We start from the raw sequence: 138060 nt of genomic DNA on the forward strand, positions 1-138060 counted from the left end.
CAATCACACTTCAGCAATGCAGTAGTAAACGTGACACTGCTGGTAGTGCTCTTCAGTCATATTTGCTAAGACATTAGTATCTGGATGTATCAATTCTAGTAAAATTAATGTGATAGCTATGTTGGTATCACAGTACAGTCACACTGACTATCAGTCACACTGAACGTGACCTCTTGTCATCACACATTTACATGACAGCTATATTGCATGCATCAGCTGTAGTTGAGGTGATTGCTATGTCAACAACACTGTACAGTTATTATATTGTTAGCTTCTGACTACATCAGTAGTAAAAAAAGAAAAAAATGGGACAGCCATAGTACTGCTATACATTATTACCATGCATTGTAGCTACAGCCACACATTGGCTACATTGTTAGCACAAGAACATGTCACAGCGGAGGTGGCAGAAACATCAGCAGTACAGCCACACATCAGCTATATCATCACCTGACTGCATCATGATCAGCTACAGTGGACAGGACAGCTACACCAGTAGCACTGTACAGTCTATACTGTTAGCATCAGACTATATTAATTACAATGGAGGTAGCAGAAACATCACCAGCACAGCCACACATCATCACCTGACTGCATCAACTTCAGTGGACATGACAGCTACACCAGTAGCACTGCGCAGTCACATACCAGGTATATTGTTACATCTGAATGCATCAATTGTAGTAGATGTGACACCTGGCTATGCCATGATCCTACACCCACACATCAGATATATTGCTAACACTTGATGGAATCATGTGCAGCGGAAGTATCAGGAATTTCAACAGCACAGTTACATACTGAAAACACCTGACGCATTAGTTGCAGATGTAACAGCCGTACCAGCATAGGACTATTTGATACTCCTGACCATCTCATGATTGCAGCTACACATCAGTTGTATTATTAGTACCTGCACCATTGACAGATCTTACAGACAGTAACAGCACAGGACAGTCATGAGCTTTAGCACCTGACTGCATCACTATCACTCAGTATCAGTCACAGTGGGTGAGACAACTATGTCAGTAGTGCAGTACAGTTGCACATTACAGGGCCATAGCAATCACATAAGGTTGGCTTTGGTCTCTGCAAACATTTAACATACTTAACATGTCCAGCCATGTGCTCTAAAGACTCCTCTTCACCCACACTAATCATAAAGGCCTAGTGTCTGCATCAGCTATATCAGTAGCACCTGACAGCAACATTTGCAGTAGATTTGACAGCTATACAGTGGTAGCACAGTTCATTACAGATGCGTATCAGCTATACATGATAACATTGATGGCAGTAGACATAACAGCTACTCAATTGATTATACAGTGGAATATCAGTTATTGCACTTAACTGAATGATGGGACAGCTACATTTATAGCATTGTACAGTTACACATCAGCTAATAACTACCACTACTATAAATGGCAGGACTTGCAGCAGCTGCAGCCACAGTTTAAGCACACTTCAGCTACACTGAGAGCATATGACTGCACCTGCTAAGCGACCAGCACAGGGGAGTCAGACATCAACTTATCATTAGCACCTGACTACATTATTCGCTGTAGCTAGATGTGGCAGCAATGTTCAGTAGCACATGTACAGTACACACATATCAGCTAAATCGATAACTGATAATTAAGATGACCAACTACTACTACAGCTCACTTGCTGGGAACACCTTGACTAGAACTGCTAGCAATCAAGAGAAAAAAACATACTGGCATATTCTATATCCAGCTAGCCAGGATATAACAGATAAGCAGCACGCTACAACAGCTATGGTGACTACCGAACAAAGCAATCAAGTGAGTTTAGATCTGGTATCACTACTTCAGGCAACAAGACAAAGTCATACTAAGCTATTTGATCATTAAAGCATGCCAGCTGTATCACGCACTGGTTTACTGAAATCACACCAGGCATGTTTTAACACAGATGCCTACACTATGAATAGAGATGTGAGATTACTCTAAGCAGTATCAGATTAGTGACACATAAACACATCATACTGGGCCGTGCCTCAACTATCTGGATATGGGGAACTCATCAATTATGACTGTGTCAAGAGTGCACAAGTAGATGAGCCAATATTACTCACTATGACTGCACTGTGAGCTGGGGACATAGTGCAGCTGCACATCAGCTAGGTCATCACATGACTACAATGTTATAATCCAACAGGCCACTTGCATACACATGTATATTATAGATTAACAAGTTATATAGTAGCTACGGCTATCGATACTGCCAACTTTACAACATGCTGGTGACACACATCTATAGTAGTCTTAGCATAAGTCATAAGTCAAAGCTATGACCATAAAATTTCAATCAAACAAAGGCTACGGTACTACCGTAGTGTCACACAGCTAAGACCACATGCTGGCTAGTATGCTGGCCAGTATCAACAACCATTAGCTATTGGCAACTCCTAACTGCGTTGCTGGTATGGTTTACATGGAGGTGGCCAGGTAGCCATGAATAGGCAGATCCATGTGCTAATGCTTAACAGTGCCTATCAAAGGCAACAAGACCTCATCTGGGCGACAGGAAAACCAAGTTCAAACAAGATGATCATCTTGGTAAGGTTTTATGTTCCTTTCTATGCCAGCCAGTATCAACAACCATTAGCTATTTGCAACACCTAACTGCGCTGCTGGCATGGTTTACATGGAGGTGGCCAGGTAGCCATGAATAGGTAGATCCATGTGCTAATGCTTAACAGTGCCTATCAAAGGCGACAAGACCTCATCTGAGCAACAGGAAAACCAAGCTCAAACAAGATGATCATCTTGGTAAGGTTTAAATTACTCCAACTAGCCATTTAGAACTCATGCTACCTCATTATGGGCTTTCTTTGGACTATGGACTCTCGCCCAGATAGGCTCAGGTTAGCTGCAGGGGCCAAAAATCCTAGATCGAGCCATACAGATTACAAAAAAGGCTTGAAAATGCAATAGCAGCCATGCGCCTGTCACCGGCCTGTGCTGAGAGGGATCATGTGCACTGGATTTAGCTTACACCAGTATAGTGAGACCACTGTTGGAGTATGGATCAGCAGTATGGGATCCTTACTTGCAGAAGGCGATACAAAGTATAGAAATGGTACAACTACATGCTGCACATTGGGTCAAGTCAGACTACCGATATAATAGCAGTGTTACATCTATGTTAGCAGATCTACAATGGCCATCACTTCAACACCAATGATGTGTGACTAGATTAAACTTTTCTACAACGTTGTTTACTCCTGATCAGTCTTAACAGTCCCAAATTACTTCACTAACACCACATATCCCACCCGCCACCACCACCCCTTCCATTTTGAGATTCTGTTTGCTAGAACAGATCATTATGAATTCAGCTATTACCCCAAATCTATCTGCGACTGGAACAATTTACCCACTGACACTATTGAATCCCAATCTCTACAAGTATTTTTAGATAAATTATAACTGACTCTATCTATGTGATATGTAATGTTTCCTTACCTGAACATATCAGTTTATAACTGTGTTTTCAGTAATCATAATCATAATCATAATCACGAAATGAAACAACCTGACCACTTGCCAAAAAAAATATAATGTTGATACCACCAACATCTACCCAGTAAATGTAATTCGATGAATATTTGATACTACCAACAACCACAATATGTGATTCCGGGGGGTAGCCAATGCCCTCACAAAAACCCAACATGGTGTACGAGAGTCCCAATATTTAAGTATTTCAAAAATATTTCTTTATTTACATATATTTGTAAATACAATATAATTCTATTATCAATTTTACGGTGATGTTTTCACCTCGAGTTTTTGCAAAGGAACACCTGAGAGAGTAGCTGGGAACTTCAGAAGAGACATACGTGTACTTGCGCTGTCAATTTGAAACGTTGTATAGAGTGACGACCGTAATTGAACTCAGGAACGGGCGAAAATGAGAATAACCTACTTTGTTCATGAATCAGGATTTAGGGTTTCTAAATATTTAATAGATTTATAATTGGATTTCTCAGATAGTGTACGAGAGTCCCAAGATGTTGGCTACCCCTCACATGATTCGATAAATATGTGCTAAAAATCATATGCATTATAACATTGTGTCCTTCCCCCCTTCCCCCTGGTGTGACAATTGTGACATCTTAGATATCCAATGAGTAGCTGTAGCTACGGTCGTTTCTGTAAGTTGTCGATGCAAGTCCTTTAATTAAACTAGAAGATTTGGTAGTATATTTCTTTTATAGGTGGCAGTCCAACCTGAATCCAGTCAAGCCTGAAGAACAGCCACTTATTACATTACTGATCTATCGATCCAGAATGACAAAACAGAAAAAGTGGCTCAGCCAATTCACACCAGTCAAGCAGGCCAAAACGGGACTTTCCCAGGGACTTTGTAACACTTTATTAGGTGACGTCTAAAATAATCATGAAACAAGAGAGTGGAAATGATGTACAGTAGTAAATAATTGTAGTGAAGTTTTTTTTTGTATAGCTGCAGGTTTTACCATGGTAAACTTAGGGGTTGGGTATATGTATCATATGCATAATCTCATTTTAATTCTTTCAAGCTCCAGCAATGACTGAGTGGTTGCGTGAAGTAGGGAAGGTTTATATACAACCACAATTACAAGCACACTGTGTTGAAAATTTTTCATGACATAGTGTGATCAACTGCTGACAAACTACAACTCAGCATGGTGGTGAACATACAGAGTACCATTATCATGCTAACAGCTCTTTCAGTTATCCATTAATTTCATGGAGTGTTTTTCTACAGCTTATCTGTTTTTACATTGGGTTACAGATACTTGTAGTTTCTTAGACGCACCTTTTTTTTCAGCAAAGGTGTTTTGGGGGGATATATTCTACAATGGAAAGCACTGGATAACCCAGAATACATAACATCTAGGGGTTCCAAAGCATTAAGCATAATACACATATGTTAAATTTCATATTATAATGAGCAGAATCTCTGATTATCCATTCTAAGTTAATTGTGATAAAAAATTACCTGTTTAAACCATTGAACAGACCAATCATTGTATAAGTTGATAGCAATAATTGTATAGGCTTAGCACAACTATTATTACTAAAGCTATACAAATTCAGTGTTTGAGCTAGCAAATATCATGCCAATTGTGGATAACAATATCTGGTCTAAAGGATGTCCAACTAAAATGGTATCATGGCATATGCCAGAGTGCAAGAGACACAGTTTTGTTCCAATGCACACTGCATGCTAGCTATTTATTACCTTAGGCTATTCAAAGGTGAAGCAAACTTGACTGTTCTATTAGAGTTAACAGTATTTTATACAATTAATCAATGGAATCTATGGCTACTCGCTATTTGAAGAAATGATTACAACTTCCACAAAGCTCTACCCATGTTATACTTTATTATCCAGGAATCTGCTGTCCCAGTGTGTCCTCTATATCCAGGGAAGCCAAACTTAATTTGCTGTCTTGTGTAAGTGCTTCATCAGACCCTCAACTTTATGAACTAGGTGTACACCTGCACCTAGGACAAAGCTTTTTACAAGTCCAGAACAATGATTACTCTATCCTGATGACAGCTAAGAAATGACTTTCTGCATTACCATCTGCTAGATCACTTTATGTGAAAGCTAAGAATCAATTGTTAAATGACAATAAATCATCCTGTCATGACCACCTCCAGACCCTTTCAGTGCAGTCAAAATTTGAAGAATCAGCTAAGCTGGAAACAGCCTGTAGAACTTGGAACCGATTGTTATCTGGTCTCCATCCAGGCCAGTTATCATTTATGTTAAGAGCCTCTTCTGGCACTCTTCCAAATGATGCTACTTTATGTCGCTGGAATATTCAGTGTGGGGAAAAATGTGCGCTATGTGACTCACCACGACCCACAACTGCTCATGTTCTGAGTGGCTGCCCTGTTGCTTTATCAAAACACAGATACACCTATTGACATGATTCAGTACTACATTTTTTGTGACCAGATTTATCGATATTTCGCTGACCTACCATTTGTTAAAGTTTATGCAGATTTGCAAAACTTTCAGTCCTGTGAGTCTCCTCAAGCAACGATTCCAACTGCTCTCATGGTCACTGTTTATTGACCTGACATCATTATCCACAACACTGATACCTCCACTGTGGCACTGCTTGAGTTGACATGCTCTTTGGATTCTGATCACCATCTATAGAGTCAGCTAGCAGAACAAAGTAGAACACCAACAGCTGTTGGCAGAGCTTGACTGTTTAGACTTCCCAAACTTTTACGAAACAATGAAAGTAAGTGTGCCAGGGCATTAGCAGTGTATCTCTGTTAAGAATGTACTGAACATGTTGCATGTTATCCATCCTTGCCAAAGGGCACGGTGCAACAAATACTTGATACTGCAGCAAAGAAATGTATATCAGCTTCACAGAGGATATTTATGGCCTGGAAATTCAGTGAGTGGTTATCTCCAGACCTGAACTGATTTTAAGCTGTATTAATTAGTGCATGCATATATATCTTTTATATTTCACACATTGCCATGCCCACACCGGTGTTTATTTAACACTTCTCTGTAGTTGCATGTGACTGAGGACACATTCATGCTTTTATTGTATGTATATATACATTCTCTCATTGTTTCGATGATGGTATCAATAATATGGTTTAAGGAAACATGCATGCATGAGCATCAAACATGGATATACTACAAAACAGGGATGATTTGGGATTCCCAGTTTGTATTGGTGAAGCTACAACTGAGGCATCTAAGAAAGTACAACATAAGCAAATAACAATTATATTACTGTATAGGGTAGTTACACAATATTGGATATTTTTGTTATATCCCAAGTAATCGTGTTATAACTGTTATATTCTACACCCCAGTAGATGAAACGATTATAGATAGCAACACTGTAAAAAATGGGGTGTTCCATTACACCCCACTGGAGGCATTATGTATACACCCACACCTCAAAAGGTGCTTGTGTACACCCACAGGGTGTTTAGATACTCCCAAGGGTGTTTTGTAAAATTTTGTCTTACAGGAGTTGTTTAATAGGCACTGTTAGGGTGTCAGTAATGCTTCGCCGTGCTGAAGTAGGCCCTCGTACAATTTGGTGTTAATTATTGTGAGATAAGAGTAAACATAATGTGGGAATTATGTTCCTGATGACATTATTTGTGTTACTTCACTCCTTCAGTAAAATTGCCTTCCTATATTTAAACCCACAATCAAAAGTGGTGTTTGTTGGTACGTTATATATACAAAACCAGAATCTTTAAAAGACAAGGAAGTCATCGCTGGAGAGAATTGTAGTATGTAAGTTATCATACAGTACGATAGTAACTGTATAGTAGGGACCACAAAGCAGTAGGCATGGCCCACAAAATAAAATCACCCAAAAACCAGCCTCAATTTTCCCTGACGACGATGAGGCAGTATTGGTGAGGTAAAACTAAGCCCAAACAAGCTTTCAGATCGACCCAAAATGCTTTCAACAAGTTGCTACGGAATTTTAAAAAAAAATTTATTCGACGGAATTTTCTACTGACTGAGTAAGTAAGTAACTGACTGATGTCTTCAGACAAGCGTAACTTGATAACAGCTAAGGCTACGGGCTTGATTTTTTCACTGTTCAACGTCACTTTGGCCCAACAGGTGCCTTTTGGCATACCGCAGTACGTACAATGCATTCTTCATGGACTTTCCAGTATCCTCCTTTGTGTCCCATTCATCTTTGCTGACAGAGAAAGGTGTCGATTTGGTGTGAGCACATGATGGCTTCCCTTCGAAACGGAAATCGTCCATATGTTTCATATTGGCTATTTTGATTGCAAAAGTGCTTTTCAAACAGTTCTTGATTCGTATTGCTGTGTAACGGGTTTAACATAGCTGACAACCAAGCGTAATGGATACTTCACTTTTCAGACGATAATTGATATAGCTGGGACGCGCGACGCCATTTCAGATGCGGTGTGTGTGGGTTCACCAGTCATAATAAAATTATTTACAAAAAAGTTAACAAACAAGTACGCGAAAAAATTTGGAATTTTCAACTAGAGTAGGGACCATAGCACATCAGTAAAAAGTACTGAAACAAGTTGGAGTAGTCCATGATATTAAATCATAGTAAACAATAAGAAGTGTTATATCCCTACTGTGCATTTCCGTTATGGTATCTTGAGCACAGTAGGGATATAACACTTCTTATTGTTTTACTATGATTTAACATCATGGGCTACTCCAACTTGTTTCAGTACTTTTTACCAATGTGCTATGGTCCCTACTCTAGTTGAAAATTCCAAATTTTTTCTTGTACTTGTTGGTATTACACACTTACTGAGTCAGCTGCAGAACAATGTTGCTAGTATTGTACAGTTCTCACACAAGAACTGTGTGGCACAGAGCATTCAGTGAAGTTCTTTTTTGAAAAAAAGAGGTGTTCTTAAACACCTTATGGGTGTACAAAAAGACCCCATGCGTGTAATGGAACACCCCATAAGGGTGTAACTGAACACCTGTGGGGAGCCCAGTTGTAATGGCAGATATAACACCCCAAAAGGTGCTTATTATGTAAGAACCCATTTTTTACAGTGAAGGTATAATAAAAACAGCACCTATTGAGTAGACATCCTTGATGGATCAGACGTTTTAGATTCTTCAGCGGTGCCACGCCTATCTACTCGCAATTAGTGAAGGAGACAAGAGTTCATCGAAAATCCTCTTTGCTCAGGTGAATGATTCCAGGCTCTTGTCAGTGTTAGAGGCTTGAAATCCTTGATGGATCAGGCGTTTTAGACTCTATAGCAGTGCCATGCCCACCTACACGCGATTATTGAAGTTAGTGAAGGAGACAAGAGTTCATCAAAAATTGCTCAGGTGAATAACTGTTGGTTGATTTAGGCACTTGTTATTAGAGACTTGTTTACCATTTAGATAAGGATTTCGCGGAATGTGTGAAATTACACCATAGTTTGGCATGGTAGACACACTGGTAGTGTTCCTCTCACAATTCAGCTTTCTCACAATGAAGTTGAATTGATTGTGGGACTTTGTAAACATATCTCCGTATATCCCCAGGACTTGTCCGTTCATATCAACAAACGTAGGAGCAACATTACTTGCTGCCACCCATCATCAAAGTGACCAGGTATGGTCATAAAATGAATCCAGTAGTTGGACTCTTACTGGCTGGGGTGATTGATCACCTAGCGCGACAAAGGCTATTAGCCTGAGTCATCTGGGTGATTAGTCATGCTAGCGTGGAGTCGTTTGCCCGCCCATGTTGGTCCATCAGCCCGTAATCATGACACAGTAATGTGTCACGTGACTTCCCAGGTGGGTATGTATATGTGAACGCATCAAGTAAAAATCAGGAATTATTCACACTCAATATTTTTCCTCTTTATTTAATACTTTCCAAATGGCTCAGATCACGCAGTGATTGCATGCTATTTGGGATTATATGAAGAAGGTGAAGTCCATTGATATGCGAGACTGAGCCTTTTGAAATATAATATCACTACACAAGGTAATGTAGTAATCGATGGCATCGTGTAAAATTTTGATTGCGTACATATTTTTATTGAAATCCTTTATCAAAATACAAATGGCAACAACTTTCATATGCTATAGTGCACAGACTTGAAATAAAGTTCAACAGATTTGCTGTACATCATTTAGAGCAAGATGCCATTTAGTTTTTGTTAATCATTCCAAAGATATGAATATGTGAAAGCAATGTATGAAAGTTGAGGTAGTGAAGGACAAATTAACTTCAAGAACTAGTTCTTGGGATTTCTAAAACGTGTTTTATTCCTTAAATTTACTTGATGCGTTCACATATACTTACCTAGGTGAGTATATATATACTCACCTCAGGTAGGTATATATATACTCACCTGTGGGTTTGGGTGTATATGCCCTATATGCAACCAGCGGCGCCTTTGAAGTTTTATGTGATCATGGTATATATAGCTATATACCACACGTGTGGTATATATATAGCTATGTACCACTTTCACACCTCAGATCAAAGGAAAGCCAGTGCATATAGTTATACAATGGGCACGAGTGCTCTGCCTGATATAAACACACAAGCCTGAGGGCCATTAGGCCCGAAGGCGAGTGCGTTTATACAGGCAAAGCACAAGTGCACGTTGTATAACTGTTATGTACCACTCACCTAATAGGTGGAAAAATCCAGTGCTGCAGCTACATTTCTTTTATAAGGTAGAATGCCAATATTGATTGTGGCACTCTAAAACTAACGACATTATGTATCAAGCATGGCCTTGACCATACAATCACATGGCAACACCACAATCGATTGTTATGGTGAGTATCAATTATAACAATATTATTTTAAAAAGCGATTTGTTAAGGTGGAAGCTTTGATCAAACTAGCAAGGTATGTAACTACGTTTTTACATATGTAAATAGAGTTTTACCTGCCATTATTGTTTGTGATCACTATTGGCTGCTTTTAGATCGCATGTATAACGTAATAGTGACGTCCAGTGTATGGCCCCACAATCGAATTTCACATGTTAGATTATATAAGAACTCAAGTAAAAAGTGTAGTGTCTTGCCACCTATTAGGTGAGGTGTCGAAGCGGCCTTAGCCACCGGCACTTGTGCAATGTAGGACAAAACCGCAGCCAGTGCAATGTAAATATATTGCACTGCGGTCAGTGCATTATAAGTTGTAATGCACTCGCTGTGGTTAGTGCAGCAGTGCTGTATACGAATTATAGCACTCACAGCACCTTTGAACTGCCCACGCAGAGTGGTACATATACCACATATTGCACTGATTCAAAATGTTAATGAGATATACGCACTGCTACCAGTGTGTGTATCTCGTTAAGGTAGTGCATATATCTCGTTACACACTGCCTTAACGAGATATACACACTGCCACCAATGCGTATATCTTGTTAACTTGATACATTGCACACCTAATAGGAGTGCACACTATATCCAGAAACCATCAGATTTCTTTGATGTTATACTGTTATCCTCTTCTCTTATATAGGGAATCAAGCAAGCTGTGATTGTGGGATTGAATTCTGCCAAACAACCTGCTGGGTTCAATTTTAATAAATCAATAGTAATTTTTTTTACTTTTGTAATGTAGCAATTAAAGTAACATAATTAACACTAGTCTCTTAAAATTGCTATATTAGCGCTAATAAAATCAAACTACTGTTTGATGTATTGAAATTGAATCCCACAATCACAGTTTGTTTGGCAAAATTCAATCCCACAATCACAGCTTACTTGGTTCCTTATATAAGAGAAGGGTATAACAACTAAAGATTTTGCCAATTAGGTGAATCTACATGCTAAAGTAGAACATCATACAGTATGATAGTACTGTATATTAGGGACATCGAAGGTGTGGGGGCGATCTGTGGTATAATATAACCCAAAAACCTGCCACAATTTTTCCTCACAATGACATGACAATATTGGTTGGGTAAAACCAAGCCCAAAAGTGTCTTCAGATTGGCCCGAAACATTTGCGTCAAGTTGCTACAGAATTTAGAAAAGAAAATATTCAACAGAATTTTCTACTACCTGCCTGCCTGTCTGCCTAACGCCTTCAGTCAAGCATAGTGGAATAGTGGCTACAGCTACAGCCCTAATTTTTTGCAGAAACGTTTCTAGTTCGCTTAAGAAAAAACCTTTGGTATATTGATAAGCATACAATGCTTGCGCTATTGTCTTACCTTTTATGCTTCTTTACCATGGCCATCAGTCAAGGTTCTACCGCTGAGTGTTAATAGACTACAGTACGGCTTCCATACCAGTATCAAACTTCGAATACACATGGTTGCCAGTTGCACCAAAAACACATGCGTACGTGACTCGCTGTTGATATTGATCAGAGAGAGCAACTCATGGCGAACTATATAGCAATGTGTAAGTCAATGAATATAGTTTATTTAGTAACAATGTTAACCGAGTCGGGTCATCCAGGTCCTGCTTTACAGATTATTCGGGTCTGACCCCACGTGCTAAATTAAATGTGGACGTCATAGCGTAGCTCTGCTTCTTTTGTGAGCCACGCCCACTTACATAAATTGCAGTCTGTAGACATATGGTAGCCACGTCCATTCATCAGTGTGTAGGTATGCACGAATCCATGCCCACTTACATAAATTACTGTCTGTAGACATATGGTAGCCACGCCCATTCATCAGTCTGTAGGTATGCACAAGTCCACGTCCATTATTGTCTGCAGGCTTATGTAGAGCCACGCCCACTCATCAGTTGTTATTGTACGAGTCATAATCTAGTATAATAGTGCTGTGAGTGACTCAGCAGATATTTAGTGGTCATGAGCTTGCAAAAAACTTCACAAGGTGCCATTTGTGCCAAAATAGTACAAAAACACCTTATTTATAAACTATAACCATACTTTATAAATCAATACACTACTTTATAAAGTATAGACATATACTTTACAAATCACGCATATACTTTATAAACCATACACGTAATTTGTAAATTATTAATACACTTTATAAACATGATTTATTGGGCATTTAGTATTTCGTACTTTGTCAATAGACAATCACAAACACATGATATTATCGTTTGGTAGCTAATGATTGTCAATAATCGATAAAGTAATTTTGTGCGTGTGTAGAATAAATCTTCGCACGTGCAATCAAAAGCAGGATGGCAGATGTCGTACCGGGGCTTTGGAACAAGCATTTTTAACATTTGATGGGGGAATGACACACTGAGAACTAAGTACAAAGCATATGGATCTAGCGTACAACAGTGTGGCTTCCTCCGCAAGTATCCATGTGATGCCACCAGTTATCTTGGCTCCGGATCCAACTCCTCAAAGCGAGACTCGGACATCTCAACAAGGTATCCAACTACATTATTGCCTGTAGTGTAGTATTGATGTTGACTAGTTTTAATTTCAACAAAGCATTGGCTGATTTTTAAGGTGGCTGGAATTCTGACACTCTGTGGTCAACTGAGGGCGACATGATTCCCATTGTACCTACTGTGTAGATGGTTTACAGGCCACTGAGTGCAGTATCATGCCTCAAGAATAACAAGCAGACTACAAGATTTAATGCCAGAGGAGACAGACCTTGTAGAGATTCCAACATATAAATTCATACTTGTTGGCATGGTTTTTTGTATGTTCTTTTAGCCACAGATACAACTGCACTGTCAAAAAAAAGAAAAATGCAAACAGGTTGTTAATGAGCTTATTACCCTGGAACAGGTTGTACAGATTTTGGAAAATTTTTATGAGCAATGTATATACTAGGACAACATGTACAAATCACAGTAACACATGTCACCTATAATTGATATTGTATGTATATGTCATAACAATGTATACAATTTTATATATTTAACGCCTAATTTTTATTAAGAAATGTAACTTGTCTTTCTGTTAAACTTCTCCATATCCCTGTGAGTTGAAAATGTTGAAATCATTTTTCCAACAGTATAGTAAGTGTCATTAGCAACAGCCATGACATCATGAAATAAGATTCTCAGATCAATGCTTGTTGTCTTATGAAGCACGCTTTCAATAATTTCTCTACATCAAACGCCTTTGAAAAATGTCGCAGGGCATCAGAATACACTTGTGGTATCCTTTGAACATCCTCATCATCATTTGAAGATTTTATTGCACGTAACTGATTTTGCTGATCACATGCTTTATAACAGCACTATCAATAGGCTCTTCTCTGGTTCCCTGTTAAGTATATCATTGTATTGGTAGAGGTGGCAGCAGTGGTACTGGTGAAAAAGGTGCAAATGGTGACATAGAGGTTGGTGTTGGAGATTGTGGTATTTGTGATGGGGATTGTGGCGTTGACGCAGAGTAAGTTTCCACAGGACTGTTCATTTCAATATCCCCTTGATCACCCTACATGAAGATAACAAAAAAATTAATTATGTAATCAGTCTGCAAATTAAATTATATGTGTACACCTCTACCCCTCTTCAGTGGTGTATATAGTGAAGGTCAGCTTGTGCCCAACTGGCTAGAGAGGCAAGCCACCTGCTGTGGAGTCCTTTAAAAGATGAGCTTTGTGATGGTATAGTTAATGAGTTTGCACCAGCACCTATCACTTGCAGATACAGAAATGAAAATTTGGGATCATTTTGTATTGTTCCTTGAAAATTGACTAAATTTCACATTCAACATCATTGTCCGTCATCTCTGAAGTGAGGTGTAGCTTATATGACCAATCAGACCATTGTTTGCCAAAATAAAAGCATAAAGAGGTAAAAGCATATTATGTATTCAAGTTTGGCTCTGACTAGTTGTAGAAAAACATGCATACTCCAAACCACTAATAATGTATGTTACTACTTAGGGCCATTGCAGAAAGACTTGAAAAATAGTCAAATGTTTGTGTACAAGAACTCCATAATCAGGCCATGCCAAAATGGTTCATATCTTCTATTGCGAACTACGATGACCCTTGCCCAAAGCTCATCGAAAATTATCTATTTGGACTCTCTACTACATCTTTCATAAGAGAACAGCCATTGATTTCTCCAAGGTCACATTCTTTGATTTCGAACCTAGTGCTATTAACTATCAACGCACTTAGGCCACGCACTCCTTTTTTGTGGTTGCACCAATATTATGGAACTCTATACCATTGGCAGTTTTGTCTCAGCTGACTGCAGGAAGTTTTACATATAGGCTTAAGCATTTATTTTGTAATTATGTGGTCTTCTGTGTGATTGTTAAATATAGCTAGTTAGCGTATGTAGTTTATTTTTGTTTTGTATTTGTCTAATAATAATTATATAATTGTACCTAATGCTGTAATTTCCTTTTTTCTTGGGCACACCAGCTGTGCTGATTGCCCAGTAACAGGGAGGGACATACCAAGGGGTTTCAGGAAACCCCTTTGGATTCTACACAGTACTTGAAACATAATGAAATTGAAACTTCAGGTTTCCAGAACATGGAATCTATCATGGAACAGGACTTTTACATAGTTAAATAATAGTTTCTAACATGATAGCAACACCTGCGGCATTGTTCTGAATTATGATTTTGGTGAAAAGATCGAGATACTCTAATAAAGCAGTAAGGTAATATAAACTACTCTAATGTAACAGTCACTTAGCTGTAGTGGAAACCCTTTTCAAAATTACTGTCTACACTCCTGCAGTAACCATAAACAGATAAACTGTATGTGTGTATGTATATTCTGTGTTGGGGACCACCTTGTACAGGCTATCTAGCCTTTTGTGTTAGCTACCGTTCTTCAGAGAAATAGAGCAAGCTTCTTTTACCCCCACTACTGGGGAATGGGAAAGGAAGCCACAGTTTTCTATAGATATTTGGCTGACCTACTGTCTCATCGAGATTCAATTACATACAGCCATACTCTGGCCTGCACACTGTCCTTTTCTCTGTTGTGCTTGACAACAGTGTGTATCCGTTGTAGCAGGTTCATCTTGCTACAATCTGCTGACATCTCTCCAGAGATGGGCCACTGTGATGAAAACAGGGACTACTGAGTCCAACCTTCTGTCTCTTAGTTGTCCAGCACATGCCAACTAGTGCTGGGGGTGGTGGCAAGGGCAGTCCATTTAGCCCGTAAAAAAACAATGATACTATAAGTAACACTTTATGTTCCATTCAGCCCAATTCAGGTTAGTTAATTAACTTGCCTCAAGCAGGCAACTCCGAAAGTAACACATCTAACAACTTGGTTAAATACCTTGTCGACGAAGTAAGAGCCGGAGAGAAAGTGATTGTGGAAGCATCGGAAGCAACTCAGTATGACCGAGTGAGGTGGACCTCAGAGTCGAGGTCAACTGTTGGACCATGGATCCAGTGTGTGGTACACATTGCTGTGACGTAGTTGGTTCTGCGCTATAGCCCCAGTGAATGTTAAAAACGCTTGTTCCAAAGCTTGTGTGACCCAGTAAGACCTGCTTTAAAAGCTACACATGGGGAGATTTACTCTACACGTGTGCAAAATTACTTATTGATTATTGACAATCGTTACCAAACGATAATATCATGTGTTTGTGATTGCTTATTGAAATACTAAATGCCTAATAAATTTATAAAGTATGTTAATAATTTACAAATTACGTGTATGGTTTACAAAGTATATGTATGATTTATAAGGTATGTGCATGATTTGTAAAGTATAAGTACGATTTATAAAGTATATGTCTATGATTTATAAAGTATGTGTATGATTTATAAGTATATGTCTATACTTTATAAAGTAGTGTATTGATTAATAAAGTATGGTTATAGTTTATAAATAAGGTGTTTTTGTACTATTTTGGCATAAATGGCACCCCATACAAACAAGTATAAGAAAAATTGGAGTTTTAAATGACAGTGTATAATGCTGCAATAAAAAGTACTGAAACAAGCTGGATTGGAGTAGTACGTAATGTCCAAATACTGTAAAACAATAAGAAGTGAATATCCCTACTGTGCAAATTTTTCTTATACTTGTATTAGTTATACCACGGGCACTCGTGCTTTGCCTGTATATACACACTCACACTCAGGCCTGCAGCCCTTGTGCTTGTGCATATATATCAGGCAAAGCACTCGTGCCTGTGGTATAACTATTACATGTAACGCTTTCACATCTCAGATCAAAGGAGCCGCCTGGGCTACATTTCGTATGTAAACCAAGCTAAAATAGGACAGTGATTATATAGACATTGATGCTGAAATCGATTGTGGGGATCGATTAACACTCGCGTGATTAGGATACACGACTTGGATTTCACTATGAAAACCACTCAGATGGTGAGCATTTTGCTATCCTCGCCATCCTACGAGTTGAAAAACATTGGGCTAAGCTGAAAACTAGTGCTATAACTTATTCATCAATCATTTCCACACATTTTCAAATACGGACACTCCCCCATCACGAAGCTACCACTCTGCACGGAATAACTACTCTACAAGCAAGCTTACCTGTCTAGGCCTTTAGTGAACTGAGTAGTTTTCCAAAAACGATTCAATAGCACTGATTAAAACATTAAACTCACATAACGGAAACTCTCCATTATATCTCTAGGATATGTCCATTTATCATAACTGAACATAACCAGAACGTACTAGCTGTGACCCATAATCGAAAATTTTAGGTATGCATTTATAATACAGTGGCGGATCTAGAAATTTTCAGAGGGGGTTTCAGATTCCACTTAACTTCAGCCTAGCTGTAAGACGAAGACTAAAAAAAAAAAAAGTCACAACCAGCTGTAGAAAGCCGTAATTGTGATCTCAAAGGCTAAAGTATGAAGTTTTTCGCAAGTAGAGAGTCCTTCTATAACACACTATAAATAACTCGTGGCAATTTTATCACCCACACGACAACTCGTCAATAAATTTGGGGCGCGCACTATTTTCAGAGGGGGTTTCAGCTGAAACCATTGCAACCCCCCTGTATCCACCACTGTAATACATTCAGTGGTTGCACTCGTATTGGCTTGGGTGATTGATCGCCCTGTACAGGCTATCAGCCTAATAAGTGTTACATATTAGCTGTAATACGGGCATTTGGGCTTAGCCTGATATGTATGTCCTCGGGCCTGTGGCCCTCAGGCAGTCGAGCATACATATCAGGCAAAGCCCTCATGTTACAGCTATTACATATACCACACCAGTGGTCGAGATCAAAAGCGCCGCACTGTGGTATATAGCTGATATACCACAGCAAACTGTGGTATATAACTGATATACCATGCTTTGTGGCTACACTTACCATAAATGGTGTAACTTCACACATTCCGCGAAATCCTTATCTAAACGGTTAACAAGTCTCTAATAACAAGCGCCTAAATCAATCAACAATTATTCACCTCAGGAACTAGAACAAGTTTCGATGAACTCTTGTCTCCTTCGTGACCAACTCACTAATTGCGACTATGTGGGCGTGGCACTGCTAAACGTGTGAAATGTCTGATCCATCAAGAATTTCTATTGATTTCCATCTCCAGGAGGTGCTGTTTCACTATAACTTACTATCTATAATCATTTTCATCTACTCGAGTGTGGAATATAACAGTTATAACACGATTTACTCTGGATATGACTAAATATGTGCACTCTCACTTGATCGCTATGCACTCTCATAAATCGTGTGTATATTTTAGTCATATCCCTCATAAGCGTGTTATAACTATACAATATATGTACCTCTTTTAGCTTAACAAAAAGCTACATTTCAACTGGGCTATTATATTGTGTATCTTTTTATCACTCATCTCTAGCAATCGGCCTGTACATCATTTTACAAACATTATAAGCTATACACTAGCTATCATCATAGTCTGACCTATGGGCAATGATGTCATGTCACCCAAACTTCTGCAGTGTAGTCAAGTGCTCTTTCTTGAAATTTACTCCTTTTTACTGTTTGTTACAGATGTAAGACTTCACATACACAGAGAAACATTTTGGCTCTTGAAATATTTCTAAATCGTTGGGTTCATTGGATTTGCGGGAGCAGAATAAACCGTAACACTTATAAATGGTCAAAGTCATCACCATGTATGACATCCTCAACCATCACCTTGCCTTGCACTATATACTTTTCAAATTCAAAAACTAGATCTCACTCACTTTCCCTATTGTATTCAATAAGTTTTTCCTTTTTGTTAATAGTATTTTCTTTTGGAACTCGATTCCATTTAATATATTGTGTGTACCTCACCATGTCACTTTTAGGCATATTTTGTATACTTTTCTTTGTAAGTCTTAATAACTTACTTTTGTGTAACTATAGTTTTGTATTACCTGTACAGGGGCAGAGAACAGTACTCAAAAGTGGGGGGGGATTCATGTGAGATGGCTGTAAGTTACAAAGTGTTTTAAAATCATTAGCTGTACCTTAGTGTGCAAAGCACACTAACATACAAAGCATGCCAATACTAGGGGGTCTGGGGGCATGCCCCCACAGGAAAATTTTGAGATTTGAATGCTTGGGTATATATTGAAATTGAGAGTATTTTCAGTGGTACATGTGTATTCAAATAGGATACTCCTGTAATATTATAACAATTCAACAATGTCTATCATTAAGATACTGTACAAACAGCAGTAAATGAAGGTATCTCAGACAGACGCATGCTCTTCATTATGTATAGATGTGTTAATGGAGACAGATTGAATTGTAACAACTCAAAATTATGATTCCACCGAATGTAGTTAGGTGACTGCTCTATTTAATAGAGTATCTCTACATCGCACTCCCAGCACTGATTCGTGCTGTAATCCATTCTTGCATAACCTTTAACACAACTCTAGTAAATCAAGGCAAACTAAGTTGGCTAATGACTACAACAGTTACTTTACTTTAGTAACTGGTCATTGGAAAAAGTGTGGGGGCACTGCCCCTCCACTTGTAAAATGGGGGGGCAGTTGCCCCCTCTGCCCCCCTAATTCTCCTCCCCTGTTTTGTTTGTCTGTTTTTGCTGTGTACCTTATTGGTCTCATGTTGTTTGTTTTACTTTTTGTACGTGGTACCCCTATAGGATTGTTCCCTTTTTGTATTCACCTTCCCTTTGTGATTAAAATTAAACTTAAATTTTAAAGATAATAGTGGCGACATAGTCCAGAATAAATGACACCTATAACCATATGAATATAATTTGAACTTAAATGGATTCCATTAGTTAGATAAAAGCTGTCTGCACACATCAATTAGCTCTCAGTACAACTATTTGTGATTTTGTAAAACTCTCTAATAGAGCAGTCTTTCGTTTTCAAGTATTAAATAGTTGGTAATGAGTTCTCCACACCCACACACACACACACACACACACACACACACGATCTATATAAAGCATGTTCATATGAAATGGTATATAATAGGTTATCATCCATGTATGTTACTTAGCTAGCTACATGATGGTCTTTGTACTGGTCACAACTTTTTTTCACACAAATGCAGAAGTACAGATATGTGGCTGATATCATGCACATGTTACTTCTTTATCACATATAGCTACAAATTTAGTCATGAATGTACAAAATTTAATATTTTGACCAACTACCCGGATTGTACGCCTTAATAATTTGAGCGCTTATTCAATAATTCATGGTCCGATAATCCGGCTATTTATTTTAGTGTGAAATCCTTGAAATTGTAGCAAATGAGAGTTTAGATTGACTCTACAATGATTTGACACGTACCTACCTATAACTGGAAGGAACAACTTGTTTGAATTTTGGTCAGACATAAGCTAAAACAGAACATTTCATGTTTGCATATAGCTATAAAGTTATCACCTTTAAACTTGCAGTGATAAAGATACAAAACAAATAACAGGGGATTAATTTCCTATAGCCAGCACCCTGCATGCAAAGAAACCTATGGAAACAGAATTAAAAGTTTCTAGAATCAAAAGTTTTGGAAAAACCCATAAACCCATAAACCCATAAACAAACAATGACTAGCCTCATTCCAAGACAGAGAGGTGATATAGATCTGCATCAAAGAAATTATAGGCAGATAAAATACTGTTCTTGCAATAATATAAACCAGAAGCATATCTGCTGCATGAGTTCTATACACTGTTAGTATGTGAAAAAAGATAATTTACAAACTCAACTCCTATAAACTACACTATACTCTTAGCTATACATATGTATGCTCTGCGAATAAATATATTCATAAGAACAATTTGCGTACACCAAATACAGTCTAATGGGAAAAAAACTACTGCAGTTTAATGTCACACTTGAAGAATGCCACATCATCAACAGCAAACTCAGGATTATCCAGTATTGATAGTGGAGCAAATTTAGGACAACCAGATGCCACATTCATGTTTGATTTTGGTCGATGAAAACTAGTGCTGGTTGGGTTGGGTCTGAATGACTGTACAATATTGTTGTTGCCTTTCTGGTTGACAAATGTCATTGTCACCATATGCTGAAATGGCCATTCTAGTAAAGCATCATATTCTCCCTTCATGATGGTAAGGAAGTAAGATATGTAACGTCCCTTGCCACTACCATCACCATCTAAATACACATGTAGACACAGTCTGTACCCAAACCTGCTGGTGTAAAATGGTGCTGAATATAAACTGACAGTCTTTCCTAGTAGAGCATCCCTCCTACGTCTGGTGATATCTGGTATCTTCCATATGTAGTGACCATCATATGAAGTAGCTTGAAGTGTTTGTAAGGTGAGAGACACTTCCTCATAAGTATGGTTGATCTCATTGATGCTTGCTTGCAGGGAAGCTAAAAGATCTTCAATTCCAGTTAGCCTGAAAACAGTATCATTTTGTTTTCCTTCAATTTCAGTAATCTTTGCTTTGTCGTTATCACCGACTGTCTCTAGTACTTTATTAACTTTATCCAATTCAGTGTGAAGCAGTTGTGTCAGCACTTCATATTCTTTAGAAGTGGAATCACATCTTCTTTGTTTGAATCCATCAAGCAAAAACTTGCATACCAAAGACAGATGATACTTGATGCATTTTTCCAAATGAGCCTCCAACTCCAAACCACCAGCTACAAACTGGCATCCCAAAAAAGCAAACAGACACTGCAACTGTATTAGTTGTGTAGATGTTTTCTGTTTAACTAAAGAACAGCCAACTTGATGGATGGGTAGGTCCATCTGTAAAAAGAACACACAATTATGTTAAACTATGTATAGACGTAGACTGACTGTAGTATTTAATACACTAATCACAATAAGTATGCTAACTTGTTTTGAGCTACATAATGTATTGTGTGTATTGTGCTATGTTTGACAGTTCATGGCACAGACCCAGCTTCTATGCAAAACAGTACACATGCATACTGTACATAATACTACAATTTTGCCTTCCTATTGCCTACCTGATAATAGCTAAAACTCATACCGACCGCAGACTACATGATTGTACTAGCGGAACATAAACACAGGTGGTAAATATGTAAATGTCATATTTGCAACACTATGAGATGAAGCAAAGAGCAAATGCCACTAACTGATCATGAGATATATTCTACAACTACTGTATACGTATATCTACATACATAATCTCTAGCAATTGTATCTAATACTGAATATATCATTTCCTGTATACAGTTACTCAACTGTATGTTGATATCAGAGGTCAATTTGACATACATACTTACATTTGGTGCTACTGTAAGAGTCAATAAGTCAATATTAATGCATTCTGCCACACTTAAAATGGTGTTACATACAACATCTGTTAAATGCTGCTAGAACAAAGAATACAGTAAGCTTAAAATGTTGCCACCTATACGACAATAGGGCATACTTGATGGGTTTTTTTTATTGAAGCATAGAAGCTAGGTTTCTGCATCTCACTATTATTACAAGTTAGTAAGTGCAATAAACCATATATAATTGTGAGCATTATTAACTTACTTCTCTCCTGGCAACAATATCATTGCATCCATTGATATATTTATCTGATGCAGCAGCACATTTTCTCTCATGCTCCTACAGAAGTGTATTAATAGTGTCATCATGTGATGTTAAAGTAGTTTTACCTTCTGTTGATCATAAGGAACTTCTTCCTTACACCACTGACATGATTGTCTTCTACACTGACACTGTTGTAAGTGATCACCAAGTTGTGATCTTGTGATCTCCTCATGACAACCTTCATTGGGACATGATACCTTGACTAGTTGACACTCCTCCTTTATGTGATTCTGTGTAAATAAAACATTGGCCGTAACTATGCCACGCGTAATGAAACAACATTTACAAGCATATAGTTAGTAGTAGTATACACAGAACTTAATTCACCTATATACATACCTGAAAATGACAATATTCACCAGTCCAATTAGTGCAACGAGGACAAGTAATTGTGAGACCATCAATCTCTTTAGAAACTGCCTTATCATAGAAGTACTATGCAACAAACATAAAAAAATACATATGGCTTGAGGAATGCATCATTATTGAATTTAAAAAATTGTTAATTTAGAAATGGAAGTAGGGATCAAGCGATATAAAAACTACTGAAACAAGTGATTTGAATGATGGCAACTATTACAACATAGCTTTGTGGGGAAATCCTTACATTGGCATCTCACCACCTCACCATATATGTTCAATGCCAAAGTAGGAATTTCCCCACAAAGCTATGTTGTAATAGTTGCCATCATTCAAATCACTTGTTTCAGTAGTTTTTATCGCTTGATCCCTACTTCCATTTCTAAATTAACAATTTTTTAAATTCACTAGTTAACTTTTTTTGGTATACGTAGGTACCGTATATGACTGTATAGAAGCCCGGACATTTATTTCCTATAAATCATTTTTGACCCGGCGTTTAAACGAGACCGGCATTAATTTGGACCCGGGCATTTATTTCTTACTAGCGAATGACAGGTGTCAGTACAAGTACCTACGAAATACGAAATCCATAGCCCATCACGTACATAAACCCATTTGGACTCCTCTGCTGGGTGAAACATTGGAAGTCGGGTGGAAAGATGACAATGACCACGATAAATACGCTATGGCCATCACCAGAAGAGAAGGCATAGTCGAACAAGAGAAGACATCATAAGAGTGGTGACGAGACATCACTGTATAGTTAGCAGCTGACACAAGTTTAGAACTCCTTTCAGTGCATATCATTAGCACCCCGGCGTTTAAATGAGCCCCGGCGTTTATTATGACAGTCTCCTAGCTGTACCCGGCGTATATTTGAGCCCCTGCGTGTATTTGAGCCCGGCTTTAATACGGTCATATACGGTATATAGCTATTATTGATCTTTGGCACTGACTGCTCTATTAGAGTATCTCGATCTTGCTGCTTGCTTTATGCAAGCTGCTCAATTACTAAATTGAAAGGCATGCAGGGTTTCTATCTCCTGTTTTCTACAATTAGTTACAGCTGGACCATTAATAATGGGCGTGGTCCACTGATCGTTAAGTACGAGCGCGCGCTCTGATTGATAAGGGCGTGGCAGTGTGTTATTATTGCGCTTACTTTGCTAGGCTGTTTGATCGCTTTGCAAGTGTTGCTATACAGGCATCTACTTGCCCTTACAGTACGAAATCCGTTATTAGTTTTGTGGCGTCCGAATACGGCTGCTCTAAGGAAAGTGTCGATACGAATTATTAACGCCTCCGTGACTGGAAAAGAAGAAGACGATCCGTAATTGAAGATAAAAGGAAAGGCAAAGCGCAGAAGGCAGACACTCGTTGGAACCCGAAAAGGCACATCCCAGCAGCGAGTTAAATATTGTGGCAAAGAATGGTGATCCTTCGCTGCTTCGTTTGGCCTGTAGCCTTGCGAATGTGGTCAGGCTGGCTGGCTGGCAGGCAGACAAAAATTTCTGTTTTAGCGATTATTTAGAAATAAAATTCCAGCACTTTTCTAGTCGTTTCCTGATATATAACGCTAGAAATAAAGTTAGAAACTTGAAGACTCTTTAGTAAAAGGTTTATTTGCTGCGTGAGATATTTCTAGGATGATTTTTGAGGGATTGAAATTTGAGGCGCGTGCCAAATCCACCCGGATCCCTACTTAAACAGTACTATCGTACTGTTTGATGATCTGAGCACAACTATAGTCTCCATGTATGAAAAACTAATGTTATGTTAAAAAACATAAGCAGAATGGTATACAGGGGTGGATCCAAATTTATGGAAACGGGGGTCAAAATGAACTGAGATACTACATTGTCTGGTTTGGTAAAGTGAGACCAAGAAAAAAGGTCACAGCCAGCTGAAAATAGCTGCCCACCTCACCAACTACGCATTTATCACTGGTAAAGTACATAAAAAATTCTTACATTGCCTGTTACACACTGCTCTAATACTGTGACTCCCTTATTAGAGTGACTGCTCTATTAGAGTAACTCGATCTTGGTATATATACTAAAAATTTTGGAGGGGGCCAAGAGCCCCCTTTGACCCCCTGTATCCGCCCCTGGAATGGTAGACTGCAGTATTAAGCTATAACTATAGACACACATTATATTTTCTAACAAGAGTTCAATGTATATTATGATACTATCAGAATAGATACAATAATCATATTAACTTACATTTGCAAAAGTCACCATATCCTTGCACTGTTCACAGAAGAAGGTCGGAGTAGCACTACAATAACACAATGAATCAGCAAGTCAACAATCATATCCCTTAGTCAAATAGTAGCCTATATATATCTATATCAAAATCCCAAATATTACACATCCTTCTAGCAAGTTACATATTGTACATTACATAAAGTTACAAAATACATCATGTACAAACATCAGAAGTTAATGATAAGTAAAATTTGTAAGGTAGCTATCTATGTACATTCTTTGTGTTTTAGTTACATGTTTATGACTCCCTGTATTCAAAGGCTTTAAGCTTCTCACAGGTCCCTAGTGGGATAGCATCAGGGCCGCCCAGAGAAATTAAGGGGCCCAGGGCAAAGAGTTAAAGTGGGGCCCTTGACCCAAGTTGTAAAGTGAAGACCAAAAAAAAAAAAAAGGTCACAACCTGCTGGCAATGACAATAACTACCCATCACCAACCATATCTCCTTATCTATAAGCTTGCTGCACTGCTCCTCTGAAGAATACTGTGACTGCTCTATTAGAGTATTTAGATCTGACTGCTCTATTAGAGTATATCGATCTTTTAAACAGGTATTCAGGGGGCCCTTCATGGGGCCTCCTGGGGCCCCTTTCAGGCTGGGGCCTGGGGCAAAATGCCCCAGTTGCCCCCCTCCTGTGGGCGGCCCTGGATAGCATTCACAGACAGACTAAAGATTTACATGACATTTGTTTATATTCCCCTATTTCACCTAATTACAATTTGACTGTATGTGTGTTGTCATCATTCGTCATAATTATGTTACATGCAGCAGTTTAAATGACACTTAGAGGACATGAAATTTAGCAATGAGGTGTGGGAGTAACTTAATTAATTACTGAAGTTGTCAATGTGTACTTTACAGTGCATACATATATTCCACTAGTTTGAGTGATAAAAAGAACTTCAGAAGTTTGCATGCTTACAGTTATGGCAGTTTAGAAGTTGGCTTTGTTATTATATTCTTGATACTTAATACTGATGCAGCTACAGATCTGAAATATTTATTGAAAGCTTTATGTCAAAATTGTACAGACATACTGCTATGTATATGGCCACTTGATTAAACCTATAAGACCCGTATAGTATGGCTACACAGTCAGTGGCATGGTTATTTAAACCATGCAAGTTATCAATTAAAACATTAGTGCATTTGGCAAACAACCTTCATGCTGGATCACATAACAAGAAGTAGTCAAGGCAACAAGTGTCTTAACTTACTATAGCTATAAGTAGCTACATAAAAGAACCATGCATACACTTCTCTATTATAAATGCATACAAAATAGTTGAATGTGGAATTCACTTCCACCTGACCTAATCTAACAACAATCATTACAAATTTTAACCACCAACTGAAACTATTGTTACTTTCCCCTATCATTCAGTAATGATCAATCCTGTAATCAAGCATATTGTAAAACATATTGTATGCATGTTTCATATGTGCATTGATCAAACTGAGGCTACACATTTTTGAAAAATAAATTAATGAAATTTTAGAGCATCCACAATACAATAATCAATGTAGAGTGCTAAGTTCTTTTACAAAGTGAACTAACCAGAAAAGCAAACTCACCGTGTAATTATGACAAAAAGCTCCACTATTTGTATATAAAACATGTAAATAATGGAGCCTTTCAAATTCAATCACCCCATGCTCTGGCCACAACTAAAAGAATAAAAAAAATAGAAAAGGTTTTGATATAAAATGCAGCCACAATCACAACTTATAAAAGCATAATATAAGTAGTAATAGAATAATAATTATGTATAACTTTATCATTTTTGCTGCCGAGGAGAACTGTACACATTCATACATTCACAAATTTCTATATTGCATTATAGACAGTAAGTTACAGTACAAATATACCTTTTATTACTGATATCAACTGCAATTAGAGGTGACTAGCTGGTATCAATTACAACCAACTAGCTAAGCATATATCTATCTAATCCAAAACAGCCAAGCTGTAAAAAAAGTGTGCGGCCCTCAAAAAGGCTATGGTGAAAAAAGATGTGAAATCCAAGGTGGCGGCCAAGAAATGGCTGTGATGGTAGGTTAATGGTAAAAATTTTAATAACAACAATTCAGGTGAATTTTGGTGCCGCTTGGTCAATTGGCACAAAATTCACCTGAATTGTTGTTATTAAAATTTTTACCATTAACCTACCATCACAGCCATTTCTTGGCCACCACCTTGGATTTCACATCTTTTTTCACCATAGCCTTTTTGAGGGCCACACACTTTTTTTACAGCTTGGCTGTTTTGGATTAGATTTCACTTCTTTTTGTATTTGTATACCCCAAAGCCGGCCTATGGCCTGCTTTGGGACTTTTTTAACCTATCTTTTTTCTTTACCACAGGAAGAAGAAAAGATGAAGCAGATGTACCTTAAATATTTCTGATTTTATCAGTAAATGTACAAATTATATATATAATCCAACAACTGAATGTGTTACTGTATAATACTCTCAATAGCAGCTTGACGTATTATATTGAAATACGTCAAGCGATTAGCCAATAGAATTAGTATTACACTTGTTTGTCAAGGTCCCATGACAAAAATCTATAATACTAATTTGATTGGCTAAAATAGTGTGGTGTGTTTATATTAGAAGTAAATGTCCGATTTGACAACTATTGTTACCATAGTGATAGATGCCCCCAAGGCATGACACAACATGGTTGCTTAGCAACGGTTGCTAGGTAACAGTTTCTAAGGTAAAAGTCATTTTGAGACCATAGCAACGGTTGCTAAGTGTTATTGGTCTTTTGCAGTGGTTATTTTTTGAATTTCTGTTGCCTAGTAACAGTTGCTATGGTTGTCGGATTAATTTGCAATAGGACGGATGGCTGTGGTATTCGGGATTAATAGTTCTCGCACTGTAAACAGGAAGGAAATAGTGCTCGGCTTCGCCTCGCACTATTTTACTCCTTCCTGTTTACAATGCTCGCACTATTAATCCCGAATACCACAGCCATCTGTCCTATTACATATACTAATACATATATTTATTACAGAACTGTCCATGGTGGTTTCTGTGTAACTGAACACTCTTCAAGGCAACTTCTTCTAGCTGATCTCTCTACAGGGTGATTTGTTTGTAGCTAAACTATCAACAAGGTAACTTCTTCTAGCTGTTCTCTCTACAGGGTGATTTATTTGTAGCTGGATTCTGTACAAGTGATTTTTTTGCTACTGAGCTCTTTACAGAATGGTTTCTTTGTAGCTGAACTCTCTACTAGGTAACTTCTTCTAACTGATCTCTCTACAGGGAGATTTGTTTGTAGCTGAACTCTCTACAGGTGATTTGTTTGCAGCTGAACTATCTAGATGGTGGTTTCTTTGTAGCTGAACTCTCTACAAGGTAATTTCTTCTAGCTGAACTCTCTACATGGTGGTTTCTTTGTAGCTGAGCTCTCTACAAGATAACTTCTTCTAACTGATCTTTCTACAGGGCAATTTGTTTGTGGCAGAATTTTCTACAGGGTGATTTCTTTGCAGCTGAACTCTCTACATGGTGGTTTCTTTTTACTGTAGCTCAACTCTCTACAAGGTAACTTCTTCTATCTGAACTCTCTACAGGGAGATTTGTTTGCAGCTGAGCTCTCTTCATGATGGTTTCTTTGTAGCTGAACTCTCTACAAGGTAACTTCTTCTAGCTGAACTCCCTACATGGTGGTTTCTTTGTAGCTGAACTCTCTACAAGGTGACTTCTTCTAGCTGATCTTTCTACAGGGTGATTTGTTTGTAGCTGATTTTTCTACAGGGTGATTTGTTTGCATCTGTACTCTCTATATGGTGGTTTCTTTGTAGCTGAACTCTCTACAAGGTGACTTCTTCTAGCTGATCTCTCTATAGGGTGATTTGTTTGTAGCTGAACACTCTTCATGATGGTTTCTTTGTAGCTGAACTCTCTACAAGGTAACTTCTTCTAACTGAACTCTCTACAGGGAGATTTGTTTGCAGCTGAACTCTCTACAGGTGATTTGTTTGCAGCTGAACTATCTAGATGATGGTTTCTTTGTAGCTGAACTCTCTACAAGGTAATTTCTTCTAGCTGAACTCTCTACATGGTGGTTTCTTTGTAGCTGAGCTCTCTACAAGATAACTTCTTCTAACTGATCTTTCTACAGGGCAATTTGTTTGTGGCAGAATTTTCTACAGGGTGATTTCTTTGCAGCTGAACTCTCTACATGGTGGTTTCTTTTTACTGTAGCTGAACTCTCTACAAGGTAATTTCTTCTAGCTGATCTCTCTACAGGGTGATTTGTTTGTAGCTGAATTCTATACAGGTGATTTGTTTGCAGCTGAGCTCTTTACAGAATGGTTTCTTTGTAGCTGAACTCTCTACAAGGTAAATTCTTCTAGCTGATCTCTCTACAGGGTGATTTGTTTGTAGCTGAACTTTCTACATGGTAGTTTCTTTATAACTGAACTCTCTACTAGGTAACTTCTTCTAGCTGATCTCTCTACAGGGAGATTGGTTTGTAGCTGAACTCTCTACAGGTGATTTGTTTGCAGCTGAGCTCTTTACAGAATGGTTTCTTTGTAGTTGAACTCTCTACAAGGTAGTTTCTTCTAGCTGATGTCTCCACAAGGTCACTAGTTTGTAGCTGAACTTTCTACATGGTAGTTTCTTTGTAACTGAACTCTCTACTAGGTAACTTCTTCTAGCTGATCTCTCTACAGGGAGATTGGTTTGTAGCTGAACTCTCTACAGGTGATTTGTTTGCAGCTGAACTCTCCACATGATGGTTTCTTTGTAGCTGAACTCTCTACAAGGTAACTTCTTCTAGCTGATCACTCTACAGGGTGATTTGTTCGTAGCTGAACTATCAACAAGGTAACTTCTTCTAGCTGATTTCTCTACAGGGTGATTTGTTTGTAGCTGAACTCTCTACAGGTGATTTGTTTGCAGCTGAGCTCTTTACAGAATGGTTTCTATGTAGCTGAACTCTTTACAAGGTAAGTTCTTCTAGCTGATGTCTCTACAAGGTCACTAGTTTGTAAATGAATTCTCTACACGGTGGTTTCTTTGTAACTGAACTCTCTACAAGGAAACTTCTCCTAGCTGATCTCTCTACACGGAGATTTGTTTGTAGCTGAACTCTCTACAGGTGATTTGTTTGCAGCTGAACTCTCCACATGATGGTTTCTTTGTAGCTGAACTCTCTACAAGGTAACTTCTTCTAGCTGATCTCTCTACAGGGTGATTTGTTTGTAGCTGAACTATCAACAAGGTCACTTCTTCTAGCTGATCTCTCTACATGGTGATTTGTTTGTAGCTGAATTCTGTACAGGTGATTTGTTTGCAGCTGAGCTCTTTACAGAATGGTTTCTATGTAGCTGAACTCTTTACAAGGTAACTTCTTCTAGCTGATGTCTCTACAGGGTCACTAGTTTGTAAATGAATTCTCTACATGGTGGTTTCTTTGTAACTGAACTCTCTACAAGGAAACTTCTCCTAGCTGATTTCTCTGCACGGAGATTTGTTTGTAGCTGAACTCTCTACAGGTGTTTTGTTTGCAGCTGAACTCTCTACATGATAGTTTCTTTGTAGCTGAACTCTCTACAAGGTAACTTCTTCTAGCTGATCTCTCTACAGGGCGATTTGTTTGTAGCTGAACTCTCTACATTGTGGTCCTTTGTAGCTGAACTCTACAAGGTGATTTCTTCTAGCTGAATTATCTCTTTCTATAGTTGCATGAAATCCCTACAAGGTAACTTCTTCTAGCTGATCTCTCTACAGGGTGAATTGTTTGTGGCTGATCTCTCTACAGGGTGACTTGTTTGTAGCTGATCTCTATACAGGTTACTTGTTTCTAATTGATCTCTTGAATTCTCTTCGGGTGACTGCTCTATTAGGATGACTGCTCTATTAGAGTATCTTGATCTCGCACTTGCTACACCAAGTTGGATTTCGTGTTATAACTCCGTGGCTTTAAGTCTGATTCTTCTACACCATTGAAGAGCCTTTCTAAGATGATAACTCCATCTGTACAGCGATTTTCAAAGCATTACCCCAAGCGGTTTGTCTGGTAGGCGTGGCAAGCAGTCGTTTTTTATTAACTAATCTCGATTGTGTAATTGTTACACACTGTTGGTTTTTTCGTTGTATCTTCCTGGTTTTTAGCTCGATTTCTTTCAAACCACAAAAGGTTTTAGGTTCAATAGTTAACCTATTCACCCACCGATTTTCAGCTTCTTCCCATACGCGGTTTACCCTGTAGGCGTGACAACATATTGGTGTTATTTTTCGTGAATAAGCGCTCATAACTCTTTGCCTGTTTATCGTAATCCAGCCAAAGTTGGTACAGAGATGCGCCTTTATACCCCCCTTCTGTGTGCCAAATTTTAAGGCGATCGGATATGGCGTTTGCGTTGTATAGCAGTTTTTGTAAGCGTGCGAAAAGAGGAAGAAAAATAAGAAGAAAAAAAAAACGAAGAAACTAAGCCAATTTTTGAAGTCGCATATCTCGGGAACGCTTGAAGCAATTTCGCTCAAATTTGGAATGTGGAGTACTGAAGGTGGAGGGAGTATCCACAGCAAACATCGTCTTGTTTCATCAAGGCAGCACAGAGCTACGGAGGTGCGAAAATTGCGTTTTCTTTCTTCCTGTCAATATACTCACGGGTGTTACGCGCCGGCTTCTTGGGCCGCACGACACACTACCGTGTGTCTTGATACTAAATGTGTACAGCCATCATGACCATAATAATACTCCCACCAACGTTTTCTTTAATGCATGACTGACTTCTTTTATGAAGTTTGTTTTAACACTTTCCTTCAAGAATTTATAATATTTGAATTCTTGTTTAATGTATCTATAGCTATGTCTATAGCCTGCTGATTGGACTGCATGGTAGTGATTAGCTATATTGTTTGGGTAGACTTCATCAAATCCTTGAAAAATCCAACTGCCAATTTCAACATTAACAATTAGTCAATTACATTATCTTTTTCTCTGGAACTACTCAACTTGCTAAAGCTCAGAAATCGAAACACACGCTATCTTCGAACAATGTCACAAGGCATTCTTATTTCAATAGAATTCCTCACCTTTGGAATGCCCTACCAATTATTTATCTAATGCATGGATACCATCAAAAGACAACTGAATTTTTTATGCTTAATCATTGATCCTAATAATTCATGCAGTCTTCGTTTTCTATCAAGGGTATACCGTGATTTGCTTTTTTTGTTGTTGTAGAATAAGTTTCGTATGCAAAACTTGTATGAAAATTTCTTACATGAAAACTTTTACATAAGATTGAACTACTCTAATAGAGCAGTCATTCACATAAATCATCCAAAAATATTTTTACACAGAAATTTATAATGAAATTTTTTTGCACAGAAATAAAGAGAATTATGGTAAATAGAAATTTTAACTAGATTAGGTAAACCTTTGCAATGATGCATGCACTCTAGTAGCATATATGCTATATGCTCTAGCTAGAGGGGTCTGGGACATGCTCCCAGGAAATTTGAAAATTAAGAGTTATAAGATTGAATCTGGAGGTAATTTTAGTCCTACTACTATGGTAATTGCAAAGAATACACATATAGTATTTTATGCATGTAGCTCAGACCTTGATCATGACTTTAGCTGAGAAGTATAAGCACTAGTACTTGTAGCAGACCATTATCTTAAACTCGCCCATTGATGTAGAATAGTCTATTGGCATGTTTTTGGTATTAACAATGTGGTCCTTGCTGTGGTTAGCTAACACACACACACACAACCCACAAGAAATCAACTAAATAACCATTCAAATTTTTACTGGGAGAGCTATAGCATATTATGTACAAAAAGAAATCACATAATCACACTATTACAGTAAGTAGAGTATCTATGGTATCCCATCCAAAAACAGCTTATAGCTGTAAAAAAAGTGCGCGTCCAAGTAAAGCAGAGTTAACTGCGACAAAAAGTAATGATATCATAATGCGGCCATGTGCGAGGTGTGCAAGTTGTAAAATTAATATTAGCTAATCAGATAATACAATGTTATTGTTAAAGTGTTAATGAGAACTATGTGATGCTGCTATTTTTAAGTGTGTGAGCATCTTCATAAATGCCACACAAATTTAATTCTCAATAAAGCAATGTGTATAGATTCTCTGATAGCAATAAATAGTTTGAGTTTGGCCACCTTTCCTTTGTTCGTAGCATTGCCGTTAGTCTCGCGTGCCAGACGGTTTGTGTGGGGGTGGCAAATAAACCGTCTGGTAACTGTTGCACACATTCTGGGACCACTGCCGGAATGTTGGCAGAGCCAATCAGATCGCTTCGCGGACTCTGTGACGAAACAAACACTAATAATTCAAATTCCTTAGTGTAATAAAGAACTGAATCTCGGCTACAGATTACTTTTTCGAAAGTTAAACAACGCCATGGGCTTAGGATCTTTGTTTCCCTAGTACAGGGCTCTTAAAAGCGTAGGTATAAGAACGATTATGGTTTACTACGGATTTGTGAAACAACGAAAATGTCGAGGAAGACATTCAGCAATGTTTCGAATATGTCATCAGGACATTACCAGTACAATTATCGTCTTAGTCTGCTCACAGAGGTGATTGGAACAATTATTACATCATCCTTGGCGCAAAACAATACCGTGATGTAATCTAATTGCATTCCAGTGAGTTCACGGAAAGTGTGCAACAGTGACCAGACGGTTTATTTACTGCCCCCACACAAACCGTCTGGCACGCGAGACTACATTGCCATATACAGGAAAGATGGCCAAACTCACCACCGGCCCTCCACCGACTATGGCCCACATGGAAATCCAAAATTTTGTGGATCAGAAACAGTTATAAGAAGAAATTATAGTTGTAATTAATTTGAATATTGTAGTTGTAATTACTATGTGCATACCCTGGCTGCAGGCAGTTTCCCCACAGACCGTTAATGCAGACTTGCTGCATTAAAAGGCCTTAAAAATAGACCACAAATTCTTTATTAAATGTATAGCTATACATGCACTGTAAGGCCCCTATTTGGTGATTATTAGTTTCTCATCCACCGCCTGCATCCTTCTTAAGCTACCGCATGGTAAGCCATTATTTACTCTGTGCATGCTCAGAAGAACACGTGATACCAAACAGTTATAATTGTTTGTTGATGAACACTACAATGCACTAAATATCGCCAGGAGAACTGTTGTTTCCTTAGCAAATTGCTGTAGTGCCAGTTGCAATCATGTTTTATCGACTTCATCAAAGCAGGCTTTCAGTTGACTGTCGAAAACAGTTGGCGATCACGAAAAGTAGTGAAGGAAATGTTTGTAGTAAGAAAGAAAGACAATTTGGACAAGGTCTGTACATCAGTGTGTTAATATTATAAAATAATGGCATAATGGTAATACCCTCCCGCCCACATCATAATAATTAGAAAGGCTGGATGAGAAACTAATAATCACCAAATAGGGGCCTAAATTCAAAAGTATGAATTAGTTTATTCCAAAGGGATGACTCCATTGGCAACTGCGTATGACCCTCATAGCTACTCAAGTTGCCACGGGAGTCATCCCGTTGGTATGACCATCAGACTTTCGAATTTAGCTACAGTGTATGACTTCACTTTATTTTGACCGGCACAGTTTATAGCTACCTACCTGGTTTGGATTTCCTGCTTGAGTTCTCTAGCACATGGAGTACAAATCCTATGCCCACAAGGAAACTGTAAAGGTCCGTTGAGAAGGTAACAGCATACTGCACACTGTAGCCTCTCTTTCTCTGTAGGTAGCTGAACGTGTGAAATAGAGAGAGTGATCTTCGACATCCACTCGACCCAGGCGTAAATCTTGTGGCGATACAGAAACTGGTTTTGGAGACTTGGACAATTTCCTTTCGTTTTATATAGAGTGGACAATGTGCAAAGTCAACACACCAGCGTTGAAACCGGGTCGGGTCATCCGGGTCATCCGGGTCATCCGGGTCATCCGGGTCACATTTTCTCCGGGTCATCTCTGACCCGGATTGGATCACGTGAGAAACGAAATTGTTCGTTTGACGACGTGGAAACTTATACTGAACGCTATCGCGTAGCTCTTATTGTATGGTACTATCTATTTACTGACTTTACACAACAGGCACTAATTTACCCTTCCCTATTTAAAACATTAACGAGTATAAATAATGCGAACATTTTATTGGAAGGAATTATCACAGTAGAAGAATGTGAAGTCTTCATTCAGTTGATTTCCATCCATGCAAGTGGTAAGAGATATTCTGTGCCTTAGGAATTGACTCTCATTCTATACATTTCAGGGTCAAGTCTGAGGTAAGTAAAGAAGCAGTCATTTCAGATATTGCATGCATGGAGTTATTCACAAAACCAGTGTTGTAAAAAGAATTTTTACTATAGCATACAACTTCACCGCACATTTCACATTCCTCCATAAAGGAAAAACAAAATTCAAATATATAGCTAGTAAGTACCTCAATGCACCAGATGACTTGCTCATAAATTTTCAAAAATGTAACCAGAAACAAATCACATTAGTCGCCAAAAAGTGTGGGGTCTTTCCATTATTCTGTTAGTCATTAAAAAGTGCTTCTGGAATGACTGGATTGAAACTGCTAGCTGACCTGGATGACCCGCTAACCTTGGCATAAACATGTTTTAAATCAAAAATGAAAATCAAGAGATACAATTTGGATGCAGCAGCTAGTTCTGCAATTTGTCTGCAAGAGCAATAGGTAAATGGAGTAGTTTCAAGTATGCATATGCTTATACACATCATATAGATTAATATGTGGGTGAGTCTCCATGAAGCCTGCAGGAAGCAACATGCAGTTCTTACCGTTGGAGCAATTGCTCACAATTCAAAACTTCTCCCATACTTCAGTATTGTTCTCCATTTCCTGTTTGTTGTGCTGGCACATCTCTTTGTGAGTAGGCACTTATTATATTTGTAAGTGCCGCCCTAGTGAAACGAGACAAAACTAAAGCTCATTAAATTCTCCTTAGAACAATTCACCAGCGGTGACCCAGTTGAAAACTTCATGAGTAAATACACTCACACATTATTGCCATCCACATCATCATCAAGAAGCATGATCACAGTTGATCAAGTCATCATCACATCTGATCCAATCCTGGTTGGATGTAGCTATAGATATTGATTTATTTAACCTGTGACATGGATAACCTGATGGTTTCCAGCCTGCAACCCTGCAAACAAAATTTTTCCAATTGTTTCCAAGCAGACATTTGTGTATAATCTGTAAAAGAAATCCATGTATAAGCACGTAGCTTTAAATCACTTTTGGACTTGACTGTCCAACCATGCAATCCCACCATATTTTCATGAGATACCATAAATGATGAAAGTTTGGTGTTGGTGAATCAGCATGTGAAGCAGATGGGTGGACAAAAGTTTGGCAAATTTATCAGGCAGATAATATAGAACAATATACTGAATAGCTAATTGGCAAATAAAGTTTGGCTCGATTCGCCGAATTCGCCAAACTTTAGTCACTCCGAACTTTTATTGTTTACAGTAACTGTGGAGGAATTACAAACTATACTCAGCAGACTATTGCTAAACTATGATATGCTTTATAAAGATTTCTATGGACACATGTAGCTACCCAAAAATATAGCTACATACAGTACTTTGAAACTCAACTCACCCATCTCACTCAGAGAGTGTTCACACCACACAAAGCTTCAGTGATTAGGAGGTCATCTCCACGGTGAACTTGAAAGCACTATTCAACCTAGATAATAATTCTTAGCTACATATAAGTTGACTGACTGGAGTAAGCTATGAATAAGGTTTCTAGTATGTACATGTTTAGACGAGTTCTGAGAAGACATGCTAAAAATGGGAAGTGAATTCTTTTTTTCTCAAGGAAATAGCAGTACACCCAACCAGATGAATAGTGCATGATGGCAGTAACGGTGCAAGAGCATACATGTGTGGTTTGGCTTCATTGGAGAAAACGCTGATTTGCCATAAAATGAACAAAATTTTGAAAATATTTTTAGCAAGTCTTGCAGTACTACAAGTGAGCCAAATTTCAAGAACTTGAATGTTTAATTGCATCCATAAATTATTAAATGCTTTTAAGAACTCAGCTCAATTTGTACATATCCTCACTTATTAGTCAACAGAAAATAGTCAATGCATCCAAAACAATCCTTGGAATATCCCTTCTGGGCTGTATGGATAAATTACAATATAGTGCAACATCAGTGAAGTTAAGCACAGTTGATATATACACACAGTAATTCATGATCAACAGCTATAAGTACACTGTACCTTCACCTCCTGGCTAACATTATCATTCTGCACAGCACTGTACACAAGTCAGTAGCTCACTGAATCTATTGTTCAGTCTAACATCACTATAATGGTAACAGATCCTGATTAACAATTATAAAATGGCTGGAGCAATATAGGGTTGGTGACAGCTGGAATGATTACTAGTATATACATTTAAAGTGCACATATATCAAATTTATTGTGCAGTTACACATCCTTATCCATTAAAATAGTTTATTATAGCTAGTACTTTGACGCATTTCATATATCAGTGTGTAACTAGCTATACATCAAGTCTTTTTGGCTTATAGTTATTCATATTTTTCAGTCAGTGTCCTAATAACAAAAAGGTAGTATTTTTCTTGTGTGCATGTGTGTGTGTGTGTGTGTGTGTGTGTGTGTGTGTGTGTGTGTGTGTGTGTGTGTGTGTGTGTGTGTGCGTGCGTGCGTGCGTGTGTGCACAAGTGCATGTGCCAGTATGTGTATCAAGTTGATTCTCAACACAGTAAAAAACAAGTTGATGTTGTGCTACTTCTAAAAACCAGGCGCCAAGCAGCTAGCTAACTCATCTGGAATAACTATAGACAGTATATACTACTATGAATTAACCAACTATGTATTACTACTTTACAATAGGGTAGTTTGATAATATAATTAGCTATTTATCGTATTTCGTAATTCATGAAATATTCGTAATTCGTTCAATTACGTTGCTATGCACTGCTAAGGAAGCGTTTGTTAAATAAACCGCTTTAACCAACATATTACGCACAAAACTATCTTCTAAACTGTTTTATAGTGTGACTAACGTGTTTTTCCCCACAAATTCTCTCGACAAAGCCTCAAAGCTGCTCTTCATTTTCGTTCGCGTACGTAAGGGATACGCCCCCTTTCAACTCGATACGATAGGCTATTCCTGGCAGTGTACGAGGCCTGCACCGTTGTTTTTCAGTCGCTAAATGCCTGAAAACCTCAAGGGGAAGGTAGTCTGAGGAAAGTCACCACACCCGTATTTCAGTCCGCCGAAAAGAAACCACCTCAGAGCAAAGTTCACCTGTGCAGAAGTTTAATACAGACTTCATTTCACTTTTACTTCTTACGTAAAAGCTGCTTTTACCGTTATTAAACGATTTTGCTCACGTGGGTGCGTACGGACAAACATAGGTAGATAGGTACATAGGTAGATAGGTAGATAGATAGGTACACACACACACTTTTACGGAAACAATTACAGTAAACCAGGCGCACGCCCACAGCCGGCCTTCGGCCGGCTGTGGGCGTGCGCCTGGTTTAATAACGCAGATACCCATGTAACTTGGATGGTCATTGTGCATAATAACCAATTCCATCAATTTTCTGACATGTAGCCACTGTATACAGTAGCCAACAAGCTAATGCCTAATTATTTAAAATAACTTGTCCGCATGCTCAATAAATAATATTTTGAGTGTTTTAAAATGTTTGTTAAGCCATTTTATTTATGCATGGAAAAGGCATACAATTGTTACATTTTACATCATAATAAGTCTTTGAATGTCTTTCAAAATTTCTCCTTCCTGTATTTTCTTCTTACAAGGAATTTAGTCCCATTAGTTCCATGCACACTAGTTTATCACTGCTGTTTGCCAACTACAATGGAAGCAATCTAATGTACAAAAATCACAAGGGTTTTAACACTCTGGTTCTAAATGCAAAGATGGCTAGCAACTACAGTATGCAATCTATGATATGAGATAATGTGAGTGAAGAGGACTTAGAATTAGAGCAGAAAAAATGTAGATTGCTTTGCCTCTCTCCAGCTAGGAGATAAGTAGCATTGCATTGCAACAGATGGAAATGTAAATCCACACATGCTCTCAACGTGAACTTGAAAACAATTCAACTAAGACAAAGCTACATATGTAAGCTACTATAGAAATAATACATAAATACATGGAAGCCATTGGTATCCTCATGCACAAATGCACATACCGGTATGTATGAAAGATCTTTTGTTTAAAATAATGATGTCGATTGCGATTCAGCATATATATACCTTAGATACCTACAGTACAAAACTACTGCATAACTACATGGCTATAGTCTCTGTAATGAAGCTATGCCGAAAACTATCTTGCCTATATACATATAAGTTTATTGTAGTCTAATGTCACACTTGAAGAATGCCACGTCATCAACAGCAAATTCAGGATTATCCAGTATTGATAGTGGAGCAAATTTAGGACAACCAGATGCCACATTCATGTCTGATTTTGGACGATGAAAACTAGTACTGGTTGGGTTGGGTCTAAATGATTGTACAATATTGTTGTTGCCTTTCTGGTTTACTAATGTCATTGTCACTGTATGCTGAAATGGCCATTCTAGTAAAGCATCATATTCTCCCTTCATGATGGTAAGGAAGTAAGATATGTAACGTCCCTTTCCACTACCATCACCATCTAAATACACACGTAGACACAGTCTGTACCCAAACCTGCTGGTGTAAAATGGTGCTGAATATAGACTGACAGTCTTTCCTAGTAGAGCATCCCTCCTACGTCTGGTGATATCTGGTATCTTCCATATGTAGTGACCATCATATGAAGTAGCTTGAAGTGTTTGTAAGGTGAGAGACACTTCCTCATAAGTATGGTTGATCTCGTTAATACTAGCTTGTAGTGACACCAAAAGATCTTCAACTCCAGTTAATCGAAAAATAACATCATCTTGCTTGCGCTGTATGCCAGTAATTTGCAGTGTCTCCTCTTTGTTCTTGTCATTCATTGCTTCCAACTTTTTACTGGTTTTATCCAATTCAACATGGAGCAGTTGATTCATTGCTTCATACTCTTTGCTAGTGAATCTGGTTTGTTTCTGATGAAATCCATCAGACAAAAACTTACCAACCAAAGACAGGTGATGTTTTACATATCTTTCCAAATGTGTTTCTAATTCTGAACTGCCCATGTTGGCTATGAACTGGCACCCTAAGAAGGAAAACAGACATTGTAGTTGTGTTTGTTGTCTGTTTATTTTCTTTTTAGCCATAGAGTAGCCAAGTTGATTGTTAGGGTCCAAATGAAGATCGATCTGTACATAAAATAATGAATACAGTATATACAAAAATGTTGACCGATCCTTAGTTTGCAATAAACACACAATTGTACAGTGTATGTGTGTGTGTGTGCTCTGAAATGATGCAGAGTGGTTGTCATCTATAGCTATAAACTAAGTAACAATACAATGTACAGTGTGGATCAACACCTTCCATTGATACAAAATGAGGGCAAGATATAAATGCACTGGGGAAAATCAAAGCCAGTGCAGTATATTAAAGCTATCTTCCTAAGGGATGGGTACATAGTTAATGTGAACCAATTATAGTAATCCAGTAGTGGATAGCAGTACCATTTTTCTGTGTGCCAACAAACCTTTTAACTGTCTGGCAACCTAGAAGAGTTTGGCTGAAAGATCTTGGCCTGTCAAGTAGCAACAAGAAGCTATATAATGTGACCAGATTTTACAAAACTAGGCTTCCACACATATCCAATTCTTTACCTTTATTTGATCACACAGTATGCTATTGATCTACAATTTTCACACAATTCTTTTATTGCATGCATTATGGAACAGCAGGTTAAACTGTGAGAGTGATAGCAAACTCTTACAATGAGTTACGGTCCTTTAAAGTCACAAATCCAGATGTGTGTGGAAACCTGGCATTGTCAAATCCAATAACATATATACATATGTAAAGTTCAGTATATGCAGTAATACTCTTAACCCAATTGCTGTGTTGAATGCAGAGTGGAGAGATCAGAACACCACATCAGCATCAACAAAAAAGCTTACTGATGTGATCCATCAGCTTTTTTATTGAGAGTAACATATACAGGTGTAGTAACCTGACAGACTGGAGCCCCCTAATAATTTTCTTATTTTAGTTTGCAAAAAGATCAAAATACTACAACAATCAGTGATTCCAATAGAACAGTCAGTGCATAAAATTGCCTTTAGAATTGATCTCAAAGGGTTAAAATTTCATACTTTTCCTGTGGTGACATACCCCCAGACCCTCCTAGAGCAATTTTGCTTTGTATGCTAAGTGTACTTTGCACACCGTGCTGTACCCAGCTTGGAACAGAACCCCCTATCTAAAAATATCTTGCTTTGTACATGAGTATATAATATATTTAATATTTGATGGTAGCTAGCCATGAAATCTGCTTATTACAATAAATTTATTTATAGTTATAGTGGAATTGCATGGCTCATAATGCAATACATGAGGCATACTCATATAGTTATGCATGCATATTCCTCATGCATAATTGAATTTAGTACCAGGCACTTTATAATAAATAGTCAGTTAGTTAAAGCAGAACCACCTCTCTCAAGACTGAAGGTGGTATTTATTTGGAAAACTGACAGTGTGCAATCTAAATCCTAGCATTGGATATTTAGTTTCATAAAGTAGTTATTTCATTTATTTTGTTAGTTTATCTAAATCGTGTGTCATAGCTAAATGATTTATTCACAAGACAATATAGTCTTCACTTTACAATTCATTTGAGCATTCTTCCATGAATAACTTACATACTTCTTTCCTAAGAACAGTGTCCTCAGGGCATGAGATTGGAACATGAAGACATTCTACTTCATGGTCCTATAATAATTATGATTATTCATTATCATGTGAACATACCTTCTGTTGATCATAAGGAACCTCTTCCTTATACCACTGATATGATTGTCTTCTATACTGACACTGTTGTAAGTGATCATCAAGTTGTGATCTTGTGGTCTCCTCATGACAACCTTCATTGGGACATGATACCTTGACTAGTTGACACTCTTCCTTCAAATGTGTCTGTACATGTGTTAAAGAGTGATACTACTAGCTAGGTATATAATGTATTTACTTACAAATATTTTTGTACGAGTTGTAAAGACACACAATCATGTTGTATGTGAGGTAAGTAGGAATGTGGCAACTCTGCTGGTACAATTTTAGAAATATAAGTATGTGTAGGAATCAAAGGCAATTATAAAACTTTAACAACAATACGTAAAGCACAAATTTGCTAAAAAGATAACAGTCAAATATTTAAATAAAAAAACATTCACACTTTTATCCAATAAAACATTTAAGTGAACTGATGAAATCACAATTAAGAAAATGAAATGCTAATTGTTTAAAGTACTATAGTGACTACCATTAGCCAGAAAGTTTGGCAGGAGGAAATTTTAGCAAATTTGCCACAGTAGGATTTTGGCAAGAAAAAGTTTGGCGAATTTGTTAGTAGCAGTTACAGATTTGTATTGAACAAACGATTTAGCAGATTTTAGTTTGGCGAAACACTACTCACTAGCCAAATTTGACAAACTTTTCTCCCACCAAACTTTCCAGCTAACTTTGATGTAAATTATCTAAAACAGAAATCAAATAATGTGTTGACAAAAGATGATAAAATAATTGGCGATATTTTTAGCGCTGTGCTAAAGCACAATGCTTAATTTTATGGACATAATGACCTCATTTGCAGTTGTGGGTACATGACAAACAAGTGGAACCAAATAATGTGATTTTCAATTTCATCCATGTGTAGCTAAAAAGCTACACAGAGGCATATCATTGCTGTAGTATAGACATTGTACGTGGATATGTGAAACATTTCATGCAAAATTTGAATTAATGAATAGTAATCTCCAAAAAGCATGCCTTCTCATATTTTTATTTCATGTATGTAAATTACATTTTGCTTTTTTGCAGGTCCAGCAAATATTGTCATACCCAATTCACACAATGTCATACTTTATAAAATGTAATTCAAACCTGGAAAGTAGATAGAGTATATACTACAGTGTATTTACCATAGTCCCATTACTCCAGTCTACAGCCAATTGTGAAGAACAACCATGGCTGATTGTATAATCACAAAAAATTGTGTATAGAAATATTCATAGAATTGTGCATCTGCATGAGTGTATCTAATAAAAGATGTCCACATCAGAACAGCCAAGCTGTAGAAAAAGGTGCTACCTTAACAAAATCTAAGCTTCAAAATCCAAGAAGTGACCAAGAAATGGCTGTAGTGATGTTAATTCTAGGCATGTTACTATACTACTATTGATTGGATGTTTAACATAGTTACAATGGTATCTGTATTCACCTTACAGTAAAATGTACTAACCTGAAACTTTTTGTATTCACCATTCCATGCAGAACAGTAAGGACAAGAAACCACCAGGTAGTCAATCTCCTTTGACATTTCTTTGTCATAGAAATACTACACCAACAATAAAACAGTACAGCAACATGAGTTCTAACAAGATCATGCCATTTGCACAACACATTAGTATCGATAACCTCATATATCTCTATACCTATAAGGAATCTGTCCACACCTAATAGCTTACATTCATAAATGCCACAGATGTTTTGCATTTTCCACAAAAGAAGGCTTGAGCCCTATATGCACAGAAGTAAACATATATTGGTTATTAAGTGATTCAGTAATAAAAGGTATATATGATATATTTACCCATGCGCAATGCTAAGCATTCTTATAACGGTATGCTTCAGACAAGACATGCACATGGTTATAATTATATACTATTTGATGCATACTATTATTATTGTTTACTGTGCAAAACTTCATACAAAGAGTATATACAAGCACGCCACATTAATAGTATAGTCTAATCATGCAGTGATCCAGTTATTTTAAGTCACAAGCTTTTTAGGATTTTAACACGGTACAAATTACATTCAAGCACATGTAATGGGTTTATTTACTTGCATGCACACTGTCATACTGCAAGCCAGTGCATGAATTCATGCACATGCATCTGTGTCAAAACTATCTGCTCACGTAACATGCAAATAGTTGTAAAATGTGAATCTTCTGCTTTAACTTTCTTACTTAGATATTATGTATAGAAATTTCAAGCAAGCATGCCATGTAGATTATCAACACAATGAGATCTCCATGCAAATTGTCTTGCATGTACTTTTTAAATAATTTTAACTCCAATAATACTTGTACGTTCCATTTTTGCTGTCCCTGTTCTTTCTGTACCAACAACACACGCACCACCCCTTTTTAGTATAATCACTAATCATCATTGTCAGTCTTGTAATCAACTATATTTGTACATGTATGGTGTGGTTGTAAAACTAATAAATAAATCAATAATAAATAAATTGTTACCCAGTACTTTCATACGTACTAAGCTAAGTGCCTCTATAACATCAATTATCATGTTGCTGGTTTTTATGTTATTTATAGCCTTTTAAACAGCTTTATAAGACTTGAACCATCTGCAAAGGCCAAAATGGTAAATTTCAACAGTGAGACACTATACTAAGATACTAAGAGGTGATTATTTGCTGTTTCAAAAATAACAAGAGAATGTGCTCCCGCAAACTTAGTCTGTTTGTGTCCATCCCCTTGCCAGGCCCATGATAACTACATTATTATATGCTACGTATATATTCCTAGATCCACCCCTGACACTGTTCAGGGTAAACAGTACAAATTCAACTATTGCTGAACTTCAAAGAGGCCTGACCAGTCATATGTAATAATTTCATTTTAGCGAATTGCAGCAGTCCTACACATCTGTATGGATACCAGATTAAAATCCAAATTCCTATTTGAGTCAATGGGTAACTTAAGCCAACAACCATGACTTAGTTTCAACCTCACTTAGTCAACTATTTCAACAGATAGCCACTTGTTATAAAATGTTAGCTAGCTATAGGCTGCACTGATTCTTGCTGAGGAGTGATAAAATGGAGCCCATCATGTATAGGCAAGAGTTCATAATATTATATGGACATATGTATACATATGTTATGAGAGGTCATTATTTTATCCTAAAACAAGTGGAAAGGCCACTGATATAGATCACATGTATAGTTATATGAAATATAATTATGTTGTGCATACTTCCATTTTGCATATTAGATATACCATGGTACAACTAATATGCAAATGTGAGTAAACTACATATAATGTCTGTGTAAATTAGCCATGTAGTACATGTACAAGATTGCATTCTTGTACATGTTACAGCTAATTACACATCACAGACATTACTGTACATGCAGGGTTTCCACTCAAAATAGGAGGATGCTTTTCTTTGTTGCTTCTAGACAAGCTGACTATTCAGATAAAGCAAACAGGCAATAATTTGGATTGTTTGTAGCATTTGATATCAGCATAATTTCAACACACATAATGTTAACGCACAAATATCCAAAAAGCGGTCACATGACCAAAAATGTCATAATGGCTACAATGGTCCTGTGGAACAGGAAGATGTCTTCCTTCTCTGTCTCTGGCAAAAATGACTATCAGATAAAACAAACAAGTGCTGATTTACCTATTGCTTTCAGTATCAACATGCATTGAATACCCTGCAAAAAGTGGCCTAACAGCTACTGTATGGCCGAGTGAGAAAATTTTCACTGATTTTGAGGTTTTTGGGGGTCAACAGCAAAAATTTATCCTTGAAATATTTAGACATCCATATAATAGTACATTTTGGGACTGTTGCAAATCCGCGAAAATTTTAAATTAGGTAACATTTGCTTAACCTTGAAAATTTTGTCGGCCTCAAAATATTATGGCTATATGATTATATTGGATGTGCTCGTGCATGCATACTATAGCACTATTCAAAATGCAGAAAGTCTTAATAATTCACAATGATTTTTGAATAGACTGTCCAATGTAGCTATAATGGGATTTTTGGTCACGTGACCACTTTTTGGTGTTAGAATCAATTGTGCTGATACAGTAGATTACAAGACGGTTGTCAGTTACAATTCCTTTCGTTAGTGATATCACGTGAAAAACAGCCAATCAGATGCTTTGTACGAATTTGAAAAAGTCTGAACTATAGCTGTTTGCTTAATCTGAGTTGTAGCTACGTATACCTAGCTAGACTACTCTATCCCTCTTCCCAGCACTACTGTAACAGCTGCAGCTGCATAGCTAGTAGTAGTAGCTAGCTTAGTAACGTTTTTGGAGTTTCTCAGGAGATTTTCACAACCTTAATTCATCGCAAGACATACGTAAATACATATATGGTAGCCTAATCAAAACACACCATAGTGTGTCGTGCGGCCCAAGAAGCCGGCGCGCCACACCGTGAGTATATTAACAGGAAGAAAGAAAACGCAATTTTCACACCTATGTAGCTCTGTGATCTCTTATCCGATTGGAACCAAATTTGCTACAGACGTGCCGGCCCGTTATGGGAGTCTTTATACCAAATTTGAAGAAAATCGGTCCAGCCATTTCCGAGATACGAGCGAACAAACTTTCGTTTTAATTTCTTCGTTTTTTTCTTCTACTTCTTCATTTCGCACACTTCGCAAAATCCGCCATAAAACACGAATGCGTGCTCCAATCGGGCTGAAATTTGGCACACTTGACGGGCTCATTAAGGCGGATCTCAGTACCAACTTTGGTAGGAATCCAACGGACATGCACGGAGTTATGATCGACTATTCGCGTAAAATAAGGTCGAAGGTCTGTCACGCCCACAGGGTAAACTCCTTGAAGGAATCAGTTGAAAATTGCTATGTAGATGGAGTAACCATCGTAGTAGTGCCTTTTTGTGGTTTGAAAAGAATCGAGATAAAGACCATGGAGATATGACACAAAACCCAACCTATGTCACAATTATGCAATCGATTTTTATGAATAAAAAACTAATAGTTTTCACGCCTACCAGGCAAACCGCTTAGAGCAATGAGCTGAAAATCGGTGTGTAGCTAGAATAATCATCATAGAAAGTCCTTGCAGTAGTACAGAAGAATCGGATTACAAACCACTGAGTCATGATTCGAAAGCCAACTACGTGTTGCAAATGCGAGATCGAGATACTCTAATAGAACAGTCACCCTAATAGAGCATTCGGCTACGTTTATAACTTACTCCATTAAAGAATTATATTACATTGCAAGTTATTCTGTAGGGAATTCAGCTACAACCAGTTAATCTGATAGACAATTCAGCTACAGGTAAGTCACCCTGTAGAGAGTTCACCTAGAAACAAATCACCCTGTAGAGAGATCAGCTATAGAAGAAGTCACCTTGTAGAGAGTTCAGTTACAAAGAAACTATACACCATGTAGAGAGTTCAGTTACAAAGAAACTATGCACTATGTAGAGAGTTCAGCTGCAAACAAATCACCCTGTAGAGAGTTCAGCTAGAAGAAGTCACCTTGTAGAGAGTTCAGCTACAAAGAAACCACCATGTAGAGAGATCAGCTACAAACAATTCACCCTGTAGAGAGTTCAGCAAGAAGAAGTCACCTTGTAGAGAGTACAGCTACAAAGAATCCATCATGTAGAGAGTTCAGCTGCAAACAAATCACCCTGTGGAGAGTTCAGCAAGAAGAAGTCACCTTGTAGAGAGTACAGCTACAAAGAATCCATCATGTAGAGAGGTCAGCTGCAAACAAATCACTCTGTAGAGAGATCATCTACAAAAAGATCACCCTGTAGAGAGTTCAGCTAGAAGAAGTCACCTTGTAGAGAGCTCAGCTACAAGAAATCACCATGTAGAGAGTTCAGCTGCAACCAAATTAACTTGTGGAGAATTCAGCTATAAACAAATCGCCCTGTAGAAAGATCAGCTAGAAGAAGTTACCTTTTAGAGAATTCAGCTACAAAGAAACCATCATGTAGAGAGTTCAGCTACAAACAAGTCACTCTGTATAGAGATCAGCTAGAAGAAGTTACCTTGTAGAGAGTTCAGCTACAAACAATTCACCCTGTACAGAGATCAGTTTGAAGAAGTTCTTTGTAGGGAGTTCAGCTACAAACAAATCACCCTGTAGAAAGATCAGCTAGAAGAAGTCACCTTGTAGAGGGTTCATTACAAAGAAACCACCATGTGGAGAGTTCAGCTACAAACAAATCACCTGTAGAGAATTCAGCTACAAACAATTCACCCTGTACAGAGATCAGATAGAAGAAATTACCTTGTGGAGAGTTCAGCTACAAAGAAACCATCATGTAGAGAGTTCAGCTGCAAACAAATCACCTGTAGAGAGTTCAGCTACAAACAATCACCCTGTACAGAGATCAGCTAAAGAAGTTACCTTGTAGAGAGTTCAGCTACAAAGAAACCATCATGTAGAGAGTTCAACTATAAACAAATCACCTTGTAGAAAGATCAGCTAGAAGAAGTCACCTTGTAGAGAGTTCAGTTACAAAGAAACCACCATGTAGAGAGTTCAGCTACAAACTAGTGACCCTGTAGAGACATCAGCTAGAAGAAGTTACTTTGTAGAGAGTTCAGCTACAAAGAATCCATCATGTAGAGAGTTCAACTACAAACAAGTGACCCTGTAGAAACATCAGCTAGAAGAAGTCACCTTGTAGAGAGTTCAGCTGCAAAGAAACCACCATGTAGAGAGTTCAGCTACAAACTAGTGACCCCGTAGAGACATCAGCTAGAAGAAGTTACTTTGTAGAGAGTTCAGCTACAAAGAAACCATCATGTAGAGAGTTCAGCTACAGTACAAACAAATCCTGTAGAAATATCAGCTAGAAGAAGCCACCTTGTAGAGAGTTCAGTTGCAAAGAAACCACCATGTAGAGAGTTCAGCTACAAACTAGTGACCCCGTAGAGACATCAGCTAGAAGAAGTTACTTTGTAGAGAGTTCAGCTACAAAGAAACCATCATCTAGAGAGTTCAACTACAAACAAGTGACCCTGTAGAGACATCAGCTAGAAGAAGTTACCTTGTAGAGAGTTCAGCTGCGAAGAATCCATCATGTAGAGAGTTCAGCTACAAACAAATCACCCTGTAGAAATATCACCTAGAAGAAGTCACTTTGTAGAGTGTTCAGTTATAAAGAAACCACTGTGTAGAGTGTTCTGTAATAAATATATGTATTATATATATATATATATATATATAATTTGAGAAATATTTAAAGTATTTAACATCTGCTTCATCTTTTCTTCTTCCTGTGGTAAAGAAAAGAAAATCCCCAAAGCCGTCCATGGCCGGCTTTTGGGTATACAAACACAAAAAGAAGTGAAATCTAATCAAAAACAGCTAAGCTGTAAAAAAAAAAAAGATGCGGCCCCAAAAAGGCCATGGTGAAAAAAAGATGTGAAATCCAAGGTGGCGGCCAAGAAATGGCTGTGATGGTAGGTTAATGGTAAAAATTTTAATGACAACAATTGAGGTGAATTTTGTGTTAAGACCAAGCGGCACCAAATTCACCTGAATTGTCGTTATTAAAATTTTTCCCATTAACCTACCATCACAGCCATTTCTTGGCCGCCACCTTGGATTTCACATCTTTTTTCACCATGGCCTTTTTGGGGCCGCACCTTTTTTTACAGCTTAGCTGTTTTTGATTAGATTATACTAATAGCCTTACTTTTGCTGCTTAAGTTTTCGACCACATGGCGTACATATCCTATGACAGCAAGGAACCTGTAGGGGGCCATTGAGAAGGGTGTGACAAACCGCACACTGGAATCTGTCCTCCGAGGTTGGCAACTGTGGAACAGGCAGAGACATCTTAATTTCTGATATTACAACGACAGATAACTATATACTATAGCTAGAGTCTACCTTTAAAACTCAAAATTCCGGATGCAGGAACAATTTATTAGCTAGTCACATGATTGCAGCTACTTCGACATAACACCGGCATTACGTAGCTACATTTGCACGTCACTACTATTTTAAGCTCTGAACTGGTTGCTTTAGATTCTTCTAGACTATATTCCACCTCTACCGGTCATGGGTGTTGTGGCTGCTTGGGAGGGAAGTGGGAACAAGAACGTGCTGTAAGCAAACTTGCTATGCATGATTTCATTATTGCCATGCACGATTTCATTATTGCTATGCATGATGTCATTACTTACAAAAGAAGTACATGCACTCAGTGCCATAAAGTTAACGAGAGTATACAACAAATCTGGAAAATGTTATAACGTCCTCTGGCACAATGTCCCAAGGTCACAAATCCTTGCCCCCCTTATGTGAACGATGAGTAGCTACCATGCAACAATGCGACAATGCGACACACAAGTAGCTAAGTGTATGATTCAGGGCAAATATACACTTGTATATTATACACAGTTATCTATGTGTGCCCAAGTATGAAATCTGAAAACAACGAAATCATTATTATTTTTAAGATGTGCTATATAGCTTATATTATTAATTAGCTGCAATCACTGAGCTTGTCAGCCACTGAGACTGTACAACTTGCACTGCTACTATTAAAAGTATTTATTTATGTTTAATTGTGTAGCACTATACTGCAACATTGAGGCATACACACACAGTCACTTTCAGACAGGTGATATACAAATCACAATCCAACTATACACTTTGACAGGCATGCCACATATGCAGTCACATATGTAATACATATACTTTGAATTATTACTTTCATTTTACAAGCAAAGTGGGAATGCCTGGTCATTGTTATACAAGTTGCATCACTTGTATTTGAAAGGGAAAGAAAACTTAGTGGAATGAATATCTTGAACACATATTCATGTAGTGAATACCATGCATACATACATATACAAATTGTCTAGATTGCACATATTATTGATCAAGTCACTAGCTACTTATAGTCTGGGATTTTTTGCTGCACTCATCAGACTATAAAAATACTGAAGATTCTGACTGTTTCCTGTTAGGCTTTCAATGGCCAGTCCCTAGTGAAATTAATTTATAAATAAACACATAATTTGAATACACCTGCTGAGGGCAACATTTGTAGCTGCTCATTCCATGGAAATCCATATAGTCTTATCCCCACAAGAGTCTATCACAATGCCAGGCATGACATCAGTACACATGGTACTGCTAACCTACAACTACATAGCTATATCAACAAGAACACATGCAGGGATGCATGTCAGCAAATACAAACTGATGGACAGAAACTAAAAATAGAATGATGTAGCTAAGTATTAGCTACATTCAATAATGTCATATAACCACTACTGCTATAAATGATAGGTCTAATTGTCTGTAGAGTCAGCCACATCCACTAGCATTCTTGTGGCTCTAAACTACCATAAATACACAGTCAGTTGATATACCATACCACTTTATAACAGATCATATTACAATTACGAACATGTGATACATCCGATAATATCAGTTTACGGTATTCGGTTTTGTAACTATACACACCTATTGCAGATTACTCAGTGTAAACAAACACACATATACAATGTACTGTACATAAGCTCAATATAGTAGCTACAAGTTGTACAGCTACCAGTACTAGTTGCATGTAGAAGCATTATAAATTTTTTTCTGTGCTGAGTTAAGTATGTTGCTGTTGGTGCTATTTCCTGTTGTAATATTATTTCAAGAGTTTGTGATGACAAGCTGTTATTAATCAAGTGGTAGATAATAGTCTTGAATATTGACAGCTCAGCGTCTTATACTAACTTTATTATAGCTTGATGTGTGTATCGACAGCCATTATAAAATTTGAGTAACAAGAAACTATGAAAGTTTTTTTGAATGTCTTTATGTTTAGTACTTTACAAAATTTACCTCTAAGTGATGCAACATTATGCATCCTTGTTTTATGTATCTATCAGCTACTCAGATGTGCATGAGATAAGTTGTATGTAGCTAACTGGTCTGGACACTGATTTAGTATGTTAATCACTTCCTGTATGAAAGCCATGTGATACAGGATGTAATCATTTAGATCAACCACAAAAACTTCCTGGAGTTTTTATAAGCTGCTAAGTCATGCATTACATATGCATAATCATAGTAATGTATTGCAAATGCATATGGTTGCTTTCAAAGCTTCCTTTCTGTGTTTATACAGGCAGTGTAGCTGTACTATAGACTCTTGTACTAAGTATGGAGGCCTGAGGATGTAAAGCTAATCCATGCACCCAATACATGACATATAGTTATAGTTTTGGGAATATAGATGGTACAAGATGGTTTGGTGGGAATTTTAGGTTGCAATTTAGAATTCTCAAAGAATATTTGGGGAAAATGTGGCTATGTGGAATAAAATAATGGGAAGGCATAAATTTGAAAATGTGTCTTAAATAAGCATGAAACATTCAAATTTGGCTCTCACAAAATTTCATGTTTACATAATTATGATAGTAGCACCGTAAAGGTTTTCATTTTAGTGGCAGTACTATAACTTGATACATATAGATGGCAATATACAGACATATCATAGATACATGGGATACTTGTATACATTATGAAATGTGGACAGGTAGTATACTGTACACAGAACAATTATGGTTTTGATACTTGTGCATGGCAAGGCCATCTGAAACATAACTATTGCCACCCAATGAACCAGCCTATACAAACCACTCAGCCAACTCAGGTACTCAAGTCTGTGCAGGAAAATTCTCCTGGGGCAAGACTAGTAACCTGCAGGAGTGCCACGGAACCTGAAATTCTGCAGCACTGCTAAGTGAGACTAGGCATTTACAGCTGCATGGGTAGTGAAATCTTGCTCAAGATAAATCACATAAGAATGTGTCTGTGTAGAAGCCAACTAAATTCAGTTTCTATATATGTACTAGTTAACCTGGTCCACCAGTGTTATTTGATTGTGTTGTGAGATGCTATCTTTGGGCCTCTAGAAAATAGATATTGATCACATTACATAGCTCTGATTAGAACTACATAGGTAGAAATGGCAATTTAACATATACACAGCAGACCATACAGACAAAGTAATACTGGTAATAGTGACTGTTTAATTAGAGTGTTTTGTCACCAATGAATGCAAAAGGACACCTTCACCAAAGAGAACTTGACACTTGCCCTTAGTCCAATTTGCATTGCATTAGAGTCCACACGCTTAGACTTCTAAATCATTACACCTTGATAATCAGTTTACTTGCCCACAGACACACAATTACATTTGCATCATACATTGAGACCAAGGCACTTGTCTAATAAGGAGACCCCACCATAGTCCAAAGCCTCTACAGATGATGTCTTTCATGTTAGTAAATTGAGAGCATCAGAAAATTTTTCAGCTTTATTTTTTTGATAAACAAATGAAAACTGCTAATAAAATTTCCTTCACTTAAGTTAGCTGCAATAAAAATAATACACTGAAATACAACATGTTTAAAAAATTGAAAAATCCTAGCACATTGTAATTGTTTATCCTATATGTATGACACACTTAAAGAATGCCACATCATCAACAACAAATTCAGGATTATCCAGTATTGATAGTGGAGCAAATTTAGGACAGCCAGTTTCCACATTCATGTCTGATTTTGGACGATGAAAACTAGTGTTGGGTCTGAATGACTGTACAATATTGTTGTTGCCTTTCTGGTTCACTAATGTCATTGTCACCATAATTATGCTGAAATGGCCATTCTAGTAAAGCATCATATTCTCCCTTCATGATGGTAAGGAAGTAAGATATGTAATGTCCCTTTCTACTACCATCACCATCTAAATACACACGTAGACACAGTCTGTACCCAAACCTGCTGGTGTAAAATGGTGCTGAATATAAACTGACAGTCTTTTCTAGTAGAGCATCCCTCCTACGTCTGGTGATATCTGGTATCTTCCATATGTAATGACCATCATATGAAGTAGCTTGAAGTGTTTGTAAGGTGAGAGACACTTCCTCATAAGTATGGTTGATCTTGTTGACACTAGCTTGCAAGGATTTTAACAGATCCTCAACTCTAGTTAACCGGAAAAATATATCATCTTGTTTGCTTTGCAGTCCAGTGATCTGCAATGGTTTCTCTTTGCATTGTTGTGTCCTTTTAGCCAAAGAGCAACCATGTGGGTTATTAGGATCCAAATGAGAGTTCATCTGTAAAACAATAAAATTTTAATTAGCTATGTACAGTACATCCTCACTATGCACATATTACTAGAATGCTATACTGATGATTTGTATACGTATACATGGATTAATTTCATCTGTTTTTGCTTCCCTTCTTCTATTGTCTAATCCCACCCAAAACAGCTTATAGCTGTAAAATAAGTGCGTATCCAAGTAAAGCAGAGTTAACTGCAACAAAAAGTAATGACATCATAGTGCGGTCATGTGCGAGATATGCAAGTTGTAAAATTAATATTACTCAGATAATACAATATTATTTAATGGGAACTATGTGATGCTGCTAGTTTTTAAGTGTGTGAGCATCTTCATAAATGCCACACAAATTTGATTCTTAACAAAGCAACATGTATAGATTCTCTGATAGCAATAAATAGTTTGAGTTTGCCTGCCTTTCCTTTGTTCATACATAGCATTGCCGTATACAGGAAAGGCGGCCAAACTCAAACTATTTGTTGCTATCAGAGAATTTATACATGTTGTTTATTGAGAATCAAATTTGTGTGGCATTTATGAAGATGCTCACACACTTTAAAAACTAGCAGCATCACATAGTTCTCATTAACACTTTAACAATAATATTGTATTATCTGAGTAATATTAAATTTACAACTTGCATATCTCACACATGGCCGCACTATGATATCATTACTTTTTGTTGCAGTTAACTCTGCTTTACTTGGGAGCGCACCTTTTTTACAGCTATAAGCTGTTTTGGGTGGGTAATAAATTATGTCACGCATACCATTTGCCATTTTAAGCTTTGAACTGGTTGTTCTAGATTCTTCTAGGCTTAAGATTTCTGACAAGTATGCCACCTCAGTCTACCGGTCATGGGTGTTGTGGGAGGGAAGTGGGAAACAAGAATGTGCAATGTCACTGTACTGTTATGATTTCATTGTCTAGAAAGATACACTGCCAAGAAGTTAACGAGAGTATGCAAATCAGTGGAAATGCCATAACACCCTCTGGCAAAATGTCCCAAGGTCACAAATTCTGTGTCTCCCCCATATTACTGTGAACGATGAATAGCTACCATCCAACTGTGTGAAAATTTCAGTGATTGCAGCTAATCAATAATGTAAGCTATATAGCATACCTTGCAATAATGATAGTTTTAATTATTTTTAGATTTCATACTTAGGCACACATAACTGTGTATATATGCAAGTGTATAATTGCCCATGAATCGTATGGCTATACAAATTACTTGTACCCACCTTCACACTGAGACCGTACAACTTGTACTGCTACTATTCAAAGTATTTATTTATGTTTAATAGCGTATATTGTACATTGAGGCGTATAATGTACACATGTGTACATTCTTAGCATTAGTACATAGTTATACACAGTCACTTTCAGACAGATAAAATTACACAGATAAAATTAAGTGATGTACTAATCACAATCCAACTATACATGTTGACAAGCATGTCACATGTGAAAAGTCACATATATATACTTTGAATTATTGCTTTTATTTTATCATTCTGTACAAGCAAAGTGGAAATACCCTTGTCATTGTCACGCAAGTTGCATCACTTGTAGCTACTTGAAAGGAAAAGAAAACTTAGTGGAATATTTTGAACACATATTCATATAGTGAAGAGCATGCATATACATACATACACAAATTGCCTAGATTGCTTGGGTATCAAGTCACTAACTGGGAGTTTTTTCTGCACTCTACTATGCTTTCAATGGCCAGTCCCTATAGTGAGACAATAATTTATAAAATTATAATAAATGCATAATTTGACTACACCTGTTGAGATGACATTTGCAGTTGCTCACTTACACATATTCCATAGAAATTCGTATGCATCTGGCAGTCTTATCCCTACAAGAGTGTCCATGTTTCATCTAACCCTATACACTCACACACACACTCACACACATGCACACACACAAATACACACACACGTACATGTACACGCACACACGCACACGTATACACACACACACACACACAGACACACACAGACACACACAGACACACAGACACACAGACACACACAGACAGACAGACACACACACACACACACACACACACACAAACAGACACACACACAGAGACACACACAGACACACACACACAGACACACACAGACACACAGACACACACACACACACACACACACACACACACACACATGGTACTGCTAACCTACAACTACATAACTATATTAACAAGCACACAGGGATGCATATCAGCAAAAACAATCTGATGGACAGAAACTAAAAATAGAATGATGTAATGCTACATGTATTAGTTGCATTCAACAATGTCATATGACCACTACTGCTATAAATCAATGGTAATAGGTCTACTTGTGGTATACATTCTTGTCACATCTACTAATCAAATTATCATAAATATACATGCAGTCAGTTGCTATACCATACCACATGATAACAGATCATATTACTATTACAAACATGTGATTCATCCGATAATGTAGATAGTGTCAGTTTACAGTATTCAGTTTTGTAACTGTACACACCTATTGTGGGCAGTGTAAACAAACACACATATACAATGTACTGTATACATAAGCTCAATACAGTAGCTATACGTGTGAGTTGTATAACAGCACTATAGTTGTATTTGGAAGCATGTGCATTTTCTGTGCTGAGTTATGTTGCTGTTGATACTATATACAAATTTATTTCCTGTTTGTAAAAGATATATATAGACAGGATGTTATCAATCATGATAGTGACAGCTCAGCATCTGAACACTGTAACTTGATGGGTGTACAGGCTTCTAAGCCTCAACCCAAATCACATCATAATCATAATCATAATCATAATCATCATAACATCATAATCATAATCACACTCAGATTACAGTCATTTAATAAAATTTGAGTAACAAGAAATTATGAAACTTTCATTGGTTTGCATAGGACCTGCAGCTAGCTATTGAATGAAATTATATGTTTTAATGAACAGTCAAACTGCCTCAGGGTATATATAGTCACAGTATACAGACCTAAATACATATCAAAATGAGATACTTCTGTGGTGTGCAAAATGTAGTGATGAGTATATACTAGTATGTTATTATTGGCTACATATATATGAGGCAAATACTTGAAAAATGCCTACATTGCATGCATATAAATGGCTTTATTTAGCCTAGTAGTACTTCACAAAATTCAACAAAACCATGCATCTTAATGATGCAATAGCAGCAATTGCATCATTGTTGTGTATTAGCTACTCAGATCATAGTGTGATATTTATTGAGACTGATCATATTTAGTAAGTAAACTGTTGTATATATAGCAAATGTTGATAGGAACATAACATATAGGTATGTGCATGAGGATCTGTCGTTACGAAATTTGATGTGAATTTTAAGACTGAACTGAACTTAGTCTTGTGGTAAATGTAGATATATAGTAACTTTTGAACTGAAACTAAAGTACTATATGAGACACTTAGCTCAAAACAACAAATTGGGGATAGTGGTGATGACCTGTTAGAGCTGTCCTACAAAAAAGTTGAGAACAATATTGCTGTTCTGGGAGAAAATAATTGTGTATGGCATATTAAACAGTGGGTGTGCATTAGTGTATACTGTGTAAAATATATAGGTCAGCAGTAATTATATAACTCACAAAAAATTGTAAGTACACATTCATCATGTATAAACAATTGGAACAATCTCCCCATCAAATTCCCTTGAATCATTTGTAGCAAACTTAAACCAATACATGTAACTTAAGTCTCTTCAAATGTGTATGTATGCATGCACCTATTGTGTGTGTGTAATTCTTCTTTGGACTGGTCCCTTGGACAAATCGGCAAATGCTGCCTGTCCAGTATTAAATTCAAATTCAAAAGGCCATAGCTAGGATTAGCATAACTGTCATCTTATTACTCACATGCTTGTAGTCAGTATTATGTAGTGGCATCATTAAACAGATGCATCATGTATATGCACTCTGTCGGACTGTTCAATTGTACATTTGCTTTGTGTTGTACTAGACCTTAATTGGTATGATCAAGAGTTCATAATATTAAAGAGAGAGACTACTGCACTGAGTCAAGTAAAATCAATGTCTCTACTGGTGATAAGAGTTGTTGATTGGTGGTGAGCAGGACAAGCCTTTATACTTGACTCAGTTCTTTCCATGGAAGTGTTCCAGTTAGACATTCTTTCACTACCTAATGTTATGAATCTTTGGTATGATACACTGTAATCTAACTGGTCTGGGTGATGGTTATTACACTAGTATTGGTATGTCAATCACTTCCTGAAAATAGTGTAATACAAGATACAATCATTTGATCAACTACAAAAACTTCCTTAGTTGTTTTAATATTTTATAAGCCATGAAGTCACACTATACGGAAGCATTACATATTTATGCAGTAGTCATGCATAGTGATGTATTGCAAATGCATATGGTTGCTTTTGAAGCTTCATTTCTGTGTTCAGGCAGTATAGCTGTGCTCTTATACTAAATACAGAGGCCTGAGGATATAAAGCTAATCTATGCACCCAATGCATGACACAGTTTTGGGAATGTGTAAATGGTACAAGATGGAGTTTAGGTTGCAATTTAGAATGCTCAAGGAATATTCGGTACTTGTTTGGAATAAAATAATGGGAAAGCATAACTGAAATATAAGTATCAGCATGAAACATTAGAATTTGGCTCTCACAAAATTTCATGTTTACATACAGTGTATGATAGTTAACACAGTGATGAAACTTTTCACTTAGTGGCAATAACTATAACTTGATACATATAGATGGCAATAATGTATAATGGATACATTTATTATTGATTTATTTATTATTTTTACTGGGCAGGCAGTGTTTACTAATTATGCCCAGGGGAAAAAATTACAAGTAGAGGGGGGGGGGGGGATTTACAAGGGGGAACATATGTACAAGTAGCTATTTACAAATGATTAGTTAGCTACAAATGTTATCTAGAAATAACTTCTTATCAGTCATTTCAATGAATATGGTATATACATGGGATTATGAAATGTAAGCAGGTATTATGTAATGCACAGAAACCATTCAGTATGGTTTTTGTACTATATGTAATTGTGCCATATGACACTAACATGCTAATTATATACAAATGTAAAGTTTGCAGCAGCCATCTTAAACATAACTATTGCCACCCAATAAACCAGCATGCAGCACTGGGGTGCCTATATATGCACTACTCAGGTACTCAAGTCTGTGCAAGCCAGTCCTCCTGGGGAAAGACTAGTAACCCGCAGGAGTACCATTCAAGTTATAAGGATAGATGCCACAGAACCTAAAATTCTGCAGCACTGCTAAGTAAGACAAGTACAGTTGAGCATTTACTTCCCGAGATGAGACCAGGTCATCAAGCCCCCATTAAACAGCTCCATGGGTAGTGTAATCTTGCTCAAGGATAAAACACATAAGACCGTATCTGTGGAGAATCCAACAAATTTTATTTATATGTGTACTGGTTAAACTGGTTCACCAGTGTTATTTGATCGTGTTATGAGATGCTATCTTTTGAGCTTATTGAAAGATTAGGATAGGTAGCAGACCATACAGACAAAGTAATACTGGTAGTGGTGACTGTTTAATTAGAGTGTTCTGTTACCAAGAAATGTGATGATGTGTGTGGAGTGCAAAAAGACATCTTCACCAAACAGGAATTGATACTTGCCTGTGGTCCCACTTTGTATATTAGAGTCCACATACACACTTAGACTTCTAAATCATGATATCTTCATAATCATAGATCCCTTCACTTGTACACAGACACGTTTGCATTTGTAGACCAAGGAAGTTATCTAATAAGGATACCCCACCATAGTCCAAAGCCCCTACAGATAATGTCTTTCATGCTAGTAACAGTGTTGGGGCAATTACTTTTTAAAAATACCTCGTTACATATTACATAATTACTTGCAACTGAACTATTTAGTTATAGTAACATATTACCCATAAAATAAAGTAACTATAATAATAATATTACATATTATATTACCTATTATATTACCTTGTGTCCACAGCCTTAAGCTGTCACATGTGAAACTACCACCTTATCACGTGACATGATTGCGCTGTTGGTCAACGTGAAAATCTTGGTTATAAGTAGAAGCTGGTGAAGAAACTTCATTCAGTAGGCTTCGTTACTTCATTGTGGCTATGAGTTACTCAGTGGATTACTAACGAGATTAGTAACTTGTAGTAATAATATTATATGTAATATTAGACTCGTTACAGTAACTTCATTACTTAGGTAACATGTTACATTTACAAGTAAAGTAACTTGAGTTACATTACCTGTTTTGTGTATGTCGTTACGTTACTTTGATACTACAAAAGTAATAATTATTACATAACGTGTTACCTAAGTAACTCGTTACCCCAGAAAAGTGGGAGCATAAGAACTTTTTTCAGCTTTAAATTTTTTGATAAACAAATAAAAATTGCTGTTAGCTAATTTACAATAAAAATATATTTTTGAAATAATTGAAAGATCCTAGCACATTGTAACTGTTTATCCTATTTTTATGACGCACTTGAAGAATGACACATCATCAACAACAAATTCAGGGTTATCCAGTATTGATAGTGGAGCAAATTTAGGACAACCAGTTGCCACATTCATGTCTGATTTTGGACGATGAAAACTAGTGCTGATTGGGTTGGGTCTGAATGACTGTACAATATTGTTGTTCCCTTTCTGGTTCACTAATGTCATTGTCACCATATGCTGGAATGGCCATTCCAGTAAAGCATCATATTCTCCCTTCATGATGGTAAGGAAGTAAGATATGTAACATCCCTTGCCACTACCATCACCATCTAAATACACACGTAGGCACAGTTTGTACCCAAACCTGCTGGTATAAAATGGTGCTGAATACAAACTGACGGTCTTTCCTAGTAGAGCATCCCTCCTACGTCTGGTGATATCTGGTATCTTCCATATGTAGTGACCATCATATGAAGTAGCTTGAAGTGTTTGTAAGGTAAGAGACACTTCCTCATAAGTATGGTTGATCTCGTTGACACTAGCTTGCAGGGATTTTAACAGATCCTCAACTCCAGTTAACCGGAAAGATATATCATCTTGCTTGCTCTGCAGTCCAGTGATCTGCAATGGTTTCTCTTTGTCTTGATCACCAATTATCTCAAGTTTTTTCTTAGTCTTATCCAACTCAGTGTGGAGTATTTGCTTCATTACTTCATAATTCTTATTAGTAATACCATTCTGTCTGTGCATTCCACTAGACAGAAACTTTCCAACTAACAAGAGATGTTGTTTTATGCACTTCTCCATGTGTGTTTCTAATTCCAAGCTGGTGCCAGAAAATGAGCAACCCAAGAAGTCAAAAAGACATTGTTGTGTCCTTTTAGCCAAAGAGAAACCATGTGGGTTATTAGGATCCAAATGAGAGTTCATCTGTAAAACAATAACATTTTTATTAGCTATGTACAGTGCATGCACATATTACTAGAATGCTATATATATATGTATATTGTCAGAGCTAGGAATAGAAATTATGCTTGTAGAATAATAGTGTTGAAAAACTTTGAGGTGGTTAAAACTTACATGTATTATAAGATATTATGATCACTAAACCATGGATTCTAGTGTTGAGCACAGATTTCGCATGATTATATGAATCAGTTCATTCTCTCAATACTGTCAGCAAGTAATATAGCTAACAGGTGAGCTCTTCATCAAGTTGGTATTTATGCATGTTATGATATGTGGGAGAAATGGGTGGACAAAATGAAAGAGTAAGCCATAGGATATTATCAGGCCCAACAATGGACTACAAAGAGCATACAGTAGTGGACATGTCAGTTATTTGGTGAGTTCTACACAGAAAGAGATTTAGCACACCATCATCAAAATGACACAAAAGCCATTCCTCCAATTGCAAAAGTTTTAATGGCTCCAAACTGAAGAAAATGTTTACTGTTGAAAGATTTTATGTAAGTGAGAGATCCATATACAGTGGAACCTGGACCCCACTTATCCAGATTTTTGGTTATCTGAACTATAGAAATGACTGCTCTATTAGAGTAGTGACTGTTATTAGGGTAGTCGAAAATACAAAAATATCTATCAAGAATGCTTTTATGCTTAATCATACACACTTTCAGAGTTATGGACTTTTCAGACTTATGGACCACACCTGGTCCCAAGGGGTCCAGATAACTGAGGTCCACTGTGCTGTACTTGCAAACTCTGCATTTTCAAAATTCTAAATTGACTCCTTACTCATGAACTATGCCATTTGTATTTATCCTTAATAATTTTAAAAAATCACATATTCTTACTATTGAGCTATAATTCAAGTCAATTTGTAGCTATGAGGGCTTACATTCCCTTAATTACTTTCTCCTTAGCCATCACTCATTAAATAGGATAATGATGGCAGAGGTAATGACATTTCAACTATGTTATAGGCTAGTAAGGCTACTGAAGTGAACTTAATGCCATCAGGAACTATGCAAAGTTTGTGATCATTTTAAATCTATAAGAAGTCAGCTTGGCTTTCATGTTGACAGACAAATGAAATATATATATATATATTATAGTCAATATTTTTCTTTGGTTGAGATGTAGCTACATTTTGTTGAGATGAGGCTGGCCATCATGTGCTTTAGGGGGACATTGGTCTTCTGTATATCATCATATAGCATTGATCTGACTTATACCACATAGCAAGTTATTAGAAAATTTTGCAGATGGGACAAAATCTGATTTTCAAAGGTTTTAAATTTTAAAGAATACGTAACTCTGGTGTATTTCAAAAAACATGGAAACTGGTGTCATAAACTATGAAAGATACACATATAATATGTTTGCCAACAACTGACTTACTGCTACCCAATCACTATACACCAGAGAGATTACTGGTTAAAACACGAGTGATGAGGTGTCTATGCCAAAAATCTGTGATCACATGAAGGCAAGTTACTTTTAATTGTGGGAGAACAACAGGTTTTGGGAGTTTATTTCCAAAGAAAGAAGCCTCTTTGAAAATATATCCAGAAATAAAAACCCATGCAAAAAATTGTCCACTATACAGTATATGTGACTGGGTCTGAGAAAACCAGTATCGCCCACTTGTACTGTAAATGTCCTTTCATTTTAGCCAGTATTGAGATCTGAATGACCTGGCCTAATTCATCTCTACACCTTTCTCTTTAAGATTTTTAAACAGCCTCCTCTGGACCTCCATCTCCCACCCCTTTTGAAGCTCACCTGATACAGTCAACCTCAATTTAAAAACTATCTAAAATGGCAGGAAACTTAGCTGTTGGGTACTTGTACAGTGGATGCTCTGGAAGGTAAGGAATTGGTGTAAAATGTGTGAAAGTTTGGTACATGTAGCTTCAACCATTGGCAAGCTACAACACATCAAATACTTAAAGCTGGAATTTTTAAATAGACAATAAGGAATTTCTTAGACTGAGTAACATATTCTGAGGGTAGGTTCAATGCTGCCACCCTCATCATCTAGCACTTTATTAGTGGTTACCCCCAGCTGTCCAGCACTTAATATATAGCCAGCACTGGGGGTGGTGACAAAGGCATTCTATCTAGCCTGAGAAAAAATGGATAAGTACGATTGCTTAGATTAATGTAAACATATATTTATGTCTTACTTAGCTAGTATATAATACATAGAAATATTAAAGAAGCTTATAATCTATGTGAATAACTCACTTCTCTCTTGGGAATGGTGATATTGCATCCATTAGGACACTTGATTGGAATGTAAGAACATTCTTTCTCATGTTCCTATAACAAACAATCAATCATGATGTACACGGTATTAAAATGTCAATACCTTCTGTTGATCATAAGGAACCTCTTCCTTACACCACTGACATGATTGTCTTCTGTACTGACACTGTTTTAAGTGATCATCAAGTTGTGATCTTGTGATCTCCTCACTACAACCTTCATTGGGACATGATACCTTACACTCCTCCTTTATGTGATTCTGCAACACAAATTACCATAATGTACAATAAATTATAGTACACTGCTAATAATGCAATTATATACACATAACTAGTATAATATTATAATGCTTAGCCTATAGAGGTAATTACCTATTCATATATCCCACGAAATGCTTTCTAAAAGCAACCAAAAACAGCCCATTATTTTTAAGAGCCAAACCAAGCCACTTATTATGTAAAACTCTACTTGAAAAGTAGGCTGCAATATTAGCACATTTGTGTATCAGAGTAGTGACTGCTCTATTAGAGTATTTCAATATTGTTACTGTGAGATGTAATTATAATCAGACAAGAAACAGTCAATATAATAAAATTACACCCTATTTTTATGAGAAGGATAATGTTTGGTGAATCTATGATTTCCTTTCTTTGGGCATGCACACTGTGAAATCAATCTACATCATTGACATCAAAGGCATCAGCAAAAGGCAGCATCATCAAAGGCATCAGCTAAATTTTATGTCATGTTGGCAGAATGCTCACTGCTTCTGCTAGCCCATTATGCTCAAAATTATTTGGTGAAACCCAACAGCCATTTAGTATACAAACTTCAGACTAGTAGCTAAGTGCAAACATTTTAGTTTGTGATTAATTAAAAGTTGGGATATTCCAAACAAATTATGTTTTGCATAATGGTATATATTTTCATCTATAGCTAATTTCCCAAGCTATTAGCTATCACCCATGAATGTGCAAACAATTTAAACACCAGCAAAACAGGTACAACCTACTTGCATCACACTAACTCACAAACCTGAAAATGACGATATTGACCAATCCAGTTCCCACAGTTAGAACAACGTACAGTTGAATTGTCAATCTCTTTAGATATTGCTTTATCATGGTAATACTGTAACAATATGAGATACATACTGTAACTGTAGAAAAGTAATATATAGCTATTGGTACTTCAAGCAACTCTACAGTATCAATTGTATCATTACACATTTGAAATAATTTATATATACAAGTAGAAGGAAAAATAAAAATAAAAGTATTGAAACAAGGGAGTAGCTAAAAAGTAGTGAAACAAGAAAGCAGCCTATATAGTTATCTGCAGATTACTAGTGAACATTAATCCCTTATTTTAGTCTACATATAACGTACTGAATTAGTGATTAAATGTCCACTAGTATATCTGCAGGTAGCTATAGGCAGCTTTCTTGTTTCACTACTTTTTAGCTTCACTGCTTTTTTTCCTACTTTTCCTTCTACTTGTTTGTTTACTTTTACAACATAATTATAATGAACCCATACATACCACATCAAAAGATAGTGTGGCACCAGGCATGACATAAAACTTAATCTTGGAACTGAATGTGCACCCCAACAATCAACTACCAAAAGGTGAAGAGATGAAGTGGTCATTACGCTTCAGCTATGTTTTGCCTGCAATTACACATAAAGAAGAGTACAAAAGTGTCTCTGCAATCAATCCAGTTGATACAGAAAATACAGGTGGTAAGCATGATAGCCAGCCACAGGGAAGTTGTATCACACTACCTCAAATCAATACGTCAGCAAACAAACCTGGAACACAAAGGTAAGTCCATGATGCATGTATTGTAAGAACTGCGGCATGCCAAAAGACACTTGTCAGGCTTACATTTGTCTGAAGGCAGGCAAGCAGGCGGGCAGGCAGGCAGGAAGGTAGGCAGGCGGGTGGTCGGGCAGGTAGGCAGGTGGGCAGGCAGGCAGGCAGGTAGGAAGGGAGGCAGGAAGCAACTAGAAAGGCAGACAGAAACTATTTGACATTTACACAGATTCCTGCTACATTACTGAATAGAAAATTCAGCTAAATTGCTGACTGCTATATTGACTGCTGCATCACATGTTTTGGTTTTATATTTCCTTATCCAATACTCCCAGTACTTTAAAATCAAAAAGGTCCACACTATGATGGATAGCCTATCAGCATGCATACTGATTTTAAGTTTTTTCAGTGACCAATTTACCCTGCAGCATGACAAAAAATGCACTTGCAATTTTTGAAAAAGTACATTTTTTGACAATCTCTTTAATTGCACTCCTTCTACCAATTTGTAAACAAGAAAGTAGATGTGCTGCAATAATAATATGCCCTTTATAGCCTCATAAGGCTTACACAAGTTATGAATTTATTAAGTGTTGTAATTAAAAGTAAATTAATGGAAGATGAAGAAAAATTTAAAAAATACAAAGAAATATAATGCTGAACTGACTTAGCTCAAATATAGTATGAGTAATGTCCCACCCGAGGGATCAGTGTTTCAAAATGCACACTTGTCTGTCATGCCTGGATGCATTGGCTTCCTTGGCCACACAACTCAGTATTGTGTGTCCTGATGTTTAAGTGGTGTTATATACCAGCCCCTAAATTAGTAACATTCTGATGGCTTAAAATTATAATTTATTATAGTCTTCATCACAATACCTCAAAAAAGCTCTAAGAGTTGGTATAATGGTGGAACTTCACTTGGTAACTTGTAGATCACTGCAAGTTTGTTAAGCAAGGTAATATACATCTTACAGTATATACACTATTATGCACGTATGCAATTTTGCAAGTGACCAGCAGGTTTCATTATTTTCACTATTTTCTTTGCAAAATCTGGTAGCCCTAATGGCCAAAGTGCTGTATACTACAACAAATGGTACACATGCAGTTATACACTGTTTAACTTACATCAGTGAATTCTGTTTTCACTTGGCATTCATTGCAGAAGAAGTTCTTGGACCTAAAGAGTGAAAGAATGTATGACTGATCATGAATTATAATTATATGTAACAGATTGAAACATACTACAGTAGAGGACACTTTGGGATCAACCAAAAGTGTCCTGATTATCGAGGTATCCTGTTGACATTATGCAGGTGTCCTCATTTTCAAGTGTACTGATTACTGGATACAATAATCTATTGTCAAGCTCGTAATCATTCAAGCACTTGGAAAGGCCCATACATACAATAGCACAATTATAAATGTTCTAATGGTAATGTTATATTGGTGCTAACAGATGGTATTATGAGTCATGGTATGCATATCATTACAAGTCAACATATATAGGATAACTCTGACCATAAACCACGTTCAGTATTCTTCCATTGTGCTTGTACACTTTTGTCAAGCTAGCTAGCTACATACACGTAGCTATATGATACACTATCACAACAGATAAGTTCCTCCGAGCCATTGCCATAACTAATGCCATACTTTGGACACATGTGTACAGTGTTGTCTCCTGAATCTTCTTGAAAGAATCATCATTATCTTCTCCAGTATCACTTTGTCAGGAACTGATCACCACTTTCAGATGCAAAACTGCAATGACATTATCAATCCCTTTCTCAGTCTTTTTTCCTGTCGCTGCTAATGGTGACTCATAATACCATCTGACCAAAATACCAGCACTTTATTCTATATACGTGCAACTATACTACGTAGTATGCATACTCTATATTACGAGCCATGCAAGACTTAGATAGTTACCACTCACAGGGACCAATAGACCTGCAAAAAGTCTATTTAGCTACTTGGTCGTTACCTTTGTTGTTTGAGTCCTAGAGCACAAGATGTACAAATTCGGTGACCACAAGGAACCTGGAGAGGGCCAATAAGAAGGGAATGGCATGCAGCACACCGTAATCTGTCTTCTAAAGGTGAAGGAAGCCGTACATGACTCCCTAAATGTGATGCACTAGGAGGGAGTAACTTCAATCCACCACCTTGCAACATCTCAGCATTGACTAAGCTGGTAGATGACAGATGTAGCTAGCTAGTTCTATATTCTATCTTGAAGCGACCTTTCGTCTTTATATGGCACGAGTATTACGTCATATGCCATTTTCGTATTGCGGTGAGGAGGGTTGACACACCCAAAAAATTCCCCAGATCAACAAATACGCCTAGGCCCAGGGGACGATATCGATCATCGGATGATTACATGACTACATTCTCCATTGCCCCGCTCCATTGCAAAGAGATAATGAGATATACTAAATTGCAGGGCATATGCAGCTGATATGTCTGACACTCAGACCAGGTTATTTATTTATTATTGCTTTATATAACACCAGGTACAAGATTACAGAATTAAAATGGCTATGTACAAAAATAGTATGGTGGTGTTGAGGGTCAAATTGCAACATTTGCCAACTGCCTAACTAATTACTTATATAATACTAGTTAACTACTGTACATGTAGACAACATACAAAAACACACACTTAGCTACATAAATGACAGGGCAGGAGACTTTAGAGCACTTACAACAGGGACACAAGTAATGGAGCATACAGTTAAAATTGTTGACAAAATGATTCCAAAAAGGATAGGGCCGAGAGAGGTATTAATCACTGGGAGAGAATTCCATAATCTGGGTAAACTGTAAAGGTAGGAGCTACTGATTAAGTTGGTAGAAGAAAACTTGTGATGAAGTTTAGAGCCACCGTAAGGCATAATCTGGTAGGATTGTTACTAAAAGATATAAAATATTAGTGAACTTAAGTGATTTAATAAAAACAAGATGTCAACAAGTTCAGTATACATACATTAAAGGCAGCATTCCAAGCTTGATCAAATGAGATTTGTAGTCCGAAGTGTAGTCATTAAGAATAAACTTAGTGGCTCTCCGCAGTACGTGCTCAAGTAAAAATGTCTTATAAGGTGAGGCTTCCAAAGAGGTGAACAGTATAGTAAGCAAGATCATTCTATGGATATATAGTAGTATCCTTTTAGTTGTAATGCAGTTACTACTTACTAGTGCTTATGTAATTGTCTGCGGAGTACATCAACCAAAGTTTTGAGGGCTTTGGCAATAGTGATGTACTCATAATGACAACTCCAAATCAGATGAAAAGAAGACTCCGAGATCTTTGTGGAAAGTAGAAGGTGGTATTGTGGAGTTAATGATGTGATAAGATATACATTGACTGGGACTTGTCCTGACCAAGTACTGTAGCTATATACGTATATAAATTTTAATATTTCCACTTTATCTGATACAACAAGTATATAAAGCTCCCCTGCATGCTTGGGAGATGTAAACATAATTGTTTCACTTACAAGATTAAATGGTGTAGCTCCATCACACTTGGACTGCTCACATTTAATCTCTATGTAAATGAATGTAGCTAGAGTTATTTAACCCATTTGCTGCACACACAAAGTTTCTATGTATAGCAAAGTGAAAACTAACAATGTTTATAATAGGTGAATAGGGTGTATAATAATGCATGTTTTCAATGTGACACTGCATACATTGTTGCCACACCTTTCAACATTTATGCAAAACATATAATTATAGGTTACCAAATTAGTAACAGCTCATATATAACGGAGTCCACAGCATAAAATTAGTTATATTGATGCCTCCTAAGACTTATTACAAGTTATAGCTATGGTGCATGACATTGATAACTACTATAGAGCTGAAGATGCAATGTATAGGAAAATAGGGAACTACAAAAGTTAGTATGTATCTATAAAGTAGCCATATATAACTAAATATATGAAGCAAATTTGTACCAACTATAACATGAAAATAACAATGCAATTTTAATGATTTGTTTTATGTAGTAAATGAAGTCTCAAAAAAGTTACCCATGCAATGCTATAACTAAATTTTGTTCCTTAAAATTTTCTACTTTTATAAAGTGCATATACATATTATTATTATAAATTTCACACTCATGTACAAACTATTTAAAAAATCAATGTATACATACACGCTTTTAATGTGATTAAGCAACACCTGCATGTGTATACATGCACCAGAAAGGCTGTTTTAGTACAGCTGTTGCTGGCACAAGGAATAATACACACATCATGCACACATATATACGTGCAAAATCAGCCTGTACAAAACAACCTCACGTTTAACCAATTAATGTGTTAATATGACATAATAATATATTTTTGGAATATATTTACAGTACTTTAGATCACAGTGAAAAGGGTACTGGATTATATTAAAAATTAAAGGCTATATACATCCACAGACCACACAGTAAGTAACCTCACTATGGTGTCAACCACAACAAAAACTATTTTAAAAACTGTGGTAGAATGGTAACTACCGAAGAAGTCATGCACATATATGTATATGCATGTCCTAAATATAGAAATTACCTCAGTATATATGTGCACGTGGTCACTTTGCTTATCTTGGTCTTATTACCACATGATGCATGCCTATTGTACCAAAAATAATTATAATATATGGAATGTGCTTGCTTGCATATTTTTGCTTGTAAACACTTGCATTGAAGAGTTAACAAACTTTACATTCACATCAATCAGCTAAAGAATACCTGATAAAACTGTTAGCTGGTATAGAAATTATGCAAATGTAAGATATTATTGCTTTTCATTGTATGCATGCTTTTATACAAATATATAGTCTAAATATATATAGCTGATATATCTATGTATAACTATATAGTTGTGCATGTCATACGATGCCATGATAGCTAAGCAGTTTGTAAACTCCTACATGGCATGCAGATAGTTATGTGGGCATACTGTACTAATTTAGGGTCCGCAACGCGAAAAATCGATATCCTCCAATCAACTACCTAACTATTGTCATGTGTTAGGCTAAGTGTAACTTGAATAAATAACACTAGCGTGGCAGCCAAGTTTGTCACTTTCTTCTGGTAGAAAACGATACAAATGTCTTAAAATCACGTGATTTTTCGTTGCAGCAGTTCGTGGGGCTCTTCATATGCCACGATATTCACTCTTAACATTGTTCAAATAGTCTACCATCAACTCAAAGTATTGGTGGTTTGATTTTATTGGTCAGTTTCTGGTGGCAGCACGATATGTGCAGCTTTTTGGCGACAGACAAAATGTTTCTTGATCTGGAGCACAGGACAAGCAGAGCAGCAACTGCGCCGTGGGTCAACAATGACCAGTACTAGGTAAAGTACCTGCATGCGGAGTATGGTTATAATTGAAGCTTGTTAGCCATCTGGCTGAGCCATTTATATGCTGAAATTCGGTCGGTCAAAATGACGCGATTTTTGCAAACAAATACCAGAATGGTTGATACATCAGTGAGACAGTCTCCAACAGCAAGGATACGAAGCTTATAAACACCTAACAATACGGCTATCTCGCCCAGTAAACGCATAGAGCATGAAATAGGCACTCACGTGATCGAAATTCAAATCGAGGATATACCCATGAAATCGCTTTCATTTGTGAATAGGCACCATGCAGTGTGCTCCTTTTGTAAATATTTGCGTTAATTGTTCACTCAGGCGTGGTCTGGGCCAGTGCAGGTGTGTTTTATGCTGTGATGGCATCATAGAGAGAGTCTCAGACTGCTGGGCTAATCAAGATGCTGAACCTAATGCACACAAACTGATTGCCACTTGATTCCAAGTGATTTTAAGGTAATCGGAATAGATTATGGTTGTATTTTCCGAGATTTGAATATCGATCACGTGAGTGTCTATTTCATGCATTGGATTGCTCTATGCGTTTACTGGGCGAGATAGCCGTATTGTTAGATGTTTATAAGCTTCGTATCCTTGCTGTTGGAGACTGTCTCACTGATGTATCAACCATTCTGGTATTTGTTTGCAAAAATCGCGTCATTTTGACCGAATTTCAGCCGGCATATAGATGGCTCAGCCAGATGGCTAACAAGCTTCAATTATAACCATACTCCTCATGCAGGTACTTTACCTATATAGTACTGGTCATTGTTGACCCACGGCGCAGTTGCTGCTCTGCTTGTCCTGTGCTCCAGATAAAGAAACATTTTGTCTGTCGCCAAAAAGCTGCACATATCGTGCTGCCACCAGAAACTGACCAATAAAATCAAACCACCAATACTTTGAGTTGATGGTAGACTACTTGAGCAATGTTAAGAGTGAATATCGTGGCATACGAAGAGCCCTACGAACTGCTGCAACGAAAAATCACGTGATTTTAAGACATTTGTATCGTTTTCTACCAGAAGAAAGTGACAAACTTGGCTGCCACGCTAGTGTTATTCAAGTTACACTTAGCCTAACACATGACAATACTGAGTTAGGTAGTTGATTGGAGGATATCGATTTTTCGCGTTGCGGACCCTAACTAATTTAACTATCACACACTGTAGAATGCACTGAACGCAACCAATCTATAGTTTTGTGCAATAAAAGTTCTTGCATGAGTGACTATACATAGAAGAATTCAGAGAAGTTACCCTCCAGTGCCTAACTGGTAAAGTAGGATAATAACAACAATAACAAGTTGTACCGTACGCAAGGAAATTTTGACGTCAAAAAAATTTGACGAATTTGACGAATCGGTTTAATTCGTCAAATTTAAATTCGTCAAATGTTTATAAGCGCCCTTAAAAGTACAGGTTTTGCCTACAATTTCTTCATTTTCGTCAACATTTTATTCGTCAAATCTGCTGAAGTCTGAATTCATCAAATTTTTTTGACGTCAAAATTTCCTTGCGTACGGTATACAGTAGCTAGTTTCATTTATGAATCTTTTTAACAACATAACTCCTTTTGACTATAGCACACATGTATGAACCATTTCATTGCAATAGTATTTGCTAAATATAAGCTAACATTGACCTTTCCTTTTTCATTATAGTTGATTAGCAAATTACTGTATAGCAGTTTCAAGTGGCAATATAGCTGAATTAAATGTCCCAATTGAAGATGAATTTGACTGGAATTTATCCATATTTTCAGGTAAATGTATGTAATGTTTACATTGTGGTTAACTACTATAAGAAACACTGTACAATGTAGGAGGAATGTGGATCAATGAGTCCAACAGTAAATATCTGTGACAGATTTTATTGTGACCTCACAGCAGGTGGAGATCTTAAATATTATGATGGTCATTGTGGAAAGGAAATCCATTGTCAGTTGCAGTGTGAGAGAGATGCTCATTGTAAACATAAGGACAAGGTAAATACATGCACACATGTAAATAGAGAAAGCTGCATTATATTTGGATCATTGGCAAACTCCAGTTATATAACTATTTATATAGCCAAATATCTAGGTGCACATCTTTGAAAGTATATTATACACATATAACATACATTTATGTGTTATATCTGCTGGTTTGATGTGCATGCATGTTTTTGTAATATCTTCCTAACAGTCTCAATCCCCTAATTTCCTTCATAAACCAAATGGTGTCAGCATCAGTAATTGCAGCAATGTGCTTAAAACCATGGAAGAATTATTGCATTTTGAATTAGACAAAATAAATGAAATCGACAGTAGTAAACATAAAGTGAATGCTATGGAAATTGAAACCAAGCAAAGAGATACTTTCAGATTAAGTGGAGTTGAGGATCTGTTAAGATCTTTGCAAGGTAGCATTAATGAGATCAACCATACCTATGAAGAAGTGTCTCTCACCTTACAAACACTTCAAGCTACTTCATATGATGGTCACTACATATGGAAGATACCAGATATCACCAGACGTAGGAGGGATGCTCTACTAGGAAAGACTGTCAGTTTATATTCCGCACCATTTTACACCAGCAGATTTGGGTACAGACTGTGTCTACGTGTGTATTTAGATGGTGATGGTAGTGGCAAGGGACATTATATATCTTACTTCCTTACCATCATGAAGGGAGAATATGATGCTTTACTAGAATGGCCATTTCAGCATATGGTGACAATGACATTAGTGAACCAGAAAGGTAACAACAATATTGTACAGTCATTCAGACCCAACCCAACCAGTACTAGTTTTCATCAACCAAAATCAGACATGAATGTGGCATCTGGTTGTCCTAAATTTGCTCCACTATCAATACTGGATAATCCTGAATTTGTTGTTGATGATGTGGCATTTTTTAAATGTGATATCAAATAAGTTAATCTTATATTTTAATATCTGATTGTTAGTATCACAGTCAGTGTGTTTGTACATAATCATATACTCAATTTTATTAATTTCTTTTATACAACATAATTATGCGAGTTCAATCTATAAGTGCATGGTGTTTTCTAATTATACAGAATTCATGTATCTTGATGGGAACTGTAAATGTTATGTATCAATTGAGACTTGGTAGCTATATACTAAAAGTTTTGGTACAAGATTTAATCAATATTTATTTCATCACCCTGAGGCTAAAATACAATCACAGATTGCCACCATCCATCTTTGGCAATGTACATGTAAATACCAACACACTGTCACTGTGTCACATTCACATTTAGCGAAGTATTACACTATTATAAATTTATTATACTTATTATGAAATTAATATCATGACCTGTGTACAATGCATCGTCACCTACATGTTACTAATAATAAATGCATTCTAAATAGAGCTTTGTTCTGATCATATTATATAGTCGGCTGAGCAAACCCTTCTTTTTGAAAGGTGTGCTTTGCATGCATAAGTATTTTGTGACATGGTGTCTTTCATTGCACACACAGCATAAATCATTTCATTGTTAGCTATATCAGTACTATCTAAGCTCCATTAATGAATAATTCTGAGTTATCATACCAAGACTGAAAGAATAAAAATAGAAATGATTCAAGTAAGACAACCATGTGACATCATTACACACTGTATACATTGTTGTCACACCTTTCAACATTTATGTAAACTACGCATAATTGCCATGTACACAGTGGCAGTTGAAATATAGTACCACACAACCACACAATTAGTTGTACTAATGCCTCATACATAATTATAAGTAACCCAGTGATATTAGCAATACTGAAGTTGAAGATGTCATGCATGTAGTGCTAGTTTAGATCACTGTTGTTAAGCAAACTAAACTTTGCATAGTAATGTCATCAGAACCACAAAGCCTAACTTCTATCTATGCACATTATAAGTGTTATATTATCTTGAAAATATCATATAGACATTGCAAGTAGTATAACCAGTTAATGCATGTAAGTAAATAAACTAAGTATAATTGAGAAAGTAAAAATAAGTTATTGGCTAACTAACCAATTAAGTGAAATGGTCATTGGTGCAGAACTGTTAAAAATTGCTCTAGAGTTGGTGTGTTGAAAGCTTTACTAGGCAAGGCTTTCCAGTGAGAAATTATCACTGAGAAAAAATCTGAACTTATAGCTATCAACTGTTGAGGATATTTTAATGAATCTTTTTATTGTGTCTTCTGGTGATGAGAGATCATAACTTTGGAATGAAATCACCTATTGATTTTTTTTCAGCAAGTTATTAAATTTGCAACCATCCTTTAACACTGTAAAATAATACCTTAGGTAGATAGAGACAATGATGATGAATTTTCAATGCATAAAGGTAGCGATAGTTAAATCTGCAATAGCACTATATCAAAAATAAGATAAATGTCATAAGGAGTACAATTTATGTGAAAGTTGCATGATTGTATATATCACAAATGACACATTGTTTGTACTATGTTGTTCTACTAGGAGCAAAATGTCTATTAGATCATTTTCATATAAAGAACACTTAATTTTTCCCACTGTAGAGTTGATGATGTTAATCTCTTAACATGCAAACTATATACAGGTGTCTATGTTCTTAAATGTAATGTAAATTGCATAATTAATGCAATACTACATTACATAGTGTAGCTATAGTTACATTGCCAAAAACACATGTTCAGTTTTTACAATTCTATATGTGAACATATACTTACATAATATTTAAAATGGTACACAATGCTATAAAATTGTCACTGAAAGAATGCTATTATATACTGCATGTACATGTATATTCATTTTATCATGTGCTAAAAAACTGTATACAAATAAATAAATAAATAAATAAATAAATAAATTTTTTTGACTATGTTTGCTGAATGTCACTATTTCCTAGCAGCATGGGGGCAGGCATGGAGAGGAATACAAAATAGTTATATTTCCTTAGATTTACTGATGGAAATACTGTTTATAACCAGCTACAGTTTATGTGGCATAGTATATAGATGGCAATGGCTACTTTACATTAATGTTGCATTTAAAAAATGCCACATCATCAACAACAAATTCAGGATTATCCAGTATTGATAGTGGAGCAAATTTAGGACAACCAGATGCCACATTCATGTCTGATTTTGGTCGATGAAAACTAGTACTGGTTGGGTTGGGTCTGAATGACTGTACAATATTATTGTTGCCTTTCCGGTTCACTAATGTCATTGTCACCATATGCTGAAATGGCCATTCTAGTAAAGCATCATATTCTCCCTTCATGATGGTAAGGAAGTAAGATATGTAACGTCCCTTGCCACTACCATCACCATCTAAATACACACGTAGACACAGTCTGTACCCAAACCTGCTGGTGTAAAATGGCGCTGAATATAAACTGACAGTCTTTCCTAGTAAAGCATCCCTCCTACGTCTGGTGATATCTGGTATCTTCCATATGTAGTGACCATCATATGAAGTAGCTTGAAGTGTTTGTAAGGTGAGAGATACTTCTTCATAGGTATGATTGATCTCATTAACACTAGCTTGCAAGGATGTTAGTAGATCTTCAACTCCAGTTAATCGGAAACTATTGTTATTTTGGTTGCTTTCCAATTCAGTAATTTGTGATGTTTCTTCTATGTGTTTATCATTAATTGTCTCTAATTGCTTATTAGCTTTATCAACTTCACTATGCAGTAGATTCTTCATGGCCTCGTAGTCTTTGGATGTGACACTCTTTGGTTTCTGATAAGATTCATCTAATAAAAAGTGACTAACCAATGATAAGTGGTGCTGTACACTCCTCTCCAAATGTGCTTCTAATTCCAAACTACCAGCTAAAAACTGACAGCCTAAGGATGCAAACAGACATTCTTGTATGTTGATCTTTCCTTTAGCCAAAGTGCACCCAATCTGGTTGTTTGGATCAAAATGCAGGTCCATCTGTAATTAAGTTAATAGTCAATTAATAACTCTGACCATAGGGTTGTAGCACTATAACATCTATAGGCATATTATGGCACATACAGCTGTAAGAGAAGTAGCTAATTGGTTTATGCTTATAGTATGTGTGGACCATATAAAGAAGTTTGCGGATATTTGCTATACTTTTGTTCATGGCAATAATGCCAGCTGGAACAGGCATGTCCAATATACATTTCGATTGAAAAACTATTAAAAATTATCATGTAGCACCTACCTCAAGTCTGTTTAGTAACTTTCCAAATTTGATACGTGTAAAGCAGCTCTCTGTGAGTACAATGATGCTAAAAGAAGTCCAATTCACAGAAATTTTGGTTCATCAAAATGGCCTGAACCAACCGGATGTAGCAAATTTCCCCATAAATTTTGTATTGGGCATTTCAGGGGCATGCAATAAAAGGCACAATAACTCGTGACACATGATAGATACCTCAGATTCTGAACCAGATTTGGTGATTAGCAATTACAATGAGCTATAGCAGAAGGAAATCAGAGGAAATTTAAGCTCGTCATTTTAAAAATCACTTATTTTTTCTATGCTGAATTGAATGGCAGATATTGGAAAGGAACACTCTGAGCTATTTTGATGTCTTGACAGCCATTAACCTTCACTACATTAGTGTTACAATGAAACCAAAGCACTGTGAATTAGTTCTGCATTAGTTTGTGAAAATTACAGTGTTCTGTGATTAAGCAAAATAATGACCGTGCCATGTAGCAAACTTCTTCATACGCTGATTAAAGATTCATAATACTTCCTTTAAACTAGATAAATTGTATATATACAAGCAGCTAATGAAGTTGCCATACCATTAATGCCATGAGCTTATGATGTGCATAGAAGCCAATCTTCATTCTTTATTTTTCATAAGCCGCACATTTGAATTGTGGATATGTAGTTACTGACTCAACAATTTCTAGTTTTTATGAGTATGTAACTTACTTCTCTCTTAGAAACAGCATTGTTGTATCCTTCGAGGCATTTCACTGGAGCACCATTACATCTTGCTTCATGCTCCTGTTACAAACAATTTGTTACTATCTATATATCACAATAAGGTAATCATGTATCAGTACCTTCTGTTGATCATAATAAGCCTCTTCTTTACGTGATTGTCTTCTATACTGACACTGTTGTAAGTGATCATCAAGTTGTGATCTTGTGATCTCCTCATGACAACCTTCATTGGGACATGATACCTTGACTAGTTGACACTCCTCCTTTATGTGATTCTGTGTAAAGTCACACCATAACACAACTATTTGCATCAGCATGAAACCATGATGTATATGTTATGTGCAAGACATATTATGTATGTGTAGATAAAGGTACTATCTATATTTCCATGTACATGTAATGCTTTTTCACATGAAATTTTGGTGCATACATGACTGCTCTATTAGAGTATTTCAATCTTTTGCAGCATTGGTATAGCTCGAGTGGTAACAAAGATTGTCCGCCAATTAATAGCCAAAATTTCCAATCATTGACTTTGTGACTTAGCTATGTAAACACTAACAAGTCAATTAACAATAGTTAACACAATCAACAGTACCAATAATTACAAAACCAATGATCATAAGAGTTACAAATTAATGCTACATACAAATAATAACTGTCTGTTCTACAGCTACTTGTTCTGTTGGCTTTCAACTAAGACACATCAAGCATAAAAGGATATGTGGTAGGTATGTAAAATTTCAAGTTTTTTGCACATGTTTATTTTACAACAAAAAAAGAAGAAAAAATGATATCTGATAAAGATTTAAACTAATCAGTTAGATAATGGAATTTAAGTTTAAGTGTGTAACTTTATAAACCTATACATACACTGTATTACCAACAATATTATAATTATGGTTTTGTAGACATCATTTTCAAAAAAAAATGAGACTTGAATATAACATAACATTGTAGTGGTTATATTAAAGCAAATGCCTATTATAACCATCTAACTGTAATATTTATAACATATTATTGTGACAATGTACCATACACTAACCTGATAATGATGGTATTCACCAGTCCAGTTACTGCAGTGAGGACAAGAAACCATCAGATGATCAATCTCTTTAGATATTGCCTTGTCATAAAAGTACTATAGAAAACAAAATACCCTACAGCTAAATACATAGTGCATAGTTGCACATTACATGCAATCCATTTTCATGCAATAGCTCATACAAAACTATACATACATACCTCTGTGCAAAAAAATACATATGCTGCTTTACATATTAACTTACATCTATGAATGCAACTGTCTCATGGCACTTTTCACAGAAGAAGGTTTGAGTACTGTGTAAAATGAAAGTGAATAATATGAAGTCACATTCTTTTTTTGTGGCTAAATGCTATAACCCGATAAGAATGCCCACATTAGTATCTGATTTTAATCAAAATTTTCTCAGCCAACATGCCGGGTAGTGATGGACATAAAATTAATGTAAAAAGTACGTGAAATAGTAACAGCTCAGAACCATAATGGCAATTGTGCTATATATACCTCACAAGATTATACATTGGACTTTTAGGACAATGATCAATGATTATAAAATTTCATAGATTTCAAACCTAATAGCTAGATCACATGATGATGCTTTTAGTCAGAAATGTATGGAAATTTGTTGTGAGGATATCAAGTTTCAAATCTCTAGTATAAGATTCAAAAGTGTTGCAGACCCCTTGCATGCCCTGCAGGTCATAACTTAGCATGCAGGGACCTTAATGCAGCCGAGAATGTGGCCATTACTGAATTGACCTCAAATTGTCTCGCTTCAAATATACATCAAACTAAGTTATTTGTCCTCCTTGAACCTGTCAAACAGTTATAGTTTTAGCATGCAGATTGCTAAAACAACATCGTAACAAGTACTGGAGGTGCTGGCATTAACCCTATATAGAATGTATAATTATGCACAACTTGAATTCTGCATAATTATACATATAGCTACGTATATTGTAAATGTATGCCAGCAAGTATACATTTTAAAAATAGCTCAGTATACCTTTGTTGTTTGAGCCTCACAGCACATGATGTACAAATATGATGGCCACAGGGAAGTTGGAGCGGCCCAGTGAGAAGGTAACGGCATATCGCGCATTGCAACCTTTCGTCCAACGTTGGGAGCTGAGCAAGTGAGTTTGACGTCATACTCTGCTTCGACATCGTATCTCGTGGAGACCAATTTCGGAATCGCTGTTGGATACAGATGAGATCATCAGGCATTTTATAGGAATGGAATCATCTATTTTTTGCTAATGACATCATGATTATATATATGGTCTAGTCACATGACTAATATACCACTACTATCTATGGTATATTATCGTATATTAAAGCCATATATATACCATCATGCTATTTTTAGTATCCTGTACAAGCTATAAATACCAGCATTACGCCATCAGCTATGTGACGAACACATGCAGAGGTGTGTACATGCATGTGAAACGCGAGTGCGAATGGTATTCCGCTTAGTTACACATTTCTGTCTGCACTGAACAAGGGTTTATAGCTAGCTATATGCCGGACTCACTGTGCTGCTACTCCTGCTAGGGTGGCTGCCCTACATTGGTACATCATGAGTCCACACTGCCAGCCGACAACTTGACATCCATGCATGCACGCGCTAACAACGGCAAATGGGGAGTCAGTCTTGATAGCTCATGCAGTATATTGATTTATTGACTGTCTGCCATCATTCAAGGTCATCTCTCAAAACTGCCGCTATACTCAGTTTGCGTGGCACCCGGCCCATTCGTCATGATGGCTTCTATAATATCCGAGTCAGCTCAGTAACTGTAATGAACTGCGTAACCAAATCATCTTATTTATAGCTATATCCATGCATGGCCGCTACAGTGAGTCAGCAGAAAGTGCATGCATGATAGTTTCATCAACACATCAGATCACGTGTTACCAGTGATGCATGCAAGCAGTGCCAGAACAGCATCTATAGGTTGTTGGCTATACATAGATGTATAGCAAATGTAATTCATGCTAATCTGCAAACTATTTAGCTTCATTGCCCTGTAAACTGATTTTATGCATGCGCCTTATCAGTTGTCAGAAGGGGTCTTAGTCGAAACCGATGCAATCCCTCAGTATATATCTGCCACTAAGTGAGTTTTATATTTTATTTTTTCCCAGGGTTGCCAGCACTCCTTGCCACAACCCCTAGCACTAAAAATGCAAAATGCTTTGGCAACTAGAATTAATAGCTCAGTGGAGCCATCTGACCCTCATGATCAGCTAGTGGAAGGTCAAGTGCTCCTAGTGAAAGTGTTTGAAAGAGACTGCTTGGGAAACCCTACGGATGGTGCTGCTGGCATCAGGGGTTTGATCCCCGAACCAGCTACAGTTTCCTCCCTTACAGTGATGTCATGGCTGCACTGCAAGATTAGTTATTCATAATCTCTTCCAGGGTGGAGCAGGCCAAAAAGTGAGGGGGCCAGGCCAGCTGTAAGTTGAAGACCAAAAAAAAAAAAAAGGTCACAGCCTGCTGACAATAGCTGCTCTCCACCAATTACATCTCCTTATTTATAACTACACATACGTAGCTGCACTGCTTCTCTGAATACTGTGACTACTCTATTAGAATATCCTGATCCTGACTGTTCTATTAGAGTATCTCGATCTTTTCTTGCAAACCACCGCCTATGATCTCTGCTATTATGTGCTTGAAAGGAGCTAGATCACATCAGGGCTGTCCACCGAACTATATATGACAACTCCTTCTGAAGAGAGACAAGGAAAGCAATTAGTCAGCAGCATACCACCAAAAATTAGTGTTAAAATACAAGTGGGGTAAAAGAGCCCATCTCAATCATACTCCATTGTTTCTCACATTCAAAACATCAATAAAGTGAGAATACTATAGGTGTGTTAGTATTAAATACTTTGACATCAACTTTTTGATGTTTACATCCTGCATGAAGCAGAAACATCTACATGAGAGGCGAGGGGTCGCCAATGTCTTGGGACTCTTGTACACTATCTGAGAAATCCAATTATAAATACATATAAATACATGAAATATTTATTGAAATAATAGAGAAATACGTTTAAAATACTTAAATATTGGGACTCTCGTACACAATTTAGTAGTATGCGTGGGCGTTGGCGACCCTCAATGAGAGGCCTCATCTAGGCTGTAAGTGCATATTGTACACCAACAATTAAGGACAGGTTGTACAAAGCAATGGTTAAGCCAATTATAGAGTATGCAGCTGTTGTCTGGGCACCTCATACTAAGAGGGATATTGATATGATTGAGAGAACACAACGACAAGCAGCTAGATTTGTGACCAGCAACTACTCCCGTTATGCTAGTGTCACGCAAATGCTTACAGACCTTAATTGGCCTACACTTGCACCAGCGTTGAAACCGGGTCGGGTCATCCGGGTCACATTTTCTCCGGGTCATCCGGGTCTGACCCGGTTTACAATTTATCCGGGTCTGACCCGGATTGGATCACGTGAGAAACGAAATTGTTCGTTTGACGACGTGGAAACTTATAAACGCTATCGCGTAGCTCTTTCGTGAGCCACGCCCACTTATCGCATTACCAACATACGCTCAGCCACGCTCATTTGTTAGTAAGTGTAGTATGTAGCACGAAATTGAGGGTATCTATGGTGAGGGGTAGCTATTGTCAGTAGGTGAAGACCTTTTTTTTTTTTTTTTTTTTTGGTCTTCAACCTACAGCTAGGCTGAAGTTGCAATATTTACTCAACACGAATCGAACGCTGAAAATTTAGACTCGTTCGCTCGCTCGAGACTGGCCGAAACACGTCTCGGCTTTAATTAATCCGGGTCACATCCGGGTCAGTGGGTCATCCGGGTCAGCAGTAGTGACCCGGTTTCAACGTTGACTTGCACGATGCAGAGATGAACTGAAAGCCATAATGATGTTTAAAATAATTAACCACCTTGTTGACATCCCAGTAAATCCGTTTCTGACACCCATATCCACTGTACATAGTACCAGAGGTCATAATATGAGATTTATGCAACCAATGACACGGATTGATTCTTATATGTACTCCTTTTTCCCTTCGGCAATCAAAATCTGGAATGATCTACCCCAAAATGTGATTGACTCCAATGATATTGATCAGTTCAAACAAAAACTAGCAATTATTTAATTTGTATACTTGTATGTATGTTGTGACCTGTGCACTATACTCTAATAGAGGTCTGCACAGTATTACCAATAATAATAATATATAGGTGCATTAAACGCCTTAACATCAATATAAGTCTTCTGATGTTTACATCCTGAAGCAGAAACATCTACATGAGGGGCCTCATCTGTACATCACTATACACTTCAGTTAGGACGGCAGCTGTGAAGTCTCTCAACTCATTATGCCAGAGAGTGGGGATTCCCCCTGTGGGGCAATTCATGGCATGGTGACAGTAAAACCCTGACCACAAACACAATTAGTATTATATTTTATTACTGTGTGCAAGACCTCCAATCCAGTGGAATGCCAACCATAACATAAACTTTAAGGCATCCGGCCTTGTGTAAAGCAAAACCTTCTCCACAGGCAGGGAACATGATGTAGCCAAGATGATGCACCCTTTTCACCAAGTAGGAGAGTACGTTGCAAATTAAAAGACAGCTAGCAGTCAAAGCACTTTGTTTCTGTTGTTTGATAGTAATGATCTCCAATTTATTATGGAGCTGAATATCACAAATTGATAAATTGAAGCTTAAGGATCGATTCCACTAAAGGAAGAGTCACCCGGCCTTCAGGGAGGCAGCAAGCACTATAAAAACAAGTAGCTAGTGAATACTAGCAAATACGTAGTGAACGTCACTGCAAATTCTTAGTGACGGTCACTAAAATGTACAATGACATTCACTGTATTTGCCACATACTATAGCTAGCTAACACCTAAAAAGTGCAGTCAAAAAATAGCACCTCTAGCTAAGCTAGTGGTATAGCTAGCTAGAACCATAATTAAGCACTTCAGCTTTCTACAGTGATGAACCAAGCGATCAAACCTAACTTTGTATTAGGATTTACTACGCATTTACGATTGCCGATCAAAATATCAAGGCTCCTTTGACTCGAGGTGAAATCACTGAAAGATCATCAATCTCAGATCCCAGTCTACGCGCTACACCCGGCAGTGTGGTGCCCCTTGTGTACATGACGCCGAGTCCAGCTGAGTTCTATGGGCGATCAACAATGTGAATGTGACAGCCAGTGTTGGGAGTAACGCGCTACTTATGTAACGCGTTACGTAATATTATTACTTTTGTGGTAACAAAGTAATATAACGAAATACGCTATAAAAACGGGTAATATAACGCAAGCTACTTTACTTACAAATGTAACGCGTTACCTAAGTAATATAGTTACTGTGACGAGTCTAATATTACGTAATATTATTACTACAAGTAACGAAGTTACTAATCTCGTTAGTTATCCTCTGAGAGATGCATGCCTAGCCACAGCGAAGTAACGAGGCCTACTGAATGAAGCGTATTCACCAACTTCTTACTTATAACCAAAATTTGCATATTGTCCAACAACACTATCATGTCACGTGATAAGGTGGTAGTTTCACACGTGACAGCTTAAGGCTGTGGACACAAAGTAATATAATATGTAATATTATTACAGTTACTTTATTTTATGGGTAATATGTAACTGTATTAAACTAAATAGTTCAGTGCAAGTAATATGTAATATGTAACTAGTTACTTTTACAAAGTAACTTGCCCAACACTGGTGACAGCATAGATGGTGACAGTATATCAGTTTACTTACCTCGGCATGCGTGCGGTCACTATATAGACAACCCTAGAACACGCCCGCGCCCACATGATTAGTTTCAGTCATGATAGGAATTCAGTTTAGTTCCAGTTTGTCTAATTTTAGAAGTGTGTGTCATTCACGCGAGGTATTTATACAGAAATCCGGCAGCAGCGCTGACTAAACGAGCCTCAGCTAGTGTGCTACATATCTACTCTTGAACTATAGCTATATACCGAAGAAGCTTACAGATTTCAAGTTAGCAAACGGTAAACTATGATATCGACAATCAGCTCACTCCCAACATCAGAGGAGAAATTTCAATGTGCAGTGTGTCACTACCTTCTCGATGGACCCTTGCAGTTTCCCTGCGGCCATAGAATTTGCACTCCATGTGTTGGGAGGCTTAAACAACAAGGGTATGTTGACTACAGTGTCTATTATCAATTCACATGCACGCCCGCGTGCCTGACTGTGTGCGGATGTGTGAGCTAACTACGGTAGGTACTATAGTCAGCTGATTAATTATATCCGTGTATAGGCTGCATACTTCATTGTTGCTTCCGCATTTATATATGTGGCTAGTTCAACTCTATAGTTTACTGCTGGCTTTTATAGTACGTATAGCTAGATCAATCTTGTTTAATATGGCTAAAATGTAGTATAGCTATATACACATCCTCTGATACAGGAATTTTCATGCAATAATGTTTTCATGCAAGGTATATTGTACACTGCAGCTTTGAATTAGACCACTCCAAATAAATTCTCTGTTTCCCATCCACCCCCCGCATTTTCAGTTCTCATTATTCCATATTCTTCCATTATTTTCCGATTGTTCTTGCATACTTTACAGGCTCAGTAAAAGCCATCTTGTAACAGTGTCAGCTCACATGTCAGCATCCAGTGCTATCAAGTCAGCATAAATTCACGTGTGTTATTTTTGCAACTTAAAAGGGAAGGTACAAACTTTATCATGTTTTTATGCAACTTTTTATGGTTATGCCAGGCAGATAATGAAATGAACCGCCCACCCACATGCAAATATGCCTGAGTTCAGGATGGGAAACAGAGAATTTATTTGGAGTGGCCTTAAACTATAGCTTCCTTCAAAACAAATGTAGTTTATTATTATTATTATTATTATTAACACTTTACAGTGACCAGCACTGAAGGTCTACAACAACATGTGCTGCAGCCTTAGGATTACCTAACCTAGTTTCAAGGACTTAGACTTAATGACTTATACAGTAGCTGGAAAGGTGTAACAGAAAAGGGGCCAAAGTAAGGAAAAAAATCCCTCCAACCCCAGGAATCGAACTGCAGGTCACCCAATGTCTAGTCGGGGCCACACTTTTGCATATTAAACAGTGAGCAATTAGTGGCAGTTTTATATTTTGTTAGTGCATGTTATGTACATCAAGAGGAACCTCCCCAGCTAGGAGTTGTTGTTTTTTTTAGCCAAATGATTAAATTAGTCATGCAGTTTTTAAAATTAAAGTTCACCATTCTACTGATTTCTACCAATTTCAGAGCATGCTGCACCTTAAGAGAAAGTAATTTATGTAAAGTTTCTCGTCTTCCAGTTGATTGTCATGGGTTTGTCGGTTCAGAGTCTGCACCGGTATGAGATGTGTTTCATCAGTGGATCTGTGCTATGACTGAAAACACATGCACTGGCAGTATTTTGCAAAATGCTTTATGAGTGTTCTTGATACATGTAGATGTACTGTATGACAACTATACATGTAGTTGTTGATATTTAAATTCTTTTTTACAATGTACATTTGTGCAAACAATTATTATACTATTTCTGTATACACAGTGTTCAGATGTTCTTCTGTGAAATATGCAAGGAAATGATGGCGTTTATAGATGTAAGTCAATTTTGACTTTTTGTGTTTATTATCATACCAGACTTTGTCTATTTAACACAGTATAAGTGTGTCCGCACCTCTGTTGTTATTTTGTGTGCTTGCAATAGCATAATGATATGATTACAAAACATTCATAATGTGATCTATACTCAGTGGCGTAGCCAGGAAAAATTTTTCCCGAGGCAAAGTTTATACGTTGACCAAATTGGGGGTCTGCTTCTGACTCAACTGATTCACAAATACTTTTCAAGTATGGGTGGTACAGCATTTGCAGGTTGGATGGAGGAAACTGTTTCAGAAGACTCTGAACGTTTTTCTACATGTCATAAGTAATGCTCCAGCATAGTTAATGCTGCAGTATACCATGCTTCAATTATAAGACTAGTTTAATTACATGCAACACAACTTACTCCGGAGATATTTTGAGCAGTCAGGCCATCCATGGACTGCAACGAAGGTCATAGTCATGCGTACTACTTTTATTGATCTGATGTGATGTTTAAGTCAGAGATAATTATCTCTTTCAAGTGATGTTCAACTGCATGTGCTAAGCATGTCAAGCTAGGGAGTCTGGGGGAATGTTCTCCCTCAAGGAAAATTTTACTTTGAAATGGAATGTGGAGCGAGCTATTTTTTTGATTGTAATGGCTAATTCATGATCAATTAGCTCAATGTAATGCCATGTAGTTGACTCATTGGAGCTTTTGAAAAGTAATGTAAAGACAATTGACATAAATGTGAGAACAGTGGCTATAATCTGTATTGAATGCTCTATTAGAGTATATTACGATGACTGCTCTATTAGAGTATCTCGATCTTTTACAAATTCAAGCCACACGAAATAGAATCTATGGCTGTAGTACTAAGCAGGGCTGGAGCCTATGGTACCTTGATGGTGCTGGACCACTTTTCAGCTACTGGGGTACAGCAATGCTGTCTGTAACGTTTGAGTAGAAAATCCGGAGTGCCAAAACTCAGGCCTGCTCAGCCTGCTGTTGAGCATTTTTACCGAGGCAGTTGCCTTGGTTGCCTCAATGGTAGCTATGCCACTGATACTGATTTATGCTTATCCTTTATAGTGTTTTCATGACAAGGCGATATCTAAAGAAATTAATTGTCTGATGATTTCTTGTCCTCATTGTAACAACTGGACTGGTGAATATCATCATTATCAGGTTAGTGTATGGTTGGTACTGTCCAATAGACCTCGTATGCTGAGTCAAAGCACACTGTGCACATTGTATCAACCAGCTAATAAGCCCACTCATGCATGCACTTAAAATTTTGTTACTATGCCCCTTGAGTAAACTATATAATTACTTTAACACTAATTTTACCTGTACACATTCTCCTGGCCCCTAGTTTTTTCTTTATAACTCAGGTTGCAGAAGCCTGAAGTATTAATTGTATATGCATTGTAATGGAAATAGCATCTCATGTTAAACATGATAATGATCATCATCAATGGGCACTATCCCACAGCAAGGACCCACATGCAAGTACTTGACATCAAACTATTTGAATGCAAAGCCTCATAATTCTGTCACTGATAGTACTTTCTCATTCAGATATCTTACATGCATGTTATTATAAAAGAAAACAGCACAGAGCTACTCATTTTCATTGATTTGCTAGTGCAATGATGTATGTATATAGTTATATAGTTATGGTATACCACACCTCAAAAGCTTATTTACTGTGCTTTACAGAATCACATAAAGGAGGAGTGTCAACTAGTCAAGTTTTCATGTCCCAATGAAGGTTGTCATGAGGAGATCACAAGATCACAACTTGATGATCACTTACAACAGTGTCAGTATAGAAGACAATCATGTTATTGGTGTAAGGAAGAGGTCCGTTATGATCAACAGAAGGTATTTATATTATATTTACCACATTATGATGGATATTATGAACTTGTTTGTTACAGGAACATGAAGGGAAATGTACTGGTATTCCAATCAAATGTCCCAGTGGATGCAATGGTTCTATTCCTAGGAGAGAAGTGAGTTGTATACACAGTAGATAAGCTGTACTGTGTAAAAAGTGAACTAGCTTCTATGCATGCTACAGTTTAAAATGAATGGCTTTTTATTACAATTTGAGTACTACATCTAATCATGTCAGTAAATAGAGCCTGATGAAGCTTAAGGTACAAATTAGAATTTCTGCAAAATTTATTCAGTATTGTGCATGTGAGGTATATAATTAGCATCAGAGTGTGCCTATTCATTTTTAAAATAATTGTATTGTGTGTAAGCATCATCTATTGTTATAACATATTAGAGGAATTCTGAATTGCTGGGCATAAGCATGCACTGGAATTGACTACCGAACAAAATTAAACTTTAAAGTTTCAACACTTTATGGTTGAACTTGTTGAGTGTCATTGTAGTCCTCGGGGTATAGACCTGTTACAAGTATAGTAGTCTCTCCTCCATTATCCAAACTAGGTGTGTTCGGATAATGGAAAAGTTTGAGCCCATACTTATTATACAGAGCTCAGTTAAAATACTCTAATAGAACATACACTTTAGGCAAATACTCTAATAGAACAACAGTTTGGATAACAGAATGGATAATGGAGAGACCACTGTATATGTATTGTACATATGTTCCTTACTGTATATTTCAACAATGATCTGTTTACTTCCTAATTACAAGTGGCACTCAGCACATTAAATCATAAAGTGTTAGAATTCAAAATGTCGAGTTCAGTATACTAGTAGTCGTGTCTATCATTCAACAGTTACAGCAATAGTAAATCTTTGTCCCATTTTCCTAAATAAAGATCAGTCATAAGTATTTAATGAAGAAGTTCATATACTTCAAGGTATGTACTTGAGATGAATGGCTGGTGTGCATTATAAAAGTTCGATAAAAGGTAATCAAAGTTTAATATACATAGCAGAAGCTGGGTTGTAGTCAGTGAATATAAGGTGTACTCTATCAGATGTTATTATGGTACATATAGCTATGCTATATTTTAATGTGTTGCTTCTTGTAATTTCAGATGGATCTCCATTTAGATCCTAACAATGAACGTGGTTGTCCACTGGTCAGCAAACAAAGATGTCTTTTCGCCTTTGTGGGCTGTCAGTTTGAAGCAAGTGGCATGCAATTGGAAACGCACTTGAAGAAATATGTGAAATATCATCTGTTGATGGTGGGCCAGTATTTGTATGATTTCCATCAAAAGAAACAAACTAGTGGCAGGATCACTGGCAAAGATTATGAAGAAATGAAGCAACTTTTGTACAATGAGATGGATAAAGCTAATAAGAAGTTAGACACATTTACTGACAATGACAGAGAATTGGCTTCACAAATCGCCGAATTTCAGGGCAAGCAGAATAACATTGGTTTCCAATTAACTGGAGTGGAGGATCTTTTAACATCACTACAAGCTAGTATTATTGAGATCAACCATACTTATGAGGAAGTGTCTCTCACCTTACAAACACTTCAAGCTACTTCATATGATGGTCACTACATATGGAAGATACCAGATATCACCAGACGTAGGAGGGATGCTCTACTAGGAAAGACTGTCAGTTTATATTCAGCACCATTTTACACCAGCAGGTTTGGCTACAGACTGTGTCTACGTGTGTATTTAGATGGTGATGGTAGTGGCAAGGGACGTTACATGTCTTACTTCCTCACCATCATGAAGGGAGAATATGATGCTTTACTAGAATGGCCATTTCAGCATTTGGTAACAATGACATTAGTGAACCAGAAAGGCAACAACAATATTATACAGTCATTCAGACCCAACCCAACCAGTACTAGTTTTCATCGACCAAAATCAGACATGAATGTGGCATCTGGTTGTCCTAAATTTGCTCCAATATCAATACTGGATAATCCTGAATTTGTTGTTGATGATGTGGCATTCTTCAAGTGCGACATAAAAATAGAATGAGTAATATCTTTACTTTTGTACATACTGTATGTTAACTTTATAACCTTGGTGTTTTCTTTATCTAAAAATTAATATTAGTCACTCTACTTATCTGTAAACTTAACCCACGCATGTGTAATGATCAGATCATTAGTTTACAAGTGTAATATAATGAGAAGCCAATGGCCTATTAACTTAGTTAATTAATATTGTAATTTTTCTTGTCCAATAAATAAATGACCGGATTTGCGAAAAAGGGGTCTTCCACACACATCCACTTCTATGAACTTGAAAGACCATAACGTAATGTTCAAGAAAGATACAAACCTGAAATTTTCGCCATCCATTAACCTATGTTGGTGCTCACGTCTGACCAAATTTCAAGTCAATAACATTTTCCAATCTCCAGTTATTAATTGTCAAAGTTCGTAAATTGGATGTGTGTGGAAGACCCCTTTTCGCAAATCCAGTCACAAAGTAATATTGAATAGTCAGGCGTATTTATGATATTTAATAATGATTGCATGCACATCCTCAAGTAATGGTACACTATTATACCTTATATTCTCAAGAAGATTACACAGAATTGAGGGTGTGGGTGTGTATATTTGGCGAATCAGCACACAAAGCATGTTGGCAGATAAAGGTTTGGTGAATATGCCATGCAGCCAATATCGAATGTAGCTATTTAACAAATTTGCTTTGATTAGCCAAACTTAAGTCATGCCATGCAAGCATTTGTCATTTACAATAGTGCAAAAGTTTAATGTGAGAAAAGTTTGATGAAGTTGATGATTCGCATTGAAATCTTCCCTCACAAAAAAATCACATTAAGTGTAAATATTCTTATTTGTAGGATTTCATCAAAAATTTTATGTTATATAGCTAATTATGGGTATACTGATGATAGCATTTGATAACACACTGAATCGCTCTCAAGTTCAGCTTCAAAGGTATATAACTTCTCAAGAATACTCCTGTTCCCAGACCCTCTTAGATTGGCATGCAGTATATTTCTTACATTAAGGTATACATTTCTTCTTTTCTACATAATGCTATGCAACTGGGCCTGGGAGTATGGCATCAGGATTGGAAATATCACAATTTCTGGAGTTGTCTATTAAATTACACAAGAGAAAGTGCAAAGCTTGTAAGCTATATGCCCTCCCTTCTCTCCTGATATTTCACACGGACAAAATGATGCCAAGGAGGGGACACGTTAATTTGTATCATTTTAATAGCTACAATTGACTGGTGAACTTGTGCAAATTTGATGGGAGTGGAGGCCCAACAGAATATGTATTTGTTGCAGACCTGACAGATTAAAACGATTTCTAAAATGTTACTGTGTATGTATATAGTCAAAAGCAAATTCCACCACACTGATCTTTCACTTTATTGCTAGTGGCATATATTACCAAATTTAGCTAGATCTTTAGTGATGGGTGGGAACACTTATCCAGTGCATGGTTTCCAACATCCAATGCAATTAACTATAGCACAAAAGTGGACACTGCATACAGAATGTTTGTTTAAAAACCTGTTTGGAAGTGAATGTATATGGCTAGTTAATTCATTGGAGGTGGAATCAAGGGGGCCTGGTCATGTTACAAAAATTTAGATGCTCTAATTTAACAGCCAACTACTCTAATAGAACAGTCACATTTTACGTCTCAAAACTGTAAGTAACATGGCTACTTACACTGTAATTTAGTCACTATAATTTACACAGTGAAAATAGTCAAAATACAATATCAGGATAAATTTGACTGCTCTATTAGAGTATCTTGATACATTGTGACAAAATTTGTTGGTTTCAACCCACTTTACATTATGATATAGCAATTGCCAATTGCATGCAAACTTGTCTGCAATGTGCTCTAATGTGCATGATATAAACTGAATAAACTGGGAACAAAAACTGCTGGTGGTTTTACATAATAGAAATTGCATATGTGCTATAATTACCAGCTGTGGTATCATAGATATGTCACAATATAGTTGTGACAATAATTCCATAACCTATATAGTTTAGTTTGTGATTGCAAGCTGGCTTGAAACTGAACATCGAGAAATATGATATATATATGTGTGTGCTATTTACTATCAAAATGGTGACTTCGGTTGATATATAGCCAGTTTTTTTTACAGCTATGTATATACTTGTAGCACAAGTTATGTTCTGAAATCTAATATATGTATGTATACATGGTATAAATTGCCCATGACGTAATAACAATTTCCAAGACTTCAACCAGATCTTTTATCCACCATACACTACAGCAAACTCATACCAGACAGTTCAATGACAATTGCACTATTTTGTAGACTACATCATTTGCAGTATACAAATACCAGTGCTTTTAGCAGTCATCACCACGGCTACCCTCAGGTTGTGATTAAATAGAATGTCAATGTTAGTCAATATTTAAATAAAAGTTTCACAGCCTCACTGTAAATTAAAATTTTACTCCATGCAGGTGTAGGTATAGGAGGTAGCATGGAGCTATATTATTTGTATTTTTTGTGTGAGAAAAACCAGCATAGGTGTGCTCAGATAGCTGAAAGAGTAATTGAGACATATGTGATCTCCAGGAGGTAACTGATATATTTAAGCATCTTCTTTAATGATGAAAAAGCATCTGTAGGATAACATGCATTGGCATTTTAGACAAAACTATAAGAGGCTTTTTTGGGAGGAGGGTGGCTTTAGCACCACTCTCTCAATTTTTACTATAATAATGGTAGGAAGCTACAGCTGAGCATAACTGCATAAGAGCAAGAGGAAAGGCTAAGCTCTTGTAATAATCAATGAGAGAGCCAGTAAACTATTTTGGAGTAAGGATTAAAAATATGAAAATCAAAAATGTCTAATATAACAGTAACTGCTCTAATAGAATATCCAAAAGATTTTCTTTAAAGCTCAAAGGAAAATAAGTTTAAATATAACCTCTTCTTCTTGACCTCTAATCTACAATATTACCTCACTATTGTGCCAAATATCCTGCCACCCCAAAGTTGAAAATTATGCAACATATTAGCTAACCCAATTCCCTTATTAGTACTCAAAAAACTACTTGCTTTGACAAGTATTAGCTGCTATTATTTAGCTGTTATATATGGAAGATACAATTATTATTGCAATAGCTATTATTATTACTGTTATTAGCATTGGCAGTTTTAGCTACAGTGTCATTGTAGCTCATTAAACAGCTAAACTTTTATAAAAGTTAGCTTTTACAGTATCCTACAAAAACATTCTATGATTAAAAGCATTTATGGCATACAAGCTTGCACAACTATAAGCTGTCAATCAAAGTGTAAAGTGATTGCTTTATTAGATTATTTTATAAATAGAACTTTACATACACACACACACACACACACACACACACACACACAATTTTGCTTTATACAACAGCCGAGGCAGACAACCAATGACATCACAGCCATCTAGTTAGTCAAAAATGGGCTTCACATGTACGAAATCAGTACAGCAGCACACTATGTATACCGTTATACAGTGAAACCTGAGTTGTGTATTTAATATGCAGTTGTGTTCATTTTTTAAGTGTCCACATAAACTGGTTCCACATACCACATATATGTATATGAAAGCATGCAAATTGTTACAGTGTGGATGCATACACTGCAGCTGGCAATATGGCACTGTAGTTGTCTTCATTTAGTAGTTCCAACAAATAGCTAATAGTCTAGCTGCAAGACTTGCATAAATAGTGAAATGATAGTCAGTAAATAAATTCGCATACAATCCTCCTAGAATCACCCCTAGTCCAGCGCTCATGTGGATGTTGACTACATTTAACACGTGGTAGTGGTAGTACTATGTGGTGGTCATAACTAGTGGAGGACACTGGTAGACCCTCAGAATTGTAGCTCTATAATTGTATTATGTAATTTTCAATTAGTATGCAAGCTTTCCACACATTTTGTGCATAGCTACAATTATAGCATGACATGACAACGTAAACTGCATGCATGTGACCGTGTTACTTGTGGTCTCATAGTCTCGTCTGCCAACCTGTATTTTTTTTCTTTTATTATTGTGGGGCACTAAAGGTTATCTCGTGATGATCGGATGTTATACATGATTTATTCTTTTACAATTCTATAAACAAGAATGACACAAGTCTTAGATCATTGTTCTTGTAGATTGTCCCATCTGAGTTGATACAACTGTGGTGACACTGGGGTTATATGTACTAGTGACAAATCATGCAGCACTGTGCTGAACCATTTCAACCAATTGGATATCTTTCTGGCTCCATATACTGACTGTAGGAGCAAATTCTAGTTTAGGGACATACATATCACAGTTTGGGAGGCTCACGCTGCTTATAGACATTGGTAATACATAGAGTATGGTTCGTCCAGGAGTTAACTATGTTATTTCACCAACTGACTTTAGAATACAGTTTTCAAGTTTGTATGATAGACACTTGATTGATGGCTTCTGCCATCCGACATGGACGATATAACACTTAGCTATAACTTTTCTCAATTGCTAAGGAATGTGAGATTACACTGCCTGTAAAACTATGATGGTAGTGTTAAGTATAACCAAGACTGTGCTTTGTGGGACACCATAGATACCTTGAAATAATTTCTAGGTTGGCTTGGCAGCAATCAGTTACCTTATCAAAATACAATTCAAAATAATCCTCTGCTACTATTCCCAGACAACATCAATGATGACAGTTGGAATGCAGTGAAGAACTAGTTAGAGCTGCAGTTTTTCTGTTAGTAGTTGTAGTTATAGTAACCAGCTAACTATTGCATGGTTTTCAGTGTTATATATGCTTCATCTTTCTATTTTTAGTTTACTTTTGCTCAAGACACTTTTTGACCTACGTAACACATGTAAAACTGTGCTTATAGTGTGATCACAGATTATAATTAGCTACACTGGTAGCTGTGCATGTCTATATTATTATTATTGGGGTGGGCTTTAGCGAACCCCATCATATGTGAGGATAGCTGTGATGAATCATATTATACTTACTTATTCTTTGTGCTTGCTTGATTGCCTTGAATGTACTGTGCTCCTTATAAGGGATAAAACTATATTATCATCGTAGACCAAATATTACAACCCTACAATAACCCACCTAAGTGTGATCTTTAATATATATATATACATCTCAACCACTATGCCATCTATTTAATACAACCACATGAATCCACTAGTGATATCTAGCAATTATACATATTATCAAGAGTTTATAATGGTGTAGGGCCATTATAAACTCTTGATATTATATACGCTGGTACATGTAACTCTGGCCTGTCAACCTGAGATGCTGACTGATTTATCATGCATACATGCCATCCTGTGTGTTGATATAATTTGATATGCTCAAAATATATTGTCACTCAGTAATTTTTGCGCCAAACTCTCAAATTAAATGAGCTATTGCATGGCTTCATGTTATGGTTGCAAACTATTTGCAGTTGAGAATACTACATTGTAGAATGTCTATAAACTGTCAGTACTGAATAAGACATCACATATACCTAGCTGTATCCTTGCAAGCAAACAATACCATAAGGCTAGAAGAGATTGCTATAATAAAGTAGGCTTGTCCTTACAATGCCATGCATTCACCCATAGTCAAACTAAAAGTTTGGGATTCATCAGTAGGAGAGTCATGCAGATGTCTGTGGTGGCTTTCCAATGATAATCATAATAATAATTTCTTAAGTGTACATACAAAAATAAAAATGTAGTATAAATACATAGCTATAAGTAATTAAATCTCTCTTCATTCATTTAGTACAGTTTACATATATACATGATATCAAGACACACGGTAGTGTGTCGTGCGGCCCAAGAAGCCGGCGCGCAACCCCGTGAGTATATTGACAGGAAGAAAGAAAACGCAATTTTCGCACCTCCGTAGCTCTGTGCTGCCTTGATGAAACAAGACAAATTTTGCTGTGTAGATTCCCTCCACCTTCACCACTCCACATTCCAAATTTGAGCGAAATCGCTTCAGGCATTCCTGAGATATGCGACTTCAAAAATTGGCTTAGTTTCTTCGTTTTTTTTCTTCTTATTTTTCTTCCTCTTTTCGCACACTTACAAAAACTGCTATAAAACGCGAACGCGTTATCCGATTGCCTTGAAATTTGGCACACAGAAGGGGGGTATAAAGGCGCATCTCGGTACCAACTTTGGCTGGAATACCATAAACAGGCAAAGAGTTATGAGCGATTATGCACGAAAAATAACACCAATATGTTGTCACGCCTACAGGGTAAACCGCGTATGGGAAGAAGCTGAAAATCGGTGGGTGAATAGGTTAACTATTGAACCTCAAACCTTTTGTGGTTTGAAAGAAATCGAGCTAAAAACCAGGAAGATACAGCGAAAAAATCAACAGTGTGTAACAATTACGCAATTGAGATTAGCTAATTTTTAATTTTTTAATTTTATTATTATTATTATTATTATTATGCTTGCCACGCCTACCAGATAAACCACTTGGGGTAATGCTTTGAAAATCGCTGTACAGATGGAGTTATCATCTTAGAAAGGCTCTTCAATGGTGTAGAAAAATCAGACTTAAAGCCACGGAGTTATAACACGAAATCCAACTTCGTGTAGCAAGTGCGAGATCGAGATACTCTAATAGAGCAGTCATCCTAATAGAGCAGTCACCCTGAACAGAATTCAAGAGATCAGTTAGAAATAAGTAACCTGTATAGAGATCAGCTACAAACAAATCACCCTGTAGAGAGTTCAGCTACAAACAATTCACCCTGTTCAGACATCAGTTAGAAGAAGTTTTCTTGTAGAGAGTTCAGTTACAAACAAATCACCCTGTTGAAAGATCAGCTAGAAGATGTCACCTTGTAGATAGTTCAGTTACAAAGAAACCACCATGTAGAGAATTCAGCTACAAACTAGTGACCCTGTAGATACATCAGCTAGAAGAAGTTACCTTGTAGAGAGTTCAGCTACAAAGAAACCATTCTGTAAAGAGCTCAGCTGCAAACAAATCACCTATACAGAATTCAGCTACAAACAAATCACCCTGTAGAGAGATCAGCTAGAAGAAGTTACCTTGTAGATAGTTCAGCTACAAACAAATCATCCTGTAGAGAGATCAGCTAGAAGAAGTTACCTTGTAGATAGTTCAGCTACAAACAATTCACCCTGTACAGAGCTCAGTTAAAAGAGGTTTCCTTGTAGAAAGTTCAGCTACAAACAAATCACCCTGTAGAGAGATAAGTAAGAAGAAGTTACCTTGTAGATCGTTCAGCTACAAACAATTCACTCTGTAAAGAGATCAGCTAGAAGAAGTTACCTTGTAAAGAGTTCAGCTACAAAGAAACCATCATGTAGAGAATTCAGCTGCAAACAAATCATGTATAGAGAGTTCAGCTACAAATAAATCTCCCTGTAGAGAGATCAGCTAGAAGAAGTTTCCTTGTAGAGAGTTCTGCTACAAACAAATCACCCTGTAGAAAGATCAGCTAGAAGAAATCACCTTGTAGAGAGTTCAGCTTCAAAGAAACAATCATGTGAGAGTTCAGGTACAAACAAATTGTCCTGTAGAGAGATCAGCTAGAAGAAGTTACCTTGTAGAGAGTTCAGCTACAAAGAAATCATCATGTAGATAGTTCAGGTACAAACAAATCACCCTGTAGAAAGATCAGCTATAGAAGAAATCACCTTGTAGAGAGTTCAGCTACAAAGAATCTATCATGTAGAGAGTTCAACTACAAACAAATCACCCTGTAGAAAGATCAGCTATAGAAGAAATCACCTTGTAGAGAGTTCAGCTACAAAGAAACCATCATGTAGAGAGTTCAGCTACAAACAAATCGGCCTGTAGAGAGATCAGCTAGAAGAAATTACCTTGTAGAGAGTTCAGCTACAAAGAAACCATCATGTAGAGAGTTCAGCTGCAAACAAATCACCTGTAGAGCGTTAAGCTACAAACAAATCTCCCTGTAGAGAGATCAGCTAGAAGAAGTCACCTTGCAGGGAGTTCAGTTACAAAGAAATAAACCATGTAGAGAGTTCAGCTGCAAACAAATCACCTGTAGAGAGTTCAGCTACAAACAAGTCACCCTGTAGAGAGATCAGCTAGAAACAAGTCACCTTATAGAGAGTTCAGCTAGAAGAAGTCACATTGTAGAGCTACAAAGAAACTACCATGTGGAGTTCAGCTGCAAACAAATCACCCTGTAGAGAGATCAGCTAGAAGAAGTTACCTTATAGGGAGTTCAGCTTTGAACAGATCACCCTGTAGAGAGTTCAGCTACAAACAAATCACCCTGTAGAGAGTTCAGTTACAAAGAAACCACCATGTAGAGAGTTCAGCTGCAAAAAAAATCAATCACTCTGTAGAGAGTTCAGCTAGAAGAAGTCACCTTGTAGAGAGTTAAGCTGTAAATAAATCACCCTGTAGAGAATTCAGCTACAAACAAATCACCCTGTAGAAAGATCAGCTAGAAGAAGTTACCTTGTAGAGAGTTCAGCTACAAAGAAACCACCATGTAGAGAGTTCAGCTGCAAACAAATCACCTGTAGAGAATTCAGCTACAAACAAGTCACCCTGTAGAGAGATCAGCTAAAAACAAGTCACCCTGTAGAGAGTTCAGCTAGAAGAAGTCACATTGTAGAGAGTTCAGCTACAAAGAAACTACCACGTAGAGAGTTCAGCTGCAAACAAATCATCCTGTAGAGAGTTCAGCTAGAAGAAGTCACCTTTTAGAGAGTTCAGCTACAAAGCAACCACCATGTAAAGAGTTCAGCTGCAAAAAACTCAATCACCTTGTAGAAAGATCGGCTAGAAGAAGTTACCTTGTAGAGAGTTCAGCTGCAAACAAATCACCTGTAGAGAGTTCAGCTGCAAACAAATCACCTGTAGAGAGTTCAGCTAGAAACAAGTCACCCTGTAGAGAGTTCAGCTAGAAGAAGTCACATTGTAGAGAGTTCAGCTACAATGAAACTTCCATGTAGAGAGTTCAGCTGCAAACAAATCACCCTGTAGAGAACTCAGCTACAAACAAATATGCAGTGTAAAAAGATCAGCTAGAATAAGTTACCTTGTAGAGAGTTCAGCTACAACGAAACCACCATGTAGAGAGTTCAGCTACAAACAAATCACCTGTAGAGAGTTCAGCTACAAACAAGTCACCCTGTAGAGAGATCAGCTAGAAACAAGTCACCTTGTAGAGAGTTCAGCTAGAAGAAGTCACATTGTAGAGAGTTCAGCTACAAAGAAACCACCTGTAGAGAGTTCAGCTACAAACAAATCACCCTGTAGAGAGATCAGCTAGAAGAAGTTACCTTGTAGGGATTTCAGCTACAAACAAATCACCCTGTAGAGAGTTCAGCTACAAAGAAACCATTCTGTAAAGAGCTCAGCTGCAAACAAATCACTTGTACAGAATTCAGCTACAAACAAATCACCCTGTAGAGAGATCAGCAAGAAGAAATTACCTTGTAGATAGTTCAGTTACAAACAAATCACCCTGTAGAAAGATCAGTTAGAAGAAGTTACCTTGGAGAAAGTTCAGCTACAAAGAAACCATTTTGTAAAGAGCTGAGCTGCAAACAAATCACCTGTACAGAATTCAACTACGAACAAATCTCCCTGTAGAGAGATCAGCTAGAAGAAATTACCTTGTAGAGAGTTCAGCTACAAAGAAACCACCATGTAGAGAGTTCAGCTGCAAAGAAATCACCCTGTAGAAAATTCTGCCAGAAACAAATTGCCCTGTAGAAAGATCAGTTAGAAGAAGTTACCTTTTAGAGAGTTCAGCTACAAAGAAACCATTCTGTAAAGAGCTCAGCTGCAAACAAATCACCTATATATACAAAATTCAGCTACAAACACGTCACCCTGTAGAGAGATCAGCTAGAAGAAGTTACCTTGTAGATCGTTCAGCTACAAACAATTCACCCTGTAGAGAGAGTAATTAGAAGAAGTCACCTTGTAGAGTGTCCAGTTACAAAGAAACCACCATGGAGATTTCTGTAATCAATATATGTGACCGGATTTGCGAAAAGGGGTCTTCCACACACATCCAATTCTGTAAACGTTGGAGACCATAACTCAGTGTTCAAGTAACATATTAACCTGAAAATTTCACCATGTATTCAGCTATAGTGGTGCTCACCACTGCCCAAATATCAAGGCAATAGCTCTTTCCAATCCGAAGTTATCAATTGTCAAAGTTGGCAAATTGGATGTGTGTGGAAGACCCCTTTTCGCAAATGCGGTCAAATATGTATTATACAGTATATATAATTTGTACATTTTCTGATAAAATATTTAAAGTACATCTACTTCATCTTTTCTTCTTCCTGTAGTAAAGAAAAAAACCTAGGTTAAAAAAGTCCCAAAGCTGGTATACAAATACAAAAAGAAATGAAATCTAATCCAAAACAGCCAAGCTGTAAAAAAAAGTGTGCGGCCCTCAGAAAGGCTATGGTGAAAAAAGATGTGAAATCCAAGGTGGCGGCCAAGAAATGGCTGTGATGGTAGGTTAATGGTAAAAATTTTAATAATGACAATTCAGGTAAATTTTGTGAAGCGGCACAAAAATTCACCTGAATTGTCGTTATTAAAATTTTTACCATTAACCTACCATCACAGCCATTTCTTGGCCGCCACCTTGGATTTCACATCTTTTTTCACCATAGCCTTTCTGAGGGCCGCACACTTTTTTTTACAGCTTGGCTGTTTTGGATTAGATAATATAATACTGCAATGATTCTTCATTGATGAATTTTATTTAGCTATATAATATACGTATATGCATTTCAAAATAATAAATATAAGAGTGCAGCTGTCATAGTTTAATGTCACACTTGAAGAATGCCACATCATCAACAACAAATTCAGGATTATCCAGTATTGATAGTGGAGCAAATTTAGGACAACCAGATGCCACATTCATGTCTGATTTTGGTCGATGAAAACTAGTACTGGTTGGGTTGGGCTGGAATGACTGTACAATATTGTTGTTGCCTTTCTGGTTCACTAATGTCATTGTCACCATGTGCTTAAAAGGCCATTCTAGTAAAGCATCATATTCTCCCTTCATGATGGTAAGGAAGTAAGATATGTAACGTCCCTTGCCACTACCATCACCATCTAAATACACACGTAGACACAGTCTGTACCCAAACCTGCTGGTGTAAAATGGTGCTGAATATAAACTGACAGTCTTTCCTAGTAGAGCATCCCTCCTACGTCTGGTGATATCTGGTATCTTCCATATGTAGTGACCATCATATGAAGTAGCTTGAAGTGTTTGTAAGGTGAGAGACACTTCTTCATAAGTATGATTGATGCAGCAACAATGGCAAATCTTTGTTGCACACAGATTATGCAGTTAATAATTGTGGTCATTTTCAAGTGACTGCATAAACCAGTTCCACATAGCTACTCCGCTATACGACTATTAAACTATAGCACTCACAAAAAGGCTGAAAGTCTGTACAGCAGGGAGTTGAAATCATGATCTTGACATTGAAACTGGGCAAGTACCTAATTATAAGGAACCATGCACATGTGACCAGCTATAGCTGAGTAAAAGTTTGCCATATGAAATCCTATTTTGCTACTGTACACTGTACGTACTTAAAGTATATGCATGACTAATAAGGACACCTTGGGACTAGAGTTGACTTAATATTGTACTAAAAAGTATCTACATCGAGAAAAGATGTGGATTGTGTTGTATACTTATAGGTGTCCAAGTTTTCATGCACATTATACTATTATTAACTCTTGATAATACAGTGTGTATGTGCACACTATTTTACAAATCAACGCAATTACAAATGAAGTTTGTACTGTAGCAAGTAGCTACTCTAAATTTTGTGTATAGTTTCTATTGTTCACTTATGGTATAAATATAAAACATTAATGTGCTGTGTGGTTGTTTATGTCTGTCTGCTATGTCATTGTAAGTCCTTACTGAAAAGTCATGACTTTGCAAATCAACGATACATAGTGAAAAGTGTCTAAAAATATACACTTGTTGTATGATGTAAAATGCAATACACTCAGGCTATTTTTAGCAAAAGCCATATGCAGAATTTGTGTGGCCACCTGCACTAACCACATCAAGGTAGTACTAAAATGACAGCAACCATATCAGTGCTACTGTACAATATACCAAAATCTATATAGTGATATGTATGGTATCAATGATGCTGGAATGCAAATAAAGCCATGTTATGTGTACACCACTATTGGCCTATCATTTGAATGAAGTCATCTATAACCACTTCCTGAGTCCATGCACTTCCTGATAGTAACAGTAGTTGAGAGGTAGTTATGGCAGTTGTACTGACAGGTGTTATGATAGATGTTGATAAACCATTATAGGGAACCATCCATCATGCATGATATAGATGCGTAGGTTTGTTCGTACACATAGCAATTTTTAAAAAGCATTTTAAAATCACCAACTTAGTATTATCCATCCAGTTCAATTTCATACTACAACAAAAGGTCTATAGGTGAATTTAACGAACATCATGCAGTGTGCTAATTAACATTCCCAGCTATGTATATCAAAAACCATGCATGCCATCTGCTATTGTTTGCTACAGTTGTACTGTAAGTTGAGTAGTATGTTCATGAACTCTTTGTGTACATCCTACAATATAAAGAATTATGAAACTGTGTATAAAGTACATAGCCTTGCATGTTCAGTTCGTGGAATTGCGGGATAATAGAATTGAGCATAATTAGCTACTAGCTATGACCTTCTTGAAAAAAAATGGTGGCTGACTATATATGCATGCACCATAGCGGCGGAAAGGGGGGGGCTAGGGGGCTAAAGCCCCCCCTCAAAATGATATCACACCGAAACTATCTTTCTTGGAGTGGAGCTGAAAACAGTGATAAAGATCGAGATACTCTAAGTCTAATAGAGCAGTCACTCTAATAAAGTAGTCAGTGTGTAGCGAGCTATGTAAGGATTTTTATGTAGTTTATCAGTTAGAAATGGTAGCTGGTGAGGTGGAAAGCTCTTGTGAGTTGGTTGTGACCTTTTTTTTTTTTTTTTTTTTGGTCTCACCTTACCAAACTATAGAAATAAGTCTGGGTCAGCCCAGCCCCCCCTCATATCAACTACTTCCTCCGCCGCTGGCATGCACTATTACCTATCACATTTACCAATAGCCATAATAACCTTGAATGCATTTTGAATGTGTCACTGCACATATAAATAAAGTGGAAAATTATCCCTCTATCCCAAAACAAATTATGTTAAGTACATTCATAATACATGATGATGTTGACTGACTATAGAATACAAAAATTTGTAATCGTTGATGCAAGTGATTTGTTGATAGTCCTGTAATTTGCCTATTGCATTCATATAAACATGTATAAAGAATAAAATTCTGGAAAAAATGATAGATAATACTGCATGAGCTAAAGCAGTGCCAATTTCCTTACATCGATATCACATTTGAAGAACGCCACATCAACAACAACAAATTCAGGATTATCCAGTATTGATAGTGGGGCAAATTTAGGACATGCAACCAGATGCCACATTCATGTCTGATTTTGGTCGATGAAAACTAGTACTGGTTGGGTTGGGTCTGAATGACTGTACAATATTGTTGTTGCCTTTCTGGTTCACTAATGTCATTGTCACCATATGCTGAAATGGCCATTCTAGTAAAGCATCATATTCTCCCTTCATGATGGTAAGGAAGTAAGATATGTAATGCCCCTTGCCACTACCATCACCATCTAAATAAACACGTAGACACAGTCTGTACCCAAACCTGCTGGTGTAAAATGGTGCTGAATATAAACTGACAGTCTTTCCTAGTAGAGCATCCCTCCTACGTCTGGTGATATCTGGTATCTTCCATATGTAGTGACCATCATATGAAGTAGCTTGAAGTGTTTGTAAGGTGAGAGACACTTCCTCATAAGTATGGTTGATCTCATTAATACTAGCTTGCATGCAGGGTGGCTAGAAGGTCCTCAACTCCCGTCAGTCTGAAAGCAATATCTTTCTGCTTGCTTTGAACTTCACTGATTTGCAAGGCATTTTCTTTGTGCTTAGTACTGTCTATTTTTTCATGTATTTTGTCTAATTCAGAATGCATCGATTAATTCTTCTAAAGTATTCAAACTACAAATACTGGTGATGCCATTTGGCCTCTGAGGTGAATGAGAGGATTGATACTGTTTGGAGGATAAATATTTACAAATTAGGAGAATATGATCCTTCTGGGATTCGTCCATGTGCTTTGCTAATTCTTTATCATTTCTAGCAGCCTTAAATTGACAGCCCAGAAAGTTGAAATTACACTCATCATCAATTTGCGATTTTGGAACCTCCTTATTACATCCTTCATAGGGACTTGATACCTTGACTAGTTGACATCCCTCCTTCAAGTGTTTCTGCAAATATAGTCAAACATGTACCCTGTATGCACGATTCAACTTATGATATAATTTACTTGGTAATATCAAGAGTAAATACTCTTGGTAATATCGATACTCTCCAGTCCAACTACACTGTGGACAGCTGACTACGCTGAAATCAATTTCCTTGGCTATTGCCTTGCCATGAAAGTACTATAGCTAGATGGGAATTTATTTGGAGTAGCCTATTAAATTCCCCATACATGAATTAAATCTGTCTAAACAGCTATATAGCTACCTGTGGCCTATCTACCAACAGAATATATTCCAGACATCACAATAATAATCAACTACAAACCAGATCAAGCCACATTCCCATCGCCGTGTGTACGCCGGTGATCTGTCACAGTGTACTGCCATTCAGTCCAGTTGCAAGTTACTTCGAGTGACCGGCACAGATAGTAAGTCAGCATTCATGAAATGCTGCATTGGTGTACTTCTTAGACAATGACCACCTCGGGGAAAGTTAACGTGTCCATTCCTCAGCCCGTACCTGTGGTAGTCGGGAAGAAGAAACCATCATGATTGATGAAAATAATTATGTACAACAAACATAAGTGTGAGCATGTAAATCCTCGGGCAACATGCGACCACAAATGGAACCAATGTGGACATGGCTAGGAAGAACAAAATACAGAAATAAATTATAAGCTACAATATATACATAAGTACTTAACCTAATTAGTGTGCCACTCTTTACATTCCCTTGCTAGAAAATTCTTCTAGAAGCCATTATACTGGCAGAGGCAGCATCATCTAAACATTTCTTGATGGTAGACTTTGATGTACTCACTTCAGGGTGAACAAAATTTAATAAATTAAGCAGATTCTTGATTGTAGATAGCTGGTAGTGGCCCAGTACTGATATCTCAAATGTTTTATAGTAATTAGGACAGTTACGGCAGTCAAATTCAGCTAGCAACTGAAGATGTTCAACTTTATTTTGTTTCCTATTTTGAGCAGCCTGAATATGTTGAGCAGAGTCCAGAGGGCAAGTTAATTCCAGTAAGGTGATAGTTGGGCTCTGGGAATTGTATATCACAATGTCTGGAGGGTAAGAAGTGATTAGAAGATCAATTGGGATTGTTGTTTTGGGGGACATCATCTGCATAAAAATTTGGTAAATCAGCATACACTTTGACGAATGGAGTATCTGCAGACCCCAGTAAGTGTTGATGCCAGAATGGAAAGAACTTGATTATGCCTGTATGTAAGTTTAAAGCACTAGGACAGCAGCTTAAAATATGAGCTCATGCAGTGTTGTGGGATGATTTGAGTCACAAAGTGAGCACTTTGCTTCACATTAAATTGACCACCGCTGTAAATTAACAGCAGTAGGCAGAGTATCAGATGCTACACGTAGGAGGAAGGATAGTTGACCAGGGAACCAATGAAATGAAATGGACCAGGGTGGAAGGATAGTTGACCAGGGTGGAAACCTTCCAATAGCCGATTCCAAGTTTTACAGGAATCTTTCTAAATCAGCTCAACCTTCAAACTTGGACCGAACAGTCAGTGTCTGTAAATGACCATTACACTGAGTTGTAGTATAATCCCTCAACAGATGTTTAGCTTTGACATATAGGGATCGAGCTGATGGAAGTGCTGATAACCGTTTTTTAGCACTCGACAAGATGGAATAGTCATAATCTTCTATTTGCATTGTAACATTGCCAAGCCGCAATTGGAGGCCAAGTTCCTGAAGTCGTAGGTCAGCGGAAGCACTGACACAAGCTAATAAACTTCTCTTGAGACATGGCTAATGCTTGGGCAACAAACCCCTGGATAGTATAATACAACACGAGTAGCACTTCTTCAGAAAACGACATTACATTGATAGCTAGGCGTGTAAGTTAAGCATGATAATAGATTCATGATCGCCATATCCTGCTACAAAGTACAAGTCATGACCTCACTCAAGAATATGATTTAGAAGCTGCTGCAAAAGAATCAGTGGTAAAAAAGCCAGTCATTGCAGAGAAACCTTATCAATTCTGCAATCTCAAGAATCTGATGAGGCGTGCCATTTTTGTGACGTCATTGTTTACGCATCCTAAAGTTCGCGAATTGGGTAGCTATAAATAGATGTGTCCGGTCAGATTGCTTTCATCAAAATATTATTGCGAAACTTCTGAATCTCTCTAATGACCACGGCTACAAGACATGCGGTAACACAAGCTCCGCTCGTCCAGTTGAATACAGTGGATGAGCGGCTACAATGTGTCCGTTGCGGCTTTTTACTAAATGGACCCCTACAACTTCAATGCAGTCATCGAATATGTACTCCCTGTGCTATGAAACTGAAGCAGCAAAGGTATAGTTTATATAGGTAACAAATAGTTAGCCAATTGACATGATCCTGTGTATGTCGTTGTAGTTCACCAACTTTCTACTGTGAAAAGTGTCAAGCAAACGTCGAATTTACTGGGGTAAGAGCACTCGTCGACGCTGCCGTATATCGCTATGTATCAAAATTTCTTTCGTATACAGTACTTCCATGACAAGGCAATAGCCAAGGAAATTGATTTCTGCGTAGTTAGCTGTCCTCACTGTAGTTGGACTGGAGAGTATCGATATTACCAGGTGAGTCATCCGGGTGTTTCCATGCCATGGGTACATATTATATGTTTGACTATACTGCATGATATTTTAGAAACACTTGAAGGAGGGATGTCAACTAATCAAGGTACAGTCAAGTCCTTATGGCGGAGGATGTAGCAAGGAGATTGCAAAATTGCAGCTTGATGATCAATGTACTTTCAACTTTCTGGGCTGTCAGTTTAAGGCCAGAAATGATAAAGAATTAGCAAAGCACATGGACGAATCCCAGAAGGATCATATTCTCCTAATTTGTAAACATTTATCGTCCCAAAAGTCTCAATCCCCTCATTCACCTCAGAGGCTAAATGGCATCACCAGTATTAGTAGTCTTAATAATTTGAAAACTTTAGAAGAATTAATGTATTCTGAATTTGACAAAATAAATGACAAAATGGACGGTACTCAGCACAAAGAAAATGCCTTGCAAATCAATGAAGTTCAAAGCAAGCAAAAAGATATTGCTTTCAGATTGACAGGAGTTGAGGATCTTCTAGCCACCCTACAAGCAAGCATCAATGAGATCAACCATACATGCGGTCATCGAATATGTACTCCATGTGCTATGAAACTAAAGCAACAAAGGTAATAACCAGCTTATTGAAACAAGTGATATAGTTGATCTTGTAGTTGTATATATAGCTACTATTTCAATAAAATTAATACTGAGCTAATTAGCTAACTGCTGCTGATCTTGTTTTACAGCTCTCAAACTCTGTTCTGCGACAAATGTCAGAGAAACATCGAATTCACAGTGGTGAGGAATTAAGCTAGTTTGATGTATAGTGCAACACATATAGCTCTGCATATACAGTACTTTCCTGACAAAGCAATAGCCAAAGAAATCGAATGCAGCGTAGTCAATTGTCCTCATTGCTACTGGACTGGAGAATTTCGATGCTATCAGGTAGCTATTTAGCTATAGACTAATAATTATATAGTCTATATGTATCATAATAATACTATTATGTCATATCAAAGTGTACGTAGCTACTGAGTCTATGTATATATATGTAGCTACCAAGAGTAAATAATAAAGAAGAAAGTATCTATCCCAGTAGAAACCATCTTGCAAGATCCTGCAGGATCTGTGCATGTAAGTCTTGCAAGATTCTTGCAAAAGTCTTGCAAGATTTCTGTAAATCCTGCAGGATTCTGATTCTTGCAATAAAAAAGGACTTTTTCTTGCAAGAATCCTGCATGATCTTGTGAAATTTTCTGGCATAAATTTTCTGGCATACCTTTTCTTGCAAGATTTTACAAAACTATTCTTGCAAGAAAGTTTAATGCACTTCGGTTTCTTGCATGTCTTGCAAGACCATCATTAGCTTTACACATGCATGCATCGATCCTATAGCTGGCCACTTATAATTCGATAATCAATGAATATGAAAATATTTATTAGTAGCTGAACATAATCTTGTAAATGGACATGATCGACTCTTGCTCCAAGCTGTTGTATTTAACTCTTGATTGTTGTACAGAACTTGATTCCCAGCTATCGTAGAAAACAATATATTTAAGGAATGTTCCACCACTATATAGTTTGTTACCTATCTTTATCCATTGAAAATATGTCACATACAGTTATCGTCAATGCTATTTCGGTTTTGAATTTCCCACTGCATGCTGTATTAGATAACCTGTAATACGCAGTTGCAATCATATATAAAACAGTATCAGTCACTACTTGGAGTTCATCATTTCATTGTTGAGGTCAACTGATTGGATGATTGCTTGCATTATCTTGTTTACAAACTTATGTACAGTGTTAATGTTCTCAACTTTATGGATATTCTCAGTGACGTTGAGGCATCCATACTAATAAACATTTAAATGCTCACTTATGTCAACTAAACATTATCTCCTAACAGGATAAAGCAGAGCAAGAGCCAACTTGGAAGTGGCAAGATGTAACCGCCTACTATGATGTGTATTGTATTGTAGCTATCCTTCTGTACGAAAAAATATTATTGTTCTATAGTGACTTGGTAACCTACAGTATAATATAGATACTAGTCACACCGGAATATGCCAATGATACAATTAAATTAGCTTACCAGATAATTTATAGCAAGACATCATTTTACTGCCTAGACGGCTCTGCATAGTGACGGAACTTCGGAGACGCATGTTCTCACACGTCGATAAATTCCCAGTTTCTTCGCCTTCACGCTAGAAAACTACGGCTGTAGTGTTGTAGGGTACCATCATGTAGCTTGCACCATAGCGGGCTGAAAGCGGACCGGCCACTACTCGCCGTAGCCGTCACAACTAGCTCGCACTAATACTGCACTTTTCCTCTCAGTCTTTAAACTTCCTTTGCCATGTCAAAATAAGGTGCCATACTACAAGTAACGGTGACTTCCGCTAGAGCCGCTTTATGATGTAAGTCACGATGTCACAGTTCGGAAATAACTCCCACCTGAAGAAACCGGCCAGCAATCATTCAAAATACGAGTAAAAACTTAAATGTCACTTTTTAGATCAAGAATTTCATTAATAAAATAATGCTTTCTTCACTACTCCACTCGACACTGTTGCTAAAGAAGCCGTTTCTATGGTAATATTCTTTACTCTAAATAACGCGCTTATTATAGAATATTGTATTTAATAATTTAAAATGTATTTCGGGATTTTTCTGCGACAGCTTATCCTTCTGGTGACTCTGTGACTTCTGTCAGGCTCTTAATTGGCATGGTGTTATCAGTCTTGTATAGCTATAAACACTGAAAGAAAGAAAAAAAACATGAATGATGACAACTACCTGTACTGAAGCTACCTGTAAAATGTATTGCTGTAACATGCTGTTACTTGGATATCTTTGTACTCTCCATGAACTACTAGTGACTCAGTTGGCTCCAGGGGTAGCTACTAATCCAGAACTTTCCTCAATGCGGCAGATAGTGATCATACTATAGTACGTAAATCATTTTCCCCAAAGTATATAATTCTTTCAAGTGTATATAATTACAGTCAAGTAAGAAGTTTTGCAAGAATCTGTATAATCCTTGCAAGATTTTTATGTTCTTGCAAGAATAGAGTGATTCTTGCACTAGATAGCTATTCCTGCAGTCATATTTTCTTGCAAGATTTTAACTACTCTTGCAAGAATTTGACAAGAAATTCTTGCAATCATAATTTCTTGCAAGAACTTGCAGGATCTTGCAGGTTCTTGCAACTGAGATGGTTTCTACTGGGTATAGCTAACCTGTATTAGTCCATCAAAATGTAGTCTCGTCCCCAGCCTCCCACCCGCTTGATCACGCGAAGGGTCATCTGGTGACATTAGTCCAACTTCTTGGCTCAGGAAGTGCGTATTAATTTTTTATTCTTATATTATTGTATACTGTGCAGGAATCATGTATGATTATAATGCACAGGTGTAATTATAAAAGTGTCATAATCGTTACAAAACTCAGTGTATGTGGGAGCGTTAACAATGTCTGGGGTATCCTGGATTATTCCATAGTTTAATCACTGAAGGTAGCGATTTCCAACCAACCAATTTTTCACACATATTTTTGCTACTTAAATTACACACCTTCAATAAATGTTTCACAAGCTGCCATTTCAGTTAACGGTAGTCAGTGCTTCGTACTTCGTAATGCACTTTACTGGATTAAAATCCAAGCGGTATATTTATTGAAATATGTCAAAAGAAATAAAAATCCCCACATGCATGGGAATCCCATACAAATAATTGTGTACGTAATTCTAATTGGAAGAATACGGCACCAGTGGTTGCCAAAGTTTCCGAGTGTTTCCGCGTGAATCTGTGGCAGATGAGGACGAAGAAAGTGTTCCTGGGCAAACCGTAGCTATATGCTGATTTCGATTTTTCCGTTTTTTGATTGGAGGACGATTGACGTTGGATTCTGACGAAAATATGGCCCTTTTAAAGGTAAATCGCCATCTAACACTGTTCAGAATTAGCATTACAATCACCCTGGGCTTCAAGGCATCCCTCTGCATCGATGCAAGTATAGTTTGAAGGTGAACAGTTTGTTGTCTTGCACGGAATTGCAATATAAGGTTCAAGGTTGAGCATAATCTTTTCAAAAGTGGAGACTGGCATGTGATACCAACCTTAGATGGCTCCACACTTACCTGATTTTATATTCTGGTGTATTTACTGCTGTTTTGATCCATTTTATAGCAGCTTCAGTGATTGTAATTTTGGTCAGAAACTATTTGTAATTTCTCTTTGTAGTATAGTGATATCATTGTGTTATATAATAATTATTATCCTTAGTGCTTACAATGTGACAAATAAAGCTGAACAGTGTCCAAACAAATCTATTTTAATAATAATATTGGTCTTACATTTTGTTATCTGATTGTCATGTTTTCGAATGGTAATTGTGACTTGTGATGCCATTACTTACCATGTTATATAATATTACTGATTTTTCTAGTTAATTATCCCTGAAAATGCATTAGGTACCTGTGTATACTTAGTATTACATAGTACACACAGTTTTATTTGTGAATCACTTGCTTTATTCATGTAATAATCTGAGTGGTCTGTCTACAAAGAAGTGGTCACTCTTGAGAGGTTTTACCTAGCTCATATGCTGTTCTCCATAAAATAGTTATGTGGTGAAAATTTCATGTCATTATTTTCCTATCAAGATTTATGACACTTTGAATATTGTGTTTTCATGGTGCCATGCGATTATGTAAAAAGCACTGATAATACTGTACACAAAAATCATCACACTGTCAACTTCTTTTGCTTATATCTTTTGATAGGAACCACCAATTGGGGTGGGGTTTGCACTAAAATGACCCTGAAAGATAGCACAATATTTGTCATACCAATGAATTCATGGAATGTTAATTATTTAATTTAGTTGGAAATCTCTACTGAAGGGAAGAAGGAAAATTTAAAACTGTCCACTCTAGTATTTAGTTGATTAAAAATATAATAAAGTATACACCTGAAAAACTAGCTTAGTAGTGGTCTAAAGGTCTTCTTCACTGTTGATTGTTGTTCTAATGCACCTATCAATGTTATCCCCCACCTACCCCTTCCCAGGCATAGTGGGGGAAATGGTGGGGATTTGACTTTTTGAAAAATCAAATTCTCCACCCATGGGGGAATGAAGTGGTCAAATCTCCATGTAGTATGGCTGTTAGGTACTTTAGGAAACAGGTCAATTCCTTTAGCTTGCAAGTTAAAACAAACGCCTAAAATTTCGAGCGGTCGAGTTTCAGATCAAATCAGGTCAAAATCCCCCACTAATTCCCTAGTAACCCCGGGAGGGGGGTAGTGGGGCTTAACATTGATAGGTGCATAAGTTGAATGTTAAGAAAATTTTCGTACTTAAAAGTTTTAATCAGCATTCATTAGTCACTCAAGACTAATCAAAATGAGCCTGTAACATTTTAACAATATTCATTTCAAAGAAGCCGAGTGAGTTTTGATAGAAGCCCTCTTCGCTCTTTTCACCCTTTGACACCTGCTTCTTTAAAATGAATATTGTTAAAATGTGGTCGTACAGGATGATTAGCACTGTGGACTTTAATTTACGGGTTCATTTTTGATGGACTAATACCGAGTTATAGACACTTTCTTCTCCATTATTTACTCTTATATATACGTATATACAGGAACATTTCAGAGATGGGTGTCAACTAGTTGAGGCGTCATGTTCCAATGAACGATGTGGTGTAGGTGAGATCACAAGATCAAACCTTGATGATCATGTACCAGAACCAGCATCACTGCAAAATTCAAAATCTAGGATATCATTAGTGATACAAGGAACCTGTTGTAACCAGCAAGAGGTATTATGGTACTGTGCAGTGTTCACAATAATCTATATACATTATTATTGTGTATAGGCTTGTGAATTCAATGTACCAATTACTTGCACTGATCAAACTGAAGAGGTGAACTTAATGAATAAGTTATTATGATTTTATGGGTGACATTATAGGCCATCAGTCCACTTGATTGTACAATGAATAATCTGAGATCAACAAAAAAACCATGTCCCTTTAGCTTTTTAGGCTGCCTATACCAGGGATGTAGCAGAGAATTAGAAAAGCACAAAGTTGAAAGGATGAACAACCACATGTCACTTGTCTGTACTTACTTTAATAACTTACCTCAAGAGCTTTTGTCTGCAAACTTAAGAAGCTGTGAAGAGCAATTGCAAAGTGAGGGTGTTGAAGATCCTTTTTCTACACAAGCTAGTATGTTCTGTACTTATGAAGAAGTGCAAACACTTCAAGCTACTTCATATGATGGTCACTACATATGGAAGATACCAGATATCACCAGATGTAGGAGGGATGTTCTACCAGGAAAGACTGTCAGTTTATATTCAGCACCATTTTACACCAGCAGGTTTGGGTACAGACTGTGTCTATGTGTGTATTTAGATGGTGATGGTAGTGGCAAGGGACGTTACATATCTTACTTCCTTACCATCATGAAGGGAGAATATGATGCTTTACTGGAATGGCCATTTCAGCATATGGCAACAATGACATTAGTAAACCAGAAAGGCAACAACAATATTGTACAGTCATTCAGACCCAACCCAACCAGTACTAGTTTTCATCGACCAAAATCAGACATGAATGTGGCATTTGGTTGTCCTAAATTTGCTCCACTATCAATACTGGATAATCCTGAATTTGTTGTTGATGATGTGGTGTTCTTTAAATGTGTCATTAAGCAGTCATAATTAATATTGAGAATATGCAGCGCTATGACACTTTTATGCATTGCATTACACAAAGTAGTTATATGCATATATACATGCACATGCAGTACTATAACATTAATTTTAGAGAGTCATTGTGACCAAGATGTATTAATAAATGTGTGTATCTCATAATTATTCTCTTTTCCATTTGTGTGTACCTTATTTCCATTTGTAAACTTACATATTTCAAAGCAACTGAATTTTATGTAAATATGGTTTGTCGTTTTGATTATGTGCATTATGAATACCTTCCATGAATGCATTTTGTTTATACTTTAGCTATACATACAGATTTTTGTGCATTCATGCCTAAATATGCATGCTTTTGATAATTTTCAGTTGATAGCTACTAGTTATTATATATAAGTATGGCTCATGGCAGTTTTTTGACACTATAATAATTATTAAGATGCATTCTGCATGCAGCTTAGTGTATGAAAGAAAAATGAGTCTCAAAGCGGCAATCTTCCCAATGCAAATATTCAAACAGACATCCAAATGACCACATGTCAACTGCAAATGTGTACAGTGTTTCATAAGGTCCTGATAGGGTGATGTGCATGGATACCTGTATAGTTAATACGCATATCAACCAACTACAACACTATAAACACAGGAGCCCGATATCCTTGTGTTCCTAGTGGCAGGATGGAGGCAAAACTTGATCATCTGGTCAGTATAGGCTCTTTTATACCAAGTCTTGGTACAATACCAGCAGAGTCAAAGTCTCCAAGTTTGACTTGAAACTTGAACTATAATTGTACTGTAATTGTAGTTCAAAGTTTCAAGTCAAACTTGGAGACTTTGACTCTGCTGGTACTGTACCAGGACTTGGTATAAAAGAGCCTACTGGCCAGATGATCAAGTTTTACCTCCATCCTGCCACTAGGAATACCAGGATATCGGGCTCCTGAGCACCAGCACTTCATCTTGACCATTATGTTGCTGGCTGCAAATTCATAACATATTGCATTGCAGTGGTTAAGTACTTACCTTTAAATTCTCTGTGGACATAACCATTTTCATGAAGATAAATTAAAGCTAATAGATGATGATAGTAGATGCTAGATGAAAGGTGTTGAACCAATGCTGATCATGATAATTTATCCAGTTGACTTTATTCAATATCAAGTAGTTGCGATTATTTTCTAATATTGTTAGCTACCTGGTAGACCCTCAGAATTATTATTCTGTAAAGCATTATTATTATTATTATTATTACCTATGACATGTTTTGCATTTTAGATTGTTCAGGGGCATAGCCAGCCAATTGATGGTTGGGCATAACATCAACTTAACACACACAAGAAACACGCTCACTTTCATGCGAGACATTATCAAAGAAAAATATGAAAAGTGTATGCACACAAGGCTTTCAGCTACCTATGCAATAGTGTAAAGAAACGCTGCTTGCATGCATGCAAACATTTAGCTACTATATGCTATTCTATTAAACTTGTAGGGAAGGCATCCACCGACGATCATTATTATTATTATTATTATTATTACTAGGACCGCGTCACATATAACCAAGTACATACACCAACGTGACAGCCCCCCGGTGAGGCTATTAGGTGGTGAATGCATTATCCCCAAATCAACTCAATATGTCACAGTAGTGACAGATATAACACTATAGTGGCATCGTAACTAAAGGCCACCAGTAGCTAAGTGCCAGTACATCATTGGTGTGGTATAAATGGCACAGTGATGTGTACAAAGTATATGTATACAAAACATACAGGAGAGAACTATACATTATTGCAGTATTGCATGCAGCAATACATTATAGGCAACATCACCATGCAGATAAAAATTATTAGCCAATATACAGCAATGCATATCAACATCAACTAGAGCTAAGTAAGGTTCATCAGTGATGTAGCAATGGCACAGTGATGGGTGACACACCATAGTTATGCATACACAACTTTCAGGAGATAGCTACACAATGCTGTAGGCGTATGCAAGCCAGATGAACCAGATAAAGGAAGACAGCCAAGCCACTAGAGCCTAGTAGCTACGCCAGGTGAAGGCAAAAAAGATTAAGCACGTATTGAATTGCCTGACACCAACACAAAGAAAGTTCGCCATGCCAGCTGCACAAGACAAAATTGTTTACTTGTATTTTATATGTAACTGTAAGCTTATTGTAAAGAGCGTGGCATATGTCAGTTTAATGTTTTCTTGTATTGTTTATTTACATGAATCAGTGAATCCACTGGCAGCTGGCATGGAGACTTGAGATGTTACAAACATAAAAACTTACTTGTAATCTTCTTGTTTACACAAGTGGCTTCTGTAATCTTCTTGTTTACACAAGTGGCTTCTGGCTCTCCTGCACGGGCATCACTAATCTTCTTCGCGCAATATGTAAGTAATTAAGCAAGGGTGTGGTACTGGGCGTTATATAGAATTACACGTATGGTCAAGTCATCAGCACAAACAGGAGCGACGATTATACGTTTGTGCCTTCATTCACAGGCGAATCTATCCCCGGTTAGTTCATGTCTCTAGGCCTCGTAGTTTTCTCAAACATTAATTATTAATTATTTAATTATTTATTTATTTAATTATTTATTTATTTAATTATTTATTTATTTATTACGTAATTTTAACCGCGTTTCGTATTATTCTTAGTACTTGGTTATATAATGAACAACCGTACCTTAACAATTACTGATTATTATTATTATTATTATTATTACTAGGACCGCGTCACATATAACCAAGTACATACACCAACGTGACAGCCCCCCGGTGAGGCTATTAGGTGGTGAATGCATTATCCCCAAATCAACTCAATATGTCACAGTAGTGACAGATATAACACTATAGTGGCATCGTAACTAAAGGCCACCAGTAGCTAAGTGCCAGTACATCATTGGTGTGGTATAAATGGCACAGTGATGTGTACAAAGTATATGTATACAAAACATACAGGAAAGAACTATACATTATTGCAGTATTGTATGCAGCAATACATTATAGGCAACATCACCATGCAGATAAAAATTATTAGCCAATATACAGCAATGCATATCAACATCAACTAGAGCTAAGTAAGGTTCATCAGTGATGTAGCAATGGCACAGTGATGGGTGACACACCATAGTTATGCATACACAACTTTCAGGAGATAGCTACACAATGCTGTAGGCGTATGCAAGCATAGGCGGATCTAGGAGACACTGTCAGGGGGGGCCAAGGGGGGGCAAGAAGTTTTAGTGCACAACAGTGTTTATTCTACTATGAGCTATGGGGAAATTCTAGAACACAAGTTATATTCATTTGTATAACCTTATTCAGCATATAGCTGGATGAACGATGGACATACAGTTTGTAAAACTGTAGTTGGAGAAAATTTTAAAAATCAGACCTCCCAGGTTTGAATTTCAGAGCATTTTTGATAATGCTTAGCTTAAAAAATGTATGATTTGCAATGCGTACAAAGATTGGTTAGCCTATCTGAGATAACCTGTTTGATGGTAAAGTGTATACCAAATCAAAATAAGGAGTAGCTAACATTGTTACGATTTGTAACATTTGTAAATTGATGACATCAGAATTGCGACTATTCTATTAGAGTAGTGACTGCTCTATTAGAGTATCTCGATCTTTGCACAAAATTCAAATTTATTTGCCTCACTTTCTTTAAGGTGTACAGTTTAACTATAAATGTTAGGCACATTTATAAGCATTGTCTTCTATTTGCCAATTGGCTTTCTATACTTCTAAATGCAGTGTGAATGCATGATTCTAGTTTCTGGTATACATATGGTACTGTAGGTCCAAGGGGGGCCAGAGAAGGGCCAGGGGGGGCACAGCACCCCTTGGCCCCCCCTCAGATCCGCCTATGTATGCAAGCCAGATGAACCAGATAAAGGAAGACAGCCAAGCCACTAGAGCCTAGTAGCTACGCCAGGTGAAGGCAAAAAAGATTAAGCACGTATTGAATTGCCTGACACCAACACAAAGAAAGTTCGCCATGCCAGCTGCACAAGACAAAATTGTTTACTTGTATTTTATATGTAACTGTAAGCTTATTGTAAAGAGCGTGGCATATGTCAGTTTAATGTTTTCTTGTATTGTTTATTTACATGAATCAGTGAATCCACTGGCAGCTGGCATGGAGACTTGAGATGTTACAAACATAAAAACTTACTTGTAATCTTCTTGTTTACACAAGTGGCTTCTGTAATCTTCTTGTTTACACAAGTGGCTTCTGGCTCTCCTGCACGGGCATCACTAATCTTCTTCGCGCAATATGTAAGTAATTAAGCAAGGGTGTGGTACTGGGCGTTATATAGAATTACACGTATAGTCAAGTCATCAGCACAAACAGGAGCGACGATTATACGTTTGTGCCTTCATTCACAGGCGAATCTATCCCCGGTTAGTTCATGTCTCTAGGCCTCGTAGTTTTCTCAAACATTAATTATTTATTTATTTATTTATTTATTTATTTATTTATTACGTAATTTTAACCGCGTTTCGTATTATTCTTAGTACTTGGTTATATAATTACTAGGACTGCATGGGTCACACATAACCAAGTAAATTTGTTAATGTATATACTAAAGCAGTCATTTCCAATTTCAGACAAACAAGGGTACGGATAAATGAGGGTCGGATAACTGAGGGTCTACTGTACTTAACCATTGTACAACAAAAAGTAGCACAACTTAATTCAATTTCACCGATGTCATTTTCAGCTATATACTGAATGGACAGAAGTGGAGCTATTCTCTATGAATAACTTGACTGTGTATGAAAATTAGGAGGCAATAAATAGAAGCAAGATCATGTGATGCAGTACATGATTACAAAAACTACTCAGTATTGTGGAACAAATGATTGGCATTAACTCTTTCAGTAGTAGTGGGTTGGACAGTTTACATTTGGACATTTGGATTAAGTTATGTAGTATTCGGTGTGGTCCAAACTCAGAACAACCTAGAACAGAGAATAGAGTAAGGTATTTTAGACATTAGCACTCATCTAGTAATGTGGATACTGCTTAGTGATAGCTCAAATGGTGTGTATACTTCTTCAATCAATAGTTGTTCTTTATTTCTAGGCTAGCAACTCTAGTGGAAGGGCATATTTATCATGTGAAAGAATATTTTAAAAATCTCGTGCTTTTCAAGTTTCTTCTTATAGTTGGGTATAAACTATAAAGACGCATGCATGCAGACATATATATTGGTTATAATTAAGCAGACCAATAGCCAGTTAGGGCTGTAAGGTGATATTAGTCATCTTACATGCGGTAGTGTAGGAAAAGTATTGTACATAATGCATAACACATATATTATTTTTTGAAATGTTGTATTGATGTCCATATGAAGATGGGCATGTGTCAGTATGTTGCATGGCTAAATATGACTTGCCCACCCAATGGCAAAGTCTGGCTACAACCTGAACAGCAGTGTTAAAATGAAAAACAGATGTCAAAAATTCTTTAGATTCCACTCTTTGCATTCCCATAGAACAATCATTAATTCAGTCTAACTTGTGAGTACCTGAGAAAGAAGTACCAATAGTTTGGCTTAGAAATTTAGTACAGTTAATGTTACAGATGTTAATAGTGTTTCTGTATAGTCTGGCAGTGCCTGCCTATTCACGTAGAGAGGAATAATTTGGTCACTCTAGAGTTGCAACAGTGGAATGTAATTAAACAGTGATGTCACAATGTCAGTAAGAATGGCACACCCAACATCCACCCAAAGTGAGCAGTTCTTGAAATAGATCAACGACCAAAGATATTTTTCCATATGGATTAACATAACCAAAGATTTCTTTCCATTACCAGTTTTACTACCTCCATCTTTTCTTTTAAAGAGCATCCAATTGACGGCTACAATCAGCTTCAGTTATATCACATCTTCACACAAACTCTTCACGCATCAAGTGGTAACTCCAAAACAAACATAACATATACTTTGTAATTACTGTACCAGCAATGCAATCTGATTGGTGTTATCTGTTTTCAGTAACATACTACAAATTTTGAATGTTAGTGTGACCAGACCGTTACTCTATACAAAGGCTGACTAGTTTCTAGTCACTTAAAACTGTGTGAAGTACAAGTATACACAACACGATGACCAATAAAATGAAGGGGCAAATACTTTTATCAGGTTGAAATTAATTACAGACCTCTTCTGCCTTCGACGCTAGAGACACAGTCTAATGTAAAAGTCATCTTTACTGGAAATAAATGGGAAAATCCCATTTTTGTAGTAAAACAAGGAACAAATAAAAAATGAATGGAGATATTATGGCTGCTCTATTAAGATATATTATATCAAAACATCTATAGGGTGCTCTATTTTAATATCTGACATGTTTGACATCTCTTATGCTATCTCTTGGACCCTTTTCCTACTCAGGGGCGGATCCAGACTTATTAAAAGGGGGTTCCACTCTGGAATTGCAACTTCAACTTGGCTGTAAGTTTAAACATAGATAATATATTATCTATGGGTATATATTATCTATGGTTTGAAGACCAAACAAACTAACACAAAAGGTCATCTGCTGACAATAGCTGCCCTTCACCATAGATACCCTCACCAACTATATTTCCTCCACACATAGCCTGCTACACTGCTCCCCTTAAGAATACTGTGACTGCTCTATTAGATTATCTCGATCTTGACTGCTCTATTAGAGTATCTCGCGTAAGAGAGGCTTTTTCAAAAGGGGGGTTCCATGGAACCCTTTGAACCTCCCTGGATCCGCCCCTGTTACTTAATCTAAGCAGCTTACAACACTTTTCGAGCTGTACATTTTCTTGCTTCGTTTTTCGTCGCGTTTCTCCCTGGCTCTTTCAGTCGTGAAACACGCGACCCAATCTCGATCTTAACTTGTATAGAGTATGTATGGTAGCTACTTGAGCCAGTTATGGCTTATCCACACCCAGCAAGTTCCCTCAAAGCATCGGCTGAAAGTTTTGAAGTACGTTTCTAACACCTAATTTAATGCGCAGCGCATATGTTCTGGTTACTATGGAACTACAATACAAACCGGGTTCTCGAACCGGTTATACGACTTCAATGTTTAGTTTTAGGCGCAGTGTATATAAAATGTTTGCCGAACACCCAAACAGGTTATGCAAGTGGCATTTCTCGTAACTAACGCGTCATGTGTTGAAACTGGTTACTAGGAACTGAATAGCCAGATGGCGTTATTTGGAAAACCTAACTAATGAATGAGGACCTTGTTTAACAAACTGTTTTATTGTTTTGACGTTCGGCTATCGTATAACCCGATGCCGGTAAGTTTTCATGCGTGTGCTGCGTAGTTTTGCCTGTACATTAATTATTTATGACGTCATTTCTTATTATTCTTATTACTTGGTTATGTAATTATTATTACTAGGACCGCGTCACATACAACCAAGTACATACACCAACGTGACAGCCCCCCCCCCCCCCGGTGAGGCTATTAGGTGGTGAATGCATTATCCCCAAATCAACTCAATATGTCACAGTAGTGACAGATATAACACTATAGTGGCATCGTAACTAAAGGCCACCAGTAGCTAAGTGCCAGTACATCATTGGTGTGGCATAAATGGCACAGTGATGTGTACAAAGTATATGTATACAAAACATACAGGAGAGAACTATACATTATTGCAGTATTGTATGCAGCAATACATTATAGGCAACATCACCATGCAGATAAAAATTATTAGCCAATATACAGCAATGCATATCAACATCAACTAGAGCTAAGTAAGGTTCATCAGTGATGTAGCAATGGCACAGTGATGGGTGGCACACTATAGTTATGCATACACAACTTTCAGGAGATAGCTACACAATGCCGTAGGCGTATGCAAGCCAGATGAACCAGATAAAGGAAGACAGCAAAGCCACTAGAGCCTAGTAGCTATACGCCAGGTGAAGGCAAAAAAGATTAAGCACGTATTGAATTGCCTGACACCAACACAAAGAAAGTTCGCCATGCCAGCTGCACAAGACAAAATTGTTTACTTGTATTTTATATGTAACTGTAAGCTTATTGTAAAGAGCGTGGCATATGTCAGTTTAATGTTTTCTTGTATTGTTTATTTACGTGAATGAATCCACTGGCAGCTGGCATGGAGACTTGAGATGTTACAAACATAAAAACTTACTTGTAATCTTCTTGTTTATACAAGTGGCTTCTGGCTCTCCTGCACGGGCATCACTAATCTTCTTCGCGCAATATGTAAGCAATTAACCAAGGGTGTGGTACTGGGCGTTATAACTTATAGGATTACACGTATGGTCAAGTCATCACCACAAACAGGAGCGACGATTATACGTTTGTGCCTTCATTCACAGGCGAATCTATCCCCGGTTAGTTCATGTCTCTAGGCCTCGTAGTTTTCTCAAACATTAATTATTAATTAATTATTTATTTATTTATGACGTAATTTTAACCGCGTTTCGTATTATTTTTAGTACTTGGTTGTATAATTATTAATGGACAAAAATTGCTTGGCAGTACAAGACTGTCAAGCTAGGCCGCAGGCCTTTGAGAGTGCCCATATCTTGTTGTTCTCCATAAATCATCAAGATTCTTCTTAAACAATGCAACGGTTGGTGCAGAAATAACATCTGCTGGAAGAGAATTCCACAAATTAACTACTCTGTTGGTGAAAAAATTATGCCTCACTAGCAGCCGAGATCGAAATTTAAAGAGTTTACGGTGGTGACCTCTGGTGGTATCCGTATTACTCAAAGTGAAAAATGAGTCTACAATACAGTGAATATAAACCAAGTCTCTCTAGACGATTTTCGTATGGTAAATCAAATAAACTAGGTAATAACTTGGTGGCACGTCTCTGTACTTTCTCTAGGAGATCAATATCTTTCGCCAAGTAAGGGCTCCAGACCTGGATGCAATACTCCAAGTGAGGTCTGACATACATTTTGTACAAAAAAGCCAACAAGTCGACAGAAAAAAAAAAGTTTGAAGGACCTTCTTAGCAAACCAAGAACTTGCATAGCTTTTGCTGCAGCCTTACGACACTGTAGAGATCATCGTAGCCTAGCATCACGTGACATCAAACTGCTGAACCTACAAGAGCCAACTATGTAAACAGTTCATCACATATTTACTACAATCAACTGGCAGTATATACCACGCAAAATACAGATGATTCATATGCCTCAACTATTAATTACTGAAGTGACCAGTACTCTTCGTTATCAGCTATGTATTTTCAGCCCATTTCACAGCATTACAAACAAAGAAGAGTAGAAGAATCGCCTCTGCAATCAATCCAGTCACCCTGGATATTTTTTCAGGAAAAAGAATCATCCAGTAATAATGCTTGTTTGAAGAAAAACATAAACAAATGCTACAATTAGAATCTACAAAACAAACTATAACTACAACAAAGAAGTACATTGACAGGGAAAAGGGAACAACAACCACAACTACGGGGAAAAGGGAAAGTCATGACCACCACCTTGCAAAGCCCAATACCTTAAAATTATTCGAGCATTATTCATCCATAAACATACAGAAAGTTGTTGAAGTAAATTTCTTCTGGCCACTTTAGGTGCATGAAATACCACTACGGGTGGTGGTACAATCAGCAATAGAATGAAGAACTAAAGGTGTCCATATCCCAAAACTTTCCACAACTAGTAGAATGAAATGACCTCCCGCCTTCTCCACAATAGTGAGATGCTTTACATCCTTAGCCACCTCTCTAGCTGCAGCAACCACTCCAGCACAGAAAACGGAGGAAGAAATATGAACAGGCTGAGTAGTGCTGTGGACAGAGACATCAAAATAGGCGGGATGACCAAGTTGATAATCCGGAAGCTATCGTGCTATTGTGAATCAACACCTCTCCCTAGCCATTGCCAAAAGGCACCTGTCAGGCTGAAGCGACATCAAACAGTGAAAATATCAAGCCCGTAGCCTTTTAGTCATTGCCCCAGACTGCTTGTATGGATTGCCACTGTGCTTGGGAAAAGCAGCCAGCAAAAGCAGACCACTCAAGTCTAGCTGATTTTAATAATGAAATTCGATAGTTTATTCACGTATATAGCTTTGTGTTCTTGGTGAAAATCAAATCTGCTGTCATGCTTGATAAGCCTGGCCAGTCACATATAGCAACATATACAGTAGAGGTCTTATTATTGTTTACTGTGCAAAACCTCTTACAAAGAGTACGTACAAGCACAGATAATGAATCAACAAAATTAATTATGTGATTAATTGATGTTCAGCTAGCCTTGCTTTAAATTGGTCTAAACTTGAACAGGTGATGAGGTCGTTGGGTAAATTGTTCCAGATCTTTATACTTGACGGAAAGAATGAGTTAAGATATGAGTTTGCACTTGTGTTTGGCTGTAACAGCCTCATTCGGTGGCCTTGTAAACAGTAGTTAGATGGAGCTGGTATGAGTATCGTCTTGCACAGTAATAATAAAAAAGTAATATAATCATACGGTACAATAGTAGGGACCACAAAGGTTTGGGCATGGCCCATGAAAAAACATCACCCAAAAACCAGTCTCGCCTTTCCCTGACAACGATGAAGCAGTATTGGTTAAGTAAACCTAAGCTCAAACAACTCTTCAGATCAACCTGAACCCTTTTTAAAATTTTTTTTTAAATTATTAAACAGATATTTCTAGTGACTGACTGACTGACTAAGTAACTGACTGACTGACTAACTGACTAATGTCTTCAGACAAGCATAACTCATAAGGATACAGGCTTGATTTTTCACTGTTCGACGTCACACACGCCTATTGGCATACCACAGTACATAAAACGCAATCTTCATGGACTTACCGGTGTCCTCCTTTGTGTCCCATTCATCTTCACTGATAGTGAAAGGTCACAGTGTCATAGTGGCTACTTTGATTGCAGAGGTGGTTTTCAATTAGTTCTTGATTTGTAATGGTTGAACATAGCTGATAATGAAGTGTAATGGAAACTTCACTGTTCAGACAATAATTGATCAAACAAGTACACAAAAAATTTGGAATTTTCTGTTATAGTAGGGACCATAGTACATCAATAAAAGTACTGAAACAAGCTGGAATAGTGTATGATATTATATCACAGTAAAACAATAAGAAGTGTTATATCCCTACTGTGCTCAAGATACCATAATGGAAATGCACAGTAGGGATACAAATATATAACACTTCTTATTGTTTAATATCGTGCACTACTCCAGCTTGTTTCAGTATATTTTATCAATGTGCTATGGTCCCTACTCTAGTTGAAATTCTTTTGTGTACTTGTATAGTATGTATAGGGCTATAGTATTTGCACTCCACTAGGTTATTATCTCGACTTTATCAATTCTGTGTAATTACACTTCTTAAGACAATTTAGGCAGTACCTCTGCTACAGTATATCAGGTAAAGTGTGAAGATGTGCATCATTACTTCACTGCCATGTGATCACTTATAATTGATATATTACAATTATGATCTCATTGTTACATAAATTATGCCTGGGTTAAAAGATAAGTTGCCGATATTTACGTAACTATAATAGACAGGAAAGAAACTAAATATGCATATGCATAGTTACAAAATTATAACATATAAAGTCTGTGCAAAGTAAGAACCACTCATCCTATTTTTATGTCACATTTAACGAATGTCACACTTGAAGAATGCCACATCATCAACAACAAATTCAGGATTATCCAGTATTGATATTGGAGCAAATTTAGGACAACCAGTTGCCACATTCATGTCTGATTTTGGGTGATGAAAACTAGTACTGGTTGGGTTGGGTCTGAATGACTGTACAATATTGTTGTTGCTTTTCTGGTTCATTAATGCCATTGTCACCATATGCTGAAATGGCCATTCTAGTAAAGCATCATATTCTCCCTTCATGATGGTAAGGAAGTAAGATATGTAACGTCCCTTGCCACTACCATCACCATCTAAATACACATGTAGACACAGTCTGTACCCAAACTTGCTGGTGTAAAATGGTGCTGAATATAAACTGACAGTCTTTCCTAGTAGAGCATCCCTCCTACGTCTGGTGATATCTGGTATCTTCCATATGTAGTGACCATCATATGAAGTAGCTTGAAGTGTTTGTATACATTTTTGTTTGCTGACCAGTGGACAACCACGTTCATTGTTAGGATCCAAATGGAGATCCATCTGAAATTAAAAGCAACGCATTAGAACATAGCTATATACCTTAGTACACCATATTAATACTGACTACAACCCAGCTTCTATGCAGCTACGTATATTTGATTACCTTTGATAATGCACTCCAGCAATTCATCTCAAGTACCTTGATGTGGATGAACTTCACTATAAGCCTGCATGACTGACTTTTATTTTAGGAGAATGGGTCCAGCAGAACAAAGATTTGCTGTAACTGTTCAATGATAGACATGACTACTAGTATACTGAACTTGATATTATGTAGTCTAACACTTTATGGATTAATGTGCTGAGTGCTACTTGTAGTAGTACATGAGAAAACAAACTTAATATATAGCAAGAAACACTGTGCATAATACTATATACAGGCAACAGATCTAGATCCAGGACTACAATGACTTTTAACAAGTTCAACTATAAAGTGTTGAAACTTTAAAATTCAATTACGTATGTCCAGTAGTCAAACCCATGGCATCAGGGGTTCAATCCCCATACTAGGAGCAGCCAGCTACAGTTTCCTCTCTTACAGTGATGTCATGGCTGCATTTACTCTGCTATTATGTGCTTGAGAGGAGCTAGATCACATCAGGGCTGTCCACCAAACTATATGACAACTCCTTGTTCTGAAGAGAGACAAGGAATACAAGTCTTCGGCAGCATACCACCAAAATTACTGTTGAAATACAAGTTGGGTAAAAGAGCCCATCTAAATCATACTTCTGTCGTTTCTCACATTCAAAACATCAATAAAGTGAGAACACTAGGTGCATTAAACACCTTAACATCAATAAAAGTCTTCTGATGTTTACATCCTGAAGCAGAAACATCTACATGAGGGGCCTCATCTGTACATCACTATACACTTCAGTTAGGACGGCAGCTGTGAAGTCTCTCAACTCATTATGCCAGAGAGTGGGGATTCCCCCTGTGGGGCAATTCATGGCATGGTGACAGTAAAACCCTGACTACAAACACAATTAGTATTATATTTTATTACTATGTGCAAGACCTCCAATCCAGTGGAAAGCCAACCATAACATAAGCTTTTAAGGCATCCCTAAAAACGGCCTTGTGTAAAGCAAAACCTTCTCCACAGGCAGGGAACATGATGTAGCCAAGATGATGCACCCTTTTCACCAAGTAGGAGAGTACGTTTCAAATTAAAAGACAGCTAGCAGTCAAAGCACTTTGTTTCTGTTGTTTGATAGTAATGATCTCCAATTTATTATGGAGCTGAATATCACAAATTGATAAATTGAAGCTTAAGGATCGATTCCACTAAAGGAAGAGTCACCCGGCCTTCAGGGAGGCAGCAAGCACTGTAAAAATAAGTAGCTAGTGAATACTAGCAAATACGTAGTGAACGTCACTGCAAATTCTTAGTGACGGTCAATAAAATGTACAGTGACATTCACTGTATTTGCCACATACTATAGCTAGCTAACACCTAAAAAGTGCAGTCAAAAAATAGCACCTCTAGCTAAGTGGTATAGCTAGCTAGTACCATAATTAAGTACTTCAGCTTTCTACAGTGATGAGCCAAGCAATCAAACCTAGAGAGAATAAACGTCTTAATGATTAAGACAAAATATATATTACAAGCATACAGGGGCCTAGACACAGGGGTACCATGTGCTGATGGATCAGTACAGGAGTCCTGGCAAGACTTACATTAACTAAAAGTAAATTAAATTACAATACACCAAAAAAAAAAAAAAATCTATATCTACATATATGTAATACTTAAAATTTACCTAAGGTGGTCTAAAAGATCCCAGCCCGGGGAGGCTCTAGAATTAGACTATTAGGATTTACTACGCATTTACGATTGCCGATCAAAATATCAAGGCTCCTTTGACTCGAGGTGAAATCACTGAAAGATCATCAATCTCAGATCCCAGTCTACGCGCTACACCCGGCAGTGTGGTGCCCCTTGTGTACATGCATGACGCCGAGTCCAGCTGAGTTCTATGGGCGATCAACAATGTGAATGTGACAGCAAAGATGGTGACAGTATATCAGTTTACTTACCTCGGCATGCGTGCGGTCACTATAGACAACCCTAGAACACGCCCGCGCCCACATGATTAGTTTCAGTCATAGGAATTCAGTTTAGTTCCAGTTTGTCTAATTTTAGAAGTGTGTGTCATTCACGCGAGGTATTTATACAGAAAGCCGGCAGCACCGCTGACTAAACGAGCCTCAGCTAGTGTGCTACATATCTACTCTTGAACTATATACCGAAGAAGCTTACAGATTTCAAGTTAGCAAACGGTAAACTATGATATCGACAATCAGCTCACTCCCAACATCAGAGGAGAAATTTCAATGTGCAGTGTGTCACTACCTTCTCGATGGACCCTTGCAGTTTCCCTGCGGCCATAGAATTTGCACTCCATGTGCTGGGAGGCTTAAACAACAAGGGTATGTTGGCTACAGTGTCTATTATCAATTCACATGCACGCCCGCGTGCCTGACTGTGTGCGGATGTGTGAGCTAACTACGGTAGGCAGGGCCGCCCAGAGGAATTAAGGGGCCCAGGGCAAAGAGTTAAAGTGGGGCCCTTGACCCAAGTTGTAAGGTTAAGACCAAAAAAAAAAAAAAAAAGGTCACAACCTGCTGGCAATGACAATAACTACCCATCACCAACCATATCTCCTTATCTATAAACTTGCTACACTGCTCCTCTGAAGAATACTGTGACTGCTCTATTAGAGTATTTAGATCTGACTGCTCTATTAGAGTATATCGATCTTTTAAACAGGTATTCAGGGGGCCCTTCATGGGGCCTCCTGGGGCCCCTTTCAGGCTGGGGCCCGGGGCAAAATGCCCCAGTTGCCCCCCCCTGTGGGCGGCCCTGACGGTAGGTACTATAGTCAGCTGATTAATTATATCCGTGTACAGGCTGCATACTTCATTGTTGCTTCCGCATTTATATATGTGGCTAGTTCAACTCTATAGTTTACTGCTGGCTTTTATAGTACGTAGCTAGATCAATCTTGTTTAATATGGCTAAAATGTAGTAGCTATACACATCCTCTGATACAGGAATTTTCATGCAATAATGTTTTCATGCAAGGTATATTGTACACTGCAGCTTTGAATTAGACCACTCCAAATAAATTCTCTGTTTCCCATCCATCCCCCGCATTTTCAGTTCTCATTATTCCATATTCTTCCAGTATTTTTCCATTATTTTCCGATTGTTCTTGCATACTTTACAGGCTCAGTAAAAGCCATCTTGTAACAGTGTCAGCTCACATGTCAGCATCCAGTGCTATCAAGTCAGCATAAATTCACATGTGTTATTTTTGCAACTTAAAAGGGAAGGTACAAGCTTTATCATGTTTTTATGCAACTTTTTATGGTTATGCCAGGCAGCTAATGGCTTGAAAATCTGCCAATCTTATAATGGAAATGAACCGCCCACCCACATGCAAATATGCCTGAGTTCAGGATGGGAAACAGAGAATTTATTTGGAGTGGCCTTAAATTATAGCTTCCTTCAAAACAAATGTAGTTTTGCATATTAAACAGTGAGCAATTAGTGGCAGTTTTATATTTTGTTAGTGCATGTTATGTACATTAAGAGGAACCTCCCCAGCTAGGAGTTGTTGTTGTTTTAGCCAAATGATTAAATTAGTCATGCAGTTTTTAAAATTAAAGTTCACCATTCTACTGATTTCTACCAATTTCAGAGCATGCTGCACCTTAAGAGAAAGTAATTTATGTAAAGTTTCTCGTCTTCCAGTTGAGTGTCATGGGTTTGTCGGTTCAGAGTCTGCACCGGTATGAGATGTGTTTCATCAGTGGATCTGTGCTATGACTGAAAACACATGCACTGGCAGTATTTTGCAAAATGCTTTATGCGTATTCTTGATACATGTAGATGTACTGTATGACAACTATACATGTAGTTGTTGATATTTAAATTCTTTTTTACAATGTACATTTGTGCAAACAATTATTATAATATTTCTGTATACACAGTGCTCAGATGTTCTTCTGTGAAATATGCAAGGAAATGATGGCGTTTATAGATGTAAGTCAATTTTGACTTTTTGTGTTTATTATCATACCAGACTTTGTCTATTTAACACAGTATAAGTGTGTCCGCACCTCTGTTGTTATTTTGTGTGCTTGCAATAGCATAATGATATGATTGCAAAACATTCATAATGTGATCTATACTCAGTGGTGTAGCCAGGAAAAAATTTTTCCCGAGGCAAAGTTTATACGTTGACCAAATTGGGGGTCTGCTTCTGACTCAACTGATTCACAAATACTTTTCAAGTATGGGTGGTACAGCATTTGCAGGTTGGATGGAGGAAACTGTTTCAGAAGACTCTGAACGTTTTTCTACATGTCATAAGTAATGCTCCAGCATAGTTAATGCTGCAGTATACCATGCTTCAATTATAAGACTAGTTTAATTACATGCAACACAACTTACTCCGGAGATATTTTGAGCAGTCAGGCCATCCATGGACTGCAACGAAGGTCATAGTCATGCGTACTACTTTTTATTGATCTGATGTGATGTTTAAGTCAGAGATAATTATCTCTTTCAAGTGATGTTCAACTGCATGTGCTAAGCATGTCAAGCTAGGGAGTCTGGGGGAATGTTCTCCCTCAAGGAAAATTTTACTTTGAAATGGAATGTGGAGCGAGCTATTTTTTTGATTGTAATGGCTAATTCATGATCAATTAGCTCAATGTAATGCCATGTAGTTGACTCATTGGAGCTTTTGAAAAGTAATGTAAAGCCAATTGACATAAATGTAAATGATCAAGCAGTGTAATGAGAACAGTGGCTATAATCTGTATTGAATGCTCTATTAGAGTATATTACGATGACTGCTCTATTAGAGTATCTCGATCTTTTACAAATTCAAGCCACACAAAATAGAATCTATGGCTGTAGTACTAAGCAGGGTTGGAGCCTATGGTACCTTGATGGTGCTGGACCACTTTTCAGCTACTGGGGTACAGCAATGCTGTCTGTAACGTTTGAGTAGAAAATCCAGAGTGCCAAAACTCAGGCCTACTCAGCCTGCTATTGAGCATTTTTACCGAGACTGCCTCAATGGTAGCTACACCACTGATACTGATTTATGCTTATCCTTTATAGTGTTTTCATGACAAGGCGATATCTAAAGAAATTAATCGTCTGATGATTTCTTGTCCTCATTGTAACAACTGGACTGGTGAATATCATCATTATCAGGTTAGTGTATGGTTGGTACTGTCCAATAGACCTCGTATGCTGAGTCAAAGCACACTGTGCACATTGTATCAACCAGCTACTAAGCCCACTCATGCATGCACTTAAAATTTTGTTACTATGCCCCTTGAGTAAACTATATAATTACTTTAACACTAATTTTACCTGTACACATTCTCCTGGCCCCTAGTTTTTTCTTTATAACTCAGGTTGCAGAAGCCTGAAGTATCAATTGTATATGCATTGTAATGGAAATAGCATCTCATGTTAAACATGATAATGATCATCATCAATGAGCACTATCCCACAGCAAGGACCCACATGCAAGTACTTGACATCAAACTATTTGAATGCAAAGCCTCATAATTCTGGCACTGATAGTACTTTCTCATTCAGATATCTTACATGCATGTTATTATAAAAGAAAACAGCACAGAGCTACTCATTTTCATTGATTTGCTAGTGCAATGATGTATGTATATAATTATGTAGTTATGGTATACCACACCTCAAAAGCTTATTTACTGTGCTTTACAGAATCACATAAAGGAGGAGTGTCAACTAGTCAAGTTTTCATGTCCCAATGAAGGTTGTCATGAGGAGATCACAAGATCACAACTTGATGATCACTTACAACAGTGTCAGTATAGAAGACAATCATGTTATTGGTGTAAGGAAGAGGTCCGTTATGATCAACAGAAGGTATTTATATTATATTTACCACATTATGATGGATATTATGAACTTGTTTGTTACAGGAACATGAAGGGAAATGTACTGGTATTCCAATCAAATGTCCCAGTGGATGCAATGGTTCTATTCCTAGGAGAGAAGTGAGCTGTACTGTGTAAAAAGTGAACTAGCTTCTATGCATGCTACAGTTTAAAATGAATGGCTTTTTATTACAATTTGAGTACTACATCTAATCATGTCAGTAAATAGAGCCTGATGAAGCTTAAGGTACAAATTAGAATTTCTGCAAAATTTATTCAGTATTGTGCATGTGAGGTATATAATTAACATCAGAGTGTGCCTATTCAGTTTAAAAATAATTGTATTGTGTGTAAGCATCGTCTCTTGATATAACATATTAGAGGAATTCTGAATTGCTGGGCATAAGTATGCACTGGAATTGACTACCGAACAAAATTAAACTTTAAAGTTTCAACACTTTATGGTTGAACTTGTTAAGTGTCATTGTAGTCCTCGGGGTATAGAGCTGTTGCAAGTATAGTAGTCCCTCCATTATCCAAACTAGGTGTGTTCGGATAATGGAAAAGTTTGAATAAACAAAGCCCATACATTTATATACAGAGCTCAGTTAAAATACTCTAATAGAACATACACTTTAGGCAAATACTCTAATAGAACAACAGTTTGGATAACAGAATGGATAATGGAGAGACCACTGTATATGTATTGTACATATGTTCCTTACTGTATATTTCAACAATGATCTGTTTACTTCCTAATTACAAATAGCACTCAGCACATTAAGTCATAAAGTGTTAGAATTCAAAATGTCGAGTTCAGTATACTAGTAGTCGTGTCTATCATTCAACAGTTACAGCAATAGTAAATCTTTGTCCCATTTTCCTAAATAAAGATCAGTCATAAGTATTTAATGAAGAAGTTCATATACTTCAAGGTATGTACTTGAGATGAATGGCTGGTGTGCATTATAAAAGTTCGATAAAAGGTAATCAAAGTTTAATATACATAGCAGAAGCTGGGTTGTAGTCAGTGAATATAAGGTGTACTCTATCAGATGTTATTATGATACATATAGCTATGCTATATTTTAATGTGTTGCTTCTTGTAATTTCAGATGGATCTCCATTTAGATCCTAACAATGAACGTGGTTGTCCACTGGTCAGCAAACAAAGATGTCTTTTCGCCTTTGTGGGCTGTCAGTTTGAAGCAAGTGGCATGCAATTAGAAATGCACTTGAAGAAATATGTGAAACATCATCTGTTGATGGTGGGCCAGTATTTGTATGATTTCCATCAAAAGAAACAAACTAGTGGCAGGATCACTGGCAAAGATTATGAAGAAATGAAGCAACTTTTGTACAATGAGATGGATAAAGCTAATAAAAAGTTAGACACATTTACTGACAATGACAGAGAATTGGCTTCACAAATCACCGAATTTCAGGGCAAGCAGAATAACATTGGTTTCCAATTAACTGGAGTTGAGGATCTTTTAACATCACTACAAGCTAGTATTATTGAGATCAACCATACTTATGAGGAAGTGTCTCTCACCTTACAAACACTTCAAGCTACTTCATATGATGGTCACTACATATGGAAGATACCAGATATCACCAGACGTAGGAGGGATGCTCTACTAGGAAAGACTGTCAGTTTATATTCAGCACCATTTTACACTAGCAGGTTTGGGTACAGACTGTGTCTACGTGTGTATTTAGATGGTGATGGTAGTGGCAAGGGACGTTACATGTCTTACTTCCTCACCATCATGAAGGGAGAATATGATGCTTTACTGGAATGGCCATTTCAGCATATGGTGACAATGACATTAGTGAACCAGAAAGGCAACAACAATATTATACAGTCATTCAGACCCAACCCAACCAGTACTAGTTTTCATCGACCAAAATCAGACATGAATGTGGCATCTGGTTGTCCTAAATTTGCTCCAATATCAATACTGGATAATCCTGAATTTGTTGTTGATGATGTGGCATTCTTCAAGTGTGACATAAAAATAGAATGAGTAATATCTTTACTTTTGTACATACTGTATGTTAACTTTATAACCTTGCATGGTGTTTTCTTTATCTAAAAATTAATATTAGTCACTCTACTGATCTGTAAACTTAACCCACGCATGTGTAATGATCAGATCATTAGTTTACAAGTGTAATATAATGAGAAGCCAATGGCCTATTAACTTAGTTAATTAATATTGTAATTTTTCTTGTCCAATAAATAAATGACCGGATTTGTGAAAAAGGGGTCTTCCACACACATCCACTTCTATGAACTTGAAAGACCATAACGTAATGTTCAAGAAAGATACAAACCTGAAATTTTCTCCTTCCATTAACCCATGTTGGTGCTCACTTCCGACCAAATTTCAAGTTAATAACATTTTCCAATCTCCAGTTATTAATTGTCAAAGTTCGTAAATTGGATGTGTGTGGAAGACCCCTTTTCGCAAATCCAGTCACAAAAATAATATTGAATAGTCAGGCGTATTTATGATATTTAATAATGATTGCATGCACATCCTCAAGTAATGGTACACTATTATACCTTATATTCTCAAGAAGATTACACAGAATTGAGGATGTGGGTGTATATATTTGGCGAATCAGCACACAAAGCATGTTGGCAGATAAAAGTTTGGTGAATATGCCATGGATAGGCATGAGGCTATTATGCTCCAAAAATTGAGCATTATGCTTTTGAGCAGTGCTCAAAAAATCACCTATTATGCTTTTGAGAATTGCCCATGCATTATTCCCAAAATTATGCCACCATAATTGGCTAATATAATGCCAGTTTATTGCTGTATCAGACCATTTTCATTGATGTTTAAGCTTCAAATAGTCTTGAATTCTTTAGCTGGTTGCTGTATTAGAGAATTTCATTTCAATATGACTGCTTTATTAGAGTAAATAATATTCAATGACTGTTCTATTAGAGTTTCTGACTGCTCTATTAGAGTATCTCGATCTTTTTTAACGGAATTGTGCAATCTGCAGATTTTCCTACTGTTAAAGCTTTATAATCACCTCAAAATGCTAGCATAATTCCTGATTTCCACACATACCTATTATGCCCGAAATTATGCCAGCATAATCGCCGCATCCCTAGCCATGGAGCCAATATCGAATATAGCTATTTAACAAATTTGCTTCGATTCGCCAAACTTAAGGATTTGTCATTTACATAGTGCAAAAATTTAATGTGAGAAAAGTTTGATGAAGTTGATGATTTGCATTGAAATCTTCCCTAACAAAAAAATCACATTAAGTGTAAATATTCTGTTATTTGTAGGATTTCATCAAAATTTTATGTTATACTGTATAGCTAATTATGGGTATATGATAGCATTTGATAACATACTGAATCGCTCTCAAGTTCAGCTTCAAAGGTATATAACTTCTCAAAAATATTCCTGTTCCCAGACCCTCTTAGATTGGCATGCAGTGTATTTCTCACACTAAGGTATACATTTCTTTCTTTCTACATAATGCTATGCAACTGGGCCTGGGAGTATGGCATCAGGATTGGAAACATCACAATTTCTGGAGTTGTCTATTAAATTACACAAGAAAGTGCAAAGCTTGTAAGCTATATGCCCTCCCTTCTCTCCTGATATTTCACACGGACAAAATGATGCCAAGGAGGGGACACGTTAATTTGTATCATTTTAATAGCTACAATTGACTGGTGAACTTGTGCAAATCTGATGGGAGTGGAGGTACAACAGAATATGTATTTGTTGCAGACCTGACAGATTAAAACGATTTCTAAAATGTTACTGTATATGTATATAGTCAAAAGCAAATTCCACCCCACTGATCTTTCACTTTATTGCTAGTGGCATATATTACCAAGATCTTTAGTGATGGGTGGGAACACTTATCCACTGCATGGTTTCCAACATCCAATGCGATTAACTATAGCACAAAAGTGGACACTGCATACAGAATGTTAGTTTAAAAACCTGTTTGGAAGTGAATGTATATGGCTAGTTAATTCATTGGAGGTGGAATCAAGGGGGCCCGGTCATGTTACAAAAATTTAGCTGCTCTAATTTAACAGCCAACTACTCTAATAGAACAGTCACATTTTTACGTCTCAAAATTGTAAGTAACATGGCTACTTACACTGTAATTTAGTCACTATAATTTACACAGTGAAAATAGTCAAAATACAATATCGGATAAATTTGACTGCTCTATTAGAGTATCTTGATACATTGTGACAAAATTTGTTGGTTTCAACCCACTTTACATTGTGATATAGCAATTGCCAATTGCATGCAAACTTGTCTGCAATGTGCTCTAATGTGCATGATATAAACTGAATAAACTGGGAACAAAAACTGCTGGTGGTTTTACATAATAGAAATTGCATATGTGCTATAATTACCAGCTGTGGTATCATAGATATTTCACAATATAGTTGTGACAATAATTCCATAACCTATATAGTTTAGTTTGTGGAGTAGAAATTTGATTGCAAGCTGGCTTGAAACTGAACATCGAGAAATATGATATATATGTGTGTGTGCTATTTACTATCAAAATGGTGATTTCCGTTGATATATAGTCAGTTTTTTTTACAGCTATGTATATACTTGTAGCACAAGTTATGTTCTGAAATCTAATATATGTATGTATACATGGTATAAATTGCCCATGACGTAATAACAATTTCCAAGACTTCAACCAGATCTTTTATCCACCATACACTACAGAAAACTCATACCAGACAGTTCAATAACAATTGCACTACTTTGTAGACTACATCATTTGCAGTATACAAATACCAGTGCTTTTAGCAGTCATCACCACGGCTATACCCTCAGGTTGTGATTAAATAGAATGTCAATGTTAGTCAATATTTAAATAAAAGTTTCACAGCCTCACTGTAAATTAAAATTTTACTCCATGCAGGTGTAGGTATAGGAGGTAGCATGGAGCTATATTATTTGTATTTTCGTGTGAGAAAAACCAGCATAGGTGTGTTCAGATAGCTGAAAGAGTAATTGAGACATATGTGATCTCCAGGAGGTAACTGATATATTTAAGCATCTTCTTTAATGATGAGAAAGCATCTGTAGGATAACATGCGTTGGCATTTTAGACAAAACTATAAGAGGCTTTTTCGGGAGGGGGGTGGCTTTAGCACCCCTCTCTCAATTTTTACTATGATCAGGGTAGGAAGCTACAGCTGAGCATAACTGCATAAGAGCAAGAGGAAAGGCTAAGCTCTTGTAATAATCAATGAGAGAGCCAGTAAACTATTTTGGAGTAAGGATTAAAAATATGAAAATCAAAAATGTCTAATATAACAGTAACTGCTCTAATAGAATATCCAAAAGATTTTCTTTAAAGCTCAAAGGAAAATAAGTTTAAATATAACCTCTTCTTCTTGACCTCTAATCTACAATATTACCTCACCATTGTGCCAAATATCCTGCCA

General features: G+C 37.1%; 10 protein-coding genes and 1 long non-coding RNA gene across 24 annotated transcripts; 4 read left to right on the forward strand and 7 right to left on the reverse strand.

Moving 5' to 3' along the window:
* Positions 1 to 20491: 20491 nt before the first annotated feature.
* On the reverse strand, positions 20492 to 35014 carry LOC136249093 (TNF receptor-associated factor 5-like). 2 transcript variants are annotated; one of them, XM_066041017.1, is made up of 7 exons: positions 34709 to 34841; positions 26655 to 26747; positions 25037 to 25091; positions 22788 to 22883; positions 22514 to 22678; positions 22389 to 22463; positions 20492 to 21623 (listed from the first exon to the last, which is right to left on the reverse strand). In XM_066041017.1, the coding sequence occupies exons 2-7, from the start codon at positions 26696 to 26698 to the stop codon at positions 20709 to 20711; spliced, it is 1350 nt and encodes a 449-aa protein (XP_065897089.1). In that variant the 5' UTR covers positions 26699 to 26747; positions 34709 to 34841; the 3' UTR covers positions 20492 to 20708. The 2 variants fall into 2 exon arrangements, with proteins under 2 accessions (XP_065897089.1, XP_065897088.1); XM_066041016.1 differs by lacking the exon at positions 26655 to 26747 and having other exon boundaries at positions 34709 to 35014.
* A 4326-nt stretch (positions 35015 to 39340) lies between these two features.
* LOC136249117 (TNF receptor-associated factor 3-like) lies at positions 39341 to 49945 on the reverse strand. Of its 5 annotated transcripts, none has more exons than XM_066041049.1 (6): positions 49771 to 49945; positions 43769 to 43820; positions 43543 to 43638; positions 42054 to 42218; positions 41945 to 42001; positions 39341 to 40438 (listed from the first exon to the last, which is right to left on the reverse strand). In XM_066041049.1, exons 1-6 carry the CDS (start codon positions 49911 to 49913, stop codon positions 39500 to 39502), a joined length of 1452 nt encoding a protein of 483 aa, XP_065897121.1. In that variant the 5' UTR covers positions 49914 to 49945; the 3' UTR covers positions 39341 to 39499. The 5 variants fall into 5 exon arrangements, with proteins under 5 accessions (XP_065897121.1, XP_065897120.1, XP_065897122.1 ...); XM_066041048.1 differs by having other exon boundaries at positions 41949 to 42014; XM_066041050.1 differs by lacking the exon at positions 41945 to 42001.
* Positions 49946 to 53415: 3470 nt separating this feature from the next.
* Positions 53416 to 56273, reverse strand: LOC136251683 (TNF receptor-associated factor 1-like). 3 transcript variants are annotated; one of them, XR_010699149.1, is made up of 3 exons: positions 56045 to 56273; positions 55914 to 55957; positions 53416 to 54213 (listed from the first exon to the last, which is right to left on the reverse strand). XR_010699149.1 is itself a non-coding variant. In XM_066044129.1 (2 exons), exons 1-2 carry the CDS (start codon positions 56069 to 56071, stop codon positions 53668 to 53670), a joined length of 573 nt encoding a protein of 190 aa, XP_065900201.1. In that variant the 5' UTR covers positions 56072 to 56273; the 3' UTR covers positions 53416 to 53667. The 3 variants fall into 3 exon arrangements, 1 of the variants encoding a protein (XP_065900201.1); XM_066044129.1 differs by lacking the exon at positions 55914 to 55957; XR_010699148.1 differs by lacking the exon at positions 53416 to 54213 and having other exon boundaries at positions 55713 to 55957.
* A 4187-nt stretch (positions 56274 to 60460) lies between these two features.
* Positions 60461 to 67993, reverse strand: LOC136251684 (TNF receptor-associated factor 3-like). The gene is made up of 6 exons (XM_066044130.1): positions 67783 to 67993; positions 66924 to 66975; positions 65013 to 65108; positions 64081 to 64236; positions 63957 to 64031; positions 60461 to 61673 (listed from the first exon to the last, which is right to left on the reverse strand). The coding sequence occupies exons 1-6, from the start codon at positions 67971 to 67973 to the stop codon at positions 60765 to 60767; spliced, it is 1479 nt and encodes a 492-aa protein (XP_065900202.1). The 5' UTR covers positions 67974 to 67993; the 3' UTR covers positions 60461 to 60764.
* A 2465-nt stretch (positions 67994 to 70458) lies between these two features.
* LOC136251685 (TNF receptor-associated factor 1-like) lies at positions 70459 to 74195 on the forward strand. 2 transcript variants are annotated; one of them, XM_066044131.1, is made up of 4 exons: positions 70459 to 70586; positions 72845 to 72951; positions 73006 to 73167; positions 73367 to 74195. In XM_066044131.1, exons 2-4 carry the CDS (start codon positions 72898 to 72900, stop codon positions 74096 to 74098), a joined length of 948 nt encoding a protein of 315 aa, XP_065900203.1. In that variant the 5' UTR covers positions 70459 to 70586; positions 72845 to 72897; the 3' UTR covers positions 74099 to 74195. The 2 variants fall into 2 exon arrangements, with proteins under 2 accessions (XP_065900203.1, XP_065900204.1); XM_066044132.1 differs by having other exon boundaries at positions 72845 to 72945.
* A 1538-nt stretch (positions 74196 to 75733) lies between these two features.
* Positions 75734 to 80933, reverse strand: LOC136249094 (TNF receptor-associated factor 3-like). Of its 2 annotated transcripts, none has more exons than XM_066041018.1 (6): positions 80153 to 80658; positions 79391 to 79442; positions 79147 to 79242; positions 78221 to 78376; positions 78087 to 78161; positions 75734 to 77104 (listed from the first exon to the last, which is right to left on the reverse strand). In XM_066041018.1, the coding sequence occupies exons 1-6, from the start codon at positions 80371 to 80373 to the stop codon at positions 76184 to 76186; spliced, it is 1521 nt and encodes a 506-aa protein (XP_065897090.1). In that variant the 5' UTR covers positions 80374 to 80658; the 3' UTR covers positions 75734 to 76183. The 2 variants fall into 2 exon arrangements, with proteins under 2 accessions (XP_065897090.1, XP_065897091.1); XM_066041019.1 differs by lacking the exon at positions 80153 to 80658 and adding an exon at positions 80684 to 80933 and having other exon boundaries at positions 75735 to 77104.
* Positions 80934 to 85096: 4163 nt separating this feature from the next.
* Positions 85097 to 90863, forward strand: LOC136249096 (TNF receptor-associated factor 5-like). Of its 5 annotated transcripts, none has more exons than XM_066041022.1 (7): positions 85216 to 85421; positions 86082 to 86291; positions 86747 to 86798; positions 87878 to 87973; positions 88508 to 88672; positions 88729 to 88803; positions 89812 to 90861. In XM_066041022.1, the coding sequence occupies exons 3-7, from the start codon at positions 86754 to 86756 to the stop codon at positions 90724 to 90726; spliced, it is 1296 nt and encodes a 431-aa protein (XP_065897094.1). In that variant the 5' UTR covers positions 85216 to 85421; positions 86082 to 86291; positions 86747 to 86753; the 3' UTR covers positions 90727 to 90861. The 5 variants fall into 5 exon arrangements, with proteins under 5 accessions (XP_065897092.1, XP_065897094.1, XP_065897096.1 ...); XM_066041025.1 differs by having other exon boundaries at positions 85319 to 85340; XM_066041021.1 differs by lacking the exon at positions 85216 to 85421 and adding an exon at positions 85447 to 85883 and having other exon boundaries at positions 85935 to 86291.
* Positions 90864 to 107282: 16419 nt separating this feature from the next.
* On the forward strand, positions 107283 to 114704 carry LOC136249098 (TNF receptor-associated factor 2-like). The gene is made up of 9 exons (XM_066041026.1): positions 107283 to 107469; positions 107533 to 107584; positions 107646 to 107738; positions 107809 to 108338; positions 108459 to 108510; positions 108568 to 108660; positions 113370 to 113546; positions 113604 to 113651; positions 113699 to 114704. Exons 1-9 carry the CDS (start codon positions 107300 to 107302, stop codon positions 114452 to 114454), a joined length of 1971 nt encoding a protein of 656 aa, XP_065897098.1. The 5' UTR covers positions 107283 to 107299; the 3' UTR covers positions 114455 to 114704.
* On the reverse strand, positions 109388 to 110372 carry LOC136249099 (uncharacterized). Its single transcript, XR_010698046.1, has 3 exons — positions 109814 to 110372; positions 109626 to 109708; positions 109388 to 109574 (listed from the first exon to the last, which is right to left on the reverse strand). It is a non-coding gene; the product is annotated as an uncharacterized lncRNA (long non-coding RNA).
* An 11170-nt stretch (positions 114705 to 125874) lies between the features above and the next one.
* Positions 125875 to 127270, reverse strand: LOC136249101 (TNF receptor-associated factor 1-like). The gene is made up of 2 exons (XM_066041028.1): positions 126739 to 127270; positions 125875 to 126635 (listed from the first exon to the last, which is right to left on the reverse strand). Exons 1-2 carry the CDS (start codon positions 126763 to 126765, stop codon positions 126105 to 126107), a joined length of 558 nt encoding a protein of 185 aa, XP_065897100.1. The 5' UTR covers positions 126766 to 127270; the 3' UTR covers positions 125875 to 126104.
* A 1586-nt stretch (positions 127271 to 128856) lies between these two features.
* On the forward strand, positions 128857 to 134761 carry LOC136249100 (TNF receptor-associated factor 5-like). The gene is made up of 6 exons (XM_066041027.1): positions 128857 to 129071; positions 130638 to 130689; positions 131779 to 131874; positions 132409 to 132573; positions 132630 to 132704; positions 133700 to 134761. The coding sequence occupies exons 1-6, from the start codon at positions 128929 to 128931 to the stop codon at positions 134612 to 134614; spliced, it is 1446 nt and encodes a 481-aa protein (XP_065897099.1). The 5' UTR covers positions 128857 to 128928; the 3' UTR covers positions 134615 to 134761.
* Positions 134762 to 138060: the final 3299 nt, after the last annotated feature.

Source organism: Dysidea avara, chromosome 3 (genome assembly GCF_963678975.1).
Source record: "Dysidea avara chromosome 3, odDysAvar1.4, whole genome shotgun sequence".
NCBI lineage: Eukaryota > Metazoa > Porifera > Demospongiae > Dictyoceratida > Dysideidae > Dysidea > Dysidea avara.

What these genes read in the sequence shown, in the direction of transcription:
- LOC136251683 (XM_066044129.1), bottom strand. Translation starts at nt 56,071, where the DNA reads ATGCATACGAATTTCTATGGAATATGT. An exon ending in CGAATTTCTATGGAATATGT is followed by an intron (nt 54,214 to 56,044) that starts GTAAGTGAGCAA and finishes ATTGTTTTACAG; the next exon opens with ATGAACTCTCATTTGGATCC.
- LOC136249094 (XM_066041018.1), bottom strand. Translation starts at nt 80,373, where the DNA reads ATGCCTGATGATCTCATCTGTATCCAACAGCGATTCCGAAATTGGTCT. An exon ending in GTGAATACCATCATTATCAG is followed by an intron (nt 78,377 to 79,146) that starts GTTAGTGTATGG and finishes GACTTTACACAG; the next exon opens with AATCACATAAAGGAGGAGTG. An exon ending in CTTATTATGATCAACAGAAG is followed by an intron (nt 78,162 to 78,220) that starts GTACTGATACAT and finishes TGTTTGTAACAG; the next exon opens with GAGCATGAAGCAAGATGTAA.
- LOC136251684 (XM_066044130.1), bottom strand. Translation starts at nt 67,973, where the DNA reads ATGTTGCAAGGTGGTGGATTGAAGTTACTCCCTCCTAGTGCATCACAT. An exon ending in TTCCTTATGATCAACAGAAG is followed by an intron (nt 64,032 to 64,080) that starts GTATTGACATTT and finishes TGTTTGTTATAG; the next exon opens with GAACATGAGAAAGAATGTTC. An exon ending in TCACCATTCCCAAGAGAGAA is followed by an intron (nt 61,674 to 63,956) that starts GTGAGTTATTCA and finishes ATTGTTTTACAG; the next exon opens with ATGAACTCTCATTTGGATCC.
- LOC136249096 (XM_066041020.1), top strand. Translation starts at nt 85,198, where the DNA reads ATGATATCGACAATCAGCTCACTCCCAACATCAGAGGAGAAATTTCAA. An exon ending in GGGAGGCTTAAACAACAAGG is followed by an intron (nt 85,341 to 86,746) that starts GTATGTTGACTA and finishes CTGTATACACAG; the next exon opens with TGTTCAGATGTTCTTCTGTG. An exon ending in GTTCTATTCCTAGGAGAGAA is followed by an intron (nt 88,804 to 89,811) that starts GTGAGTTGTATA and finishes TTGTAATTTCAG; the next exon opens with ATGGATCTCCATTTAGATCC.
- LOC136249093 (XM_066041016.1), bottom strand. Translation starts at nt 34,875, where the DNA reads ATGTCGAAGATCACTCTCTCTATTTCACACGTTCAGCTACCTACAGAG. An exon ending in ATATGGTGACTTTTGCAAAT is followed by an intron (nt 22,884 to 25,036) that starts GTAAGTTAATAT and finishes TTTGTTGCATAG; the next exon opens with TACTTCTATGATAAGGCAGT. An exon ending in ATATTGTTGCCAGGAGAGAA is followed by an intron (nt 21,624 to 22,388) that starts GTAAGTTAATAA and finishes TTCTTTTTACAG; the next exon opens with ATGGACCTACCCATCCATCA.
- LOC136249117 (XM_066041048.1), bottom strand. Translation starts at nt 49,913, where the DNA reads ATGTCTCTGCCTGTTCCACAGTTGCCAACCTCGGAGGACAGATTCCAG. An exon ending in CGAAAACTTAAGCAGCAAAA is followed by an intron (nt 43,821 to 49,770) that starts GTAAGGCTATTA and finishes CTGTGCATATAG; the next exon opens with GGCTCAAGCCTTCTTTTGTG. An exon ending in GTGAATACAAAAAGTTTCAG is followed by an intron (nt 42,219 to 43,542) that starts GTTAGTACATTT and finishes ACACATGTACAG; the next exon opens with ACACATTTGAAGGAAGAGTG.
- LOC136249100 (XM_066041027.1), top strand. Translation starts at nt 128,929, where the DNA reads ATGATATCGACAATCAGCTCACTCCCAACATCAGAGGAGAAATTTCAA. An exon ending in AAATGATGGCGTTTATAGAT is followed by an intron (nt 130,690 to 131,778) that starts GTAAGTCAATTT and finishes TATCCTTTATAG; the next exon opens with TGTTTTCATGACAAGGCGAT. An exon ending in TCCGTTATGATCAACAGAAG is followed by an intron (nt 132,574 to 132,629) that starts GTATTTATATTA and finishes TGTTTGTTACAG; the next exon opens with GAACATGAAGGGAAATGTAC.
- LOC136249101 (XM_066041028.1), bottom strand. Translation starts at nt 126,765, where the DNA reads ATGAATTGCTGGAGTGCATTATCAAAG. An exon ending in GCTGGAGTGCATTATCAAAG is followed by an intron (nt 126,636 to 126,738) that starts GTAATCAAATAT and finishes TTTTAATTTCAG; the next exon opens with ATGGATCTCCATTTGGATCC.
- LOC136249098 (XM_066041026.1), top strand. Translation starts at nt 107,300, where the DNA reads ATGACCACGGCTACAAGACATGCGGTAACACAAGCTCCGCTCGTCCAG. An exon ending in GAAACATCGAATTCACAGTG is followed by an intron (nt 108,511 to 108,567) that starts GTGAGGAATTAA and finishes CTGCATATACAG; the next exon opens with TACTTTCCTGACAAAGCAAT. An exon ending in GCACTGATCAAACTGAAGAG is followed by an intron (nt 113,652 to 113,698) that starts GTGAACTTAATG and finishes GTGACATTATAG; the next exon opens with GCCATCAGTCCACTTGATTG.
- LOC136251685 (XM_066044131.1), top strand. Translation starts at nt 72,898, where the DNA reads ATGTCCCAATTGAAGATGAATTTGACTGGAATTTATCCATATTTTCAG. An exon ending in ATCCATATTTTCAGGTAAAT is followed by an intron (nt 72,952 to 73,005) that starts GTATGTAATGTT and finishes TGTACAATGTAG; the next exon opens with GAGGAATGTGGATCAATGAG. An exon ending in ATTGTAAACATAAGGACAAG is followed by an intron (nt 73,168 to 73,366) that starts GTAAATACATGC and finishes TCTTCCTAACAG; the next exon opens with TCTCAATCCCCTAATTTCCT.